Source organism: Choristoneura fumiferana, chromosome 30 (assembly GCF_025370935.1).
Source record: "Choristoneura fumiferana chromosome 30, NRCan_CFum_1, whole genome shotgun sequence".
NCBI classification, from domain to species: domain Eukaryota; kingdom Metazoa; phylum Arthropoda; class Insecta; order Lepidoptera; family Tortricidae; genus Choristoneura; species Choristoneura fumiferana.
Window position 1 is genome coordinate 4,712,480 of NC_133501.1, and position 135,568 is coordinate 4,848,047.

At 37.9% G+C, this 135,568-nt stretch overlaps 8 protein-coding genes across 13 annotated transcripts in view; 5 read left to right on the top strand and 3 right to left on the bottom strand.

Annotated features, from left to right (window-relative positions):
• The window catches only part of alpha-Cat (catenin alpha), a 105,170-nt gene extending 90,821 nt beyond the window's left edge, over positions 1–14,349 (top strand). For both annotated transcript variants that reach the window (XM_074110083.1, XM_074110082.1), the window contains exons 23-24: positions 7,741–7,906; positions 8,842–14,349. In XM_074110083.1, the coding sequence (XP_073966184.1) occupies positions 7,741–7,905 (165 nt within the window). In that variant the 3' untranslated portion in view covers position 7,906; positions 8,842–14,349. The remainder of the gene's footprint in view (positions 1–7,740; positions 7,907–8,841) is intronic.
• Positions 14,350–15,420: 1,071 nt separating this feature from the next.
• LOC141444543 (uncharacterized) lies at positions 15,421–21,308 on the bottom strand. The gene is made up of 5 exons (XM_074110109.1): positions 21,147–21,308; positions 21,004–21,072; positions 20,636–20,779; positions 20,051–20,167; positions 15,421–19,757 (listed from the first exon to the last, which is right to left on the bottom strand). Exons 1-5 carry the CDS (start codon positions 21,178–21,180, stop codon positions 19,564–19,566), a joined length of 558 nt encoding a protein of 185 aa, XP_073966210.1. The 5' UTR covers positions 21,181–21,308; the 3' UTR covers positions 15,421–19,563.
• A 295-nt stretch (positions 21,309–21,603) lies between these two features.
• On the top strand, positions 21,604–33,103 carry LOC141444527 (uncharacterized). Of its 2 annotated transcripts, none has more exons than XM_074110073.1 (3): positions 21,604–21,805; positions 24,254–24,371; positions 24,822–33,103. In XM_074110073.1, exons 2-3 carry the CDS (start codon positions 24,263–24,265, stop codon positions 30,269–30,271), a joined length of 5,559 nt encoding a protein of 1,852 aa, XP_073966174.1. In that variant the 5' UTR covers positions 21,604–21,805; positions 24,254–24,262; the 3' UTR covers positions 30,272–33,103. The 2 variants fall into 2 exon arrangements, with proteins under 2 accessions (XP_073966174.1, XP_073966175.1); XM_074110074.1 differs by lacking the exon at positions 21,604–21,805 and adding an exon at positions 22,036–22,051.
• Positions 33,104–37,551: 4,448 nt separating this feature from the next.
• On the bottom strand, positions 37,552–66,238 carry LOC141444547 (GTP-binding protein 2-like). The gene is given in 20 exon segments (XM_074110115.1): positions 37,552–39,657; positions 40,711–40,838; positions 41,710–41,805; positions 42,752–42,958; positions 45,355–45,482; positions 45,485–45,586; positions 46,578–46,692; positions 47,422–47,554; positions 48,731–48,840; positions 49,580–49,744; positions 51,888–52,052; positions 54,431–54,546; positions 55,032–55,125; positions 55,363–55,575; positions 56,763–56,895; positions 57,778–57,884; positions 58,598–58,842; positions 62,709–62,867; positions 64,494–64,612; positions 66,072–66,238. Coding segments are annotated over 19 exon segments (2,571 nt in total). The 5' UTR covers positions 64,606–64,612; positions 66,072–66,238; the 3' UTR covers positions 37,552–39,614.
• A 4,979-nt stretch (positions 66,239–71,217) lies between these two features.
• Positions 71,218–74,249, top strand: LOC141444545 (ribonuclease H2 subunit C). Of its 2 annotated transcripts, XM_074110112.1 has the most exons (5): positions 71,218–71,546; positions 71,634–71,761; positions 72,419–72,523; positions 73,410–73,443; positions 73,938–74,249. In XM_074110112.1, exons 1-4 carry the CDS (start codon positions 71,399–71,401, stop codon positions 73,422–73,424), a joined length of 396 nt encoding a protein of 131 aa, XP_073966213.1. In that variant the 5' UTR covers positions 71,218–71,398; the 3' UTR covers positions 73,425–73,443; positions 73,938–74,249. The 2 variants fall into 2 exon arrangements, with proteins under 2 accessions (XP_073966213.1, XP_073966212.1); XM_074110111.1 differs by having other exon boundaries at positions 73,410–74,249.
• On the bottom strand, positions 73,713–104,651 carry LOC141444482 (uncharacterized). Its single transcript, XM_074110033.1, has 14 exons — positions 104,407–104,651; positions 102,496–102,585; positions 100,179–100,398; positions 99,542–99,625; positions 90,051–90,174; positions 89,149–89,275; positions 88,222–88,377; positions 86,457–86,614; positions 86,040–86,225; positions 82,782–82,945; positions 81,285–81,422; positions 80,422–80,589; positions 78,358–78,896; positions 73,713–77,912 (listed from the first exon to the last, which is right to left on the bottom strand). The coding sequence occupies exons 2-14, from the start codon at positions 102,577–102,579 to the stop codon at positions 76,740–76,742; spliced, it is 3,321 nt and encodes a 1,106-aa protein (XP_073966134.1). The 5' UTR covers positions 102,580–102,585; positions 104,407–104,651; the 3' UTR covers positions 73,713–76,739.
• LOC141444422 (uncharacterized) lies at positions 91,915–98,466 on the top strand. The gene is made up of 6 exons (XM_074109973.1): positions 91,915–92,047; positions 93,670–93,766; positions 95,004–95,234; positions 95,637–95,784; positions 96,960–97,147; positions 98,373–98,466. The coding sequence occupies exons 1-6, from the start codon at positions 92,002–92,004 to the stop codon at positions 98,464–98,466; spliced, it is 804 nt and encodes a 267-aa protein (XP_073966074.1). The 5' UTR covers positions 91,915–92,001.
• Positions 104,652–106,210: 1,559 nt separating the features above from the next.
• Coq2 (ubiquinone biosynthesis protein COQ2, mitochondrial) lies at positions 106,211–117,732 on the top strand. Of its 3 annotated transcripts, none has more exons than XM_074110101.1 (7): positions 106,211–106,554; positions 106,725–107,046; positions 109,468–109,643; positions 110,886–111,033; positions 113,313–113,506; positions 114,216–114,404; positions 116,494–117,732. In XM_074110101.1, the coding sequence occupies exons 2-7, from the start codon at positions 106,758–106,760 to the stop codon at positions 116,674–116,676; spliced, it is 1,179 nt and encodes a 392-aa protein (XP_073966202.1). In that variant the 5' UTR covers positions 106,211–106,554; positions 106,725–106,757; the 3' UTR covers positions 116,677–117,732. The 3 variants fall into 3 exon arrangements, with proteins under 3 accessions (XP_073966202.1, XP_073966201.1, XP_073966203.1); XM_074110100.1 differs by having other exon boundaries at positions 106,211–106,525; XM_074110102.1 differs by having other exon boundaries at positions 106,214–106,237.
• Positions 117,733–135,568: the final 17,836 nt, after the last annotated feature.

Sequence of the window (135,568 nt, forward strand, 5' to 3'; positions counted from 1 at the left end):
AAAATGGAACAAATCGCAGCAAGACGTTAGTTATTTTACTGTGCGGCCGATTGGTGGAATTATGTCAAAATAATGATGAACGATATACGTAATATGGATATGAGTACAATTTATTAAAGAAAGAAATAATGTAACAACGTATTGAGGAAACGCACTTATATAAAGTCACTAATGAAATCGTCAATGTCATTTACAAGCAGAGTAGATATAAAACGCTTTTAAACTCAAGAGGTTACAATTTACAAGTGGCCAGTACAAACTCAAACTCACAAAACTCAGTGTGAGTTTTTTTTTTGTTTTGGAGAAAATTGAGAGTTGGGAAAATAAAATAGTATCCTACCAAAATAAACAGACACCGTTGGTTGTCTTAAATCTGGCTTTACCCAATGCATAGCGACATTAAAGCTCTAGGTATTGAATGAAGCAGCTTGTGTATGGTAATTTAAAATATGAAAGCTTACGGCTGAAAACGCTTAAATAATTGAGATACGCCCTGGATGCCAACAAAATCTACCCGCTAATTAATATGTAGTTTAACTAATTTAATAAGTAATCTAATAAATACTTAACCTTTTCGACGCCAACGACTCATATATACGTCCATTATCCAATGCAAAAGCAATCTTCGGTCAATTGTGTTTAGGTTAAATTCAAGGCATTGCAATATGGAAGCCTGGCGTATGGGTGATGTCTTTTGTATTTGACGTGGCGGCGAAAAGGTGTTAAGAGTAGAAAACGTTGGTTCCTCTTTAACGATACAAAACAAAAAATGTAACCCTAATTTTTATGAATAATTCCCTGTTTGAACCGAGAATTAAACCAACCAAATGTAAACCCACCAAAAATCATTAAGTTACAACTAGCCTATTAATTTGGAACTGCAGTTTCTACTCTTTAAACCTTTTACACATATATAAATATATTTTACCTACGCTTACGAACATAATATGTTATGCCATCCCGGAACAGAACTATGTAAGTTGTAGACGGCTTCGGTTTAAATAAAATGGAACAAATCGCAGCAAGACGTTAGTTATTTTACTGTGCGGCCGATTGGTGGAATTATGTCAAAATAATGATGAACGATATACGTAATATGGATATGAGTACAATTTATTAAAGAAAGAAATAATGTAACAACGTATTGAAGGAAACGCACTTATATAAAGTCACTAATGAAAACGTCAATGTAATTTACAAGCAGAGTAGATATAAACGCTTTTAATCTCAAGAGGTTACAATTTACAAGTGGCCAGTACTTTTTCTTATGGCTACTTGCTGGAAACACATAAATCTCGAGTTTGCGTTAAGCTCAGGTTTAACGACTAAATCTAGATTTATTTTTTCCTGCAAGAGGGCCTTAATGTACAAAATATTATTATTTTATGGAAGTAGTATCCATCTTGTGCTTCAGTGTACTTACTGATATACTTATAGCAAAAACTGCAAATGTTTAAATATCACAACGTGTAATGAATGTCTTATCCATGTTATGCTTTCGTCACCATATTGCGTTCCTCGGCCGCCCATTAGTTATGTTACCTACTTTAACTATATCTGAAACCCGCAAAAAACTTTCAGCGGTCCGTTAAAGATAAAAAAAATATCGTGAAAATGATCTGAACTAAAGTCTTGCCATACACTTTTTAATATTATTAATGTTATACGTATATTTTAATTTAATGCCGTACTGTGCCTCTTAGAATGAAAAAGCATGCTTACTATTTATCTGTTTTGTTTATTCGCTTTACACAAACTTTCACGTCTTTGTTGTTTATGATATCAAAAATAAGTAGATATTAGCTATGGTGAATGGAAGACCGAATGAACTACTTGTATACAGCTTTCTTATGTGTCAATAAAGTCACTCTTCGTTTAGCAGCAGAACTGTGTGTTTGTCTAAATCTTAATAGATACTAGATTTCTCTCAGGTTATGGGCTACCCATGCTCCGTAAAGTAATTTCAGTGCTAGTCAAGAATTAGATTACTAGTTCGAAAATTGTGTTTTTCGTGTGTAATCTGTGACAGAATAACGAAGATGTCGGCTAATTATGTTGCGAACGTGCCGAAGTTATTGGGCCGTGCCAACTATAGCGAATGGGTTTTCGCAGCAGAGAATTTCCTAGTATTGGAGGGTGTGCAAAAATTCATTGATGAAGAGCCTAACAAAGAGGAAATTGCGGCAGATCAAAAAACCAGAGCGAAGTTGATTTTAACTATCGATTCGTCTTTATTTGTTCATGTCAAAGATGTGAAAACTACGACTCAATTATGGAACAGACTCAAAAATTTATTTGATGATTCCGGCTATGCAAGAAAGATTACGCTACTACGAAATCTTATTTCGATACGACTCGAAAATTGCAGTTCTATGACGGCATACGTGACTCAAGTTGTAGAAAATGGCCAGAAATTGAGCAGAACGGGTTTTAACATCAGTGATGAATGGATTGGCTCGCTTTTATTAGCGGGATTGCCAGAGAAATATTCCCCTATGATCATGGCGATCGAGCATTCAGGGATTTCTATTTCGGCGGACTCCATTAAAACAAAACTTCTTGACATGGAAGAAAAAAATTCAAATTTGAATTTGAACGAGAACGGAACGAATGAAATTGAAAGCGCATTTGCCAGTTCGCATTACCAACATAAGAAGAACAAAATGAAAGTCTATGGCGAAAAGCATGATGGCGGCAATTCGTCAATGTCAAATTCGAAAAATGTCAAATGTTTTCGATGTAAACAAGCCGGGCATTACCGCAATCAGTGTCCTAATGTTGAAAATAGTTCTTCGGCGTTAAAGAAAAGTACGCGAAAACCGTCAAATGCATTCAGTGCTGTGTTTTTGAGTGGCAATTTTAAGAAAAACGACTGGTATGTCGATTCTGGAGCTAGTGCTCACCTGACAGCTAACGAAAGTTGGATTAAAAATGGTTCATATGAGCCGGCCATTCGGGAGATTGTTGTCGCAAACAAGGAAAGCGTTCCTGTGTTGTGCAGTGGTGATGTGCAGATTGCTACAATAGGAAGCAACAGCGAATACGACATCGTTGTTCAAGACGTATTGTGTGTTCCGAATATAACCACAAACTTGTTATCAGTAAGTCAGTTGATTAACAAGGGCAACAAAGTGGAGTTCAATGATGAAAGTTGTAAGATTTTTAACAAGAAGGGAGATCTTGTTGCAACAGCTTCATTGATGAATGGAGTTTACAAGTTGAACATGCCAGAAAATACGACTGTTGCCATGGCCGCGTCTGCTGACACCTGGCATCGCCGCCTGGGGCATGTAAATAGTGCTTATATGAACAAAATGCAGAATGCAGTGGAAGGATTTAACCTACAAGGAAAGGTGGACCATATAAGCAAGGCATCATGCAAGGTATGTTGTGAAGGAAACAATGTCGCTTGCCTTTTCCCAATGAAGGCAACAGAAGTGATACACTGCTGAATATAGTGCACACTGACATTTGTGGACCCATGGAAGTTGAATCCATCGGGGGATCAAGATACTACCTGTTGTTTGTCGATGATTTTCGTATGGCATTTATATTTTTCATTAAGAATAAGAGTGAAGCTCTGAAGTGTTTCAAGGAATTCAAAGCAAAAGTTGAAAACCAGCTTGGCAAGAAGATTAAGATCTTAAGAAGTGACAATGGCCGGGAGTTCTGTAATAACCAGTTTGATGATTATCTGAAAGAGAGTGGAATCATTCATCAGAGGAGTAATAATTACAGTCCTGAACAGAACGGCTTATGCGAAAGGTTGAACAGATCAGTGGTTGAGAAGGCACGATGCTTGCTGTATGATGGTGGTTTAAGCTTGGAATTCTGGGCAGAGGCTGCGAACACTGCGGTCTACCTGCGGAACAGAACTGTGGCAGCAGGATTAAACGGAAAGACACCATATGAAGTGTGGACCAACACCAAGCCAGATCTGAGTCACTTAAGAATCTTCGGTAGTACAGTGATGGTACATGTTGCCAAGGAGAAGAGACACAAGTGGGACAAGAAGTCTCGTCAATGTATCTTGTTGGGTTATCCAGAGAATGTCAAAGGATATCGCTTATTTGACCCGGAAACCAGATCTATCTTTATCAGCAGAGATGTGATAATCATGGAGAAGACTAATGACTCTGATTGTGTTATTGAGGTTCAGGAGAAGACAGACTCCAATGGAAATCAGAAAGAAGAGTTGGAGATAAGTCGAGATTCAGTGGGGGATGACTATGAAGACCAGTCCAGTACTCTGGTAGACTCATCAGGAGACCAATTTACTGAATTTGAGACAGCTGACACATCAGAAAACACAAGTACTCCGATAAAGATAAGACCACAGAGAGAAAGACGTCCACCAGAAAGATATGGCATTACAAATATTTGCATAGCAGACAAGATAGATGATGCTAGCGGGCTATCATTGCAAGAAGCTTTACAAGGACCAGAGAAAGCGCACTGGAAGCAAGCAATGACAGATGAGTTGAAAAGCTTTGAAGAAAATGATGCTTGGGAACTTGTCAGTGTTCCAGATAAGGCTAGCATTGTGAAATGCAAATGGGTACTTAAGAAGAAGTATGATAGTGAAAACCATGTGCGTTACCGAGCAAGGTTAGTGGCCAAGGGCTTTACACAAAAGCTGGGTGTGGACTATGAGGAGACCTTCTCGCCCGTGGTAAGATACACAACTTTAAGACTTTTATTTGCATTGGCTGTGCGATTAGGGTTTGATATCTCACATTTAGATGTAACAACTGCTTTCCTGAACGGTTTTCTTGAGGAAACAATTTACATGCAGATTCCTGAGGGTTTTGTTGGTGGTAATACTGATGGCAAGGTGCTTAAGTTGAAGCGTGCCATTTATGGCCTAAAGCAATCCTCAAGGGCATGGTACAGGAGGGTAGATGATTGTTTAGTTCAGAGTGGATATATCAAGTCAAAACTAGAACCCTGTTTGTATGTTAACAGTAGTAATGGTTTGAAGACTATAATAGCTTTATATGTCGATGATTTTTTCTTGTTTTCCAATGATGAGCAGGAAACAAAGCGAATAAAGCAGGAACTTTCTTCTCAGTTCAAGCTAAAAGATCTAGGACAGGTCAAACAGTGCCTAGGTATGAATGTTAACATTGATAAACAGAATAATGTAATAACATTGGATCAGGAAAGTTATATTGATCAATTGTTGCATAGGTTCAATATGACTGAGAGCAAAGTTGCTGAGACTCCTATGGAGGAGAAATTAAATTTAGAAAAAGCTAGCGATTGCAAAAGCGAATTTCCTTATCAGCAGCTGATAGGCAGCCTTATGTATTTGGCAGTATTGACCAGGCCCGACATAATGTATGCTCTGTCTTATATGAGTCAGTTTAATAACTCATATAATGAGCAACATTGGTGCTATGCTAAGAGGATTCTTAGATATTTGAAAAAGACAAAGCATTATTGTTTGAAATACAGTAAAGATGGAAAAGCAGAAATTGAAGGCTTTGTTGATGCTGACTGGGCACATAATGTAGGAGACAGGAGGTCTTATACAGGGTTTAATTTTATGTTGTCTGGAGGTGCTATCTCATGGGAGAGTAAAAAGCAAAAAACAGTTGCATTGTCCAGTACTGAGGCTGAGTACATGGGTATCTCTGAAGCCTGTAAAGAAGCAATTTATTTGAGAAACTTACAATTTGAAATAACTGGTCACATGTATGCTGTTGTTCTGTACAATGACAACCAAAGTGCTCAGAAGTTGCTGGCGAATCCTGTCTTTCATAAGCGGTCTAAGCACATAGATGTGCGTTACCATTTTTGTAGGGAAAGTGTAGCTGACAAGTTAGTTCAGACTTTGTACTTGCCCACAGCAGATATGCCTGCGGATCTGCTGACTAAAAGTCTTAGTGCAACTAAACATTATAGGTTTATGTTTATGTTGGGGCTAGTGCCAAAGTAGTTTAGTTTTTGATAATGCTTGTATATTTTGATATAGTGGGGGTGTTGTTTATGATATCAAAATAAGTAGATATTAGCTATGGTGAATGGAAGACCGAATGAACTACTTGTATACAGCTTTCTTATGTCTCAATAAAGTCACTCTTCGTTTAGCAGCAGAACTGTGTGTTTGTCTAAATCTTAATAGATACTAGATTTCTCTCAGTTCTTTACTATAGTAGATACAGAAGGGTAAAGTTTACTTTAATGAAATGTTCACTTTCTCAAAAAAATGTACTTCGTTAGAAAGAATCATTCTGTTGGAAGGTACACTGTCTCTATAAGTGCACTTGGCAATGGATACACCTTCTCAAAAACTGCATTTGATCAGGCCGACGCTGTTCTTTGTTTGGGGCATCATAGATTCAAAGTATAAAAAACAAAAAGTGCCACCAGTACTCAATAATTTCAAGAAACAAAAACATTGTAATACAATTAGGCATAGGCTGATTTCCTTTATTCAAAGTCAAAGTCAAAATATCTTTATTCAATTCAGGCTATAACAAGCACTTATGAATGTCAAAAAAAAATCTACCACCGGTTCGGAAAAACCTATTCTTTTTGACAGATACAAAAAAAAAAGTTCAAGGAGCGTCGCGCTAGAATTTCATTACATATTTGATTTTGTTTTGCGCCAAAACGTAAAGGAGTAACAAACATACACACACGCACAGACATACAAACTTTCGTATTTATAATATTAGTAGGATTGAAATGGATGGATGTTAGTGTAGTTTAGTGTATTGGGCAATACTTAATGCATGTTTATTTATTGTGTCTAATGCATGGATTATCACGATGCTAGCGCCAATGAGGGCTACCGTTTTCGCGCTCACCAGTTGGCGCCACTGTAGACAAAGGTCCTGCCTGAAGTATAGTGGTTAGTTTGTTATTACGGGCGTGGTAACAAAATATACATTTAAGTCATATTTAATACCTTAAAACCACGCAATAAAAATTTCGAACATGCGACAGTGTTTTGTTCGGAAAAAAGGGAGGACAAAGGATTCCGAAAGAGAAAACTGTCTCAAAACACAGACATTCATTGCCCCGTAACGCATATTTGCCATAAATAATTTTAGGTATTGCAAAATATTCACAAAATTATTCTAATTATAAATAAATCCGCGTAGCTCGCCCAAAAACAGTGACGTTTGACGTTTCGGAGACCTCTCGCCACACTAGCGCCTCTAGCGGCGAATTTATACGTGATAGCCCTCATTGTCCTGTCACAAACCCTCATTAAATGAAGTCGTCACCTGTCTTCTCTGTCACATTTTTGACGTGCTTGAACATGGTCTTAGGGAGAGACCACAGCGTGGTCACCACACCATAGAGATCTTACCAGGCGGGTCCATATCGACTCGCATAATCGTTTTCGGAGTGTAATGTTTGTGATAGTGTACATAGTGTACAATACAATACAAAGACTCTTTATTGTACACCAGAACTAGTAAGCGATACAGAAAACAGATACACAGAGAGAAAATTACAAGATAAGCAATAGGCGGTGTATGGTTTGTCATTTTTTTTTTCTCTGAATCAATTAATTGTTAAGAATTGTTATAAAACAACTTCTAAACTACAGTTTTCTAGAGGATGGCCATTTAAAAATTTCAAAAATATTACGGTTTCGGCGTAAAAAAATTATGACAAACAAAAACTCGGACAAACATTACGTTATGACTTGCTAAAATTATGCAAATAGACGCACCGCTCCCATGCATATTTTATATCTGATAACTAAACTGTCCATCCCAGTCCCCGATAGTGGTGTGGCGCATGAAGGCGCCGGAAAAGAAGCCGCTCGTCCGGCCTGAGAAGCCCGAGGAGGTGCGCGCCAAGGTGCGCCGCGGCAGCCAGAAGAAACAGCCCAGCCCCGTGCACGCGCTCGCCGAGTTCCAGTCGCCCGCCGAGAGCGTTTAAAGTGAGTATCAACAACACTTCCGGTCCAGTCGAACGGTCCATGTGACTGAGAATGTCATATACAGACAGATGCGCCGATCGGCGCTTTAGACGTTTTAGACTCTGGCCAGCGAAAGCTGTCCACGCATTTTTCACGAAACTAATCTGGGCCCAATTGCATAATAAATTACAAGCTAATAGTATTAGCGATTTTGTATTAAAATTCACTAATACTATTTGCTTGTAATTTGTTATGCAATTGGGCCCTGGTATCATTTTTGAGAATGTCAAAATTTTCATATTGTCATTCTAGGCCGACTGAGATAATTTTGATACTTCTACTATAAGAAATAAATAAATTGTTTTTTTTTGTTTAATTCAACCTCCTACTAATGTTATAAGATTATGTTTGAATTAAATTGTTAGAAGATATATTCAATGCCTAAATGGTCCAAAAATTGATGCATCTGGACTGTACGTAAATTTAATGGGCACTGACAAAGCTTCATCAAGTTTCACACGTTACTACATGAATTTTGATGCACCTTGAAGAGTCCAGAGTATAATTTAATTTAAATAATACCTAAGTATCTACATCGTTTAATCAGTGTACAGCAAGTGTTGTCAGCCTCTTTTTATTTTAATTTGCCGCGGTTTCTCGTGGACAGCTTTCGTTGGCCAGAGTCTATTTTCAATCTACGTGTCAAATTCAGTCAAGTTAATCATGTGTCGATGTGAGGAGCCCCATCATGAGGCGGCCAGTGGACGCCGCGGCGTCACTTCATGGTAATGCAACAATAACTCGTAGTTTTTGTGGGTATTCCCCTCATGGGCCAACATAACCTCTGTTTCCCCGAACAGGGCTCGATGGATGCATGCTAATACGTTTTAATTAAAACTCAAAGAAGCATTTTAATGTTGTTTCATGATCATGACAATTTAATTTGTACTTTTCAGTTGCTGCGTGGGGGGCATCACATCGTAGTAAATTAAAGGCAGTTCAGGCAGGCTCATATTTATATTCCAAAAGTGTGATTTGTTTTATAGCATGGAAATTATTCGCTCATATTATGTTGATTTGAATGTATTCAAAGTATTTAACCCTTATTGACGAGGAATATATGCGCGGTTTGATTTTAAATCGCGTAAAATATGAGTCATTCGAGTATTACGTAACTCCCAAAGGGGGGTGGGGATCTTTGCTTGGCTCATTTTTGATGACATGGGGGGGGGGGGGCTGGTAGGTGATTACGTCAGCACAACATCAGGCCTACGCGTCTGTTCCAGAAGAATTTTGGCGTGTTGCCTGTGCAAAATTATGGCTATGTACATTAATACGCTTGTATACCATAGGTACGTAAGCATGGCATAAGGGGGGGTTAGAACTTTGCTTACTTTTGCTGACAAGGATGAGGAGGAGTCAAAAACTAGTAAAATTCTGCTTAAGTAATATTTGATTGACCTTTGAGATGATGTATGGGTAAATATATTTCGGGGTCGGTTTGTCCTACATTTCATGTAAGGATAATTGGAAAAAAATATAAAAGATCAATATTCTACCATTTTGCGTGATTTAACTGAATTTATTACGCGTATATATTTCTCGTCAACGTTAGTTTTAAGTGCATTTATATTTTGGCGACAACAACAGATACAAGGAAACTATCAATGATTGAAGAATGAAGTCTAAACGGTACAATAAGGCAGCCAAATTTATGATAAAACGAGTATTTAAGAGTTTTGTATTCGATAACTTGTGCTTGCACCGTTAAAAACACTCTTTTTTCTTATTTAAACAATTTTCTAATTTGTTATATGTGCTACCATTTTTGATGTCACAAGTAAGATGTTAGTTATTTAAAAGATAGTGATAAACTGCGAATCGAGATTTGTTACAAATAGAGAAAATATGCATAATAAATGACGGCAATATGCATGAAAAGTGTGAAAAAAAGCATCATTAAACTAAAAAAGTTTTTTGATATTATTTCAAAATTAATATATCAAAACAAAACCGACAACAACCGGACAATATGAACACTTTGGTGGCCCTATGATAAATGTCCTATAACTAGTAATTTGGCATCATTAACAGTCAAAAGGTAAAAGAAAAGATTAAAAGATGACAGAACCTTTTTAACGGTGCAAAGCTGTAATTCGTTATTTTCTGCAGTATGGAAAAGGTAAACAATCTTCACCAAACGTTTTTAAAGCAATTAAGAAACCATAACAATATAAATGCCTAAAGCACTTTGTTATTTAATTATTTCTTGTATATACCGTATTTTTTTTATATCCGTTAACTTTGGCAGATGATTCAGTTCATTGATATGAACTACCTGATATTGTTTTTCAAAAATAAAAAACTTTTTTCTTGCACATAATAGCTTCACATCAATTGTTAAATTAATAAATTATAAAATAAACAAACATGACAAGTGACTTTGACGTGACACATAAAAGAGGCATCAAAACAATCCAAATATTTAACCTTTAATTAATAAACAAGGATTAGTTATGGACTTGGAAAAAAATCATAAATTAAGGACCTTTACGCTGTTTTACTCCTAATAATTATCTTAACTCTTGGTTATCTTTTAAACAATAATTTAGGCCACTAGTGTCTTAGAGAAATTAACTTCGTTTGACCTGTAGATTGTCCATTTAAAGTTAACGGACATCAAAAATAACGCGGTGTATGATGTAAATGATTTTCCAAAAATCAAGGCAAGATTGTTTAGGGCGGTTTCCGTCTAGCATTTTTTCTGCGGGTATATGGTTATTTTTGGCGTACGCGCTTACACGCGCGCTAGATCAAACCGAACGCGCGTGTACGCGCTCATTCCTGCGTGTTCAACGCTCGAAGAAAACAAAACTGCGCGTACAGACGCGCGCAGGTACATGCGCATCCAAAAAGAGCTAAAACGAGCAAATAAAACGCTAGTCTGAAACCGCTTTCACCTTCTTTCTAGCGCAAATAAAAACGAATCCTAGAAGACATTATAATAATAAAATAGACTAAGGAATGTAGCGAAAAGTATTAATTTTTTTACTAAGTTAAGGAAACGAGCTGTACTCGATATAATTTTGATCGATTATTTTTGTTACAAGTCTTAATTGCCTGAGAACTTATTGATGTTATTTTTTTTTACTACTTTTTAATGGGCAGCTCTCAAATTTTTTATTATCAAAGTTTAGATGTGTAATTATTACTGTACGTATATTTAAAATCGATCACATAGCAATACATTGTATCGTCGATTATGTACCTTATTTTAGAGTTAGTTGAACTGAAGTTCGTTGGAGTGCATGTTTTTTTTTTAATAAAAAACTGACATTTGATTTCTTGTATTGCATGTTTAAATTGCCCACCGATATGATTGAAGTTTAACATTTTTTCCATCTGAAAAATAGTTATGGAGTTGTAAAAAACTGTAATAAACAACGTTCTTAAATTGCATGCACACCGAGGAACGGAAATTTACAAAATTTTATTTTATTAAGCATTATTAGATATTACATTATTCACGTCCGATCTACAATTTTAAAAAGTCAACTCACTCTTGCCTTATATTATAAACAGGATCATGATCTATAATTTTAAGGGGCTGTTTCACCATCCATTGATTAGTGTTAACTGACGGTTAAATGTGATGCCGTCTCCGTCGATTGGAACAAAACAAATAGAGACGGCATCACATTTAACCGTCAGTTAACACTAATCAATCGATGGTGAAACAGCCCCTTAATATGAATTGACAGCCGGATAGCGCAGTGGTTAGAGACCCTGACTACGTGTAGTTTGAGGTCCCGGCTTAGATCCCCGCTCGGGACGAATATTTGTATGAAAAATACGAATGTTTATTCTCGAGGTGTTTAATATGTATTTAAGTATGTATCTATCTATTTAACCTCCGAACGCCCAAGTCAAATTTTTGATTTATGAACATCAAACTTTGTCATTTATGATAGAGTTTGATGTTCAAATTACAATAAGTCCTTTATAAAGGACTTTGGGCGTTAGGAGGTTAAGAATTTTTACCTGTTGCCTAGTAGCCATAACACAAGATTTGCTTTTTGGTAAAAAAAAACATTTTTAATACAAGCTTTTTAGCTGACTGTACTTTTTGTTGACCGTACTTGTATAGTCACCCAAACTACATTTGCATACCAAATTTCAAGTCGATGCCATTAACCGTTGAAGAGTTCCGTCCTGCGGAGACGATCCTGACCGGACTACCAGGATGTCACTACCAGATTATTGTATTGTCACGCAATTTACATAAGTATGCCAAATTTCAAGTCAATCCGGCTACTGGAAGTTGGTCGAATTTAACTCGCAAGATTTGATTACAGACAGACAGACAGACAGACAGACAACGGGACAGGTGAAACTAAATAAAAGCCTGTAAAAACTAAGCTCTTGCCTTTGCCAAAAATCAAATTTGGTTTATCATTATTTAAATATATTTATTTCGTTACGGTTCTTGTTTTACTAAAAAATGTCTTGCCAATTATTATTTGCCGCATTTTTCTACAGCCGAATTATATTATATATTTATATATTTCAGTTAGAATCTAATAGATCGGACGTCGACTTATGTTTATGTGATTATTTTATGTACTCTTAATAATAAATTATTATAGCTCATAGAGTATTAACATAGTGCATTTCTCATTCTGTCTGCAAAACGATGTATGCAAATTTTGACTATAAATATAATTTATATTTTATTTTACTGTACCTAACCTAAGGTACGTATTTGATACTGTAGCTACTTCACTGTCAAAACAGTGGATTAGATCATTTCTATAGTTATACCAATTTTCTTCTCTATGCAAACGGTCACGTGGGAGACAGTAGATTACGTCACGTCGTGCGTTCAGGAAAGTAAATAATTATGTCAATGGTACTCTGGCCTGCGCTGCTTGCAAAAAGACGTTCTTTGCGAAAATCGGCTACGTCAGACATGTAAGGGCTAACTAAACATTGCAGTCCATAAATGCTTTGGCAATTCGCAGACTCAAGTCACTGTAGCCGCAAACGACTTGGAAATTCTTACTTTATCATCATCATTTCAACAAGAAGTGGGCCTATATTTAGTTTGGGCAAGATATATTTTAAATGTCACCATTTATTTGCATAAATATAACGGGTGTGGCCTGTAATACGAGAAAATAATTAAAACATAGATCGTACTCGTCAAACTAAACAAGATTAGTTCAGCGAATTTTAAAAATAATGGAGTCTTTAGAGTTGCCTTTTTTCATACAAATTAAATACAGCAATCAATGTAACGTCATCCTAGAACACAACTGACGTCGCCTGTCACGCTACTAATATCAACCATTTTGCGTTACATTGCTTCTTTGAATAAACTTAAAAGTGTAATAAAAATTAAAAAACTAATTATTTTTAAAAGTCGCTGAACTAATGTTGTTCATTTTGACGAGTATGGTCTATGTTTTTATTATTTGCTCATATTACAGGCCACACCCGGTATGGTACAAGTTGTAAAATATATTGTTGTTGTAAAGCTTATAGAACGTAATTAAAAAGATTTCCGACCGTAGCTCCAAGCTTTTATTTGTAGCTCATTATTTCTTCAGTACAAATATAAAACAACGAACAAATACTAATTTGCTTGAAATATTGCAATTGCACTTTTAACTCGCTTCCAATGTCTTAGAAGTCCGATGAAGATATAAGATGTAATAAATTAATAATAACGTGCCATCCATCCCAGTCTATATGCGTCCCACTGCTGGGCAAATGCCTCAGAACGTGCCCCCAACAAAACAACTTGATTGATAAGAAGGTGGATTTAAAATGATGATTCGGTCGTGACGTAGACTTGTCTCCCGAAGACCCATTGAAAAGTGTCTTTTCCCGCATGCTTGTTTTATAAAAGAGGCATTATGACGGATTTTTCAGCCTTGACTTGAATTTGTATGAACAATGGTGATTAATGAATTAACTGGTATGTATAACTTAAAAATATGTTATAAGAATAATTGTATTTTGTCTGTGGCTACAGATGTGCAACTTGTGGAAAGTTTCAAAAAAGTTGGAAAAGTTTTCGGAAATTCCAGAAATTTTTCACAAGATATAAGAAATTTTAATTTAAGGAACGGAAAGTTTCAATCCCCATACAAAATTGTGATCAGTTTCCGAAACTTTCCTATATGAAAAATTCCGCAAAAGGCCAACAAGTGATAGATAAAGACACGATATTAATCTAAATAACAATAGAAAGTATCCAACATAAAAATCAAAATAAACACTAGTGAAAAGACACCTTTCTTTTTTTACACGACGTTCTAATGAAATGACAAATCAATAATTAAATGTTACTAGTATTAAAAGTATCCGAACGCATTTTGTAAGGAATTTTGCAGTTTTTACCAATTTTCTACAAGTATTGTACGATTTAACTACGTAGAACAATAAAACGTGTAATCTTACATATTGTTTCATTTAAACACCTTTTTAAGGTTCTATATTCTTTTTTTTTTTCGAACTTCCTCTATGAGCCGAGGGCCTACTCCGAAGTTCGAAAATCGAAGTTCGTGTCGTACCGTCCCTCTCGCTTCTCGTATTAAATAGTATAAGTGTCAGAGGGACCGCACGACACGAACTTCGACACGCATATAATATAAGCCTTTAAACCATAGTAAAAGAGAACAAGTAGGTTCACTACGAACAAAAGTACATCACCCGCCGCACGCACACACTGATAATTTAAGGAGGATTAAGTTTTCTTTAGTCATTTTAGCTCGCTCGTCTTGCGCTCGCTATCACCTTTTACGTTCGCGTACTCGTACTCACGTATTTTTTGTATTAGGTATAGTTGTAAATTAGTAGTATATAAGTGTAGTGTGATAGTTTCGTGCAAGGACACATAAAAAATAATAGATACCTACCTACCTATAAACAATATAGTTACAGTATTATGTGAGTAGTATGTACCAGTCGCCATCACCACTTCGGCGAATTTATAAATATTTTTAAATTTAGTATAATAATAAAAAAAGAGCGGCAAATAATCTTGTTTCTCTAGGCACAGATATTAGACAATTTTAAGTTAACTTTCATATAAAAATTATTTGCCGGTAGGTAATTAATCTAAAATAGACATCGACAACCCTGAGCGTCCGCGCCGGAGAAGGCAGTTAAGTCTCCTAAAGGGTCGGAGTGTGCATACTTGTTCTCTTGTACTATGTTAACGTGAAAGGTAACAGACGGGCATCATTTGAATTTATAATATTAGTAAGGATTTGATTTTGACTTGAGTGAGATCTCCCATACTAAAATATGGTAAACACAAAAAACAGCCAATGGAATGCCTCACATGCCACGATCCTACATGACCAACATTCAACACGAAATTAATCCTTCTGCAATGGAATTAAAAATCAAGTTGATTTGTCGCTGGTTTGTCTGTAGCGTATAGAGCACGTTAGTTCGTTTGCTGTGTGGCGGTGAAGAGGTTAAGTGCTTTGAACAATAATGGAGAACAAAATTAAACAAAAAGGACTAATTCATGAGATTTATTTCATACTTATACTTTATTTGAAAACTTAACAAAGATTAAAGTAGTTACTTATAGAACTAATGTATGTACAGAGGTAGTCGAACAGGTAATAACATAGGTACAATCAACCAATTTAATTCGTGGGCAACTACAACAAGAAAACCATTTTTTTTTTGTAATATTGAGTGACTGCACCAATCATGGACATGTTAAGCACAGTAGTACTCAGTAACGGACAGCAAGAATTCAATGCCTTATAGCTCACCATTCATGAACTTTACTAGCTGGTATGCCGTGGGACGGATCCGTCACAAAGCAGTCCGATGCTTTTTAATGCGAGTATGACGCGAGTGAAAGGGATGCATAACGGTCTCCTTTGGCATACCAAAGGTTAAATCATCAGTTATCTGAATATTAGTGATAGTTTTAAAAAAGTAGTGTCCGTTTCTAGTAAATTCAGGTACGCAAAAAAATCGCCCTATCTGTAGAAATGAGATCCTGTAAAAACAACAAAGTGGCCTGGGAATCTAATTGGTTGACTGCACATACAACCGCCCACTTATTTTACAAAGCTAATGTTGTACAGTCAGCCTCAGAAATATGCAGAAAAATTAACCAATTAAGTGGCAATTTTATGTCACTGACTCACAGACTGCGAGTACATAGGTACGAAAATCATTAAACTGAGCCTTCACCGCTTTCAGATAAAGTTTCTGTTATTTTATGCGACAGATATCTGCGGGGCCATTATTGCTTTCGAACTAATTAAATAAAGGCGTTGCGTTACTTATTTTTATCTATCACATACTTACCACAAAAAAACTTACTGCAAAACTTACACTATTTTGTACTGACACAGTTCAGAGGTCTCTGCTTTCAAAGTAATCGTACTGTCTCTCTCACTCTCCTATTTAACACTGTTAGCGTGAGCGGGACCGCACGATACGAACTTCGAGTATGATCACAGCGGGCGTGAAATGTTAGAACCGCATTCCACCGTCGGATTCTTGAACTAAGACCAAATAAACCAAATAAAAAGTGACTGACCCCTATTCATGTATTATATAAGCAGAAATTTAGTAGTTTTTGACTCCCTTCTTTGTCAGCAAAAGTAAGCAAAGTTTCAAACCTATCGAGTAGAGTATCAAAATTAAGGGATTTAAAATGAGATTACAAAAATATATACAAGTCGTGTGTTTTTATTTACCGTTTTCACAGAAATATCAAAAAAAGTAAGAAATAAAACAATAAATTGAAAAAATCAAAAACCCGACTGCGTAAAAAGTACTAACAAAAAGAAAACAAGACGTGCGTGGACGTAGTGGTCTAAAACTCTGTTAAGTAGCCAACTTAAATCGTGACCAACTCAAAAATTCCTAAATGGGTCCCGACTGTTGAAGTTTCAGTTTCACTTAACATAGTTCTAGACCACTACGTCCGCACACGTCTTAATTGTTTTCTTCTTTTTCGTATTTTTTACGCAGTCGGATTTTTGATTTTTTAATTTACAAAAATGTTGCTAATAATCACCATCCCAGCCCCCGTTCCCCATGTCATCAAAAATAAGCTAAGCGAAGTAGGGGGTCCCTTTGGGATTTACGTAATACTTGAATGACCAATGAGCAGCAAAAAAACCGAAAGTGAGTCTGAGTAAGGGTCTCCCCAAACTCATCGACGCGGAATCAGCTTTTGCCGACCAAAAAACTCTATGTCCACGCAATAAGAGCGAAAAGGACATATCGAAAATACAAACTGAAATACAGATGCATAGAAAAACCAGAAAAATAAGACCAGCGCTGGGAATCGAACCCAGGTCCTCGGCATTCCGTGCCATGTGCTATACCACTACACCGAGGACCTGGGTTCGATTCCCAGCGCTAGTCTTATTTTTCTTGACCGGGAAACGTGACAAGCTTTTCTTACTGAATACACCTACAATGCCATTAAGAATACAGTGTATATTATATACTATACAAGCTACCCACCCCGGCTTTACCGGGTACAATATAAAAAAGGTCTCTTAATCAAAGGCACTTCACATTTTTCTGCTTACTTTCCCAAAAACTACACCCGCCCGAAGAAGGGTAGTGTCGCTAGTATAATGTACATATAAAATTTCCGTGAAAAATTATGTAACTGATGGTGAACACCACATTTAAATCCGTCGCTTAGTATAAAAGATCTAAGCGTACAGACGGCGAGAAGGGACTTTATTTTATACTATGTAAAAATCCCAGGTACAGTCAACTGCAAAAATAAGTATCTATTCGAACCACACAAAAATATGTTACTACGGCCTTATTGCGTCGGAATAAGTCTGTGGTACTTATTTTTGAAACTTTGAATAAGTTCATATTTTTACACTTGACTGTACCTAAATACGACCATTCGGAAGTAGATCAAATTTGGTTTGCAAGAATACCTAAACAAACTAAAATACAAACACTCATATCTACATTGCAAGTTAATACAAGTTTGTAACAAAGCTGTCATCCTTGGTAAAAGCGAGACATTTAGCTACATATTAAATTTCATTGAAATCTGTTCTGCTGTTAGATTTCATCCAAATTGTTTTAAAGTTAAAAACATACAAAGTTCCGCTGTTACAATATGTCTACTCTCTGGACAATGACCGAAATACAGAGTAGAGTTCCATGTCCGGAATGTTCTATCTAATATTGTAAATTATTTGATTCATCATCATCAGCCTAGCTTAGTCCACTGCTGGACAGGCCTCTCCAATTGCACGCCACGATCCTCGGAAATTATTTCATTAGACAAATAAAAAAAATATTTTTGAATAAATAATGCATGTTCCGAAGCAGTAAATCGTAAATCAGTCATTTTTCTGTTAATACTGTTGGTGTGAGGCTTTGTACACAGTCAAATGTAAAAATATGAACTTGCTAGTTTACCCGTGGCTTCGCACGCGTAAACTATTCGATCTGGTAGTTACAATTGAAATTGCGGGATTTTACAAAATTTCCCTGGGAATTCCCAAAATGTATATCGTGATCTTCATTGAAGTTGTGTTAAAAACAACTGGACCAAATTTCATGACTCTAAACCCAGCGGTTGAAATTTCAAGATTTTATCCCTATCCCGTGGGAATATCGGAATAAAAAGTAGCCTATCTGTTATTCCAGAGGTCCAGCTACCTACATACTAAATTTCATGGCTATAAGCCCAGCGGTTGTTATTTCGAGATTTTATCCCTATTCCGTGGGACTATCGGGATAAAAAGTATCTTATCTGTTATTCTAGAGGTCCATCTATACATATCAAATTTAAACCAAATACGTCCAGCCGTTTTAGCGTGCAGGAGCAACAAACGTACACACACACACACACACACACACAAACTTTCGCATTTATAATTGAATAGGAAGTAGGGTTTAAAGGGGTGACACTATTTACCGGCACGGATAATACCGACATGGAAATACCGACCCGATATTTCGTGTACACGCCCATACAAACTGGTGTCGAACTGACAAGAGTTTCTATGGGCGTGTACACGAAAAATCATGTCGGTATAGTACGGCAGCTAAATAGTGTCGCCCATTTAATGTTTCAAAAATCAGTAACACAGACTCTTATTCCAACGCAATAAGGCCGTAGTAACATATTTTTGAGTAGTTTAAATAGATACTTATTTTTGCACTTCACTGTACATAGGTTAGAAATACCTTTATCAACACGTTCTATTCATCTGTGTCCAGAGGGCAGACACTTTGTATAATAATGTATATTGAGGTAGGCCGAACAGTTACATCCAGGTAATGGTATAAATAGTGCCACAAGAGTCGAAGTGCATGATTATGCACACAGCTACATGAACCGATTGTACAAAAGGAGAATGAATGAATAAAGAGTGAATGTCAAAATCCCGCTGTCATTATGTGGGTTCTCTGCCTTTTCCCAAGTAACAATAAAATTCTAAACTGTTTCATTTCCCAACTCACGGTTTCTATAAAACCATGTTTTTTTCAGAACTTTCATAAAACAAACCTAGTGTGTTCTATAAAAGCATAAGAAAATACACTAAGATTTTTTTTCGGTTTTGGACCTGCTTTCGGTGTTGGCATTACATGACATGTTCTTGTGTACGTGACCTCAACTCTGGTGGCACTAGGTATATACTTCAATCAACTTTGACCCTTTTGCTGGCATGTGCGGACTCCTCGCCAAAAGTGATCTCTTCCAGGTCCCGTTTGACAGAGTTTCGTCTTTCCACATTATTATCTATATTCTCCTTGTCCTTTGTTTTTTTACCCTTGCCTTTGCCTTTAAACCCGTTTTTGGGGTAATATTCTTCTATTTTATGACTGTCTTCGCCTGGAAAAAAGATTTTTCAACTGACTAGTGATTCACCACTATCTCAACTGATTATAAACGCAGATGAGACAGAAGGTAGTTACAGATTTTTAAAAAAAGACAAATTTAAAAACCATTACAGTTTTACTGCACAAAATTAAGCTATCTTTTAAACAGTAAGTTCACTTTTTTCACATACTTAAAAAAAAGTTTAAAGTTGGTCTATCAATTTCAGACCTACGATACAGAAAAAACCTTGTCATCAAACTTATAGCACCCCTCTTTTTGCGTTGGAGGTAAGAGATGTTTATTACCTGTCAAAGGTTCCAGTTCTAAGGTTTCGTCCAGCTCCGTGTTTTTTGGCTTCTCCACCTCCACTTCATCATCAGATTCTACAACTTGTTTCTTGGGTTTGGGCTTTGAACTGGAAGCTGGGGACGTTTACATTGTTACTAACAGGTCAAGCTAGTAAAAGGGGTTAGTATCAGGGATGTCACGGAGCTCCGGTTCCGTTTTCGTTAAGTCAGAACTTCCGTTTGATAAATAAATAAGTGCTGCCAATTACATAATTGAAATCAATGATGCATGTTTCTTCACAATTTTTTTTACAATCCATGTAGGGTTCATATCACAAAACTATATTCCAATAACTTTCAGAACTACCTGAAGAAATAGTATTTTATTGGTCTTTGGTTTCTAATACATATAAGATTTTAATGAAACAGCTATGAATTACCGCAAGGAAACTTGCTTTCACTTTAAAAAATCACATTGAAATTAGTTAATCCGTTAAAGGGCTATGATGACATAAACAGACATTGGTGTCAAACTTATAACACTCCCATTTTCGTGTGGGGGGTTTAACAAAAATTTGAAGTAATACATTTTCGACAACTCACCTCCTACATCATCGTCACTCTCAGAGTTCCGACTCACATCCTTACACATGAAGAAGTTGGTGATTGGTTTTTGCCACTTGGGGGTCTCTCGTGGGCACACCGAGTTGCCTCCAGAGGCGCTGCGGCTTGCGCGCTCACCGCTCCCTAAGACAATAGCGAAATTGAGTGTAATTGTAATAATTGTAATGTAATATGAGATAAGTAGGTATGAATAAATAGTATGTAAAATAAAAAGTTACCCAGAAACTACTAACCGATAAATACACTCCCACATCGCCGATCAAGAGCGAAATACATCACAGTTTGTTTATGATGGGCATATCATAATTACTTTCATACATGGTGCAGTGCATTGAAATTTAACTTACCTGAGGCGCTAGAAGAACTCGAAGGTGGAGCGACACTGCATCTTGCTTTACTACTCTTCCCAGAGGCAACTAAATCACAAAGGAAATGTTAAATTACAAGGTATATCAACATAGTTCGAATTTTCGTAAAGATATTTTGTTACCTTTGGCACCGACAGACGCCTTAGTTCGTGCCATGCTTTATGAAGTACCTATATTTATTTAGCTGTAATCAAGCATCAGATGGGCAATTATTACAAAACAACTTTTTTCGTGCAATGCAATGCAATAATTTCCGCAGCTAAACAAAAAATGAGTGACAGTGAGTGACACCAGCTGGTGACGGATGTCATAATGCAAAATGGCGCCAAAATTTTTGTCTACTCGAGATATTGTTATTAACGCTTCACTATTGTTTTTTCCATCCTTATTTTAAAATTAATCGGTTTAAAATCAAAAATATGAAGGAATTACTATGTATATAAGGCGATTAAAAATATAGAAGATAAATATAATTATACATTAGGAATCATTTTTTTATTTGCCAACGTTTTTTTGATAAGATCACCAAATTTATTTATCGTTTGTACGGTTTGTAGTCTGTCTGTGCACATCATTTACTGCTTTTTTTCTTAGGTAGGATAGCTCTTTCTGTTCTATTCTTTTATCTATCATCTATCTTATAATTCTTGTATTTTTGTAAAACGCAGTGAAATTGTTTAAATTCCGCTTGAAACATTATATCTAGTTATATTTATACTTGTGTCAAAATTAAATGACAACTTTATTGAAGTTATAACCTCACGCAGACAGCTTCACTGAGGTAAGCAAGCTTTGTAACCAAAAATTCCAAACATTTCATTGCTCCGTCTTCGTAAAAAGATATCCCACATTTACAGCGTCCTGTCATTAAAATAGTCAAACGAAATGAATGCTATAAGCTAATAATTAAAGAAGTTATCGCACCAGAACAACTACCTTCCACAACCTTTTATATAGTCGACCTATAAACATTGTTTACGTTCGTAAATTTTATCAGTCGTCCAACGATTTTAACATAAATCAGGAGGTCAGCAATTCCGTTTTCGATATTATCATATCGTTATAAAATCGCATAAGCAAATTTAGGTCATAGTTTCACGTTACGTTACCTACGTATTTGTTGGTATTTGTAACACTTTCATTCATATTATACTTACCAAGTAACCAGTAATCATGGAATTGGTCAAGATGGTTTGGTTTTTGATTTAGTTTTTTTTTATAAACCACTTGCTAGATGAGATGGGTATTGGTTTGTAAATTATCTGATAACACTAGAACCAGTATTATTGTAGAATTCCTCTAATTGTCTCTCCTGGATCTTGGATGATACAGAAATACACTGTTTTCTTTATTTTTTAGCTGTAAAATCAAAATCTGTTTTGTATCAACAAACAACGGAATTTAGGTGTCACATTTTAAAGACAGGTAAATAGTTCCTGGATCAATAAATATAATTATCAATACTTTTCCCATTATACTAGTGATCATTCCAAGTTTTATTTGTCTCTTTCTTCCCCTTACAATTATTTAAAGGTGCAAACAAAGCTGGAGTTGATTGTAGTATTATTGCCATATGGCAAAAGAATAAATAAATGAGTTTATCAATAGAGAAAAATCTAATGTCTGGTTACCAAAAATACTAGTAACGGAGATTCCACTACAGACAATGCTCAATATAGATTTTTAATTCACTGTATCTGATCCTGGTTTGATGTTAATACAAAAATTATGAAGATTCAAATAAAGCTACTCTTTTAAACCTAAGCTTGTTTTTAGTAGAGTAGGGTTGCCATACGTCCCGGTTTGAAGCATGGTGTCCCGGCATCCCGGCGGATAAGCAACTTGTCCCCGTTTAAAATCATAGTTATTTAGTAGAGGGCTGGACTTGGTAAATAATAATATACCTACAATAAATACGGCTAACTAGCTAAGCTATAACATAGCCGATGACATGCATTTTCCACTTTGTAGCGAAAAGCGCTTATGAACAGAGAACCCGACTGACGGGTTGCTGGCATTGGAATGACCGTGTTAAAAGTTGTTTTGTGTTTAGGCGAGGACTAAACCTTTAAAGTTACCTATTGTTTTTTTTTATTATTTGTTGTAATAAAAGTTCCTTTTTTTTCTACCTTTACTACTTTTTCTTTAAATGTCCCGGTCTGCGTCCGCACACTTATGGCAACCCTATAGTAGTGATTAAGAATGATATAATTTGAAGGTTAGATTAGAGCTCATGTTGCCACCCGTAATTGCTTAAATGTGTGATTCTTGGGTCATTCAAATTAAAGGATTCAACTTACGATTAAAGTAATGACTGGCCCATGTTGCAAGGCAGTGCAGCTGATGGTGATAAAGGTGTTCTGGAGAGATTAAAACTTTTTATTTCCTGATATTTTAACGAGGCTTTAGCACACCAAATGTGAATATGTCAGCATCATGGGGAGCCTCAGATATATACACCGCATTACAGACAGATATTACTCACCCTTGCACTGAAACCACATCTCTGGATGCAAAGGCCCGTCCGATGAATCTGTAAATCTGCATCGCTTCTTCTGAAAGAGATTGTAACTTGTTAGACCATTACTGACTGACTTCTAAGAATTTTTCCAAATATGTCTCACTAGAGCTTAAGTCATTAATATTTGGGTTTTATGACCAACTGGATAAGCTTGTAATTTAGGAAACTAGTGCAGTAATAAATGACAATAAAATATTTGATACATTTATGAGTACTAGCTGTTGCCCGCGACTCCGTCCGCGTAGTATTCGTTTATCGCTATCCCACGGGAACTATGCCATTTTCCAAGATAAAAACTATCCTATGTCCTTCCCTGGGACTCAAATTATCTGTATATCGAATTTCATCTAAATCGGTTCAGTGGTTTAGACGTGATTGAGTAACAAACATTCCAACCTCCAAATATCTTCACAAACTTTCACATTTATAATATTATAGTAGGATACTACATATTTGTTAAATGATTAATTGTCACACAAGTTTTGGTGCAACATTAGTAAACCGGTTTAGAGGCCATCTACAAATTATGTTACACCTATTCAGGGTTCAAATCTGTGTTTTCAAAAAATCCAAAAAAATCGTTATTTACCCATAATCGTTATTTATCACATACCGCTTGATCTCTTCCCCAAACCCCCCCTCCTTAATGTGTGACGTAATTATGGATGACCCTTGCTGTGAAATAACTATTCCTATTTTTATCAACAGCATAACAAAATGGCGGATGACATCGACATTGAAGAGCATGATGTTCTCGAGAGTTTACGGCGTCGGCAGATGCCTGATGCTGTGGTTAAGCAGGAACCAGTTGACGAAGAATATGCAGGTAGGGTTGTACTTACGACTTGCCCCTGTTTCGGAGCTCCCACCGCCCCTTGTCATCGTCTACATATACTAGTAATGCCCCTGTCTGTATCGAAATCAAAATGTTTGTTGCATACCACAGCACTGTGGAACTTGTTTATTTCAATAACCTATAGTTTCTGTAGTAACTAATAATAATTCTACTTCAGTTCTAATTCTATGCTTGAGCAGGAGAAACAAATCATGACTAAACATGGTCATTATCATCATTTCAGCTATAGAAAGTCCACTGTTGGATATAGGCCTCCCCAATAGATCCACAGATGCTTCGTTTGGGTCATTCATGTTATTGGTGGACGTCCTATGCTGCACTTGCCGATCCGCGGTCTCCATTCGAGAATTTTTCATCCCTAACAGCCTAAAAATGGTATGTTTCTAGGTACAATGTTAAAGAGATGTTTTTTTTTTTCAGAATCGCATTACCAACCTAGCAGCGAATACTATGATCAGCAGTGGGATTGGGAATCACATGGAGGAGTCGAACCAGCACAAATAAAAGAAGAAAAGTCTGATGAGACTGATGATATTCCATTTGGCAAAATCATACTAGGCAGCAAACCACCGGAATCCACAGAAATAAAACCACCAGAAGCAGAAATCGAAGAGAAAGAACATGGTCAGGAGAACTATAATTACAACATGTCCTTAGTCTTAGAGGATTGGGGGCCAATATTAGAGGCTAGCAATTGTTATTGTCCAGACTGTCAAACTCTCTTCGCTACCGTCAATGCACTTGATGCACACAAGATGATTGCTCATTCGTTTTTAGTAGCAATGGAAGAAGAAGTTACTCCAGAGAGAAACAAAGCTATCAAAAGTACAGCAAAACCTAATGAAAATGACATTGGTTCGACCTGTGAAATATGTAAATTTACTTTCAAAGGAGAAAGGCAAGGTAAGTATAATTTGTTGAGGCATTACAGAAAAGTGCATCAAATTGACCCGTCAACAATAAAATCTGTGAATGAATTGAAAAATTGGAAGATCTGTAACCATTGTAATGTTTATTTTCCGAGCGATACTGCTTTGGTTAAACATTTGTATGAACTTTTACCTTTGAATGATAATAAAAATGATGAAAAGCCTCCTCCAGTCAAAGTGCAAACTGCAGTGAAAGCTACTAATGAAAAACCGACACCTAAAATAGTTCAGATTGAAAGGAAACCTGTTAAAGCAGATCCAGTTCCAACAGTTTCTAGTTTTGATACTATGCCTACACCTAAACCTGTTGTTGTTAAAACTGTTAAACCAACTCCGAAACAAGCAAATAGTATGATATTAGGATCCAAAATTAATGGCGTTAGAGTAGATGATAAAAGCGAAAACGTAGTTTTACCATCATCAAAGTTAAGGCAATGTGAGGTATGCGGAGTTGAGTACAGTAGAAAATACTACATAATCCACATGAGGAAGTTTCACTCAGATGTCTTGTTGGCAAAGATAAATAGGTTGAAGAAAAATCATCCTGTTAATGTCAGTACTAATGTTAGGACTAATGTTAGGTTCAAATGTATGATGTGTAATTTAATATTTGACGGCCCCTCGAGTGCACGGAAGCACAAAGCACTGAAACATCCTGAAATGAAACGTAAAAAGATGTTTTTAAAGATAGTTCAAACGAATAAAGTACAGAAGGTCAAAAATAAAACAAAAGTTCTTAACAAAGTTAAAAAACCTCCTCAAAATGAGGACAGTGAATTGATTGTGTCAAAATCAACTCTTTTTAAATGCAATAGGTGTTCGGTGCATTTTTTGACGTGCTATGGCGCCTGTGCCCATTCTAGAGTGTGTGAAACTTCTTCTAATATGAGAGACTGGAGTTGTCCGCAATGTCAAAGAGTATTTAAAAATGTAGATAAGAAAGCCCATGAGTTCCAGCATCAGTTCGCAAACTCTAAATTCAAAGTCTATGTAGTGTATTTAGAAATGGTTGTCAGGATTTTATGCGAGTGTCCATGCTGCTATGTTTGTTTTGAAGAATATAAATTCTGGAGACATATAAAGTTTGGGTGTGAGAGAGACACGGAATCATTCTTCTGTAACGAATGCCGGTTGCCCATAGACATGACTTCAAAAACTAACCATGAGAGTAAACACACACAAGGCGATTTTACAAAAGAGGATTTCATAAAAGTCGATTTTATCTCGTCTAACAATGACGTGAAAGTGAAGATAGAGCCCAAGGAAAAAGATATTCCTGTGCCAGCTTTGAAAAGGAAACTCGCAGCTCCCGTTGTTGGTACAGAGAAAATATCCAAAAAAACCAAAGAGTTGAACTTGTTTTATTGTCCATCATGCAAGTTGTATGTGACTAAAAAAGTGAGTCCGCATTCCACAGGGGAGTGCAGAAAGTGCAAATCTGTCAAACTAAGGATACCCTGCAAAATTTGTGGTATAAGCTTCACCGCAAGCTCGTCCGCACCACATGCTAGACTGCACAAGAAATACCCGAATCTTTCACTCGGTGATTTAACCTTCACTAGGATCACGGATGACAAGAAGATCAAACCATTACCAGAATATTATCCATGTAAAAAGTGTCATGTAAATTTTTTCTTCAAAGGGTTGCGCTACAGGCACGAGTGCGCCGGAATCAAGAGTATTAACTGCCAAGTGTGTCAGAAGAAGATAGAAAAGTCGTCCTTTAAGATGCACATGAGGTTCCATAATTATGTGTTACCAGGAAAGAAAGTACAGAAAATGGTACAAAGTGCCATGAAAAGCCCATCGCTTCCCAGAGAGAATGAACTAAAGTCACAGTCACCTACTAAATTAAAACGCAACGAACCTAAATCGACTGTAACCGAAACGGGACTACCAGAATTACTAATGAAGTACCAATCATTGACAACGCTGTGGAATATTCTTTACGTCTGTGCCACTTGTGACACTTTCACAGATTCTTACGACAAAGTTGTCGAACACTGTCAGAACCATTTTACCAACATGGAAAGCTACGGCGTCGTCATTATGAAATGCCAAATCTGCAACATGAAATTTGACAGAGAGTGCTACAGGCGTCATTTAGAACTCCACGCGGGAGGCAATGATATAAATCGGAAGTCTTTTAAAATTTTGCGGTATGATCATTCGAAGTTGTTTTCGGCAGAGTGGTTGAATTTTATCGATTTGCCTGAGGATCAGAAGGCTCAGATATTGACTAGGAGTATGTATAGAGAGAAGAGATACGTGAGGATGAGGTTGGAACAGCAAGGGCCACCAGAATACACGCTTTACAGATGTAAGCAATGTCAGAAATGTATATCTCCAGAAGCTATAATACACCATATGACTTTAAAAAACTGCATGAAGGCTAACAAGCTCATTTGTCCGCTTTGCTCCATGGCGTTCGCCAACAGAACAACTTTTGCTCAACATCAGAGAATACATGAAACAACACATTTAGAAGCTGATTCTTTCAGAATAGTAGCTTTCAATGATTCGAGCGATGGTGATCTAAATAAAAAGATATTGAATGAGTATAATGTAGGTGAGGTAGTTGTAACGGAAGAACCACCTAAAAATCCCGACTTCTTCGCCAAATATCCCGATAATGTTAAACTAGTCAAAGGCAACAAGTTCTACATGTTCTATAAGTGCTCTGATTGCGAAGTCTGCACGCTCGACGCCGTTACAGCTGACCACGTGTGTCCTACGGCCAAGAAAATATGTCCGAAATGTGGTCTAACATTTTCTTCAAACAAGTTCAACGAGCATACCAAACTTCACGATGAAATCATGTTTTCTGATAAAAACGTGTTCACTAGATCATTTTACAGTCGACCTGTAGCAAAAGCTAGTAAAGATACAAGTAAAAATATTCCCGTCCAAACTGAAATAAGGACGGAAGAAGCGAATTTATATAAATGTCACTGCGGGTTGCACTTCACGTCTCTAAAAACAATAGAGAAACATTATCAAAATAAAAACTGCAGTTCTGTCGTCAGAGAGAAATGCAGTCACTGCTCTCTGGTGTTTGATCCCAACGAAATTGTGAATCATCTATGTAAACACCATGCCAACACTCAGTTCCAATTATTTAAAATCGTCATACCAAATAAAAAGACTGTATACAAATGCAAACAGTGTCATGTTTTGTTCTATGATAAAAGGATTGGCGGTGTTCATAGTCAGAAATGCGATGGAGTATCTAACGGGACGAAGTGTGATGCCTGCGGACTTGCGTTTGACAAACTAAGTATTAATATTCATAGAGACGAACACAAAGCTAGTGGACAATCAAAACTAGATTGTTACCTAGTTGAAAATATTACTAATGATTCAAAGGTGGACAACAATGTATTGTATAAATGTAAAAAATGTAACATACATTATGTAGAGCAGAACTCGGCAAGGGACCATGCTATAAAATATAATCACCAGACGCATCAAGTTAAAAAATGTGACCAATGCAGCCTTAGGTTTACAGTCAAGACATTGTCAAGACATGTTGAGTTGCATCACAACATGTTGAAAATTGATCGATTCCGCATTAAATGCATACCTGTTCACAACAAAAGCAATGCTGAAGAGAAAACTGCAGCTTCTAAAGTAAAAGTAAACAAAGAAACAACACAGGAAACAATTCATGAAGGAGACTTGACAATAGAGTCACAAATGATGAGAGAAACTGGAACCTACAAAATATATAGATGTAAAAAGTGTAAACTGCATTTCACTGATGACACAACTTTGTTAAAACACAATGATGATCGATGCAGCAAAGAACTGGTTGAAGTATGCGAGTTATGCTCTCTCAAATTTTCAGTTAAAAACATGAATACACACAAAAAGCAACACAACGGCGACGAAACAATAAAAATGGATATAACTGAAAGAAATTACGAAGATGAAGATTTGGCATTCGATGACGATATAAATGATACAGCTGCCGAAGAAGTCGCAGAAAGCCGCAGTGGTATAGATTTAAATCTTTACAAATGTAAACATTGCAGTTTACATTTTAATGTAAAAAGAACGGTGCTATCCCATATAGCCGAGGGTTGCGTGACGAAGCGCGCGCCTGTCAGATGTGATGAATGTAACGTACCTTTTCCTAGCGTCAGCGCTATTCGCCATAAAAATCTGCACGACAAATACGGCTTGAAAAAAGAGGATTTTAAAATAATTTGTCTGCCTGATTCAGAGCGCATTAATGTTAAACCAACAGGCTTTAATGACGAAAATAGCCAATTAACCAATGACACCGCAGCAACATTAGATTCTAGTATAGAAGAAACTAGTCAGACTGAAGATAATGTCAGTGAAATTAAAACTAACGCTGATTTAGAAGCAGAAGTCGGTGCAAATAGTAAAAATATATCAAATGTGCAAATAGTAAAGATAGATCCAGAAACCAGTCAACAATCAGAGGTAGACTTAAGTATTGATAAAACAAAAACAAAATTATACAAATGCGGTGATTGTAACGTCTACTTCATAGCTCAGAAGACTTGCTACAAACATGTCACGAAACACACACCTCTGGACCCAAAGGATTACATAGAATGCAAATTGTGCGGTTTCCAATTTCTTATAGCAGTTTTACAGACTCATATCAAAAAACACCATGCAGACGAATTCAGATTGGATGATGTTTTAGTCCAAGAATATCATCCAGGCGTTGTGAAAAATAACTATCCTGATTATGAAATTTATTTCGCAATTGATAAGGAACAGTCTGGGTTAGTTAGCACGTCGAGTGACGTTAATAATGATATTAATGATCTTAAAACCATAGACAATAAAGAAACAGAAAATGACTGTAGTAAAGTCAGCGAAGTTGTTAGTGTTGGTTCTACTGAAGTTAGCAGTAACTGTAATGAATTAACTGAAAAAAATGATGCTTTAGATAAAACGTGACGATGTTTAGAATAAGGTTGTTGATTTGTTGATTAAAATAGAATTCGTCAATTTAGAAATGACAATTTACCATCTATGTAGCTAATGTTAGATTTGTTAAGTGAATGAATTTAATGAAAGTCGATTGTTAAGCTGTTTAGTTACTTTAATTAAGGTGCTGATAAACTTGAGCGTTCACTTGTAATGAGCATTCTAGTGAATGTTTCATTACATATAAAAGCTAGCGTTTCAGCGAGCATTCAAGCGAAACGACGGAAAGTTTGCTTCTGCATTTGTCATACAATAATACAATTTTTGACGAGCATTTATTAGAGCGTTCTCTAGAATGATGAGTTAACTAGTATCATTAAGTCTAAAAAGAAGCTGGTCTACGTAGCAAATTAGCAATTGGTCTAAGAAGCATCTGGTCTAAGTTGCAACTTGTCTGAATATAAAAATATCAAGTGGTCTTTAATTCTTTGACTCAAAGCCGACGAAGCTCAGCTAGGCGGAGCTCCTATTCCGCGTGGCTGAGGAAGCGTCTTGACGCAACTCTAACCTAACCCACCTGTTTTTTCAAGTTTTCGACAAAAACAGGGTAGGACCAGTTCTTTTTAGACCAGCTATACAGATACTAACCCGAATGATGAGTGAGGAGTTCGTGTAAATGGTCGTAGCAATGTTTAGCTCATGCTGGGCTCTTTTCATTGTTCAGTTCGACAATTTTAACCCTTAGCGGCCACACCTCAGCCAGGCCACATAGCAGCCACATGCACGGGCTTACCCAGGTTCTGGCGTGGGGGGGCAAGTCAGATTTTTAGGTCAGATCGCCCGCGCTTGTTTTGTCATACACACTACACAAAGACACCTACATGAAACACAAGGTATATGTAGTGTTTAGGGCAAACACCCGCAAGGGATCCTGCTTCATAGGTAAACGGGGCATAATATATTATAGAACATACAATTTCCAGGGGGGGCAGCTGCCCTCCCCCCCACCCCTGCGTACGCCGGGGTAACTCATTACCGACCGATTGTTTTATATTTGTTAGAGTTTCAACATTTCCAATGATTTTTAACGGTCCATTTAAATATGGCGTTCTAAAAACTGGTCACGCTTCTTCCGAGTCTGAGGTAACTAGTTACCCCGTGTGGCCGCTAAGGGTTAAAAACAGTAAATGCTCGATGGTCACACAAGGGATTGCTCAAGTTTATCACATTGAAATATAAATGCATTTCTCATGTGGATTTTAAGAGTAAATTACTGCACATAATTATCATAGTAAAAGACTGAGAATATGTGCTGTATACGAAAGTGTAAATAGATGAGATTCGTTGTATAGTCAAAGTAAAGGTTTATTTCCACTAGCTTGCTAATTCCATTGATTGAATTTGTCACTTTTTTTATTTTTAGCTGTTGGAACTAAATTTAAATGTAAAATAACGCAACAAAAAAATTGGACTAGTTTAATAAATAAAATCTTTGGTCAGAGCCATCGAGAACAGATTCTTATTACATAAAAGAGAAAAAGAGCAAGAGATTAATAATGACATTAGACAAGGATGAAGTATATCTCATTTCGTTGGCTTTACTTGCGTGGAACTATTGGATAAAAAAAACTGATTGATTTCTTTTATTTGACGATAAATGTGATGCCGTCTCCGTCTATTCGAACAAAACAAACAGAGACGGCATCACATTTATCTGTCAAATAGAATTTATCCATGAGCGACGGATTCACCATCAGTTAGATAGATTCATGGAAAGTTATGGGTGTGGCCTGTAGGTAATATGAGCAAATAATTAAAACATAGATCATACTCCTCAAACTGAATAACATTAGTTCAGCGACTTTTAAAGATAATTAGTTTTTTAATTTTTACTACACTTGTTTATTCGAAGAAGCAATATAAAGCAAAATCGTGACAGGCGACGTCAGTCGTGTTCTAGGATGGCGTACATTGATAGCAGTATTTTATTTTGTATGAAAAAAGGAAAATTCAAAGACTCCATTATTTTTAAAAGTCGCTGTACTAATGTTCAGTTTGACGAGTATGATCTATGTTTTAATTTTTGTTCGTATTACAGGCCACACCCGGTATATGATACATGTACTAGCGACGCGCCCCGGTTTCGCGCGGGTATAGTATTTGACAAATGGAGCTGAAAAATGTTAAGTGCCTTTGATTAGTTTTTCTTTTAATTATGTAGCCGTGCGAAGCCTTGGCGGGTCTCTAGTTATATATTATAGTACCTACAGTTGGCAACCTTAGTCTTCAGTCACAGTTATGCAGTTGGATAACCCCTGCATTAGATCGTAAGCGAAACGATCTTTTATATGTATGAAACATTGCATTTAAAACTTACAAAGTTTTTTTAAACTATAAAATGATTTAGCGAAATGGACAAAATTCTGTATACGGCCTCTGTGGATGGGTGCGTATCGCAGAATTTTTGAAAGTCTTAATTTTTCTAAGTTATAATTTTTTTCCTGGCGAAACCGTAAAATTTTATTTTTTTTTCAAATGGTCATTGTAGAACTCCATCGGTTAGGTTTGTTTTATAACAATTCTGAATAGTTGATGGATTCAGTGACATTTATGACTTTTAACGATTATGCCAACCGATATGGACCCACGTAGAATTCTATGTGCATTTTTCTTGTAGCTTTTATGTATATTAAGTTGTATTTAATTCTATACCTCATTTAAGCTTGTTAAGTAATAATTTACTTTCAAAATGTTTTTGTGATTTGTTTCGCGATTTTAGTATTAACGTCAAAACGAAAGGCCGCAAAATTGTTATCTGCGGTAAGTAGGTTATTTTTTTAAATAAATTAATATACCGTGAAATTTTTTTTTTTCATTAAAAGCTTTTATTTTCCTAACTGCCTTGTGAGAGCCGTAGTAAGCATAGTGGTTAGACCTATGGCTTCTCAAGCAGAGGATCGTAGGTTCAAATCCGGCCTCGCACGGCAGTTTATCGAAATTCAGGGGCGAAATTACATTAATAAAATACCACGAGCTTGCGGCGAAACATCGTGACGAAGCCTGCACTAACCTGCGAAGCATTGGTGAGTATGAAGTTCTCAAACCGCACTGGGCCCGCGTGGGAGCTATGGCCCAAGTCCTCTCGTTCTAGAGAGGTATGTGCCCAGCAGTGGGGCGTATAGGGTAGGATGATAATGATTATTATTATCCAGTATTTGGCCGAATAGTAAAATTGTGTCCAGATAGGCCGAATACTGGCTGGATATCCTTTGCATCTCTATTAAATGAAAATGAAAAAATTACATCATCAGCCTACAGCAGTCCACTGCTGGACATAGGCCTCTTCCATGGCGCGCCACAACACTGTCTTCAGCCCCTCGCATCCATCCGCCTCCAGCAACCCACTTAAGGTCGTCCGTCCACCGTGCCTCAGGACGCCCTACACTACCTTTTCCCGTCCGTGGTCTCCATTAGAGGACTCGTCTGCTCCACCGTTCATCGGCCCTGCGACAGACGTGGCCAGCCCAACGCCACTTCTTCACTTTCGTTCTTAGTCGGATAATGTGATTTCGGATTTTATCCTTCAAAGAAACCCCTAGCAGTGCTCTCTCCATAGCTCGCTGAGCGTCAGTGTCGAGCAAACACGGTCCTATGCGGTACGCTGAACGCAGCCGCTGCGCTTGAGACGGGCAGCGCCGTCTGGCGGCGAACAAACAAACCATGCGCACGACATGGCTGTCATTTAGTTGGTCTTATTTAAGTACGTAACGTAAAACACAATAAAGTCGCTAAATTTCCCATTAGCACCCCAGGATCAAGGAAAGAAATAAAAATAAAATCGGTTCCAATTTTTATTAGATCAAACCTGTGCTCGAGTTAGATCGCGTGCGTTTAACATTAAAATTAGTACAATACTATCACAAATTCAACCTATTAGTAATTAAGGAGCATCAAAAACGATGCAGTCAGTTGTAATTTCTTAGCTAAAGAAGTCTTAAAACAATAAAATTGCTTTAGCCTCTATAATAAATGTATTGGAAGAATGTCTACCAAAATTCAGATAAAATATCTTTAGATGGCGTTAGTGTCAAGATGCCAGTACACCTCTTCTGTTACTGGGGGGCTACTACGAAAATCGAAGTTCGTATCGTACCGTCCCTCTCACTCTCGTATTAAATAGCATTAGCGTAAGCGGGACGGCAAGATATGAAGTTCGAATTTTGCACTTCGTAGTATAGGCTATACAGATCTAATGAATAATGTTTTGCCGTCGTGTTTTATCGGCAAAGTTCGTTTTTATCTTGCTTTCGCATTCAACTTCAGTAAGCTAGTTGAGAAAGCCAGATAAATATGAACTTTGCCAACAAATACGATGGCAAAACATTATTCAATACATCTGCATTGTTTTTTACAACTGAGAAACACAATGACGGCCAAAACATTTTTAATGTGTATAATTAGCATAGTGCTTATAGCGCTGTTTTTTTTTTACAAAAATCCTATTTTTTTGCTCTTAATTTCACGGACCACAATTTGCTAAAAAAAAAATAGCTTTTTTAATGTCAATAACATTTGTTATAAAAATAACAAAACCTTATCCGTGATGTTTAAAAAATCCTAATATACTTAGGGGTTGTTTCACCAACCATTGATTTAATTTTATTTGACGGATAAATATGATGCCGTCTCCGTCTATTCGAACAAAACGTCGTGACGTCGAAGTTCCCAAGACGATCCCATAGAGCTTATGGGAACAGAAGCAATACCATGTCCTCGGTACCGCTCTGCTTTCAGAGCATGACATGAGTGCGTGTGAGCTAACTTTGGGGGCGGCAGACGTGAGCTTGCCTTCGGAATCCAAAAGATTTCAGTTTTTTTATTTTTTTATTTATGACTGTGGAAGCATTCTACACTTCCACGGAACGCATATAGTTAGTGTTTAGTTTTGTAACTAAAGGACCCCATACATCCCTGTAAGTATTATTATTATTATTATTTTGTAATTTTTTCTTTAATTGTATACTGTAGTTTTTAAGTATTTTACTTGTAATTATTTTATTTTGAAAAAATGTCTTTCTGCCAAGTTTCTTGCGGCGCATTCTTCTTGGCAATGATGGTCTTTCCGAAAGCGCTGGTAGTTTAAAAAAATACGTGTAAAAGTGCCCATTGCGGCCTATTTACTGAATAAATGGTTACAATTTGAATTTTAAAACAAACAGAGACGACATCACATTTATCCGTCAAATTAATTTAATCAATGGATAGTGAAACAGGGGGGTTAATGTAAAATAAATATTTGTAGGTATACTTAGGATGGAATTTTGTTAGAGTTACAGTAAAGAGTACCTGCATGGATAGAAGCGAATAATAATGTTATGTTTTTAAACGAGGACGCCATTTTATAAGTGTCATATTTTGACGTTTATTTTTTTACTTTTTATAATATAATAGGCCCAATCAACTTTTTCTTGTTTGTTATTCTGTCCTGTTGTCCAAGAGACACCAGTGACAGTTTAAAAAAAACTGTTATAATATACATATAACTAGCGACGCGCCCCGGCTCCGTGCGGGTGTAGTTTTGGGCAAACGGGCGGTGAAAAAAGTGAAGTTACCACTTGATTATAGACTTTCTATTTTTTCAGCTCTTTTTAAGTTTTAGTATTCGTGCGAAGCCGGGGCGGGACAGCTATGTATAAATTATTCAATATCGTCAATAGAACATTTTAAACTATTTAATGTTTATTGGTTTTATAATTTTCATGAAAAAAAAAATGTCACTAACAATCAACGGATTTTACAAACTGAAAATATTTTTTTTTTATTTATAATTTTTAATTTTATGTAGGCATATTTTAACACGTTATTTTAATGGTATTGAATCGTATATAAAATAATGTGCACTAAAAATGTCTCCCTGTACTATGATCTTACCTACTAACGCCCACGTCAATTTTTTTATTTATGAACATCAAATTTTATGTCATTTATCATGGAGTTTAATTTAAAATTACAATAAGTCTTTTATAATGGACTCTGGGCGTTAGGAGGTTAACTAAAAATACAAATTACAAAAAACAGGCAAAATATGGTAGCAGTTAATGTACGCATGCTTGACTAATTGCACCAATATGTAGGTACAGCGCCATCAGATATATCCGAGCGGCCAAAATGATCAAAAATATCGATACATGAGCTCTATACATTAATAATAGAGTGCATGTTCCGATATTTTTGACCACTTTGGCCACTCCGAAATATCGGATGGCGTCTGTACGACAAAAGTACACACAAAAGCTTTTTTGTATACAGGACATGAATTATCGGAACGTGCATTTTCTTCGTACATTCTGGGGCCATAATTACTCGTACGTACATTAACTGCACTCTAAAATACTGAACTTTTTTAAGTTCAAGGCGCTAGGCGAGTCAGTGTTGCTAGTAAAAACTTTTTTCCTAATAAATTCAGGCATCGAACTCTTACAATTAAATGATTAAAATTAAAACTTAAATAAATAAGAGATACTAATTCGTTGAAGATCTTTCATTAACAAATTAAAGCGAACATTGTACATAAAAAAATCTAAGAATCTAGTGTTGTACGTTATTTGTTAAGTTAAAACTTAAATCGCTACTCTAATGAAAATAACTTCAATTTAATGCCTTAAAACAGAAAAAATACAAATCAACTGTAAGGGTCTACGCTATCTGTGTTGGGTGCGCTGTTTGACTTGGTGCAGGTAACATCGTATGCACGCGACGCGCGCAGTTAGCACTGCTCGTACTGTTGTCAACAGGCGGCCACCCACTCAGTGTAAGCGGCAGCCAGCGTACGCCCTTAAATTTGAAATTTAGATCCTTAATAATAAGTAATTATAAATAAATAATAATAATAAATAAATATCACGGGACAATTCACACCAATTGACCTAGTCCCAAAGTAAGCTTAGCAAAGCTTGTGTTATGGGTACTAAGCAACGGATAAATATAATTATATAGATAGATACATACTTAAATACATATTAAACACCCAAGACCCGAGAACAAACATTGTAATTAGTTCAAATAAGTAACGTAAAAGCTGACTATTGCTGTGCAATTCTTTTTAATGGCTTTTATTCATGGTATAATCTATGGATGACCTTTGTCAGCTCATAGTGTTGTCAACTACAAAAAAAAAACTATCAACTCTGTCAAAAATGACAGTTCTCTATGAAAAAAAGTATCTTATCAGAGCATTATTTTTATTTTAGATTATTTATATGTAAAATCCCTCTACTTTTAATTGATGTACTAATGAATGAAACTCAAAATAATCAATCGTCCTTTTAATAACATTTAAAAAAAACTACTTTCAAAGATTACAAGACAAAGTTTTAGGCAAGATATTTAAAATAAAAATTAGTACGAGCAGCGCTATCTGCGCGCGTCGCGTGCATACGATGTTACCTGCACCAAGACAACCAGCGCACCCAACACAGATAGCGGAGGCCCTTAGACATTCAGTAAAATATGCGTTTCACGCTTAATATTATGGTGTACACTAGTCATTGTTAGGGTTAGGATTCTCGTGGCATTTTTGGACAAGTAATGCAGAGGAGTCGTCATTATGTACTTTTTATAATTGATTGAATGACTGAATGGTAAAAACTTAACTTATGTAAAATTTGGCGTGAACTATTTCCATTCACATTCACGTTCGAATTAACAGTTTTCCACATTCTAAAGCTATCAATCACTTTTTTTTTCATCCTAACATACAAGATTTTGAAACGTTCATTCCAATTGCTACTTATTCCACGTCATAGTTCAGATAGACAATAAATAATAAATAAATATCACGGGACAATTCACACCAATTGACCTAGTCCCAAAGTAAGCTTAGCAAAGCTTGTGTTATGGGTACTAAGCAACGGATAAATATAATTATATAGATAGATACATACTTAAATACATATTAAACACCCAAGACCCGAGAACAAACATTCGTATTTTTCATACAAATATCTGCCCCGACACGGGAATCGAACCCGGGACCTCAAGCTTCGTTGTCAGGTTCTCTAACCACTAGGCCATCTGGTCGTCCCAGTAGATGTGTTGGGAATACCTACCGGAATTTATACTTCAAAGACCTGTCGGTTTACTCTAATACATCACTTCCAATATAGGATAATTAATTATTACCACAACAAACATTAACAATTAATATCGTATGGTGAAATTATTTTTTGTACATATGTTTGTAAATAGTAATGTTACTTTTTTTTTTGTAAGCTAACTGGTAGCTATTATTAAAGTAAATTTTAAGTAGCTATTGAAAGTAACTTATTGCAATGAAATGAAACTAACTTTATGGGATAGCGTATTTTTTGGTATCAGGCATTGTTTGATTTATAAGGGCGCATGTATTCTCTACATACTTTTTTTCAAAGTTTCAAAAAACAAATGTTTATTTTATTTTTAATATTCTCTACTATTATACAAGACATTTCATTCCATGACAATAACAACATACTTTTTGTTCAAATTCTTATGCATCATTCATTCAATCATAAAAATATCTATAGTAACGACTCCACTGCACTCTGTTCAAAACTGCCAGCAAACATCCTAACTCTAGTCATTGTATTGTATTGTTTAAATTTTTAAATGTAAATCTTCCAAGCATTTTTTCACTCAATGCATTTGTCAAAATTCTATCATATCTCGATGCACTTGCATTTTTCATTCCCTTCTTAAAAGCATAACAAATATTATGTTTCTATTCATTACAAACATACCAAAAGTATGACAAGTAACTTGTCAACGAAACGTCATAGCATGCTGTCATAGGGTACCTAAGTGACAAATCATCACTACTTAAAAAGCTTGTAAGTACCTCAAAATCGATATTTTGTGAGTCAACTTTATGAACATTAATTCAAGGATCAATAATTTTGGTAACGGAATAATATAATAATAATTTATTTATTGAATTTAGATACGTCTATTTTCAAATTAGTGACGAAATGCCGAACTAAACCGAATGTAAGCACCAATGCAACAAAAACCTTATTACGCTAGTCGCAAGGTAATATATGCAATGACAGATAGGCGACTAACGCGGTGACGTGTGGCGCGGCGTCGAACAAAATGGCGGACACAGCGCGCGAACGTTTGACCAATGGCCGCTAAAGGTTTTTCCCGCGCAAACGGACTACCTTGTAATTGGCTAAAATGATTTTGTCTTCCAAAATTCACACTGCGGAGGTACATTGTCGTAACTTATATTTATGGTACAACTGTACCCCGCACTAGTCCTGGCTTTACAACAGCGTTATGGCGTTATGAAGATGCTGTCCCATCTTTCGTGATTGTTTATTGACAGTTGCTGCGTTCAGGGCACGTAGGGGAAGATCTGCGTGATGCGACCAATTGCTCTGTAAATAAAATAATAATATACAACGTAAAGGAAAATAATTATTTTGGTTAGTGTAATCTATACATCGGTCGAATGGCTAATAAGATTTTTTTAGGGAACCATTGATTTGGAGAACTGGATAGTTTGGTTGGTGTAAACAACAAAAGGTAGGACGTATGCAGGAAAAGCGTGGGGTAGGTGTCAAAGTCAAAGTCAAGTCAAAATATCTTTATTCAATTTAGGCTATAACAAGCACTTATGAATGTCAAAAAAATCTACCACCGGTGTTGACAGAAGAGGTTGGGGTGAGTGCTGACAGTAAGAGGTAGAGATAAGGCACAGACACTAACGGGGTGAGGGGGGGGGTGAGCTAGAGGTGAGGTGCAGACAGTAAGGGGGTGGATGTGTGCTGATAGTAAAAGTTAGAAGTGACGTGCAGACAGTAAATGGTAGAGGTAAGGTGTAGACAGTAAAGAGGTAGGGTGGGTACAGACGTAAGGAGGTGGGGTGATTGCAGACAGTAAAAAGGTGGTAGAGGTGGGTGTAGACAGGATTGTGGTGGATGCAGGCAGTAAGGGGGCGGGGTGGGTGGGTGCAGACAGTAAAACGTAGAGGTAAGGTGTAGAGCAGGGTTTCTCAAAGTGGGGTACGCGAACCCCTAGGGGTTCGCTATTCGATGGCAGGGGGTTCGCGACAAGGTTTACGTGAAGCTGGCTGCAAGACTGGCAAGATGATTAAGATTGGTTTTTGCAGTCTTTTTGCATTTTTTAACTCCAAATTTGTTACTTATTTGTTTGTTATTGTTTGTTTCAGTTTGTATTTTCGTTGGCAAGATGATTCTTACCTATATTTGTTACCCTTTATTGAAATAAATAAAATTAATATACACTATAAAATAATAATAATATCGCTGTCATCTAGAAACTTTAACAGGGTGTACGTGGAGTAATAAGTTTGAGAAACCCTGGTGTAGAGTAAGGATTATGATGGATGCAGAGAGTAAGAGGGTGGGATGTTGACAGTGGAGGGTTAGAGTGGGATGCAGATGCAGCCAGGTGTGGAGTGTTGGTACCTGGTGCCGCCGCCGGCCGCGAGCAGCAGACGGCGGCCGCGCACGAGGTGCTCGGGGCAGCGCGCGAACCGGAACAGCGCCGGCGCACACTCGCCGCACCGCAGCGAACTGTTGTGGGACATTATGCCCTGAGGACAACACGGCGGATTCATTTGCTGCTCAAACATTGTTATAGCACCAGCATACACTCAAGGTTCGAAAGTATCCGATGGGATGCGAATGTTTGTAAATTATAACCCCCACAATAAAATTACTATAGAATGTAGAGAATGAAGCCGTGGTGGCCTAGTGGTTTGACCTATCGCCTCTCAAGCAGAGGGTCGTGGGTTCAAACCCCGGCTCGCACCCCTGAGTTTTTCGAAATTCATGTGCGGAATTACATTTGAAATTTACCACGAGCTTTGCGGTGAAGGAAAACATCGTGAGGAAACCTGCACAAACCTGCGAAGCGATTCAATGGTGCGTGTGAAGTTCCCAATCCGCACTGGGCCCGCGTGGGAACTACGGCCCAAGCCCTCTTGTTCTGAGAGGAGGCCTGTGCCCAGCAGTGGGACGTATATTGGCTGGGATGATGATGTAGAGAATGTCGTGTAAGTAAAAATGGAATAAAAATATTAACTTAGGTGTTAACCTCCATTAATCTCTCGATGCCTTCCCCTACGCTGTCTTCATGGGTATAACATGACAAATACTAATGTTTCCTAGAAACGTAAGATGGGAAAAGATTATTCACTAACTATGAAATTTTCCGGGATAAAAACTATCCTATGTCCTTCCCCGGGACTCAGACTATCTGTATACCGAATTTCATCTAATTCGGTAAAGCGGTTTAGACGTGATGAAGTAACAAACAAACAAATAAACAAACAGATTTACAAACTCTCGCATTCATTATATTAGTGGAAGTGGGATGTAACGATTCTCTTTCTTCGATCATACGAATGTTGTAAGTTAAATAAAAAAAAAAAACAATATGAGTAGGTAAATGAGCTAGCTTACCTCAATGATAGCTGTCTGTCTCACATTCCCGCAATGTACCGTGCATTGGAATCCTGGGGATATAGCGGTAGAGTGCCGTAGTACTTGGATATTTGCCTGGAAAACAATAAGCATTGTCAAAATGGATCTACCTTACGTGGCACAACTTTGTCATATTATGAAAACGCGTAGACTTGGTATGAAAATATTAGGCATAACGTTCACGTGGCATAAAAACAAAATCGTATAGCACTTAATGGACATAATTAATCCTACTAATATTTATTACTAAAATGGTTGGCTTGGACTTCTGGAATAACACATTTTTTATTCCGATATTCCCACGGTAGTATAACGAAATTTGAACTCTAAGCTTTAGGCATAAGATTTGATACGTGTGTTTTTTATGAAACACTATATTTTTCCCCCGACACTGACAGCGAAAACTTCATCTATCGCTATCCCGCGGGAACTTTCCCTAATAAATCTATCCTATGTCCTTCCCAGATTTCTAAAAACAGATCAGTTTAACGTTTTAAACTTTCGTGATTTTCACTCATAGTCAAAATACCACAAAAGGGACTTATCACGCTAACACACACGAGTAATATTTACCTCGACGTTTCAACCACATTAAAGCGGCCGTGGCCACGAGTGGAGTCTGTACTCTCGTCTACGTCTACGTCACTAGTCTACTCGTGACCACGGCCACTGTAATGTGGTCGAAACATCGAGGTAAATTAGGTTAGATTAGATTAGGTTTGTGGTCTTTTGACGGATCAGTTTGTCATTTTTTTTAAAGAAAAAAACAACATAACCGCGACTATTCATTTGTGGTGTTGACAATCGCTCGTAATACGTCATGGGTGAGTGACACTCTTCCCCGGCCCGATAAATACCGGGATGGAAATACCGACCCTGTTTTTCGTGTTCACGCCCATAGAAGCTCCTGTCAGTTTCTATGGGCGTGTACACAAAAAACAGGGCCGGTATTTCCATGTCGGTGTTATTCGGGCCGGGAAAGAGTGTCACCCTCATGGGTAGCACTCGCCGTGCAACATACCTGGAAGTACATGCACCCCCTCGGGTCCTCAGGGTCCTCCAGCAGCACCCGGCCGGGGCAGCCGCAGTCCTCGCGGTCGCTGTCGCTGACCACGTTGCTGCCGCGGCCGGGGTCTGTCGGCTTGGCGAGCACGCTCACTGCATCAGCTATCGCGTCGTACAACTTGTCTTGGTTGTTGCTCTTCGGTTGGCGAGGGAAGTTAACTTGCTGAACAAATGACGAAGAACATTAGGAAATAGTTATTTGTGTCACTAGGGAGCAAAATGGTGTATTTACGGCGAGGGCTTACATTGAATCCAGAATGTAGCGAAGGATTCTATAATAGAATCCTGAGCGTAGCGAGGGATTCTAAAGTAGAATCCTGAGCGTAATGAGGGATTCAAGTGTTAACGCCCAAGATGAAAATAAGTTTGCTCCCGAGTCGCTCATACGACTTTTCACACCGAGAATTAAGAAACTTGAAAAAAATAAATTCTAAATATTATTAAAGAACAACCAGCATAGAAAATGGCATGGCTTTACAATTATCAACTTCAAAAAATGGCATTTGCAATAAAACACTTAGAAAAGCCTTGAACAGAAAAGTTGCACTTTGCTCCCTCTCGTCAGGGAGGAAAAGTAACTTTTCTGAAGGAGAGGTGTGAAATAGTTCTTTGTGTCACAAGGGAGCAAAATGGTGTATTTACAGCGAGGGCGAATATTGAATCCAGAATGTAGCGAAGGATTTTACAATAGAATCGTGTACGTAGCGAGGGATTCTAAAGTAGAATCCTGAGCGTAATGAGGGATTCAAGTGTTAACGCCCAAGATGAAAATAATTTTGCTCCCGAGTGGCTCATACAGTCATACAACTTTTCACACCGAGCATTAAGAAACTTGAAAAAAAAAACTAATTATTAATAAAGAACAACCAGCATAGAAAATAGCGTGGCTTTACAATTATCAACTTCAAAAATTGGCATTTGCAATAAAACACTTAGAAAAGCCTTGAACAGAAAAGTTGCACTTTGCTCCCTCTCGTCAGGGAGGAAAAGTTACTTTTCTGAAGACGAGGTGTGAAAAAATTATTATAAATAATAAGTTGTTTTTTTTTCTGTAATTCTGTAAATTTTATTTTTATTCTTTTAAAAATTCAATTCAATTCGTTTATTTAAACAATTGAAGTGCATAATTATAATTATTAGTAGGCATTTTATTTAATCTATGTTACGTATTATATCTAGGTACCATCAGCCAAATAAGTGGGCTATAAACTTTTAAACAAGTTCCTATCAAATGAATATGTCGCTAAAGTCGAACTTTCAAGTTGACAGACACGTCTATTGGCATTATTGTTTTATGACATGCAAACGATTATTAACTATAGGGTGGTAGACCACATTTTTGGCTGATGGTACATGCTAAAATTTTATAACTAAATTACGATTTCACCTACATAAAAACCTAGTCCTAAAGACCCTCAGAAGACGCTATACAAAATAATTTAGGCACAGTCTAATATAGGAATAACAATAAATATTGCTCCTGGCGCAAAAGTATCCAACATTAATGAGTCTGGAAAAACATGACGGTAATTATAGGCTTCCGATTATCGTGTCTGTAATTATTGGCTCATGACTATCGAGCCGGTCAGGTTGGGAATGGGCTTCCAAATATCGGGTCGTTATTTTCCGGCCGGTAAAGTCATGTCAGTTTACACACTCACATCACATTTTGTATGTGGCAGTGTCGTGCGCACTCGCCGACCGACCGGCGCGCACGCAGGGGCTTCTCTTTACTGGCCTGGATGATACTCCCACATGAATATCAACGCTATTTTTCGTGTACATTGAGCCCCTGAATAATATCATTGCATCGTACCGCGATCAATTCCGTCTTGATAAATACTGACCAGATAATTACCGGCATGTCAATACCGAGTCTGTTCTTTGTGTAAGTACTTAACTTAATTTGGTGCTGGCGCAATGAGGGCTATCGTTTTTTGTCTCACTAGATGGCGCACTGTTGCGTGAGTTTTTAAGTATGGCGTTCAAAGTCTATTATTACGGGCGTAAAGACAAAGTTTAGACTAAAATCATATTTAATACACCTTAAAACCGTAGCATAAAAATATCGAGCATGCCACAGTGTTGCATAGTCCCCGTTTTGTTCGGAAAAAGGTTTCTGAAAGACAAAACTGTCTCAAAATACAGACATTCATTGTCCCGGAACGCATATTTGCCATAATTAATTTCAGATATTGCAAAATATTCACAAAATTATTCTAATTATAAATAAACCCGCGTAGCTCAACCAAAAGCTATGAGATTTGACATTTCGGAGACCTCACGCTACACTAGCGCCTCTAGTGGCGAATTCATACGCGATGTCCCTCATTGTACCTAAAACTAAAGGGTAGGTAGTTCAAAACATGTCGGTAACTATTGCCTTCTGATTATCGTGTCTGTAATTATTGGCTCATGACTATCGAGCCGGTCAGGCTGGGAATGGGCATCCAAATATCGGGTCGTTATTTTCCGGCCGGTAGTCATTACCTCCAAGAAAATCATGTACTGTTGTCCTAGATCCAGTCCAGCGCCCTTGGGTGATGTTATTAGACTCACTTGTGCGTGGCAGTGTCGTGCGCACTCTCCGAAGGCGGGGCGGGGGCGGGGCCCGGTGTGGGGGCGGGGCGGGGGGCGCGGCGCCGCCAGCAGCACGAGGCCGGGGCGCAGGCGCGGCGCGCGGCTCAGCCGAGCGAGGCCGACTGGCCGGCGCGCACGCTGCCGCACGGGACGCGGTTGCGGTAGATGCTTTTGACGGATATGTCCACGAATTCGCCGTTGTCCAGTGGGCCTGCGGGTTCAGTTTTGATATTTTTCTCAAACATGACATGAAATATTGACGTTGTGTTACAAATAATAGGCTGACAAGTATCGCGCTGCGAGCGCTGTGACTCGGCTGCCTGCGCGCGGTTACTCTAGCGGCCTGCAAAGAGATTTCATACAACCTTGCAGGCCGCTGGCCGGCAATGCGACCGTCTTTTGTTTGAACGCGCGCTCTGCGACACGCACGCGGCCCACGACCAGCACCACCGGCCGCAGCCGCCGCCAGCAGCCACACAACAGGGCGACCAGACTAGCGTCCCGCCAGCTTCATTTCTTGTTTTTTTTTTTATTTTATTTCTTGTCATGTTTGAGAAAAGCACTATACAAGCCTCGGCCGGAACCTGGGGTTGCCGGCCTCGCATCCCTATATATGCAAGTCTATATCTGCTTGGCCGGCAACCCCCTACTTCCCGGCCTCTACAGTAATGTACTTATAGTTCCTAATTTATTGAATCAGGCTTCACTTTGCGGAGGTTCATATCAATGAACTAAAAGAATTTCGAAACGCGTCAGTGTATTATGGTGGTGGTGATCGATCGGTTTGTGTGATTTGTGTGTGTTCTTACAGTGTGGAGGTGGAGGAACTGCATGAACACGCATATTTTGCATAAGCTTAGCTATCGTAAGGTCGCGGGTGAGCAAGGAAATTATTTTAGTTCATTTATTTAGTTCCTGTTTAGCCCGCTAATGGCGCCAGGAATGAGTTGTAGAATTTGATGACATTTTCGAAAAAAACGACAATTAAAATAAGATTAATTCTCTACATTAATAAAATGGCTAATGGAGGAATGTTTTTATATCGTCATAACAAAAACATAGTAAAACTAAGATAAGAAGATTTAAAATGTCAAGAATAAAAAATACTACTTTAAACATCTATGTAACAATTGTAATAAAAGTAGTTTTAGCTACATTTTTGGTGCACAGATATTTCAGACGCGTCTACTGTCGTCACTCACCTATAATAAGGTTGTCTCCCTCATACAGCTGCCCCCTCGCCAGGAGGCCCCCCACCACGGGCCCGGACGAGTCTCCCACGTGGAATATCTCGTCTATTTGGAACTCGACGCTCTCCTGTATAAAAAAATGAGGGTGACTTGAGGGTACACTATCACTTCGTTTACAAAGCAGCTGGCTGGTCTAAAAAGCAACTGGTCTGAGTAGCAACTGGTCTAAGTAGCAAGTGGTCTAAAAAGTAACTGGCCCTAAACTGTTTGTGTCGGAAATTTGGTTAGGTTAGAGCTGCGTCAAGCCGAGAAGCGCCTCAGCCACGCGGAATACTTCGCCTTCAGTCAAAGAATTGTAGACCAGTTGCTACTTAGACCAATCGCTTCTTGGACCAGTAACTACGTTCATAGACCAGTTGCTCCTTAGATCAGTTGCTACTTAGACCAGTTACTTCTTAGACCAGTTGTTACTTAGACCAATCGCTTTTTAGACCAGTAACTACGTTCATAGACCAGTTGCTTCTTAGATCATTTGCTATTTAGACCAGTTACTACGTACATAGACCAGTTGCTACTTAGACCACTTGCTACTTAGACCAGTTGCTACTTAGACCAGTTGCTACTTAGACCAGTTGCTACTTAGACCAGTTGCTACTTAGACCAGTTGCTACTTAGACCAGATGCTTTTTAGACGAATTTATACTATCCCGTCTTGATTGACAGGCGTAATATCGCTAGATAGCGTTAGTGTCGAGTCCGTTTGGCATTACAGTCTCAGTGCGATTGGCTCATTTAGTTTATTTAATTGCAAATGCGTGTGTCTGTCTGTGTGTGTCTGCCTGTATGCTGCACTCACGGCGGCGGGCTGCGGCTGCGGCGGCGGCGCCCGGGCGGGCGGCTGCAGCGCGAGCAGGTAGGCGTGCAGAGCGTTGAGGCCGGCGCCGCGCACGCAGCTCACGGGGAACACCGGCACCTGCTCCAGGGGAGCCCTGCGACAAATACTTCACTTACGAATACTACATTTTCCAATAAATAAATAAATAAATAAATAATAAATATCATGGGACATTTGACACCAATTGACCTAGTCCCAAACTAAGCAAAGCTTGTACTATGGATACTAGGCAACGGATAAACATACTTATATAGATAAATACATACTTAAACATCCAAGACCCGAGAACAAACATTCGTGTTATTCACACAAATATCTGCCCCGGCCGGGATTCGAACCCAGGACCTCAAACTTCGTAGTCAGGTTCTCTAACCACTTAGCCATCCGGTCGTCAAATGACTTATAGTTAATTTTTCCGCCTCCTCCGTTTGGAAATAATAATAATTTATTCAGTAACCATAGCGTATTACACTGATCAGTGGTGGATATAAAAATAAATAACGCACTAATATTAATACCTCAAATACGCATTTCACCCCCCTCAGAGGCGTCATCAAAGTATGTTGAGATTCCAACGGTCGGTCGAAGAATTGGGAACCTTAAGTTTTCTAAAATGGCCTATATTATATTTTTTCGTATACCTTTACTTGCCCGAATTTCATTTGCCCGAATCACTTGCCATACCAACGTTTGCCATAAAATACATAGAAGCACGGTTCTTTAAAATGGGAACGGTTTTCAGGATTTTTTAAAATGTCATCTTATAGAATTTAGTAGGTTAGGTTAGTTTTAGTTTTTTTTTAAATGTAAATTTGTTTTGCCTAGGATTTTTTACTTTAGTATTTAAGACATATGTGCTCATATAATTCGTATGCCCGAACGGGTACGATGTAGCTGAACATTATTTCAACATTGTAACTACAACTGCAGTGTATATACCTATTTTCGACGAATAAAAATATTGATTGGTTTAATATCAACTCTGAAGAAAATACTATTTCAGAAATAAATTACTTTACGGCAAATGAAAATTATGGAAAACGTTACATTATGTCATATGAAATTCGGGCAAACGATAGAGAACGATATTTTATATCGATAGTAAACTTATAATGTAGCTCACTTCTCTAGATAGATAATTTTATTCATTTTCCGTTTTTTTTTTTGTAAAAATAAATTGAAACTTTATATCAGTTTTGTGCCTTGGCTTGTTTAATTAAAAAAAAGGTTGATTAAATTGAAGGTTAAAACTACTGTAAATATCACTCACTCTTCATCCTTCTGTTCTGTGTTGTCTATGCCATCTATTGTGTCCAGAATAAGTTTCTGCGGTCCGACGCAGTTTCGCGCCAGGTTCTCGTCCGTAATCAGGAGGGGTTTCTGTAACAAAATGAACTCGTGTAAAGTCGAGGGCAAGTCGATGGATCGTTCGCAATCATATTTAAATAAAACCCGAACCCCTTTTAAATTGCCCGCATTGTTTTTTTTTTTAATTGCAGAAAGTTGGTAAAATAATTTTATATTTTTGTTTGCAACATAAAAAATAAAATGACGCTAATCTCACTAATATTTCATTTAGCAAATTTTACACTTTAAATAATATTGAATGTTGAATTGTCATTTTAAAAATAATTTCCCAAATAAATCGTTAGTAAAATAAGTCATTTTACAAAACGTCAAAAATAAATATAAGTTTATTTAGAGTTAGTTAGAGTGTCGCTGTTCTCCTCTCTGTGTATTTGTATTTTTATTTTTATGTGCAATAAACAGTTTACATACATACATACATGATACGCGACGGCGACGGTTGGTTAAGAAACAACGGTTGTTTGTTTTGCAGGTGGTAAGACCTTGTGCAAGGTCCGCCCGGATTGCTACCACCGTCTTGCTCGCTAATCCTGCCGTGAAGCAGCAGTGCTTGCACTGTTGTGTTTCGGCGTGGAGAGTAAGACAGCCGGTGAAATTACTGGCACTTGAGGTATCCCATCTTAGGCCTCTAGGTTGGCAACGCATCTACAATACCCCTGGTGTTGTAGATGTTTATGGGCGGTGGTGATCTCTTACCATCAGGAGACCCACATGCTCGTTTGCCATCCAGTCGAATAAAAAAAAACCATACCTTGTTGGCCTTTTCCAAGATGGCGGCGAGCCCTTGCACGAGCGCGGGCACGCCGGCCGGCGCCAGCTCGCACTTGCTGACCACAGCGAAGAAGGGGAGGTCCAACGCAAGCAGGAGCCCTATGTGCTCCTCCGTTATACGGGTTATGCCCGCAGTCGCTGATATCTGAGAAAAAAAAATTTTCACTTCTCATGCTCGTAAAGTTCATGTTTATGCTGGATCTAGGAGACAAAATGACTTTTTATGTTCTAGTGCACAAAGACCAAGGTAATTAGGTGTCAACAGCCACAAGCAAAAAAGTTACTATATTTTTTTAAACTAAAAATCAATGAAGTCAATAAAAGTAAAAAAAACGAATTATATAGTACATATAATACATATAGTATGTATAATATATTATACATGAAAAATAAAAGGTACATAGTAAGAGAACAATTATTGTTTCCACTGTTGCTATTTCATTTCCTCGCAATCGAAGTGAAAAGCAGAGTGTAAAACTGAAGCATTAAACCTATTTTCCCCTCGACGTGTCTATCAACCCTCGCCATACCGGCTCGGGTGGCTATATGAACGTCTTGGGTAAAGTGGCTTGTTTTATGCTCTTGTTGTACAATCTAATATTTCACTTCTCATGCTCTTAAAATTTTCGTATCTGCATGGAAAAACGAGGTTTGTGAATGAAGGGTTATCGCCATTTTCAGTGATTGTGTAAAGACATTTTTTAGGGTGTCGTGACGTCACTTCAACCTGAAAACGACAACTGTGCAAAAATATTGAAAAAAAAAGGTTTAATTTCGTGAAACACGGCTAATCATTACGAATATGAATCTATTTAATTATATTAAGCAACAATTAATTTTATCCATACTCCAATAAGTCTTAAATAGTAGATTGTATAACAAGAGCATAAAACGAGCCATTTTACCCAAGACGTTCATATAGCCACCCGAGCCGGTATGGCGAGGGTTGATAGACCCGTCGAGGGCAAAATGGGTTTAATGCTCGAGTTTTACACTCTGCTTTTACCTCGATGGCGAGGAAATGAAATAGCAACAGTGGAAGCAATTGTTCACGTAAGTACTATGTACATTTTATTTTTCATGCATTACATAATTATATTTCTTTAGTTTTATTGATTTATTTTGATTGATTTAATTGATTTTTTATTTTATATAAATTAAAAATTATGAAGAAAATATATATAAACTTCTTTGTTTGTGGCTGTTGACACCTGATTACCTTGGTCTTAGACGAAGATTTTATTTTATGCACTAGAGCATAAAAAGTCATTTTATGTCGCCTAGATCCAGCATAAACACGAACTTTACGAGCATGAGAAGTGAAAATAATTTTTTTTAAATTCGAATCTGTTGGCTAAATATGCAAGAATTTAAAGCGCCACTTTACAAAATGAAAAAAATCGCGGAACATTTTTATTTTCACTGGCTAGCTATAATTACTAACATAGTTGAAAATACAAACTGAAATAAAGATGCACAGAAAAAACAGAAAAATAAGACCATCACTGGGAATCGAACCCAGGTGCTCGGTAATCCGTACCGCGTGCTATACCGCTACACCACTGATGGTCCCATCTGGTGGTTGACCAGTTTAGGTTTTACGGGATGACCGTAAAAGTAAAAATTTGGAATTGAAATAAAAAATACAAAAAGATTCCAAAAACCAATCTTACTAACATAGTCTTAAGGAAATACTAACAAAATTTTTGGATCAAGTTGTCTGAATAAATAATAATAATAATAATAATAATATAATTTATTTAAATAAAATTATTATTATTATTTTCGATGGATTGCTTTTTCTCAGCTCTAGGCTGGTATTAACTACATTTACGGGTTATCCACCAAGTAAATGTAGCAAGAGTTGTAATAAATATCTTTTAAGAAGATTGCTGAGGGCTATTTTCAGGGTCTAGTTGCATGAACTTTCTCACTATTCTACATGTATTAAGTATTGCGGCTTTTTGTAAAATTGTGTACACGTGTGATTTTATGCCTAATAATTTTAAGCTATGGTGTAGGTGGTTTGGGATGACGCCTGTTGTAGATAGGACTATTGGGACTACGTACACTTTTTCCTGTCTCCATAGTCTAGCAACTTCGTCTTTTAGGTCTGCGTATTTTGTTATTTTTTCCGTGATGGTCTTTTGTAAATTGTGTGTGTAAGGGATTGAGATTATTATTATTATTATTATTATTATTATTTATTGCTGGTTGAATTGTGAACTTTGAACAGATGTCCATTACTCGTACTCGTGTTTTGTTAGTGTCAGTGTCAGTATACTCACGACCAGCATGGCGTGGTGCGGCGAGTACCCGGTGAGGCCGTGCAGCGTGGTCCGCTGGTACTTGCTGTGTCCCGCCAGGTCCAGGAACGAGACCAGCTTGGCGCTCCGCTCGCCGATCCGCTCCGCCGTCATCAGCTCCGAACAACCGTAGTTCACCACGTTACCCTGACAAATACAACATCAAAACGTTTATCTACACCCCACCCGTATAGTAAATCCTCAATTATGCGTTCAAAAACCATAGGTAATGACCAGCATTACGACGTTGGATTCTATTACGAACACGGCTGTATCGTAATGGTCATTACGATACAGAAATCTGTAACGTAATGAGATTTCAGTAATGATTTCAGATTTCGTAATGAGACGTGCAGCAGCAGGTCGTCGCGGGCGCAGCTCGTGGGGCAGACATACCTACCTAGTAAGAGTTAATGCAGGTCATTCTCAATGGTTCGCGGAACACATGATAGAGGATTTAATATATGGATATAGATAAAATATTTCATCTACACCCATATAGTAAATCCTCAATTATGCGTTCAAAAACCATAGGTAATGCCAGCATTACGACGTTGGGTTCTATTATGAACACGGCTGTATCGTAATGGTCATTACGATACAGAAGTCTGTAACGTCTGAGACGTGCAGCAGCAGGTCGTCGCGGGCGCAGCTCGTGGGGCAGACATACCTACCTAGTAAGAGTTAATGCAGGTCATTCTCAATGGTTCGCGGAACACATGATAGAGGATTTAATATATGGATATAGATAAAATATTTTATCTACACCCATATAGTAAATCCTCAATTATGCGTTCAAAAACCATAAGTAATGACCAGAATTACGACATTGGCTTCTATTATGAACACGGCTGTATTGTAATAATATCATTAGAAGAGTTCGGGTTTGGGGCTACTAAATGGAAATAAAATAAAAATAGGTAGAACTGTTGGCGCCTGTGTAAGAAAATTGAAAAAAATAAATAAAAAAAAAATAAATAAAAAAATTTGCTAGGAAAAATATACATAATAGTGGCCGGGACCTCCTTGTAAGCTTGAAAAAGCCTGTGTCAGGAGGCTCCGCTCCTCCAACCTCTTGACATGTACATTTTGTGTCTATTTCTTAACTGATAAACTAAACTGAACTTACTTACTAACTATTTAAATTAACCTTTACCTCTTACATTTAGGTGCGTCACCAGAGGCCATACTGCTTATTGCACTCAGATCAGAATCACAACCTCTTTCACTACTTTTTCCTGTCACACGATAAAGGAAGAAAAGAAAAAAGATAATGAATGTGATTGCGAACACCAGTGCGTTATACAATATACAGGCCTGTCTTTACAGGATCATAACCTATGAGCTCTACAATATTCTATATATCTCGTTTTCTTCCATTGCCGGTTTTCCCAGTTGTTCGCAAATTTCAAGTTTTAAGGACAATTGAGAGTAGGTAGGTTGTAATGGTCATTGCGATACAGATTTATCGTAATGAGATTTCATACATCATAACAGCTTAAACCTGGCCTTTTAATCCCATGGAAAAAATGTACACAAAGGTGTTGCCGTTGTCAAAAAACTATTACTGTTGTCATTTTGTTTGTTGTTGTTTTTTTTTGCTGTGTTGTTGTTTAATGTTTATAAAAAATATTTTCTTTATCTGTTTTAATTTATTTATTGCATTAGTTTAAAATCTATGGATATGTTACTAGTAGAAAAAGTCAGTAATGCAATGCAGGTCATTTGCCATCGGTTTCTGAACCCATCTTAGAGTACTGTAATATGTGTGTAGATAAAGTCTATACTCCGTTTAATTTAAGATTTGAATTAACGGTCAAATTGTAACATCCGTTTCTCGGTATTTCGAACACAAATGTACTAAAAATAGCGACATATAAATTTATTAGCGGTATTTTATGTTTTTATTATACAAGTTAAAACAATTTTAAATAGTTTCCTTGTTTCATTTAAAAACGTGTGCAAATTTTACCGTTAAGTTTCAAATGTTAAAACAAATGGAGTATAGTAGTGTATGCAACCAACTGTACATAATGAGGGTTATCGCGAATGAATTCGCCGCTAGAGGCGCTAGTGTAGCGTGAGGTACCCGAAATGTCAAATCTCATAGTTTTTGGGTGAGCTACGCGGGTTTATTTATAATAAGATTTTTTTTGTGAATATTTTGCATAACCTGAAATTAATTATGGCAATTATGCGTTACGGGGCAATTAATGTCTGTGTTTTGAGACAGTTTTGTCTTTCGGAAACTTTTGTGCTCCCTTTTTTTCCGAACAAAACGGGACTAAGCAACACTGTGGTTGCTGGATATTTTTATGGTACGGTTTTAAGGTGTTTTAAATATAATTTTAATCTTAATTTTGTTTTAACGCCCGTAATAACAGACTCTGAAAGCCACACTTAAAAACACTCACGCAACAGTGCGCCATCTAGTGAGACAAAAAACGATAGCCCTCATTAGGTCTTACTATATCCTTTTGCAGACATAGTTGCATAATAGCAGTTTATATGAACACGTGACCAACCTGAGCATCGAACCCGAGTATCTCGTGGCTCAGCGAGGAAGTCCTGCCGCTCTTCACCTCGTGGAGGTGCCGGAACATGTTCAGGCGCGCGCTGCCTCGCCCGTTGTCCAGCTCGCCTGTGCCACGTTAATTAATAGTAGATTGTTCAACAAGGGAGGAAAACCACTAAACACACTTTACATCAGGTGCGATGGGGTCAATCACGGTCAGTTTTATGTAAAAAAAAGCTAACTTTGCATCCGAGCATAGCGCCAATATTTCGAGTGTGATTGGTGTTATTCCCGAGTAAAACACTGCTTTTCATTTCTAGTACAAGAAAAGTAAAAAAATATGGCCATTTTTTTATTAAATAATATAAAATAAAAAACACTAAAATTAATAGAAAAAAATGGACAATTCATAAATATATATTTTTTTGAAAACGGTTTTTCAAATGTGCTTTAGTTGCAGTATTTTTAAGTAAAAATAACACCTTAATACAAAAATCAGAAAGTAAATTGTCTGTTCCTTTTCCGAGCTTTAGTGATTTACTTTTGCCTCGTAGAATATATAGGTGCTGTAGTAAGCAACTTATTGGTGTAATTATTCTACTTATAATTACCTTGCGTAAGAACCCCAATAAGCGTAGATTTGCCAGCTTCGTTGGCGCCCATAACTGCCACTCTTAGTTCAACGCTCTGTTGAGTATCTGCTAGCTGTAAAAAAAAAGAAAGAACTCAAACGCTAGCTTTCTCTATAGCTTTTTCACGTGCGGCACAGTATTGAGTCAATCAGAAAAAATACACATGTTATTTTTTTTGCATTTATTGTGTTTGAATCTCTCGCTGCGCTCAGGATGCTAACTTAGAATTACTTGCAGACTTTTAAGTTTGCCCTGAATATTTTTCTGCCTGATGTAGACATGTTTTCCTGGTCGATGTAGCCATGTTTACCTGCCTGATGTAGACCTCTGCGACGGCGCGCTGCGGGCGCACGCGGCGCGCGGTGACGTGCGCGAGCTGCGCGCGCAGCGCCAGCGCCATGCGCCGCAGCGTGTGCAGCGAGCCCCTCAGCGCGCGAGGCCGCAGCCCGCGCAGCGCGCCGCAGTCGCGCACGCCCACCAGGTACACGGCGCTGCCGCCGCCCGAACGGAGGCGCCACTTCAGCTGAACACAATACCTAACTTTTCATTTCCCATAATTAAAAAAAAAACTTCCACTTACTCTAATCTTAATATTTAAAAATTTCAGTTGTGCTAATTTCATTTGCCATAATGGTCACTAGGCATAACCTTAATTTGCCCTAATATCACATGACATGATCCCACTTACATATATTGTGTTATTAGCTGTTGGTTCTCCTTAAATAAATAAATAATGAGAACGAGCCATAACCTCCAATTGCCCTAATTTCATTTGCCATAATGATCACTGGCCGTGACTTTCATTAGCCATAATATCACATACCATAATAAGCACTGATCATAACTTTAATTATATTATGTTATAATTTATTCACGGGTGAAAATCAAAAAGTTGGACGCCTTAACGCAGGTAGTTAAAATTACTATTATTTTTTCCATTATGACACGAAAATTAATCATACATTTTTTATGGAAAAAGTTAATAATATTCAAACTACCTACGTTAAAGTGTGCCACTTTTTGGTCTTCACCCTCACAAGAACACATGTACATAACCTGACCAACATAAAGTTGGAAAACTCCCGACTTTGTCACTCCAAAGTTCAGTTCAGTTGCATCGTAGCTCTGAAACGAGTGAACTGATTTGAATGCGGTTTCTTTTATTTGAAAGCAGGCTTTCTCGCGATGGTTCTTAGACATGTTTGATCAAAAATGGTTACTTGACCTGAAATGTATATTTCAGAACTAAATTATTGTTATTATTATTTTTAAAAATTTATGACGGTGGAAGCATTCTACACTTCCACTGAACGTAGATATAGTTTAGATATAGTTAGTGTTTAGTATTGTAACTAAGGGACCCCATACATCCCTGTATTTTTATTATTATTATGTTTTGTATTTATTTTTCTTTAATTGTATAATATAGTTTTTAAGTATTTTATTTGTAATTATATTATTATGAAAAAAAATGACTTTCTGCCAAGTTTCTTGCGGCGCATTCTTCTTGGCAATGATGGTCTTTCCTAAAGCGCTGGTAGTTTAAAAAATGACGTGTAAAAGTGCCCATTGCGGCCTATTTACTAAATAAATCATTTGTTTTTTTTTTTTAATCGTTTCAGCCGTTTTTGAGATATTGAACTTTGAAGTTACAATGTCGGCGGTTATCAAACTTTAGGTTATTTCTTTATCTCCAAACCAGCTAGTTACCTGCGTGACGAGATGCTGGAACCTCCTCTCGCAGGGCGACACCAGTTGAAGCTTGTACTCAACGTTGCCGAAGCGCGGCTCCGGCGGCAGGCTGCCCGTCGCCTCATCACCAGACTCGTCACCCTCCGAACCCCTGGAAACATATTTCTGGGCTCAAAATTCAACAAGTTTTTGGTAAAAAAATAACATTTTTAATACAAGCTTTTTTTGCGGACTGTACTTTTTTTCAACTTTACTTGCCATATCGAAAATACAAACTGAGACATGGATGCACAGAAAAACCAGAAAAATAGACCAGCGCTGGGAATCGAACCCAGGTCCTCAGCAACCCGTGCTGCGTGCTATAACCCCTATACCACCGCTGGACAAGCGGTCCAGCGGGTGTCCAGCGGTGGTGTAGGGGTTATAGCACGCAGCACGGATTGCTGAGGACCTGGGTTCGATTCCCAGCGCTGGTCTATTTTTCTGGTTTTTCTGTGCATCCATGTCTCAGTTTGTATTTTCGATATGGTTTCACGGGATACCCGTAAAAGTAACAAATTTGTAGTTGAAATAAAAAATACAAAAATACTCCAAAAAAAAAACAATCATAACTTTACTTGCATTGTCACCCAAACTACATTTACATACCAAATTTCAAGTTGTGCCAGTAACCGTTGAAGAGTTACATCCTGCGGAGACGATCCTGGCCAGGATACCAGGACGTCACTAAGTCACTACCAGATTATTGTATTGTCACGCCATTCACATAAGTAAGTATGCCAAATTTCAAGTTAATCCGACTACTGGAAGCTAACTTGCAATATTTGACTATAGACAGACAGACAGACATCGGGACAGGTGAAACTAAATAAAAGCTTGTAAAATTCAAAACGTTTTCATCCTGCAAAAAGGCCGCAAAAGGCTCTTTTACACGTCACTACAAAAATCCCTAGTGTGAGGGTGAAGCACTACACCCTCCGGCCAGACTGCTGGTGACAAGTTATCCTGGACAGACTCCGTATACAGTACTCACGTGTCGTCCAGGCTCTCTTCGAGATCGTCGGAGCTGTACCAAGCCTCGTTGTCCAGGTCTTCAGCGTTGAAATCACCCGCCAGGTACGTGTCGTCTTTCAGGATCACCTTTGAAAATCAATTAACATTTATCTAATACATAAGGTTAACTGGAAGAGATCCCTTTAAGGGACAAGTTCGCCGTTGTACATTTTATTATCCTGTGTTCTGTTATTTTCATGTGTTTTTATGTGACAATAAAGTTTTAGAATACAATAAATACATCCTATTGCCTGGTTATCATTACTGCAGAAAGTTCAGGGATTTTAGAAAATTTCCCGTGGGAATTCCCGAAAATTATATCCTGGTTTTCACTGACGTTGTTTTAAAATCAAGCATGCCAAATTTCATGACTATAGGCCCAGTGTTTCTTATTTCGAGATTTTATCCCTATCCCGTGGGAATATGGGGATAAAAAGTCTATGTGTTATTCCAGATGTCCAGCTATCTAAATACAATTAATCCAAATCCATCTAGCCATTTTAGCGTGAAGAAGGAACAAACATACACACACACACACACACACACACGCATACAAACTTTCGCATTTATAATCATAATAGGATTAATCGAAAATATACAGCATTACAGTTGATACCTATATTTCTGGATAGACACAATCTAGGGCTCTTCAAGGCTAGAGTGAATAGGCTGTTACTGTTACTGAACCAGTGGGATACAGCTTTGGCCTCATCTGCAGTTTACATCAGGAGAGATAGGTGTCAATCATGGGTAAAGAAGCGCTAATAACTCAGCGTGCAGTTAAAAATAAATCAACTCACTTTTTCCAACTTATCAATAACATTGAGCACCTCGCCATCTTGTAAATCTTTCCGTCTACTCTTCTTATAATCATTCAAGTCGTTAACGTTCTTCCCTATGTCGGTACATATCTTCTGTACGGAGGACTGATTGTTCCAGTTAGTCGGTTGATCTGTGTCTTCGTCTTTCGGTGGCGATTTCTTCCACCGTCTGTTCTTCCGGCCTGAGTTGCGGCGTTTTGGCTTCTTGTCGTCCGTTTTGGTTTCTGAAAATAACAGGTAACTTAACCCTTTTCCGGGCCCCGCGAATTTAGATACGCTACCACAAAATGGTTCTGTTTTATATATAGTTTACTTATGAGGGATTCATTTAAAAACGAATAACATTTTTGACAATGAACTAAAATAATTTCCTTGCTCACCCGCGACCTTACGATAGCTAAGCTTATGCAAAATATGCGTGTTCATGCAGTTCCTCCACCTCCACACTGTAAGAACACACACAAATCACACAAACCCATCTATCACCACCACCGAGTGATGGTTTAGCAATGGGATCACCTCTGAGTCCATTAATGGCAGATATTTTTATGGATTACTTTGAAAATAGGTACATAGTGGGTAATAATAATATTGTGTATTATTATAGGTACGTTGATGATTTAATTCTGTGTTGGAGGGGAAGTATGAGACAGCTTGACTTGTTTGTGAATGGTTTAAATAACAAACATGTTAAAATAAAATTTAAAAAAGAATTAGAAGAAAATTTTTTCGTTAAACTTTTTGGATTTGACAATTATTAGATTTAATAATAAACACCAGTTCAAAATTTACCGAAAGCCCACGTACACAGATGCCGTGATACCAGCATTGTCTAATCACCCGTGGCAGCATAAATTAGCAGCTTTTCATTGTTATGTACATAGATTGTTAACTGTACCTCTTTCTAGGGAAGATTTTGATTTAGAGTTAAATACTATTTATCAGATAGCGTTGTCGAATGGTTATACTAAATCAATGGTCAATAGTTTGGTTCAGAAGAAGCAGGCACGGATAGTGAATAGCATGCTTTACGCCGTGTTACCATCGCAGTCTTCTAACAAATATAGGTGTAGCATTTCATACGTTGGTCGTTTGTCTGATAGAATTTGTGGTATTTTAAAATCAAACAATGTTAAGGTAGCCTTTAAGACTAACAACTCTTTGTACTCTAAACTTTGTAACCACAAAGAGAAGGTAGATAAAGGAACTAGATCGGGTGTATACAAGCTCACTTGTAATGACTGCAGTAAAGTATATGTTGGTCAGACAGGACGCAGTTTTAATGCTAGATTTAAAGAGCATGTTTCGGCATATAGGAATGAGCATCCTGATAAGTCGAATTATGCCAAACATTTGTTGGAACTAAATCATTCTTTATCGGACTCCGATTCGTATGAAGTGTTACATTATTGTGGCAAGGGGTTTCGTCTCGATGTTTTAGAATGCATGGAGATAATTAGATACAACAGTATGGGGTCTATTATTAATGAGCAGGTAAATTTAGTTTCATCTCCCTTGCTACGGCTTGGATCTAATTTCAGCAATGGTAGTTAATAAAACTTGCCTTGACAGTAAATAAATAAAAAATCAAGGTAGTTTTGAAGGACGGTTAAAAAAAAATTATTAATAATTTGTGGGTAGTTTTGTTTTGTTTCATGAAACGTATGTGGGTACTTGGGGAGTTACAGTGACAAGTTAGAACGGTGGTTGTGGTTCTTTAGTCTAACAACTGGTAGCATGGTGTACGGTTGTGTCACTCTGAAGATGAGCTCTGTTTGAGTTCGAAACGCGTCAGTGTAGTGTGGTGGTGGTGATAGATGGGTTTGTGTGATTTGTGTGTGTTCTTACAGTGTGGAGGTGGAGGAACTGCATGAACACGCATATTTTGCATAAGCTTAGCTATCGTAAGGTCGCGGGTGAGCAAGGAAATTATTTTAGTTCATTGATATGGACCTCCGCAAAGTAACGCCTGATTCAATAAATTATTTTTGACAACTTCAATTGATTTTATACCATATTGTAAATTCAGAAAGATCGAATATTTGTGTATATTTATGTGGTCGCCATATGCACTATGCCTGGAAAAAGGTTTAAGAACAAGTCGTGGTAGCTTAGAATAGAAGCCTTCCGTAAGTAATGTCACACATTCACTCATGCCTGAAATGACACGTTTCCAAAATACAGTACCCGGCGACTAAGATTGCACATTCAGAAAAAGACAATTGGCTGTTCACGACGATTTCCGAACACTGGCGACCGTCCATCATTCATCCATACTAATATCATAAATGCCAAAGTGTGTTTGTGTGTTTATTCGTCTTTCACGCCGTAACGGACCGACGGATCGATGTGATTTTTGGCATAGAGTTAGTTTATGGGCCCGAGAGTAATATAGGCTACTTTTTATCCCGGAAAAATGCACAGTTCCCGAGGGAACGGGGCGCGATAACCGAATACCACGCGGGCGGAGCCGCGGGCAAAAGCTAGTCGTATTTATGTGACGTTTTATATCAAACTAGCCGTTACGCGCGACTCCGTCCGCGCAGAATTCGTTTATCGCTATCCCGCGGGAACTACACAATTTTTCGGGATAAAAACTATCTATCCTATGTCCTCCTCCGGGACCAAAACTATCTGTATACCTAATTTCATCTGATCGGTTCAGTGGTTTAGACGTGATGAAGTAACAAACAAACAGACTTACAAACTTTCGCATTTATAATATTAGTGGGATTAGTGAGATGAGATAAATACTGCACCTTTATGGACTTAATTAGTTTACGTCAAATTAATGTCATGTAAACTTCGGATATCTATAGAGAGCTGTTGCAACTACTAGAAAAAGGATAGTTCTCTCTTTTTCCTAAAGATGACGTCGTACAATTTAAAGTTTTGGGGGGGTTTCAACAACTCTTTATTATATAAATATTTTCATAATATCTCGTCCGTACTCTATTGCACCTGTACAACGACTGACAAACGTCACATAAGTAGTGTGACATGACAACGCTCTACGAAGACGAAATTAGCCGAGTCTCTTTCCAAAGACCGATGTGCAATCTTTGTGGCCGCGTACCTACTGTAGCACATTTCGCACCTTTAAAATTAAAGGGGAAATAAAATTATATATTCACTATTCCAAAATGAACTTTAAATAAAACACAATCTGGTTGAATTTTAAAATGAAAAAAAAAAAATCGAATTCTTTCAATTTAGTTTTAAAGGGGCGATTACAACAGTATTAAGAGGTAGTCATGTCCATGGAAGTGGCTGTGTCCACAAAAATGTGTTAAATCAAAGTGGGTGTCGGGTTAGAATTACACCTCTCCATTTCTTCCGTGGATGTCGTACTCGTAAGAGGCGACAAATGATACAGGTTAATTAAGGTATACCGTAGGCGACAGGCTAGCAATCTGTCAATATTGTACCGTTTTTGTCAAACTTAAAACCTAAAATTGCTAAAAGTGGCTCCGAAGCCATAACCTTTCGTGTGCTCTGCCTACCCCATTTGGGAATACAGGCGTGATGTTTGTGTAAATCTGTTTAAAAAAAATATACCTCGTTGAGTTTCTTGTCGGATTCTTCTCAACAGAGGTTTTTGCGAACCAGTGGTGGATTTTTTTGACATTCATAATTGCTTGTTATAGCCTTAAATTGAATAAAAGTATTTTATGCAACTGTATCGTAATAGTGGTCCTTAAAACACGAGTGTGGGTTTATGAAACGAGGCGTAGCCGAGTTTCATAATAGGGTCACATGAGTGTTTTAAGGCCTAATTACGTACAGTTGCATACAATATTTTATTTATATCCATATATTAAATCCTTTATCATGTGTTCCGCGAGCTATTGAGAATGACCTGCATTAACAAGAACTAGGTGTAAGTGGTCCCGGAGATACAGATTTCTGTATCGTAATGACTATTACGATACAGCCGTGTTCATAATAGAATCCAATGTCATAACGCTGGTCATTACCTATGGTTTTGAACGCATAATTGAGGATTTACTATATGGGTGTAGATAAAGATATTTTGACTTTGACTTTGAAAAAAAATTAGAAATGCCCATACTGCATCCGTAACCCTCACCTTCGTCCTTGGCCGGGTCCTTGTTAACCTCAATGTAGCAGTCGATGTAGCTGCCATCTTTGACCAGCAGTTCAGAGCTGAGATGCGGTTCGCAGAGGAACGAGGACTCCTCCGGGAGCGTCTCATTCTTACCCTGGCCTTTGCGGCCTCTTCGCCGCCCTGAAACCACACTTGAACTTTAACTCAACCCATTACACCGTATAATAGTAAGGTATCATACCATGGCACAAAAATATATTCTTACATACACACATACATACATACAATCACGCCTCTTTCCCGTAGGGGTAGGCAGAGACCACTTCTTTCCACTTGCTACGATCCTTACATACTTGCTTCGCTTCGTCCACTTTCATTATTCCCGTCATTTTGCAGGTGGTAGGACCTTGTGCAAGGTCCGCCCGGATTGCTACTACCATCTTGCTCGCTAATCCTGCCGTGAAGCAGCAGTGCTTGCATTGTTGTGTTTCGGCGTGGAGAGTAAGACAGCCGGTGAAATTACTGGCACGTGAGGTATCCCATCTTAGGCCTCTAGGTTGGCAACGCGTCTGCTATACCCCTGGTGTTGCAGATGTTTATGGGCGGTGGCTGTTCTCTTACCATCAGGAGACCCACTTGCTCGTTTGCCATCCAGACGTATAAAAAAAAATACATGCTCTTCGGTTTAGGGTACTCTTGACCAATTTCAAGACGTCCCTGATTTGGTCTCGAAACGTCCGCCTAGGTCTACCCCTTCCAACACTTTCATTCACACTCGCCTCATACACTTTTTTCGTCAATCGTTCTTCATTCATTCTCTCGACATGGCCAAACCATCTCAGCATACGTTTCTCAATTTTTGTCACTACATCTTCTTTAATATATTCTTTGTATTGAAAAGTTTGAGACTGTGCCCACTAGCGTCGCCGTCGCGGGTCATGCATGCGTTTGACGTTCCGTTCCTGACACGGTCCTATGACGGTTAGTGGGTAGACCTTTATGCAGGGCGATTATTCGAGCGTTTCAACCGTCTTATTTTTCTGTATACACTTTTCTGTAAAAATGGCCGAATATTCTGATACAGTTTTTTAGTTATCTGTTAGAAATATCTAGGAACTCTAACAAACAATCGAAAGCGACATCAGTCTACAGCCAATTCGTAAAAAATGTAACCAGAAAAATGGGGCGGTTGTAACACTCGAACAATCGCAGCGGTTTTCAAGCGACAGAATTCAATCGGAAAACTAAATATTTTAGGTAGGTAGTAGGTACAGAGAAGTAGGAGCTCCGCAGCGGAGCTCCGTCGACACTGCGTCTTTTTGTGTTCAAATTGGAAAAAAAACTATAATGAGAAAAAAAGCATTAGAGAAAAATGCGAACGGAAAGATTGCTATCAGAAAAAAAAGATTTTGTCATAAATTATGATTGGTTTTTTGGAGTGTTTTTCTATTTTTTATTTCAACTCCAAATTTGTTACTTTTACGGGTATCCCGTGAAACCATATCGAAAATACAAACTGAGACATGGATGCACAGAAAAACCAGAAAAAGAGACCAGCACTGGAAATCGAACCCAGGTCCTCAGATACATATCTCAGGTTGCTTATTTCTACTATGCTACTTAAGCAGCAGCACTAGTATGCCATGCTCTTCGGCAAATTAGTTTTAAATATTTTTCATTATAAATATGTATGTTAGTCTGTAAGGTATTTATTGTATGGACCAAGTTGCCTGAAATAAATGAATTTATTATTTATTATTATTATTAATAATAAACATGTTTAGGTGAGACACTATATGTTTTTACCTTTGGGCGCGTCCGCTTTCTTCTTGACGTTGTCTAGTTCTTTGTTCTGCTTTTTCCTGCTCTTTCCCTGGTGACCGTCGGACGGGTCGAACAGGCTGCAGAATGAGTCCATGTTGTTACTGTCGACAAATTACGTCCATCTGTAGTTTTTTTTTTTTGGCTTTTGGACCCAAGATATTGTACTCGAAAAGTTTAGGTAATTAACTAAATGTACAAACTTCAGCTGGCAGATTTGGCACATTTAAGAGTTCAAAATTTTAATTAAAACTTACTTAACTTACCTCCCATACACGTAAAGTGGGGGTGATTTTTTTTTATATGATAGGATAGGTATTTTAATTTTTCGATTCAGTGATTTGTTTGCAAAATATTCAACTTTGAAGTGCAAATTCTCTCCCCCCCCCCTCTAAAATCTAAACCGGTGGGTGGAAAAATTTGAAAAAATTCAGGATGGTAGTAAGTATATCAAACTTACGAGGAAAACTATAACAGTTAAGTTTTCTTGAGAATTATTATAGTTTAAGAGTAAATAGCAGCCTAGGGTATACAATATAAAATATACCTGAACTTGGAATATTCCGTAAAAATATTACTTATTTTAATTTTATGTAGGGAGTCAGTGATTTGTTCCTGCTTCAAAGTTGCTGCCGTACCTCATAAAGCCCGCCAAGTGCGTGTCGCAAGTACGTTTCCGTACAATTTTTTTAGGTATCTATTAATTAAAAAAACTCTTGACAGACGGACGGATTACACAGTAATCCTATAAGGGTTTGACGATTGAGGTACACTCTAATAACTCCTAATTCAGAAGAAAACACTAAGAAGAAAATAATATAAACAATTTCGTTTTTAAAACAAACTTCTTCCTTGTATAGCAATCTTCGAGATAATCTAACTACAGTACCCTAAGGCACTTGTCCCACCGCCGACGATGAGCGAGAAGCGAATAGACCGAGTAACTAGAAACGAGTGGGCGAGCAGCGAGAAGCGAGTGTAGTTTTGTAGCTGGCTGTAAGCGAGTGTTCGCGTGCGACGGGCGATTACTAGCTCCACTCGACTCGCTCGTGCGGGGCGGCCGCCAAGCTGACATCGTGAGCGAGTATCTATAGCTCAGCGAGTTTTATAGCTCTTGTCGCTGCGACAAAAGATGTAAGAGCGAGTTCTTGCCGACAGGACAGTGTGAACAGCCAGCGATCAACTATTAATATATATGTCTCTTTTACTCACACAGGATCTTATATCTTTTGTTCGTTTCTTGAGCGAGAAAAAAGTCGATAGCCAATCGTTTCCTCGCTGGCGGTGAGACAAGTACCTTAGTGTAAGTGTTCGCTTACAAAATACGTCTCGATCGCGTTCGCGTTAAAATCTCAATTTGTATGGAAACACGAACAGCGCCTCTAGTGGAACGTTTGCGGTGTTCGTGTATCCATACAAATTGAGATTTTAACGCGAACGCGATCGAGACGTATTTTATAACCGAAAACTTACACTAAGGGCACTGAAGGCGGAACATTGACTCCCAACATTCGACTTATGACCCAAACCAACACGGCAGTTAAATTAAAAACTTGTAAAAACCTGTAGCAGTATCTCAGGTATGCCAGAACACTAGTTAACACGCGCTCATATATAATTTGACTAAACATCACTATTCACAACGACATCGTCACATTTAATCACCAAGTTAAATACCAAATTCACAAGTTGCAAAAGCTACGGTGTTACCAAGAATGAGTCAGAAACGGACGGAAACGGGATTACCTTCGTATTTGTGAAAATTGCATCATCATACCGTCACCTCTATACTTTTTTTTTAACATTAGTCTTTGTATTCAAAAACGTTTTTAAAAAGACAGAACTATTAATTATGATACCAAAAACATGTAAATTAACATATGTCCTTGCTAATTGTATACTTGCTGTGACTTATTTTTCAAGTGTTTATCAATAAAAAGACACGTCAAGATCGCGCACCTTCTTTCTAATACCTACCTACAAAAAAAAAACTAAGTACCTAAAACCCTAGTAGTGCGGTTTAAATTATAAACGTGGTTTTATATGTCGTCTCTGTCATGTTTAAAAATGTTGCGGGTAGAACTCGGACATACAATACAATACAATAACTCTTTATTGCACACCAATACAGTAAACACAAGTATATACATAGAGATTTTCTAAGGTAATCAATAGGCGGCCTTATCGCTTCAGAGCGATCTCTTCCAGGCAGGGGCGTCTTTACCTATAGTGCAGGGTGTGCGTTGCACACGGGCGCAGTGGTCTTAGGGGCGCCGGCCGCGGCACTTTGTACCTATTGCATTTTGACCGCGCGCTTCCTAGATGGCGCTAAAGTAATAATTGCACACGGGCGCTACATGGGCTAAGGACGCCGCTGCAGTTCCAGGCAACCTTTACATCACATACACACACATTGCTTATTATTGCATCTTTTTTTTTTCAAGCCTATGGAAACAAAGGTTCGTCCCGCATTTATCGCTTTCGTCCCTAATTGGAGGAAAACACAAATCGTTTTTAGGATTCCGTACCCAAAGGTTAAAAACGGGAACCTATTACTAACCCTCCACTGTCCGTCTGTCGCCACTAGTCGCCAGGCTGTATCTCATGAATCGTGATAGCTAGACCAAGCTAGACAACTGAAAATTTTTCACAGATGATGTATGTCCTTAAGGGGAGGGGGGGGGTTCCCATACAACAAATGTGATTATTATACCATAATTATTTCAAAAAACATTCGTATGTTTTGCTAAGTCAGTAAGTAATTCTACTTCTACACTTGTAAATCGGGAGAGACCTTTGCCCAACAGTGGGGCATTACAGGCGAATAAATAAAAAATACATACGAAAAGGTCATACTTGACTTGAGTATTTGATATAAATATCAGCTTGATACCTCCACGCGTTCCTGAGAAAAAGGGTCTTGACAGACAGACAGACGGACAACAAATTGATCCTATAAGGGTTCCATTTTTTCCCTAAAACCCTAAAAACTTTGGGAGCCACTGCTATAGATTTTATTTTATACTGAAATAGGCTTGCATTTGTCCACAATCACACCCTGATGGCAAGCGACAATGTGTACTAAGATTCACCCTAGATTTGAAGACGGCCAGATTGTAGCGATCAGGGAACACAGAAGCTGATAATAAAGGACAAGCAAAAACGCTTTGTAAGAATTTTAGGGACGCTGACAACATAAGGGTGAAGACATCTACATATAGACTGCATGTTTCTTACATCAAAATGGCGCACAAAATTTGTTCACAGCGCGGCTTTGTGAACCTTTCACTATAGCTTGTTGACGTCCGTGACAGGGGTTATGTCAAAGTAATATGTCTAGTGCCGTAAGGTACATAGATGTCAAGGCAATGGGAAGACCACACCTACTCAATGAACATAGTTTTAGCTTCCCACAAAATCCAAATGTCCTCGAGTCCCAGCCAGCCTATTTTAAGAACAAAGTCAAATGTTCTTTTCATTCGTTTTTTTATCCGGAATTATATGAAAGGTGATACAAATTTACTCCAACAGCCAAATTGAACTTGGCAACAGAATTGTCTCGCTCTTGGCATTGCTACTGTTTGGCCAGATGTTTAGCTGTGTTGGTAAACAAAAAAAAGTATTTATAATTAAGACAGCCTGATTATGTCATGTAGTTTTTAATTTGGTAGTTTCTAGGGGAAAAATAATAATATTGCTACTTTCAATATTTTGACTTTTTAACTTTAGATATATTTATTTTTGACTACCTGTTGCCTGCGGCTTCGCTCCCGTTGTAATTTTTCTAAATTTTCTTCCATAAAAACCTTCTCCTGACAATAACGTATGCAACAAAAAAAAATAGTGAAATCGGTCCAGCCGTTCCCGAGTTTTGCGCTTAGCAACACGTTTTACGATTCATTTTTATTTATATAGAAGATATTCAGTCCCCATTTTCTCTTTTGTCAATATAACAAAAAATTAGCAAGGATGAAACGCATCAAAGTAGGTACGGGAGTGGGAATCCGTCACGCGGCACCCTAATCACTACCACCCATACTTTACTTCACAGTTTCACACTTCTACCCATCTAAGTCTTAAGTACATGTGTTAAAAAAAAATAGGAGCAAACAGTTTTAGGGTTCTGTAGATGATGTAATGCACATCTAGTTTTGTCAATAAACAAAAATTTGCAAGGATGAAACGCATCAAAGGAATCCGTCATGCGGCACCCTAATCACTACCACCCATACTTTACTTCACACTTCTACCCATCTAAGTCTTAAGTACATTTGTTAAAAAAAAATAGGAGCAAACAGTTTTAGGGTTCTGTAGATAATGTTGCACATCTAGTTTGAAGGGGCATCAACACAAAATAATACAGCATTTTTATATAGGCCTTTCTCAGACTAAAATGAAGTATAGGTGTGCGATGTTATGAAAGTGCTAGTCTACCCTTGATAAAAGATGAGAAATGCTGGTTTAAAATCTTATGGTGGGGATCTTATTATATAGGTAGATTGATGACTTGGGACATATTTGGTGGAGTGCATACTAAGGATAGCCATGAGACATATTTGACTGATTTGAATGTATTCAATGAGACCTTAGCCTGAGCAACAGGCGCAGGACAGGAGCGGATGGCGACGTCTCACGAAGGCCCTTTGTACCACTGGGGTACCATAGGACGACAACACACACACACAATGAGGCCTTAGCCTTTAGCCTTTAATCGGACAGCATGTGACATTACAAGAATGTACAAATGTATTTCTTCACTTCTTTCCTTCTCTTTTATTCATAGATTTCTTGTTTGCTTATTTTTTGCATGTCCGTTTGCCAGGTGGCAAAGGCCTCCTCCAATCTTCTCCATTCTCGTCTTTCTATAGCCACTCTATTCCATGATATTCCTGCGACCTGTCTGATATCGTCATCCCACCTTCCTTATGGTCATCACCTTTTTTTTTCAATAAGGCAGTAAATAATCAAATCAAGTCTTCTAATGCAGCTGGCATAGTCACACAGGTGCACTAAATCTTCACAAAAAAAAATTGGTGGATTTTATTTCTCTATGTAGAATTACAAACAAAGGCAGCAAAGTGTAAAAAAGTTTAGCAAAAATTTCGTTTTAATACAAGCTTTTTCAGACCACTGATACAATACATGCATTAATTACTACATTGTCATAAAGTCACAAAAACTGTATAATGTTTCATAATAATGAGTAATCTCTGATTATGTTCAAACAACATATATATTGTGCAATGCCTGCAACTGACCAATTTAGTCCTACTTCATTCCTATGATTTGATATTTTTATTTTGTTACTTTTTACTTTAGTCTAAAAACTGACCACTTTTTCTAGTTGGAATAGTGATATAAGTAGGTTGATATTATAACATTTTGAAAGTTACATTGATGAAGATAATGTATAAATGAACTAATACAAGAAAAAAAACATAAAAGAAGTAAATAATTTGATTTGGAAATAAATAAATATTATCTTATAAGAATCTACTTGGAAGCAATGCAAATGATCATAATTATTGCGAAATTTTGAAAGGAAGCATCCACTTTTTGTTTATTTCGCCGTCTGAATCATACCATTACTCTTTTACTTACAGTTTTCACAGAAATAATACGAATACTTTTAAAAAGTAGTTATTTTTTTAATTACAAAAAGATATACTTACAAACAGCTGTTGCAGGTTCAAGGTCGCACGGTCCCCAGTCACTCGCTAGGCGATTCAAATGACTGTGAGTCAACAAAATCGTAACACAAACACGGGAACACTGCCAAACTATTTACAATGACGTAAATAACGATAACAATAATATTTTTAACACAACTGTGCAAACAATCTAGATCAGTACAATTAAATACAGGAACACCCGGTTACGTGTAGGTATTTACTGGTAACGTCATAAAATTCACGGTCATAATCATAATAATGTACTACAATATTGAAGATTTACCTAATTTTCTTTAGAAATAAAGGAACTTATAAATTTGGTTGGACTGGACCGTTTGACATTTTGCAAAGGAGTTCAGCAGGGCTACTACAAAACTCGAAGTTTGTGTCGTGCGGTCTCTCTGACACTTTAACTATTTAGTACGAGAGCGAGAGGAACGGTACGATACGAACTTCGAGTTGCGAGTTTTGTAGTAGCCCTGCTGACTTTTTTTTGCACTTTTTGATATGGCAAGGTCTTATGGCAACACTTGTTTAGAAACCACTTTTCAAACAGCAATCAACTCGATACTTCTGTGCCATCCATGTGCCATCTCTCTCAAAAGTGTTCTACCGTTTGTTTCATACCTAATCCATACGCGTTGAGTATTTTTGACCTTATTTTAACAAATTTGAATTGGAAAACAAATCCATTGAGTTTAAGATTAAAATCGTCAGAACTAATCTTTTGAACAGAGAAAGATTGCCATAGTGAAAAAAAATATCTAGAAGTTTATGAAGTATGTTTTCAATATAAAAAATATTTTATTACGAAAGAGAATCCAAACGATTCAAAGATACACTTCAACAATACAAATTATTTTTAGAGCTTACTTTTTAACCAGATTCTTCTTATAATTTTATGCTTGTATGGTGTAGCACTTTCACATTGTAGAATTTGTTTGAAATTTTGGACTACTGGATACATAAATTCATAAACATACGTTACATACGTGCAGTGCATTCATCACAAAATGTCACTCACTGTGTGGTGTGGTCACCATCAGTCGTCGTGTCCGTCAGTTAGTTAATTTGTTGTCAACAAAACATTTGGCGGGCTTTTTGCGATAACCTCAAAAATATAGCTATTAGGGCTTAGGCTATTAGCTCAACCTATGAGCACAACTCAATATATATCGCAAACAATTTCAATTGGCAAAGTAGGTAAATGATTAAAATATGTCGATTCATGTAGAAAATACGCTGCAAAAGACAAACAAAGAGGCCTTTGAGCAACGAGCTCACTATGTGCCTTGTAAAGTGGAAGAAGACGGACCTGCAAATGTTAAAAAATACTTCGAGCCATATCTCGCCGAAGAAAACGGCGGTAACTAAACATTATTTATTGTAGTTTATTTACGTAAACAAACAATGTTTAGTAAATTAATGAACCCTTTATCTATTATTTTTGCAGAATTGACAGCTTCTTTTCGAGGTCATCCCCTGGATGGCACTAAAATGAGTTTCCCCGAAGGATATAGGGCTGTCATCGTCACTGAAACCAAAAGGCCGTTGTCTGAAGACGCCGAACGCAAGTTCCATGTAAATATTCCATACAATATTGATGTCTGTTAAACACTGCTTGTACATAAATGATAATTATATGATAATCTTCATGGACTACTTGGTTAATGCTTTTTCACCTTTTTTTTTAGCATTAGAAAGAAGGTAAGCGATCTTGACAAAGTCTTTTTATTGAAAAATACTTTTGAAAAATAAGTCACAGCAAATATGTAACACTTAGCAAGGACATAGCGTCACTACTTTGAAAACATCTCATAACTAAATTCAATATGTCCACAAAATTGAACCTTGACATAATGTTCATATAACTACTGAAAAATGTCCACAAAATTGAAGTTTTGATATGTTCATAAAGTATATAAAAATTATTGAATTACTACTTTTTTTTTTAAAGTAGTGACGATATAGTATATAGTATTTTGGTTTCATAAGTAATAAAATAATTAGTTAACATTATAATTTTGTAATAACGTTTTTCAATAAAAAGACTCTTCAACTTTTCCCTTTTTGCCTTTACCCTTACCCTTTTTCCAAAGCAAAAAAAAAACGAAGTATATAAAGGGTATTTTTTTACATAGACTTATCCAAAATTACCCAATTAGGTTGATTGTACGACAATGGAAAAAGAATACTTGAATAGCCTGTCTTAGAAATTGATTTGTCAATTGCAAACAGGTGGCTGGTGGCTTCAAAGACTTTGTATACTGGAATTGGGACAAGAAGCCTTCAAAGAATGATAACATGGTGAAAGCTATGGACTGGATCGATATCGCTGAAGCAGTGAGTTTATAATTATAATATATCTACAGCATCAACAGTTTAGAAACTGCTTAAAAACTGAGGGTCTATTGCGTAGCGTTCCTGCCACGTGATCACAATCAAATGACAGATTTTGTATGCGAAAACTGTCATTAGTTTGTGATCGCGTTTTTTTTTTAATTCAACTGGATGGCAAACGAGCAGGTGGGTCTCCTGATGGTAAGAGATCACCACCGCCCATAAACACCTGCAACACCAGGGGGATTGCAGATGCGTTGCCAACCTAGAGGCCTATGATGGGATATTTCAAGTGCCAGTAATTTCACCGGCTGTCTTACTCTCCACGCCGAAACACAACAGTGCAAGCACTGCTGCTTCACGGCAGGATTAGCGAGCAAGATGGTGGTAGCAATCCGGGCGGGCGGGCGGAGTGTCAGAAACATTACACAATAGACCCCCGGGCAGACAAAATAAACACTGCCGCTGTCAGGAGTCATTGGCAGTAGTGGTTGCTTACACCTATGTATCTAAAGCAACCGGTTGTCAAAAAATAAGTTGAAGTTGAATAAAATTCCCATAGGAATTCCCAAAACTGGGTTTAATTAATGTTGCTTAATAAGCAACCGTGCCATATTTCATGTCTCCAGTCCTAGTGGTTGACATTTTGGGATTTTATCTTGATCCTGTGGAAATATCAAGATAAAGAGTAGCCTATGTGTCATTTCAGAGGTCCCGCTATCTAGATACCAAATTTCACCCAAATCCATCCGGTTCGGCTGTTTGTGGGTTTGTCTGTTATCAAAATTTCTCCTAAATTGTTTTCCTTTGTTATTTCCAAGTTGCACTCATGCAAAGCCAGCAGGTCACTATTTGTAATTATAATAACAACTCATACCTTTTTTTCCAGTTGCATGGAGACTAACGAAAATTGCAGGCAGCAGGTGATTTGTGTTGATGTCCTAGAAAATAGGGCGATTGCAATAAACGAATTTCATTTGCTCGTGCCGCATTACCACCTTTTCATAATAGATGCCCTGAGACTTCATTGATGGGTGATAGTGCCACCAGCGTTGAGGTCACGCACACAAGAACATTGTCGTGTAACGACAGCAGGATTTTGACATTTACTCATTCACTAGCGTTTACCCGCGGCTTCGCACACGTACATCATTAGATCCAGTAGCTGAATTGATATTTCGGGATTTTTAAAAATTCCCGTGGCTATTCCCGTAAACTAAATCGTGGTTTTCATTGATGTTACATTAAAATGCGAATGGGAATTTAAATGTCGGGGAAAAAAAATTGGGTTATTGATCTATACAGTCTAAAAACATTCATCACAAATTTCATGACTAAGCCAGCGGTTGTTGTTTCGAGATTTTATCCCTATCCCGTGGGAATATTGGTATAAAGAGTAGCCTATGTTTTATTCCAGATCTCCAGCTATCTACATACCAAATTTCATCCAAATCCGTCCAGCCGTTTCAGCGTGAAGAAGTAACAAACATACTCACTCACGAACTTTCGCATTTATAATATAAGTAGGATTTCATTCATTCTTCTTTTGCGCAACCAGTTCTTTTGTAACTGTGTGTGTAATCATTCACTTTCAACTCTACAAACTATACAAAGACGGCTTACTGTATACCTAGAGCCAACCACGAAGACGCGTGATTTTGTCAAAATTAGGCATTAATGACATTGTAATAAGAACCACGGCACGTCGTGAATGACTACCTATATCACTTTATGAAACCAAAAGAATGTAAATGAACATACATCCTAGCTATAAAATTGTTATATATTTGCTGTGTGACCTATTTTTCAATAAAAAGACCTCCAGATTGCTTACCTTCTTTCTAATGCTAAAATTTACATAATGTAATAAGGGAATGAAATACTGTTTAAAGTAACATTTTATTTATTTAAACTAAGAAACTAATTCAACAAAGTAACAAAAAAATAAACGCGCTACAATATAGCTCTAGACTTAATTAAACTATTAAAGACGTAATACAATGAACTGAAACTATTACTCCGCTCACCCGCGGCCTTATGATAGCTACATTTCTGATTTGTGTGTGCTTTCACAGTGTGGCGGTGGAGGACCTGCATGAACACACATTTCTTCCATAAACGTAGCAAAGCTATAAGGTTGCGAGTGAGCAAAGTAATTGGTTCAGTTGTGTGTGTTCAGTTTGTTTAAATTATGCAAAAGGTTTATTCTACTAAAAAATGCACATTTTCTTTTGCGTAAACAGACTATATATGGTACATACAAATTATGTTTTGAACTTTTACTTTAACCATTTAAAAGGGGATAGTAAAAGTAAAAACGCATGATTCATGTTTATTGCAGTAAAAAATAAATTTCATTGAATGTAATTTGTTCTTTAATTTATTCATTTCAAAACATAGTGGTAAATACCTTTTTTCATACAGAGACTAGTGACATCAATGACCAGTTTTACTTGATTTACGGATGCTTACCGCCATCATCATATCATAAAAAAAAACACGTGTCGCTACACCGCACGCTGTTTATCGACTAATGAAACTGAGCCTTCATGTGCAAATTTAAATAGAATGACCAAAACAAACATAACGCGCCATTTACAAAAGGCTAATAAATAAACTATGGCGATCTACCGCTCCTTGGGGTGTCAAAAGATTAAGTGCGGGTAGTTCGAAGAATTCGCGCCGCTAAATACCCTACATTTCAGTCTACTCGTGACCACGGCCGCTACAGTGGTCGAAACAATATAATTTTTACAATATGTACGTAATTACAATCCAATACTACAATAGTAAAGATTTAGCGCAAAATGGCTCTCTCAATACGGTATTTAACTATTTTTTATATGTATTATAAATTAAGGGGCTGTTTCACCATCCATTGATTAGTGTTAACTGACGGTTAAATGTGATGCCGTCTCTGTCTATTCGAACAAATCAAATAGGGACGGCATCACATTTAACCGTCAGTTAACACTAATCAATGGATGGTGAAACAGCCGAATAGAGAAACAATTTTTATGCTACCTTTACAAATAACAAAGTTATATAGGTTTGAAATTCAAGATAAGATAGAGGAAGACATACTGGCATGTGACGTCACACGCAAGTGACAGGTAGGTAAATAGATTTTTCAAAAAATCACTATAAATCCAATTTTCAACCGATTTAAGTTTTCTCTTCGCTATACCAGTGTATAATAACCACCAGTGTGTAAAATATAGGTATATACCTATATTTTCATAATTAATATATGGCATGGCAAATTCAAGAGTTGTCAAATACCGTATTAGCTTCAGTACACCTTTCTCAACCAGCTTACTGAAGTTTACTGAAGCTAATTGTAAATTGACCGACAAATACGATGGAAAAACATTATTTACTAGATCCTGTACAGCCGTTTTGACATTAGATGCTAAATATTATTATTTAGTTCCATATAGTTTAATAACACTGTATTTAAATTAATCTATACGCAAAATACAAGTAATGATATCTGGGCACAATTGCATAACAAACAAATTACAAGCAAATAGTATTAGTGAATTCCAATACAGAATTGCTAATACTATTTAGCTTGTAATTTCTTATGCAATTGGGCCCTGTTTTACGGTAAATATTTATAATATTTTTCACCCTAAAACGTTTCATATTGCACATGAGTGTCACTACACAAACAATAAATTGATTGACACTTCATATGTCGTCGCATTCCGATTTAAATCAGACTTTTGCCGATCGAAATACATAAACCAATATATCTGTAATTAGAAAAGGTGTCTACTCATTAATACTTTGATTTTTTCTAAGCTACCCATATTTATGAATTGAATACTAAACTTCACTCGCGGCTTCGCTCGAATCTATTAGATATAACAGTCGAATTGAAATTCCGGGGATAATACAAAATTCCCATTGGAATTTCCAAAAATTACATCATGGTCTTCAATAAGGTTGCATCCGTGACAAATTTCAAGTCTCTAAATTTAGCGGTTGACGTTTCGGGTTTTATCATATTCCGTCGAAACATCGAAATTCCAGAGATTTGCATAACAATTTTCATACAAATCTATAGACCCTTTTAGCGTAAAGGGTTAACAAGATACATACACGCACACACTTTCCCATTTTTAACATTATTAGTATAAATATATTAATTAAACCTAATTTTTGCACTAAGTATTATGCTTAATCTTAGGTATTGTTCTTCATCAATTATTACCTAATCTTCTCTCCCAGCTCTACGTCTTATTTCCTCTCTCAATTTCTTCTTTATTTCATTCCTCTTCTTCTCAATTTCTTTCTTACTTAATCTTGCCTTTTTAAATTCTAGCACTCTCGTATTTCTATTTCTTACACTGACTTTGCTTCTCGCGTCATTTTTATTTGTATCTTTTTCTACTTCTGTATTGCTACTAACAGGTACTTCAGTATGGTACCCAAATGCTGTAGTACTTTCCAAATCAGAAAAATCATTGATGTTCTCTCTACTCATTTTATTGTAAATCTTAAGGAATTGCCAAAATTCTATATCACCGCCTCTTATGTTGCTTTCGTAGAATTCTTTAAGTTCCCGATTACATCTATGTTTATTTACTATAGGCTGTGGCTTAGATTGTCTATTGGCTTCTTTATACAAATCATTTTGGGCTTGTTTCGTTCTTCTATCTAGCTTTGGCAGTTCTACATTTTTGTTTATAATAGTTTTTACTTTAACTTTATTCGATTTTTTAGGTTTAGCCTCATTAGGTTTATTCTTTTTAACATTAACCTTATGTTTCCAAACTTTAGGTCTAAAAGGTTTAGGATTAACTTCGTGTTTTCTACCATGAAGTTTCAAAGCACTGAGAGTTTGACAAACTTTGTCACAGGAATCGCAGGGAAATAGCATTTTAACACCCTTCTTCTTGGCAACACGATATAGTTCTTTCATATGTTCTATATAACCACCAGTTACATTTAAATTAGCAGTTTCATCTAATTTTGGAAGTAAACAATCTTTTATTTTAACTTTCTCTTTAACCACGATCCATTCTTTACCCTTTTTAACCAGCTTATTTCTAGTGATACCTTTATCCTTGTTTTTTCTATTAGCTTTATCTATTTTTGTATATTCAAGCCTATTCAGATTTTTCAGACTTGGTATTATCTCTACTTTGTTTATTATTTCATCACCGACATCGTAGTAATATTTAGATTTTAGTATATCGTTATTATCATCTTTGAATGTTCCGTATGGCAGTTTTATTTCTATGTCGTGTACGGTTTTTAGATGCTTGGTTACGCTTAAGTCTGTAGTGTATTTGCATAGCGGACATTTCTTCCATGTTTTTATATTGCTCACGTCGAAATGGGATTTGCAATGGTCCAGTAGGTTTCCCTTTGTCTCAAACAGCTGAAAAAAGAAACTAGCTTTAAAATATAGACACCGAATAACATAGGTAATTGATTACAATTAAAAAAAAATGCTTAAAATTATCAAAAAAATGACCAATTTTCGAGTTAAGTCGCATTACGGGTCAAAGCCTCTAGGTCCTTGCTTTTCTTTACTTGATTTTAGCTTTCAAGATTTATATGAGGTGCTTTATACTCCCATGGCGGCGTGGAGACGGGAAAAGTCCATTATGGACTGTGAAGAGAGGGTCCAGACAGTGCCGGACTTTCACTCCCTGGAGCTTATTACGGGGAGGAGAGGGAACGGACCAATTCCTTTACATTATTAATTACAAATTAACGCGACACCAGCCTTTTTTGTTTTATTTTTGATGTATTCCTATAATAATTAAAATAATATTAATAAAATTGGTCCACTAAATTTTATGCATTACAAATTTGTTTACCTTGAAGCAAACATAGCACTGGTGTATATTTAGTTTCAATTTCTTATTTCTTCCTTCCGCTTTTTCAACTTGATCGTTTTCTTCAGTTTGACCGTCTATTTGCTCAGCAGCGGTTATGACTTCATTTGCGTTGTTATTACCCGTATTATCTGTACCATCAATTGAGTCTAAATTAACAGGTAGCTCTTCAACTAATAAGTCATTATGTGCTTTTCTGAAACTTGTATTATCTCTATTCTGGCATATGATTTCATCATCTATATTTACTTCAGGATCTTGATTAGTTGGAATCTCTCCTATTAACATGTTTTTATTCAGAGTTGGACTATATTCTGTGTCATCTGTTCTTTCTTTATTTGTATCGTTTGTAGCTTCATTTGTTTTATCGATATCATCTATTGAAAAGTGTTCTACCAATAATTCATTCTTTTGTTTGTTGAAACTTGTTTTATTATCATTCTCTTCAGTTCGATCTACAGTTTTTGTTAATGTATTTTTATTATCAATTTGCTTGTTGTAATATTGAATTTTACGCCGTTCTGAAGGCAAAAAAAATACATTATTGGCATAGCGTAACATGATGGCCCAAAAAGCCGCGGTGTCCCAGTGATCTGACGACACATATCTTCTTAAACAGAGGATCGTGGGTTCAATGCGGGCTAGCATCTGTGATTTTTTCGAAATACATGTGCGAAACTACATTTGCAATTTACCACGAGCTTTATGCTGAAGGAAAACATCGTAAGGAAACCTGCACAAAATCTGCTAAGGAATTCAATGGTGTGTGAAGTTCCCGATCAGCACTGGACCCGCGTGGGAACTACGGCCCAAGCCTTCTCATTTTGAGAGAATGCCTGTGCCCCGCAGTGAGATGTACTCGTATATACTCTGTTTATTAAACCAAGATGCTAAAGCGACAGTATGAAATGTCAAATGTAAAAATAATGTGACCAGCACAATACGAATAGTGCTGCTCTCTGATTTCGGTTTTCGACATAATTGCAAATAATCGATAAACATAATATTTTATGGAAACAAAAATAAAATTAAATCATTCAATATTCTACTTTCCATAAGCATTGAGCTTTTAGAATCTAGAGCTGCTTAGAATCAAAATAAAACTTAACTCTTAATAAGGTAGAGGCGATTTAGCGACCACTTGCATTGAGTTGGAACTGAACCTTATTAATTTCATTATACGTCACAATTTCCATTGTAATTATTGAAAATACGAATAGCTCTAAAATATTCTTTGTCAGGTACGTAATCGATAGCTGCTTTGATTTGTGGCAGTATGCTCCAATAAATGGAGCCTTATTAAGGTTAAACATCAACATCTACAAAAATTAAAAATATCTCCTAAACGGTGGCATTTTCATTAAAGATATGTCCTAAGTGCCATACGTGTGTTAGTACGTCGCAGATCCGTTCATACCTTAAAATTTTATACGTATAACATAGGCACTTACCGAAACTTTTCGGTGATTACCGGTTGTGGCACATCACTATTTATGGGATGTAAAAAACAGGTAACACATGAAACGTCATTTTAGTACTTATCTTGGTTTAATAAACAGAGTATAGGCTGGAATGACGATGATGACAAACGATGGACCTTAATGTGGGTTTAATTAGATCCTGTACTTATAAGGACAGGATTTTCTGAATTTATTGAATCAGGCGTTACTTTGCGGAGGTCCATATCAATGAACTAAAAGAATTTCTTTGCTCACCCGCGACCTTATGATAGCTTAGTTTATGTTAGACTAACAAATGGTAGCATGGTGTACGGTTGTGTTGCTCTGAAGATGAGCTCTGGTTGAGTTCGAAACGCGTCAGTGTAGTGTGGTGGTGGTGCTAGCACCCATCTATATGGGTTTGTGTGTTCTTACAGTGTGGAGGTGGAGGAACACGCATATTTTGAATAAACTTAGCTATCATAAGGTCGCGGGCGAGCAAAGAAATTCTTTTAGTTCATTAACAGGATTTTCTTGTCACTGTATTGTATATTTGGGTACAGATGTGTTCTAAATACCCACAGAAAAATTTAGGAAATAGTCTTACCTTTAATCGCACAATTCTGGAGAGCTTTCTTCATGAGTCTATTGTATTTCCGTCTCGTTCGCTCCAGGGCTAGCGCGGCCTTCTTCTTTCTCGTTCTCTCCAGTAGCTCTTTGACACTCCTTTTGACTTGCGCCTCTATATCCTCGTCTCTCGTGTATTTATGCGATTCTGAAGAAAGTTCCCGTCTTATAATACCAACTGGTAATATATAAACCCGTTATTTTTTTCACAATGTATAGTAAATTGAAAAGCATTTCGAGATAAATACTTTTTAAATAGTTTCCTGTAGTTGTTTAATTTTAATACAATGTAATGAATTTATTACATAAAAAATAAGCAATTACTGACACTATGACGTAGGTAGACGATCCAAGTACTTTATTCTGTGAAGATTTGAATTCTCCACAATTTACTCGTAGATTATACTAAGAAATTAGATTTAGATCTGCAATCGGACATTATGACACTGACAGTGGCAGTAAGGCCAGTAAGTAAAGATAAGAGAGGAAGATAAATTTTCCGGAGTAAAAACTATTCTGTCCTTCCCCTGGACGCAAACTATCTGTATACCGAATTTAAATAAAAAAATAAAGACATTTATTGCCACATTAAAAAAAATACAATACAATGAACATAACAAAATATAAAAAAAAAACCATCTTAATCGGTTCAGCGGTTTAGACGTGATGAAGTAACAAAGAAACAAATAAAGAAACACAGAAACTTACAAACTTTTGCATTTATAATGTTAATGGGATAAAATAAAGATTTATATGAAAAATATCAAGATTTCTTATATTTCACTTTCACACATGATGATGATGATGATGATGATTTTAAATGATAAACTGTACTACTCTTACCAGGGCGCCGGTGGTCCAGTGTATGTCTTAAAACCGGCTCTGGCCTTTCCTTCAGAGGGTCGATCAGCTCTTTAAATACTTCTTCAGGGACCTCCTCAATTTGGTTCTCTGCTGCTAATTTTGATAATACTTCTTCGGCTAAAAAAAAGGAAAAAAACCTGAATTAAGATTGCGTCTAAACTAAAGAACCGATTTTAATAGTTTGGTTTATTTATTCATTCAATATAATATATAAATTACATAAATATAAAATTACAGGGATTTATATTGAAGTCGTCTATGATAATATAAATTAGGAATATGAAACTACCCTCACCCATATGTAATGAAATAAACCTAAAGCCCGAAACATGTCGAGCTAAACTCGATTTGAGACTTGAATTATCCGGGTTTATTTAATTAAATATAATGTAAAATAGACTGATAATAATATAAAAAACAAAATTATAAAAAACTCCAGTAATTAAATAAAAATACAATAGATTGATTCTCCACTAGGGATCATATTAACAAAAATATATTAAACTTAGGGGCTGTTTCACCATCCATTGATTAGCGTTAACCGACGGTTAAATGTGATGCCGTCTCCGTCACTCGAACAAAACAAATAGAGACGGCATCACACCTAACCGCCAGTTAACACTTATCAATGAATGGTGAAACAGCCCCTTATTATTAAAAAAGTTAATAAAAAAATTGGTATGGAGCTATAGTCTGTCAAAAAAGAGAAGAAATTAAAAAGTGGCAACACTGTAGTGTCATCCCTTTCAAGCTCTGTCAAACCAAAAAGGGAGGACACTACAGTGTTGCCACTTTTTAATTTCTTCTCTTTTTTGACAGACTATATCTACATATTTATTCAAGACCGTAACTAAAGCTTTTTTATTCTGAACCATTATAAAAGTCCAGTAATGTTTGATGGCCCGCTTGCCAAGCGTGGCGAGTATTGGCACCCTCCCCCCCCCCTCATAAACCTCAAATGAAAGTACAATTCCTACCTAGTTCCCGGCAGCCCCAGTCCCGACTACGGTAGCGGTCGCAGTAATGGCGGGGCAGGAGGTTCTAAGTATCCCCGGCAGACCCAACAGCAGGTGCAGGTGGTAGGACCTTGTGCAAGGTCCGCCCGGATTGCTACCACCATCTTGCTCGCTGACCCTGCCGTGAAGCAGCAGTGCTTGCACTGTTGTTTCGGGAGAGTAAGACACGGTGAAATTACTGGCACTTGAGGTATCCCATCTTAGGCCTTTAGGTTGGCAACGCATCTGCAATACCCCTGGTGTTGCAGATGTTTATGGGCGGCGGTGATCTCTTACCACCAGGAGACCCACTTGCTCGTTACATACATACATACAAACGACGACGGATGACCTGGTTAAAGCCGCAGGTTCACGGTGGATGCAGGCCGCTACCAACCGAAGCGACTGGAGGTCTATGGGGGAGGCCTATGTCCAACAGTGGACGTCCTACGGCTGAGATGATGATGCTTGTAGTACTCACCGTCCATTGGTTCCGCTTTCGGCACCAAATCCGTGTATTGGCTAACATCATCCAATTCTAGAGGCTCTTCCTTTATTTTAGTCTTAGGTTTCCTGTAAAAATAAGACATTTTGTTATACAGGCTGGAAAAAAACCAGGGTGGACACAAGCGAAGTTTAGAAGATCTTTAAATACAGTCAGTCAGTCAGTCAGATTCAGCAAGCAATGTGATTGAGTGATACCTTAAAAGAAAGAACAATAAACAGGCATGTTTTTAAAAATGTTTGAACATTTATTTTTATTTTTATGGCACAGAAAAACGACTCTGTGCCAACCTAAGACATTTTAAGTAATTTCGAATGCCTCCATTTTGTTTTTGTGGCAATACACATTAAACTATCCGAAATAAAAGATTTTGTTTACAAATTAACGCTCATTGGGGCAATATTGACTCGTGATTATCAAATTTTTCGTGATTTTTGCAGGTGTAGGACCTTGTGCAAGGTCCGCCCGGATTGCTACCACCATCTTGCTCGCTAATCCTCGTGAAGCAGCACTGTTGTGTTTCGGCGTGGAGAGTAAGACAGCCGGTGAAGTTACTGGCACGCGAGGTATCCCATCTTAGGCCTCTAGGTTGGCAACGCTGCAATACCCTGTGTTTGCAGATGTTATGGGCGGTGGTGATCTCTTACCATCAGGAACCCACTTGCTCGTTGCCATCCAGTCGCGTAAAAAAAAAAATTCTGGGTATTTTCTTAAATTTCTAAATTTCAATTAGAAAAATATATCAAATTTCGGCTAAGAGATATATGGCTAAAAATGTTCAAAAATACCTCGGCTATCACACGTTGCTACTTTACACGTAGCTACCCAACACCTGTATGCGGACTAGTAAGTCAGTAATTCTTTAGTAGTAGTAGGTAAAAGTTTTAGTAACAGGCTAGTAAGTCAGTAATGGTTTGACCTATCGCCTCTCAAACAGAGGGTCGTGGGTTCAAACCCCGGCTCGCACCTCTGAGTTTTTCGAAATTCATGTGCGGAATTACATTTGAAATTTAACACGAGCTTTGCGGTGAAGGAAAACATCGTGAGGAAACCTGCACAAACCTGCGAAGCAGAAGAGGAGGCCTGTGCCCAGCAGTGGGACGTATATAGGCTGGGATGATGATGAGTATTAGTTGTTTGTTTGTTTGTTATCTCATCACTGGAATGGGGCATACACATAGATTGAGTCCTGGGGAAGGACATAGGATAGTGTTTATCCTGGAAAATTGCGTAGCTCCCGCGGATAGCCATAAAGGAACAAGGCGGACTAGTAAGTCAGTAATTCTTTAGTAGTAGTACGTAAAAGTTGTAGTAACAGGCTAGTAAGTCAGTAATGGTTTGACCTATCGCCTCTCAAGCAGAGGGTCATGGGTTCGAACCTCGGCTCGCACCTCTGAGTTTTTCGAAATTCATGTGCGGAAATTACATTCGAAATTTACCTCGAGCTTTGCGGTGAAGGAAAACATCGTGAGGAAACCTGCACAAACCTGCGAAGCGATTCAATGGTGCGTGCGAAGTTCCCAATCCGCACTGGGCCCGCGTGGGAACTATGGCCCAAGCCCTCTTGATCTGAGAGGAGGCCTGTGCCCAGCAGTGGGACGTATATAGGCTGGGATGATGATGATGATGATGATGAAGTCAGTAATTCTTTATTTGCCAGAATATGTTTACAAGATCTGAAGCAATTACAGTCATAGTATTCAGCCGACAGAACGACATGCGAATTTTGAAAAATAATAATCCTACTAATATTATAAATGTGAAAGTTTGTGAGTATGTTTGTAACTTTTTCACGCTGAAACGGCTGGACGGATTTGGATGAAATTTGGCGAAAAGTTAGTTTATAACCTGGATTAAAACAAAGGATACTTTTTATCCCGACATTCCCACGGGATAGGGATAAAATCTCTAAATAACAACCGCTAGGCTTAGAGTCACGAAATTTGGTATGTAGGTAGCGAACATCTGGAATAACACATAGGCTACTTTTTATCCTGATGTTCCCACGGGATAGGGATAAAATCTCGAGCTAATAACCGCTGGGTTTAGAGCCATGAAATTTGGTATGTAGATAGCTGGACATCTGGAATAACACGTAGGCTACTTTTTATCCCGATATTCCCACGGGATAGGGATAAAAACTCTGAATAAAAACTGCTGGTTTTAGAGTCATGAAATTAGGCATGGGTGTTTTAATTTAACGTCAATGAAAACCACGATGTATTTTTTGGGAATACCCACGAGAATTTAATAAAATCCCGGAATTTCAATCCAACTGCTGTATCTCATGAGTTACGCGTGCGAAGCCGCGGGTAAACGCTAGTTTTTCAATAAATACAAAGCCAAGTAATAGCCACGCGAATCGGCTCATTGAAGTGGCAATGGGCAGGCCATATAGCACGGAGAACAGGTGGCCGTTGGGGCCGAAAATTACTAATGGAGACCGCGCGGCAAGCGTAGGACGTCCACCAACGAGATGGACGGATGACCTGGTTAAAGCCGGGTTCACGGTGGATGCAGGCCGCTTACAACCGAAGCAACTGGAGGCCTATGTCCAACAGTGGACTCTACAGCTAATATGATGATGATGATGATGATGGAAAAAACCGGCCAAGAGCGTGTCGGACACGCCCAAAATAGGGTTCCGTAGCCATTACGAAAAAATTAAGTAATATTTTTCTAAGGATTTCGTATTTTATACGGAATCTTCCAAGTTTAGGTATATTTCATACCTTAGGCTGCTATTTAAGAGTAAAACTACTAATAATTCTCAAGCAAACTAACCCGTTATAGTTTTCCTTGAAAGTTTGATATACTTACTACCATCCTGAATTTTTTCAAATTTTTCCACACACCGGTTTAGATTTAAGAGGGGGGGGGGGGACGCCCGATTTTCATGAAAATTTGCACTTTAAAGTTGAATATTTCGCAAACAATCACTGAATCGAAAAATCGTTTTAGCAAACCCCTGGTTAAATGGTTTTAAAAGACCTATCCAACGATACCCCACACCATAGGGTTGGATGAGAAAAAAAAATAACCCCCTCTTTAAGTCTAAGGGAGGTACCCTAAAAAAAAATTTTTACAATTTTTTATTGTACCGTTTTGTCGGTATAGTTTACATATATATCCGTGCAAAATTACAGCTTTCTAGCATTGATAGTCCCTGAGCAAAGCCGCGGACGGACAGACAGACAGATTTTGGCTCCGGAACCCTAAAAATGAGATTTGAACCTATGAAGTTGAATAAAAAAATTTGAACTTATACTCACAAACATTCTCTTATGTCGGTGTTTAATATGCATGACGAGACCTGGCTTATTGGTGGTGATAAAATCACAGATATCACAGATATATTTCTTCTCAGTTCGACTGTGCTTTCTTATTATGTGATTGGTTAAATAAGTCTTACTTAGAAACCTGCAAAGGAGAAATAAAATAAAAGTAAGTTTGAGAAATAAAATTTACAATTTCATTAAAATAATCATTTTATGTTTACTCTTTTATACTTATGCTAAGTAATGTTATGCTAATTCAATTTATGCCAATTCCCATTATGCGTATTCAGTTATGCGAATTAATAATTATGCGAAATAACGTTATGCCAATTTCAATTAGGACAATTAATATAAACCCAGTTGGATAACTTACCGGACACCGCAGTAATCACACTGGACCCTCTTAACTTTAGGTTTGTGCGTTTTCAGATGCCGCTCGATGTCGGCCTTCTTTATGAACCGTTTGCGGCATATTTCACAGGCGAACTGCTTATCCGGGTAGTGCGATAGCAAATGCTTTCGGAGGGAGCTCTGAGACAAACGAAAATTAATAGTACATTACTGAGGAGGGTGGGAAAGAAGGCTTGCAGGGCGAGTATGTCTCGGCCGGATAGGTATACGAGGCTGGCAAGTTCTTTCACGCCGAAGGCTTTGTTGAACATGAAACTGCCGCGAGACTCACACATATTAAATATAATGACCCGGATAACTCACGTCTTAAATCGAGTTTAGCTCGACATGTTTCGGGCTAATCCGTAGCCCGAGTTATCCGGGTCATTATATTTAATATCCGAAGGCTTTGTGTTGTACAGTGTTTTTTCCAACATGCACTGAAATAAAAATAGTACTCCCAGAAATCATTTTTTTATTCGTAAGACAACTAAAATTGTACCAGACTTAAATTATGTAGTTATGCAAGCGGTTTTTTTCTTTCCAACATGGAATTTTAAAACGTCAAAATAATCCCAAAAAAACCGGCCAAGTTGAGTTGAACCCGCGTGGAGAGGGTTCCGTACAATGCCAAAGTTATATTATAAATCCTCACTGTAAGACGCAAGTTAACTACTACTAGCGCTATCTAGTGGTATTTTAGTGAACTATTTTCCGTAAGAATATTGAGTTTACCACTTTATTTTCAATTTATATAATTCTTATAGGTTTTCCTGCAATCTACAAGCAATTAACTATATTTTGCTTTTTTTCCAAATTTTAGGCTCAGTAGTTTCGGAGATCGGGGGGGGGGTCAAATTTCGTCTTCTTTCATGCATAAAATCAAAACTATTAATTTTACAATAATAACAAAAATATATTTGTGATCCTCATAACGAGCCCTTTCATTTGATATATGACACAGTAAGGTTGCATACCTTTTTTTTAAATTTCCTAATTTGTACCCCGAAAATGAGTCTTATTTTAAAAAAAATACCATCCTACTTAATTTCACCTGATTTGCTCCAGTAGATTCGGAGCAAATTGGCTGTGACAGACGGAAGGACAGACAGACAGACGCACGACGCACGAGTGATCCTTTTCCGTTCCGTTTTTTTTGTACGGAACCCTAAAAATCATGTTGCTCTACAACATGTAGGATTATCCTAAGTTAACGCCTAACTGTTGTAAGCATCAAAAACTACGCGTAAATTGTGAAGAATTCTAATCCTCACAGGACAAAGTACAAGTTAATTTATGACGGTGGAAGCATTCTACACTTCCACTGAACGTAGATAATAGTTAGTGTTTAGTTTTGTTACTAAGGGACCCCATACTTCCCTGTATTATCTTTTTTTTTGTATTTTTTTTTATTTAATTGTATACTAGTTTGTAAATATTTTATTTGTAATTATTTTATGTTGATAAAATGACTTTCTGCCAAGTTTCTTGCGGCGCATTCTTCGTGGCAATGATGGTCTTTCCGAAAGCGCTGGTAGTTTAAAAAATGACGTGTAAAAGTGCCCATTGCGTACTATTTACTGAATAAATGATTTGAATTTGAATTTGAATTTCGGACTGTCAACGTCATAGTTTTCAAAATCATCTTAACATTAAAATGTAATAACAACACAAAACTATTACGAAAAGGTTTTAGATTTACACACCTTGTATGGGATATGGAAAATTCAGGAGTTTGCCATACTCACGGTATGCTTAAATCTCCTCTCGCACAGCTCCACGTTACAGAGATACGGCTTGTCTTCGACATGGATCCTCATGTGACTAGAGAGATTGCCTCTGTTGGTCAGGAGCAACCCGCAAACTTCGCACTTGGCCGTACGGGACCTGTCGTGGACGACTTGCTAAAAAAAAAAAAGTTTTACGTTCTAAATTCAAGATAGTTTTTTCGTACTTCTTGACATTCTTGTAGAAAATTTAAGGGGCGGCCATACCGCTGCTAAAAAACGGTGACGGTACAGAATCGCAGTGACGCATCGCATGCGTGCTGTTTTTAGGGATCCGTAGCCAAAATGGCAAAAACGGTACCCTTATAGTTTCGCCATGTCTGTCTGTCCGTCCGTCCGCGGCTTTGCTCAGGGACGAATATATATGTAAAGTATAATTTTTTTGAGTACCTCCCATAGACGCAAAGTGGCGATGTTTTTTTTTTCTCCTCCAACCTTGTAGTGTATCGTTGGATAAGTCTTTTTTCGATTCAGTGACTTTTTTGCAAAATATTCAACTTTCAAGTGCAATTTTTTATTAAAATCGAGCGTAGCCCCCCCCTCTAAAATCTAAAATTTTGGAAACATATTTTCGTCTCAGAAGCAAAAATTGGAGAACCGTACTCCCAATGTGAAGCCGTGGTGGCCTAGTGGTTTCACCTATCGCCTCTCAAGCAGAAGGTCGTGGGCTCAAACCCCGGCTCGCACCTCTGAGTTTTTCGAAATTCCTATGCGGAATTACATTTGAAATTTACCACGAGCATTGCGGTGAAGGAAAACATCGTGAGGAAACCTGCACAAACCTGCGTAGCAATCCAATGGTGCGCGTGGGAGCTACAGCCCAAGCCCTCTCATTCTGAGAGGAGGCCTGTGCTCCGCAGTGGGACGTATATACTGGGATGGACTCACAATGTGGGTCCTCAGGTTGGCTTTGGCCTTGAACCGTTTCCCGCAGACGCCGCACACGTACTTCCTTACGTCGACCTCCAAATGCTTCTCCGCCACGTGCAACTTCAGAGCGGACTTGCTTTTGCATCTGTAAGTATAGATGAAGACCCTATTACATTATACAAGTTACTTGCATATTCCATAATAAAATTGAGGCAAAAAAATTGCTCAGTCTAAAGGTCACAGCTCATTACAGCCACCCGGCACCCGACCAGTACCGCCTCGCCTCGAGCGGTTAGTATTCTATAATGGATTTGTATGGGCTCACTACATAAACTCCTTAGCGTCATCGGATCGCCTAGTAAACAGGTCTAGTGGGCTAGAACCTTTGTTAAGTAGCTAAGCTAACTTAAAGTTCAACAGTCGGTACCCATTAGTTAAGAATTTTTGAGCTGGTCACGATTTGAATGGGTCCCGACTGCTGAACTTTAAGTTAGCTACTTAACAAAGTTCTAGCCCACTAGACTTGTTTTCTTCTTTTTAGCACTTTTCAAGGCAGTCGGGTCTTTTTCCGACTAAATACGACGGAATAATGTTTTATTGCTACGAAATGCAAAATTAGAACTTCGATTTTCGTAGTAGCCCGTGTACTCACAAACTTCAGCATTGTAGGATGCTCGGTTTACTAATGTTTCGGCGAATACCGTTTGGCAATCTGTTTCATTTCGCACCTTTTCATTTCCCAACTGTTTAATATTTCTGAAACTGTAAATAATTCAGGATTTTTATAAAACTAACCTAACCTAAAGGGTTCTACACGATGCCCCTGAAATAAATCCTGAAATATTTAGTTCTACAGTTCGCGAAATGGAACAGGTTGCCAAACGTTACGTTGCGAAAAGGCAGTACCCGAGGATACTCACGTGACGTCGCACAGCTTGCAGCCGAATATTTTCTCGGTGCCGGTGTGCCGCGCCTGGTGCTTGCGCAGCGTGGACGAGTCGCGGCACGCGTACGCGCAGTACAGGCAGCGGAACGGCTTGTCCCCTGGATTACAGTGCGGTTAATGTACGACCTGGTCCTATACTACGAAGTGCAAAATTCCAACTTCGTATCTTGCCGTACGCAAGCTTACACTTATATTATTTAATACGACGGTGAAAAGGACGGTACGATACGAACTTCGATTTTCGAATTTCGTGGTAGCCCCCCTGGGCCCTAATACACCAACGTTAGGCAGTTGTCCCACCGCCGGCAAGGAAACGATCGACTATTTTCTCGCACAAGAAACGAACAAAAGATATAAGATCCTGTGTGCGTAAAAGAGATACATATATTCATCATCCCAGCCTATATACGTCCCACTGTAGGGCACAGGCCTCCCCTCAGAATGAGAGGGCTTGGGCAGTAGTTCCCACGCGGGCCCAGTGCGGATTGGGATTGGGATACATATATTAATAATAATTAATAATTAAGAATAATAAATAACTAACAAAAAATATGTACTTTTGTTTGGTCTGAAATAAAGTTTTTATTTTTTATTTTTAATAGTTGATCGCTGGCCGTTCAAACTGCCGGCGAGAACTCGCTCTTACATCTTTTGTCGCAGCGACAAGAGCTATAAAACTAGCTCAGCGACGTTAGCTTGGCGGCCGCCCCGCTCGAGCGAGTGGAGCGAGTAATCGCCCGTCGCACTCGAACACTCGCTTACAGCCGAACGACAAAACAACACTCGCTGCTCGCCCACTCGTTTCTAGTTCCTCGCTTTACTCGCTACTCGTTAAGCGTGAGCGGTGGGACAAGTGCCAGGCTGCGTGCGTTTCAACCAGAGATAAGCGAGGATATGTACCGAGAAATGTGTTTTTCATTCATGAGTCAATAGGAACGCTTCATTTACCTCGCCTCGCTACGCTCAGCTGTTTCCACCAGAGATGTGCTGTGCGAGGCGAGGTAAATGGAGCTTTTCTATTGGTTCATGCATGACCAAGGAGCGGAATTTTCATAGCAAAAATCAAATGTCATGAGGGATTGACCATCGTGTTCTATCGACTGTCGATGTTTAATTGTCAGTTAGCACGATATGTTTTAGGTAATTAAATTAGACCTGTAATGGGGGAGGCCTCTGTCCTGCAGTGGGACACTACACTATAGGCTACCAAAAAAAAATAGACATGTGTGTTTGTTAAAATTAAACAAAACCGAAACGGAAATGTTAAACAGTGTAACTGACGATAGACTAACCTTCATTCAAAATAACAGAATCGAAATCTATATTATCTGTACTAATTTATTATATTTTCTTCATCTTGTCTGTAGTAACAGAGAATTGTCATTATTTTCTCTACATTGTCACCATTTAAACTAAGAGAAGAGAATATGTATACACGACCTTAATGTTCAGGCAATAACGTCCTGTATACATATTTTTGGCACTTTGGCTGTATTCATATCTTCGTTGCTGACTGTACAATGTCAAAATTTCATGTCAAATAAGCAACATTTAAAACCTCTGAATCTCTAATGAACTGTAATCCATATACTAATATTATAAATGCGAAAGTGTGTGTTTGTATGTTTGTCAGTCTTTCACGTCGAAACGGAGCGACGGATCGACGTGATTTTCGGCATAGAGATAGTTTATGGGCCCGAGAGTGACATAGGCTACTTTTGATCCCGGAAAAATGCAGGTTTCCCGAGGGAACAGCGCGCGATAACCGAATACCACGCGGGCGGAGCCGCGGGCAAAAGCTAGTCATACATACATCTAAACATCTAAATTAAGTAAGCAATCACAAATCAGTAGTTAAAGTTAATTGAGCGATTAAACGACTGTTAAGTCGCCACAATTTAGAATGGTTTTGGTTTTACAATATAATGTTGTTTTTTTTTCTGGCAGCTTCTTTTAATCACAATTTCGTAGGCAAGTGAGTTAGTTATGTCTGTTAATTATCAATAATTGGGAACTAAGTTTTAAATTAGTTTTAGTTTGACTGGATGGAAAACGAGCAAGTGGGTCTCCTGATGGTAAGAGATCACCACCGCCCATAAACATCTGCAACACCAGGGGTATTGCAGATAGATGCGTTCCCAACCTCGAGGCCTAAGATGGGATACCTCAAGTGCCAGTAATTTCACCGGCTGTCTTACTCTCCACGCCGAAACACAACAGTGCAAGCTGCATTAGCGAGCAAGATGGTGGTAGCAATCCGGGTGGACCTTGCACAAGGTCCTACCACCTGCCTACCTACCTAGCATACCTTTAGTTTAAGTTATACAGTATACCTTTGTTCCCCGTACGTAATCATCTTACACAACCAGCACTGGCAGTTGCCAAATATTTCTTATTTCAAAGAGAATTCGGCAATGTACCTAAATTAATTGATCAGATCACTTCTTTTACTGACAATTTCGGTTCCAGAAAATTAGGTACAGTCGAGTTCATAAACTAGTGAGCAAATTTTTGATCAAAAATATCTGAACACGACTGTATTGTGAACGGCGTAGAAGCGTGTTCAGATATTTTTGATCAAACTTTTGCTCATAAGTTTATGAACTCGACTGTACAACTACGAGGGACCACAACAAGAGCTATTTAAGTTAGAAAATAATTTGGCCCCAGCACTGGCTGGTTTGAAATTTACCACGAGCTATGCGGTGAAGGAAAACATCGTGAGGAAACCTGCACAAACCTGCGAAGCATTCAATGGTGCGTGTGAAGTTCCCAATCCGCACTGGGCCCGCGTGGGAACTATGGCCAAGCCTCTTGTTCTGAGAGGAGGCCTGTGCCCAGCAGAGGGACGTATATAGGCTGGGATGATGATGATGATGATGACTGGCTGGTTATGTAAGATGGTTACGTACAGGGAACTAGGCTACAGCATATTGAAATTTCATTTTGATCTCTCCTGTTCGGAAAGTTTAATTTTCATGGGTAGATAGCCGGGTGGAAAATTGCGTTTTCATCACTAGGGTGGAAAGTATATATTTTTTTTAAATTTCGATTAGCCACGGAGTTGAACATAATTGAGTTACGTCAATGACACTTTTTTTCACGTTTCGGCATGGCCATCTAGATGCACGTCGTGACCAAGGAGGAGGAGGTTGAACGCCGAACATCCGTTTGAAACAAGAAATTTGATCTTTATTACGTCACGAACATATTCCATCTCTTTCTTTTATTAGGTTAAGAAAGAGATGGAATATATAAATAAGTAATAAAGGTAAAACATCTTCGTTCGGCGTTCAACCTCCAGTTTTGTATATAAGCTCCTTGGTCGTGACCAACTCGACCTTTTTTTATAGTCGGCCGTGGCAAGTGGCCAGTCGAAAAGGTGTACCGTTGGAGGTTGGATATAAGTAAATTCAATTTATTATTATTCTCATTTTTTTTGTGGTATTTCACTTTCCTCACAGTCGAAATGAAATTACCCAATTCCCCTCGAACTATTGGCGCTCTCACTTCGTTCGAGCGCCAGAAATATCTCGGGTGAAATGGGTCACTTTCCACCCTTGGTTATCAATCTACTATTTTTTGTTTGTCAGAAGGTAGAGTATACTGCGAAGACTCGCACGCAAAATGGGACTTCCGCGGCTACTCGTGCCCTGTTAACTGCAACAACGTCGTATACGCCGTTGAGAGGTAATTAGTGACCGACCTACGAAATTCCAAGTTCGTATCGTACCGTCCCTCTCACTCTCGTATTAAATAGTATAAGCGTCAGCAGGACGGCAAACTACGAAGTTCGATTATTAAACTGAGTATAGGGACAGTTTGGATTTCAGTCAATAATTGATCGAACTTTGGTTTGGCCGAAACTCTGTATTTAAATATGTTGCGGCGCGTCATTCGGGTGAGACGTGATGACCGGTTGATAGGGGCTGATGATGAAGATGAGCCGTGGTGGCTAGTGGGAAGCCGTGGTGGCCTAGTGAAGCCGTGGTGGCCCAGTGGTTTGACCTATCGCCTCTGAAGCAGAGTATCGTGGGTTCAAACCCTGGCTCGCACCTCTGAGTTTTTCGAAATTCATGTGCGGAATTACATTTGAAATTTACCACGAGCTTTACGGTGAAGTAAAAAGAATATCGTGAGGAAACCTGCACAACCTGCGAAGCAATTCAATGGTGTGTGCGAAGTTCCCAATCCGCACTGGGCCCGCGTGGGAACTACGGCCCTAGCCCTCTCATTCTGAGAGGCCTGTGCCCAGCAGTGGGTCGTATAGAGGCTGGGATGATGATGATGAATATTACATAAAAAAACACTGGTTTATTTATTTCAGAGGTTTCGTAAACGTCACAAACGTTTTCGGTGGAATTTGACCTTGTTTCCTGTACATAACCATCTTACGTAACCAGCACTAGGGTTCAAATATTTCCTATTTTATAGAGATTTCGGTAATGTAATTGCTCACTTTTACTGTCGATTTAGTTTCTGGAATATTAGGTTACTAAGTCGTCGAGCGTAGCTGGTTATGTGAGCGCAGTGCTGGTTATGTAAGATAGTTATGTAAGGTGAACAAGGGTGACTTTGCTACGTTTAGGTTTTAGGCGGCTGCGATCGCATTCGCCATCTCTTTCTACTCTCGTCTTATACCGTGTGAAAGAAAGAAGCGGTGAAAACGATTATAATTCCTAAGCCGTTAGAAAACAAGGCCACTGTGCGACATGCTGAGCCGGCACCTTTTATTAACAGCATCTATGTATTGTACACATACAGAGACAAATACAACAAATCAAAAACCATGAAAATCGATCCACCCGTTCTCGAGTTATAAGTATTCGAACACACCCGACAAAAAAAGTGCCGAGTACAAAAACGGACTTATCCCTCCCTGAAATGTTTTTTTCTTTTGAACAACAAACACTTTCCACCTTTCCAGGTTAAAACTTAAAGACGTGAATAACCTGTTAACACCAGAGTCCCAGACGATCGAAGATTTGAACAACGACAAAGTAAAGAACGTTATTCACTCAAATGAAGGAACAGCGCCATCTGTGCGCGCTGAAAACACTACCAACCTTTACATCATCTGCGAGAAGGTTCTTGAAAACAATGTAGCTGTCAACGAGGTGCAGGAGGAACTGGCCAAATTTAATAAGTCAAATTGCAGGTAATTTTATAATACGTAAGATAAAACTCTAAATCAGTCCATCCAACACAACATCGGGTGTAGGTGTCTAACATCTGGTATCATGGTGAACGGTTGTGATGCTCTGAAGATGAGCTCTGGTTGAGTTCGAAACGCGTCAGCGTTGTGTGGTGGTGGTGATAGATGGGATTTGTGTGTGTGTGTCCTTACAGTATGGAAGTGGAGGAACTGCATGAACACACATTTCACAAGAACAAGGGGACATTTAGTCGTCATCATCATCAGCCTATAGCAGCCCACTGCTGGACACAGGCCTCCCTTAATGAGCGCCCTTGCGCCCTGTCCTCGGCTACACGCATCCAGCTTCCACCAGCAGCCTTTCGTAGCACAAAACCGGAAGTTACTCATCAAATCTAATTACAGGCTGTTTGTCAAAAAGAAACTGAAGTCATACTACATGAAGTTAAGAAGATGCAGAAGGAGTTACGAAGACGAGTTCGTGAGCATCTTCACGAAAATACTTAACCGACACGCGCACGGGAAGTACAAATTTACTGAGGAACTGACGGCGGTATTCATTCTAAAGTTCTTTGTCTTTATGTAAATACAGAGTATCAAATTATTTCGGAATATTTTGACAGATGGTTTAGTTTCTTTAAACCTTTTCCAGGCCCCGCTAATTAAGATACGTTACTAGAAAATGAATCAGCTTCATTTACTATTTACCGATGAGGGATTAATTGAGAAATGGATTAGTGTTTTTGGGTCAATCAACTTTTAGTGTTGTTATTCCGTCCCGTGACCCAGGAGACAACAGTCATACCGAATATATATACCGATTGTATACCAAATTTCACCTAAATCGGGTCAGCGGTTAAGACGTGAAGTGGTAGGTAAGCAACAAACATACAGACTTACAAACTTTCGCAATTATAATTAATATTAGTGAGATTAACTTTGCTAGTTTTCTTATTATTATTATAAAATACCTAAAGAGGCAAAAGTAAAGACCATTCTGCAAGAAACGAAACGTTTATAATGTTGTTAACTCGAACTCAAGAAATGTTCTGTACATTATTTATAGTTTTTAATCGCCAGTTTGACCTTAAATAATATTTAAATATTTAATTTAATAGTTAACTTTTCACAACTAAAGCACTGCAGTTTGGAATTGAACAGAGCTTAAACTTGATAGCAGAAACTACGAGTAGAATATTTTTAAACAGGGAATGAGAGCAGATGAGTCCACGAAACACAGTTATTCAATTATGTATAATATAAATCGAATTAATATTAATGAAGCAAATTACGTATTACTATTGTGTTATTTTGTAATTACGTTACGTATTAATCTACTTACAAAGTAAACAAAATTATGACTGCATCTTATTACTTCTTTTATTCATCATCATCATTAATACGACTTCACAAAAATGTTTAGAACCCCTTCTTCTGTGACCTTCTAGAATCTAAATGTTATCCTGAATGGACTATAGATTATCATTAAATATTGGAAATTTATTTTTTCCTTTGTCAATCAAATAAACAAATGACAAAGATGGATGAATAATACGAATGTTTGCACTCGGGTCTTGGATGTTTAATATGTATTTAAGGATGTATTTATCTATATAAGTATGTTTATCCGTTGCTTAGTATCCATAGTACAAGCTTTGCTTGGTTTGGGACTAGGTCAATTAAGTGTATATTTATTTATTTAATCTAACTAAAATCTCTCTCTTTCAGCTAATCCTAGAGAAACTTCTAGGGAAGAACATAAACCTACGCCACGGCGTTGGCGATGTGAAAAAGCTACTACACTTCCTAAAGAGGGCGCTTCTAAAGCATAAGTTGAGGTCTCACGCCTCCAGCATCACTCTCAGATCACGCCACTGTCTGACGCTATTCGTCCCTGGCTGCTACTGCTTACCTGGGTAGGTTAACACCAGCAGGGCTACTACAAAACTAGAAACTCGGAGTTCGTGTCGTGCGGTCCCTCTGACACTTATACTATTTAATACGAGAGCGAGAGGGACGGTAAGATACAAACTTCGAGTTTCGTAGTAGCCCTGCAGCCTTTATGGGTCAATCTACTTTTTAGTGTTGTTATTCTGCCCCGTAAGTCAGGAGACATCAGTGATACACTTTGTTAGAGAAATGTTTGCAATTTATACTATTAGCACGATTAGGCAATGAGCCACGAAGGCATATTCATATTCACGAAAATACTTAACCGACACGCGCACGGGAAATACAAATTAACTGAGGAACTGACGGCGGTATAAATTTTAAAATTGTCTTGATGTAAATACAAAGTATCAAATTATTCCGGAATATTTTGACAGATGGTTTAGTTTCTTTAAACCTTTTCCAGGCCCCGCTAATTAAGCCGCTACGAGAATGAATCAGCTTCATTTACTGTTTACCGATGAGGGATTAATTGGAAAACGAATAACATTTCTGGGTCAATTAACTTTTTAGTGTTGTTATCCTGTCCCGTGACCCAGGAGACACCAGTGATACACTTGCTTAGTAAAATGTTTGTAATGTATACTACTAGCATGCTTATGAGATGGGCCACGAAGGAATTGACTTAAAACTGTCACAACTCCAAACTTTTAGTGGGTTTGTAGTTTGTACCCCATAAAATCGTACTTTTAATAAATGACCCAGCAAGCAGCTACAGTAAAAATTTGATTGACCCATATACATACGTCCTACTGCTGGGCACAGGCCCTCTCATAATGAGAGAGCTTGTGTTTGTGCAGGCCTCGCGATCTTTTCTTTCACCGTAAAGCTATTTCAAATATAATTTCGCGCGTGAATTTCGAAAAACTTAGAGGTGCCGCCCGGGTTGGAACCCACGATCCTTTGCTTGAGAGGTCATAGGTCAAAGCATTAGAAACCAACGGCTTTTATATAGAGTATATAAAATAAGCCCTAGGTTATAGCCTATAAGGTATATAATACTTCAAAATGGCTTCCGCAAAAAATGAAGTTGAGTTGGATTTTTTTTATTATAACAATAATAATATGGTTATCAAATGAAAGCTAGGCCATAAAACCAAAAAATAACATGAATATAAAATAAAATAAAAATATGTTAGAAAACTTTTAAGCTACAGCAGCTAGCTAAAATTAGCGTTTTTTTTTTTTTAGTTTTGTGGAGAATGGAGGCCAATGCGTCCAGCCGGCGGACTGCTTCCCGGACGCATTGCGTACAGAATATCTTCCCAGGGTCAATATATTATAATTTATAAAATGTTTCTTTTTTATCTAATATTTTTATAGGTCCTGAATCCTAGTCCGAAGTTCCAATCTAGTTTGATACCCTCACAAATCCTTTCATGTTATTGATACAATATAATTTGCAAAACTTTTTCCAATTTCTAATCGTTAAGGTTGCCTGGGAGAGATCACTGAAGCGATACTTACGACTTTCTATTGCTTGTCTACCTTAGAAAATTGTCTTTATGTACCATCAGCCAAATATGTGGTCTACCACCCTAAAGTTGATAATCGTTTGCATGTCACAAAACAATAATGCCAAAAGACGTGTCTGTCAACTTGAAAGTTCTACTTTAGCGATATATTAATTTGATAGGAACTTGTTTAAAAATTGATAGACCACTTATTTGGCTGATGGTACCTGTTTTTTGTACTGTTTAAGAGCGTTTATACATGCTGAGCTGGCAACGTCGCATTTTTGTTAGTTTTTCTCGATTATTCCATAATTTAATGAAAATTCAAAATGTGGTCTTTTATATTCTTTAAAAATGAACAAATGTTTATTAACGATTTTTAAAGAAAATAAAAGTCTATCACGCATAATTATTGGAGTAGACACATTAACTTATACATTAAGAACAGTTCTATTAGATAGATTGCAGGTGGTAGGACCTTGTGCAAGGTCCGCCCGGATTGCTACCACCATCTTGCTCGCTAATCCTGCCGTGAAGCTCAGCAGTGCTGCACTGTTTGTGTTTCGGTGGAGAGTAAGACAGAAGGTGAAATTACTGGCACGTGAGGTATCCCATCTTAGGCCTCTAGGTTGGAAACGCGTCTGCAAGACCCCTGGTGTTGCAGATGTTTATGGGCGGTGGTGATCTCTTACCATCAGGAGACCCACTTTCTTGTTTTCCATCCAGTCGTATAAAAAATAATAATAATAAAAAAAAATTAGACCACCTTTTCAATTTTCATTCAATTTTTATGGAATAATCGAGAAAAAACTAACGAAAATGCGACGTTGCCAGCTCAGCAGGTATAAACGCTCATAATATGGTGCTCAATAAAGAGTCCTTGTATTGTATTGTATTGCTACTTACCAGTATGTATTAGTTTGTGGGTATTTAGAGAATACGACGCGTTGAATGATTTGCCGCAGACGCCACATTTATATGGTTTTTCGCCTGAAACAAATTATTTTAAAGTTTATATTACCTCTCCAGGGGCAGTCTTTTGTCGGCAATAAGTAATTTATTGAATCAGGCGTTACTTTGCGGAGGTCCATATCAATGAACTAGAAAGGTCTACCCACTAACCGTCATAGGAACGGAATGTGACGGCGACGGTTGGTTACTTCCACTAAACTACGATGACGCGTTTCGAACTCGACCAAAGTTCATCCTCAAAGCAACACCACACATGTACGTACACACACACACGTAGTCTAACATCTGGTAGCATAGATGGTGTATGCTTTTGTTGCTCTAATGATAAATTCTGGTTGAGTTTGAAACACAGTGTGGAGGCGGAGGAGCTACATGAGCACACATTTCTTGCGTAGATGTAGCTCTGGTAAGGTAGCGGGTGAGCGAAACACAAATTGTTTTTAGTTCAAAGCAAGTTCAAGCAAAACTGGTATTAACAAAACTTATTATTGGTTATACATTGTTTAACTTTTCAAAAAAAATTATGACGAATCAAAACATAGCAAACCACTCTTTAGATCCAATTACGTACCAGTATGCACCCTCATATGAACCTTCAATTTGCATCCAAAATGGAACGTCTTCCCACAGACATCGCATTCAAACTCCTTGTTCCCGCCATGTTTCACTTTGATATGTCTACTCAGGTACTTCTGTGTCTTGCCAGCATAGTCACAGAGGTTGCACTCGTACAGGAGGTCGGTAGAATGGACCTTCAGGTGACCGGTAAGGGCGGCTCTGTCATTGAATATCTGTGGTAGAATTCATTGAATCAATTGAAAATAACACGCATATAATCGGCTTCTGAGGGACAGCGCTAGCTGACGCTCGCACGGAGCGGGTGGCCGCCTGCTGGATAATAGTATGAGCAGCGCTAATGAGGGCTATCGCGTATGAATTCGCCACTAGAGGCGCTAGTGTAGCGTGAGGTCTCCGAAATGTCAAATCTCATAGTTTTTGGGTGAGCTACGCGGGTTTATTTATAATTAGTTTAATTTTGTGAATATTTTGCATTACCTGAAATTAATTATGGCAATTATGCAATAAGGGCCAATGAATGTCTGTGTTTTGAGACAGTTTTTTCTTTCGAAAACTTTTGTCCTGCCCTTTTTTTCCGAACAAAACGGGACTACGCAAGACTGTGGTTGTTCGATATTTTTATGGTACGGTTTAATGTGTATTAAATATGATTTTAATCTAAACTTTGTTTTCACACCCGTAATAACAGACTTTGAAAGCCACACTTAAAAACCTCACGCAACAGTGGCGCCATCTAGTAAGACAAAAAACGATAGCCCTTATTGCGCGCGTCGCGTGCATAGGATTGTATCTGCACCCGCCCGCAGGCTGCGCCAAGCAGTGCACTCGCGCCAGGTAGCGTAGGCTCTCAGGTCCTTAGGGCCCTTAAAAATCCTGTGCACGCGACGCGCGCAGTTAGCGCTACTCATACCATACTATTATTCAACAGGTGGCCATGTCCACCCGCTCTATGCGAACCGCGTGAGTTAGCGTAGACACTTACAGCCTTATTCATAAAAAGTTAGAGCCTCCTTGAAAGCTTCTTGAAGGCCCGATGCTAAAAAACATGATTCATAAACGTCTGTTAGCGCTAATTAATCAATCGATCAAGGCTCTGCTAAAGTTAGAGCACCGTAGACCCTCCTTTAACTCCCTGCTAAGTCACAAAATGGCCGCCACAAGTTTGAACAGCTGACTTTGACAAGAGCAAAAAACCATACCGAACCGAAGATATTTTTAGTGAAGGAAGGGTTACGCAAAGATTGAAAAAAAATCCAGGAAAAATTAATTTCAGGAATTTGTATTTAAAAATCCTCTTAATTAGGTTTTTATTACTGCTACTTACTGACAATAAATATGAAAAAAAAAATTAGGATGATTATCATAATTACGGCTTTTTGAACTTAGGTACTACAACATAAACATGCGTATCGGAAATGGCGGGAAAACGAATATCTCACTTTTTATTTATTATTCCTGCTAATTTGCTGTCACTGCTGTCAATTTTTTTTTAAATTATCGATGAGGCCGTTTTTGTCTTTGATTTGTCAAGGTGGCCAACATAACGTGTCTAATCCGTCTATCAGCAGCTCAACAACTAGCAAACTGCTAGTAAGCGGTTTATGAATCATACTTCTTGACAACCCTAACAAGCTTAATCAGTCTGCTAAGTAACAGACCGATCAAACCTCAATCAAGGTTTTTTTATGATTAAGGCTGTTAGACAACATGAAACAGCGGAGCCCTTAAAAGAAGTCCTGAACGTGTTAACAAACCAGTTCAGGTGGTTTTCCAAGCTCTTCTTGACAAGGAACCTCGGATTCCAACCATGAAACATTTGGGCATATCTCGAATATTATATTATACACTGTTACCCGCTACTTCATCTTCCTAAGATTCAATCATCGCTATCCCGTGGAACCTATGCAATTTTCCTGGATAAAAACTAACCCTTGTCTTTCCCTGGGGCTTAGTACAGTGAATTCCATCTAAACCGGTTCAGCAGTAAAATGATGAGGTAAAAAACAGACTTACAAATTTTCGCTTTTATACCATTAGTGGGATGAGGGAAGGTACCATCAGCCAAATATGTGGTCTACCACCCTAAAGTTGATAATCGTTTGCATGTCATAAAACAATAATGCCAATAGACGTGTCTGTCAACTTGAAAGTTTGACTTTAGCGACATGTTCATTGGATAGGAACTTGTTTAAAAATTGATAGACCACTTAATTGGCTGATGGTACCTTACATAGATACTTAGGTTTATCGCTAGAGCAAGCTCTCAATAATTATTATAACTGATAAACAAAACAGCAAAAATATCATACCTTGGAGCAGAAGTTACATTTGATCATATTAATTGTTGATTTCTTTTTCTTAACTTTCTTTGCAAACTTCTTAGCTGCATTCATGTTTACCTGAAAAGGAACAATTGTATATTGAAGGATTTGTTGTTATCTTGCATTTGAAGAAAATACAGGGTGAATTCTGTAGATATGAAAAAAAAAGTAATAAAAAGAAAATATCTGTAGTGTATTGGAAAATGCGGTACCCCCACATTTTTTATTTTTATTCGACTGGATGGCAAACGAGTAAGTGGGTCTCCTCATGGTAAGAGATCACCACTACCCATAAACATCTGTAACACCAGGGGTATTGCAGATGCGTTGCCAACCTAGAGGCCTAAGATGGGATACCTCAAGGGCCAGTAATTTTACCAGCTGTCTTACTCTCCATGCCAAAACACACGCAAGCACTGCTGCTTCATGGCAGGATTAACGAGCAAGACGGTGCTAGCAATCCGGGTGAACCTTGCACAAGGTGCTACCACCTGCAAAGATACATCATTAGTCTGCTTTTGACCCCGCTGCTTCCTATGTATTATGTTAATTGGTTGAATTATGTGCATGAACTAAAACTAATTGGGAATATTACGCAAAGCTCTGCGCAGAGGGCGACACTAGTACAAAGCGCCATGACAACGTCAGTTCTCTTTATATTTTGTCGCCATGACTGATCTTGACCAAAGGAGTTAGTACCTATAGAATTTATAGAAATCACAACAATACAATACAAAGACTCTTTATTGTACACCAGAAATAGTAAGCAATACAGAAAACAGATACATAGAGAAAAAAAATACAAGGTAAGCAATAGGCGGTCTTATCGCTTAAGAGCAATCTCTTCCAGGAAACATATTTATGAGTAACAATAGAGCTATATTTCAAAACATTGACATTTAAGAGACTCGAAAAAACTGTTTACGGTGCTAGTGCTGCAATTTGACAGCCGAAAATTGCAGTAATATTCCCTATTGCAATGCTGCAACCATCTACCACACCACACAATCCGCACTTGGTGGTGGTGATTAGGTTTTTCAGTTGATAGACAATATTAGTTTATTTCCGGAACACACAGGAAATGGTTGAAAACATCTAGAGCCCTACCCAGTAACTTCATCAAAATTACTAAGTTATTAGGTTTATTTTATTCTTTTTTTTTTTGGAGGCTTTGAACACTCCAGGTGATCATGTCAGCCTCATTATTCTTATGGTCAATTTTATTTTTAAACATACACCATCCACATAATTGTTGCTGTCGTAATCTCTATATACCTGTGTTTTCTGTACTGCTTACTGTTTTGGTGTGCAATAAAGAGTTATTGTATTGTATTGTATTGTACACACACAGAAATAAAATCACAAATAATGGGTATGATGCTCAACAGGTTAGCAGCAGAGAGATAATTGCCAGCCTTTTGGTCTCCAGTAGTGTTAACCAGGTGCTTTTGCACTTCTTTAGTTTGTGTGCACCAGAAATCTATCGGTCCAGGGTCTCAAAACTGACAGCAACAAAATTATGTGCTGAACTGAGACTAGAGCTAGAGGCCATACTGCCTAGCCTAACGTTTCGGCGCTCGCGATCGCAGTCAAATGACAGTTTTCGCATACAAAATCTGTCACTTGATTGCGATCGCTTGATTAATTGGATTCGTAGTAGCCCTTCTGATCTCGGTCGCTTTCAGCCGCTGCGCCAACTTTTCTTGTTGTACCCTGGAGGTCTGAAGGAACTATATAGGGTAGGGTAACCTGACTCATTATTATAGCGCGATTGGTCAACTTTTTATATAAATGTGCTGATGTGCTTAGAATATAATATATGCTGACTTGACTACCGTACAATGTAGTCTTAGTAGATAAGCAGTATTAAAAATTAAATAACTTCTAAGTAGTTCTTACTTTTGATTGGAATTTTTGTACGTTATTAGAGAACGTTCTTTTTGCCGCCGCTTAATTTATTTATTAAATGTAATCAGAGTTAATTATTTTCACTATTTATTGATACGAAGCAGAGCAATCTCATGTTTTTTTTTTTATTTGACGTTTGATTATTTTTAATTTTTGCCCTCACTCAACCCTCCCTCACTCTCACTTAACCCGCAAAGTGTCTAAGGAATCTTAGCCCATACTGCCGAATCTTCTGTAAACAAAAGGTCGAAGCCATGTCTTTTGTATTTTTAACCATGTTGTAAGAAATATACAGCCCTCACTTATTATTACTTAACCCGCAAAGTGTCTAAGGAATCATACTGGCAAAATCGACATGTATTTTATCATGTTGTAAGAAATATACAGTAAATCATATGCATGACTTTTATCGCTAAGGTAAATGTTATGCCACAATCACACATTCGCGTGAGTCGCGAGCAACTTTATAAAATATATTGGATTCACTTTTCAGTTAACACTGACACAGGACGCATATTAATCTTTCTCAGATCGGGGTCATTTCTACGTTTGACATCTTGGAACAGACAGGCCTTATACTACGAAGAGAAAAATTCGAACTTCGTATATTGCCGTCTCGCTGACGCTAATATTATTTAATGCGAGAGTGAGAGGGACGGTACGATACGAACTTCGAATTTCATAGTAGCCCCCCAGTTTGAATAGGAAAAGGAAAGGAAAATGTAAAATATGTAATGTTGCTGGTGTTGCTGCTTAAGTAGCGTAGTAGAAATAAGCAACCTGAGATATGTGTGCATAGGAGAAATTCGTGGCTGTACTCTTGTCCAGTGGTAGTGTAGGGGTATGGCACGCAGCACGGAATGCTGAGGACCTGGGTTTGATTCCCAGTGCTGTTCTCTTTTTTTGGTTTTTCTGTGCATCCATGTCTCAGTTTGTATTTTAGATATGTTGCACTAGTTAATCTCAATGTTAGTTTGAAGAAGTAGTTCGAAATCTCTTGCAATTCGAATACACTAACATTTATTGAATCCTGTCTCAGATTTTGGAAACCTATACAAATGGACGTCCCTTCGCCTACTATCACTACTCACATTTAACTCACAACACAGCACTTATTGTAGATAATTGCAAGCTATTATTACACCTTCCAACGTTGAGATGACAAGCTACGGAAATTAAATACCGCAAAACTTCACTCGATCAACTTTGAAACCGTTATGAACATTAACTGACTAATAAGCGATATTTATTTATTTATTCCCTTTAATGGCGGCCATAAGGCTTGGGCCAATGTCAGTTAAATTAAAGATAAATATATTCTTCTTATTCACGTTGTACGGTGATTGTAGTTTTTGCAGCTTGATAGCAAAATTCGAGAAACCACGCGGAGACAACTTGCGCATTAAAAAATGTCAGATACGATATAGAATTTTGTGATCACTGTTCTCTGTAAATCGCCGCATAAAACACTATCAAAATTACACTTCAACTAGCCAAAGAAGCAGAAATACCAAAATTAGATATCGTCTACATCCGCCATGTTCGAATGCTACAAATCGAATCCTAATAAGAGATACTAATGAACGTTTGGAGTTTGGTTGTTGTTGGCATTGACAAGTGACAAGAATGAGGCGGTACGAGGCGCGGGGGACGTGGAAGCTGTCATTTTCTATAATCGAACCGTCAGAGACAATGTGAGTATTTTTTCTATGAAGACAACCAGCCGTGTAGTACCATAGTACTATATACTATTGTATATTCTGTGGTAGAAGTTAGTTTGTGTGCGTGTAGTGAGTGGAGGTGGTTGGTGCTGTCACGCGCGGTATATTCGATTTTCCACGAGTTCCCATAAATAATAATAAGTTTATATTGCTGTGATTTATTAATTAAATGAAAATATAATTTAATTCGTAACAACCTAGAAATCAATGTTGTGTGTGTTTTGTACATACTTAAGTATTTGATTGTTATTATTGCATTTCGTTGAATCACATCGACATTGAAACGTAGCTAGCCTTGATAATACTGTAAACTTGTTATTGTATACGTTTTTCTAGAAATAAAAAAAAAATACTTTGATAATTACGCGGCAGATAACTGTTTTGCCAAGGTTAGTTCCTGGTATTGTTTTTATTATAGGTTAGAATTATGTCATCTGTTATTGTATAATTATTTTTCCTTGTATAAATAACAATGTCTAGAATCGAAGCACATTATTCAAAGAATAAAGATTACCTTTTGTTACCGGCAAATTATATTTGTATATGATATAATTATTTTAATAATGTAAATTTGTTTTAATTTTTCAGATCATAATGCTGTGAAATAAAAAAACTGCAAAAATGTTGAAAGCGGCACTTCATAACTACAGCAAATTGCGACTACCATTGCTACAAATAGTAAATGTGCAAATTGCAACCAAAAATCTACAAAAATCATGTCTGTGTGGTTTATATTTTAAGAATAGATACAATGTAAGAGTTCACTCCACGCAGAGTGACCATAGACAGAAAGCTGTGATAGAAACTACACCAGTCATAGACAAACTAGAAATAGACAGAACAAGAGTGCAACTATTAAGAGAGAAGATAGTTCCATATGCAAAGCTGGCAAGATGGGATAAGCCTATAGGTATACCTTGATTACGATATAAATATTTTTTTTTAAATGTGTAATTTTTAAAACAAGCTTTCTGACTGTACTTTATGTTGACTGTACTTGTATTGTATTCACATCCAAACTACATTTTTGTACCAAATTTCATGTTAATGCCATTAATTGCAGGTGGTAGGTCCTTGTGCAAGGTCCGCCCGGATTGCTACCACCATCTTGCTCGCTAATCCTGCCGTGAAGCAGCAGTGCTTGCACTGTTGTGTTTCGGCGTGGAGAGTAAGACAGCCGGTGAAATTACTGGCACTTGAGGTATCCCATCTTCGGCCTCTAGGCTGGCAATGCGTCTGCAATACCCCTGGTGTTGCAGATGTTTATGGGCGGTGGTGATCTATTACCATCAGGAGACCCACTTGCTCGTTTGCCATCCAGTCAAAAAAATAATTATAAACCTGATTTTTTTTTCACAATCTTCACAATCACAATTGAAAAGCATTTCGAGATAAATACTTTTTAAATCGTTTCCTGTAATTGTTTAATTTTAATACAATGTAATGAATTTATTACACAAAAAATAAGCAATGACATCGACACTATGACGTAGGTAAACGACCCAACTACTTTATTAAGTGAAGATAAGAATTCTCCACAATTTACTGGTAGATTATACTAAGAAATTAGATTTAGATCTGCAATCGGATCGGACATTATGACACTGACAGTTGTTGTGGAGTTCCATCCTCGAAGACGATTTTGGCTGGACTACCAGGATGTCACTACTAAATAATTGTGATGTCACCAGATTTACATTGATATGTCAACTTTCAAGTCAATCCAAGTTACAGGCTCAGCCTAGTTTGGAGTCTGACGGAAAATTTTAACAATTATGTATTAAGTGTTTTTGTCAAATAAATAAATAATAAAAAAAAAAAACCGACCATTGGAAGTGGGTCAAATTCACTTTGTAAAATTTGATCTGCACATACAAATATTGCAAATTAAATAATAGGCTCAAATTTATTTTAGCAAATGCCAGCTTTACCCCTTTTGCTGTTATTTCCTCTATTGTCTTAACTTTAGCAAATATCCTCAATCTCACATTGTTCCTTAGGAAATAAATAAATAAATATCACAGTACACTTGATACAAATGTTATGGGTGTTATTTGGTATTGGACAACAGATAAATTGGTGTCAATTGTTTTTCTATACCATGTTGTTGTCATTCACTGATTAATAACAACTTTTTTTTTAACTCCCAACGCAAAAAGAGGGGTGTTATAAGATTGACCGCTATGTGTGTCTGTGTGTCTGTCTGTGGCACCGTGGCTCTTAAAAGGGTGGACCCATTTGAATGTTTTTATTTTATTTTAAAGCAAGTTTTCTAGCAATGGTTTTATCAAAATCGGTACAGATGTTTTTGCGATATTGAACTTGAAATGACCAAGTCAAGGGTTTTCCAACTATTTCTTGGTTAGGTTATGTATATGGTATAGTAAAATAGATCAGGTGTCTGATTAACATACATACTTAATTACATTACAATAACAAGTTTAGCATTTCATGAAGTCAGAGATTGTATTGTATTAGTACATTGTGTCTCAAGGGCGGTAAATAAGGAATTACGAACGAGAGTCTATTAGAAGCCCGAAGTCGAAGACTGAAGGCTTTAATGAGTCGATGTTCGTAATTCTAGTACCGCCCGTGCGACATACAATGTTTTTCATTACATTTGCGAGTATAATTTTATATATCTAAAAGAAAAAATATAATTGTTCCAAATATTGGCGATACCTTAGGCTGCGCTCTTGGCAGCGCCGCCCTCGCCCTCCCCCTCCCGCAGCATGCGCCGCAACGTGCGTGTGCATGTGGTCCTGCAGCAGCGCGCTCAGCATCATCAGTACGGGCCCTGACTCATTTACCGACCACGGGTTACATGACAAGCACGTTAAGGTCGAGGGTTTTATTTGGGGGGTTGCAACCAAGGCAGCCTGCATGTTTCGACACTGTTTACGAGCAAGTGTGATGAAAATTATATTGATGTGTGCCTACCATCGACTAAGCTATGACTGCTCAACTCTAGGCCCACAGGCGACATGTTGTGCCATGCCATGTAATTTTAAACAACAGTTTTTCTTGTCACTAAATGTCTTATAGTTTTAGACTTGCCCATATTGACCGATGCTAACCTGTGCCACCCTGAACATTGTTTGTTAATTATTTAATAGATTTTTTAAACCTCTAATTTTGCATGCCTGTAAAACATTGTGAGGAAACCTGCATAACCTGCGAAGTAATGGTGTGTGTGAAGTTCCCAATCTGCACTGGGTACTGATAGTAGGACTTATATAGGCTGGGATGAGTAATTTGATTACTGTGTTCCCATCAATTTTTTAAAATTTAATTTCATGTTAAGATTGATAGAATTTTCATCACATTTCAGGCGTCTACCTCCTGTACTGGCCGGGAGCCTGGGCCATAGCGCTGGCCTCTGTCCCAGGAACGGTCCCATTGGAGACCAGCCTGAAGATGGCCGGCCTGTTCCTCGTAGGAGCTGGCTTGATGAGGGGCGCTGGCTGCACCATTAATGATATGTGGGATAGAGATATAGACGCTCAGGTTAGTATTTGCGATACCACCACGTGGCCATGGAGTCGAACAAAACCGGCCAAGTGCGAGGCGGACTCGCGCACGAAGGGTTCCGTACCTTTATCTATTATACAATATTAGCAAAAAACGCCAAAAAAGTCATTGTTGTATGGGGGCCCCCTTAAATATTTATTTTATTTTAATTTAACTATTTATTGGCTATAGTTCGAGTGGCATTATGGTTGTTTAGTCTCGCGTTTGATACTCTACTTTTCACTATGAACGCGAGGGAAAAAAAATGTTTTGTTCAAAATAACAGTATTACTTTTTAAAAACGTACGCTCGACTAATGGACAAGCCATCTGTTCAAAATACAAATAGCAAAAAAAATTGGTTGCACGGTTTTTTTCTTTTTTTTTATTGTTTAATTGTAATGTGTAATCGTTTCACATTTTTTTTTTTGTTAATATTTTTGCACAGTTGTCATTTTGAGGTTATTTCCAAGCCTAAAAATCCTCCATTCACAAACACCGTGTTGGCTGTTTAGGGGTTTCCAACGTAAATAAAAAAAAAAACTTTAATCCCTAAAGAATAAAAAGAAGCTTTAGTCCCGATATGCAGCCTAAACTAACTGACTAAACGGACTGACTGAATGCTCCACTCAAAGGTTGACTGGTAGAGATCCCTTAATTAAAGGGATAAGTTCGCCTTTGTAAATATATTTCATTGTTTGTCATCTGTGTTTGTTTACTTATTTTGTATAATAAAGAGTTTACATAAAGTAAAAAAAATATTCAAGTACTTGACAAATCTGACATTATTTTCTACATAATTTTTATGTTATTGAATCACTGCACCTGTCAAAAATACATCTGTTACCCGTGGTAAAGCATTTCTGTAATAAATACATCATTTGTATTTTATTTAACTTCCTAATGAAATTTAAATATTTAAGTATTAGCAAGTTTAGAACATTTAATAAAACTTGAATATTTCAGCTTTTGCAATGCAATCATCAGGTGAGATAGGGGTCAATCAAGGTCAGTTTCATGAAAAAAAAAAAAAAGATCTCGGTGCGCATAAAATGAAATGAAGTACACTTAAAGACCTATTTAATGACATAATTCTCAGCTCTGTTGGTTTTTGGTACACTTCCCACACAAAGTTGCCCATGGTCTTTTAATGGTTTAAGTTCCCAATCCGCAGTGGGCCCGCGTGGGAACTACACTACTCTGTGCTACACTCAAGCTTTACCCTGTGTGTATTTTGCAGGTAGAACGGACCAAAGACAGGCCGCTGGTATCAGGAGCTGTGTCCAGTAAGCAGGCGGTAGCGTTCTTGGTCGCTCAGCTCTCGCTCGCTCTAGGGATTCTGCTGCAATTGAACTGCTATAGCGTGGCCTTAGGCGCTAGTAGTATATGTAAGTGTACCTACATTTTCTAGTAAACACGTAAGACAAGCCCCGCGCCTCATCTGCCCGCGACACAGGTCGGCTGGTTTCCGTGGCAGCTTCCGGTACGCTGCCACGCGATGCTGGAATAACCTCCCGCCACCTATTAGAAACGCGAATTCACTGGTCAGCTTTAAACTGATTTGAATTGAAACTCCACTTGCTGAACGAACAAGCATCCTTTGACTAGCCGGCGCGGCGTTGTGTAGCAATAAATGCTTGATAATTCTTTGGACTTGAGCCACATATTTATTTATTTATATTAAAACTAAAACTCAACTCAATACTGCTATTTAGACACTGCTCTTTCTGTTGTGTTTCACTTCTCTCTTGCAAGTTATTTTTTACGTTTATGTTTTGTGATTGTCATAATAATATGGATTCACTGAAAATCAGCGTCGTTGCACTATCTGCGGCGACACATGCTGAGTGGACTCCTTTTAGAGACCACAGTCAACACTGTAATAGGCATTAACATACTTACCTACTATTATATTAAGTAATTTCTGTAAAAATGTTGTTGCATTGTGTGTTTCTAATAAATCTTTCATTCATTCATTCTTTCATTCATACCTACAGGGTGGCACGTTCCCGGCCCGGATAATACCGACATGGAAATACCGGCCCTGTTTTTCGTGTACACGCCCATAGAAACTGACATGAGCTTCTATGGGCGTGTACACGAAAAAAAAGGGTCGGTATTTCCATGTCGGTATTATCCGGGCTGGGAAAGTGTCACCCTACATACATACACCCACTGTCCGGCTAATATTATAAATGCGAAAGTTTGTAAGTCTGTTTGTTTATTTGTTATACATAGGTATTAGTATGAACATGTAGATATACAGACAGTGCTTAGCGAAGAGAAAACGTAAATCGGTTGAAAATTGGGTATAATGATTTTTTGAAAAATCTATATACCTGTCTCTTTCTCTGTGCAGCAAGTATGGCGCTACTTGCGTGTGACGTCACATGCAAGTATGTCTCTCTGTCTAATCTTGAGTTTCAAACCTTTATAACTTTGTTATTTGTAAAGGTAGCTTAAAAATTGTTTCTCTATTCGATAACAGGCATTGTGAAGTTTAATTTGTCCATACTAATATTTTAAATGCGAAAGTGTGTGTTTGTCTGTTGGTCCGTCTTTCACGTCGAAACGGAGCGACGGATCGACGTGATTTTTTGGCATAGAGATAGTTTATGGGCCAGAGAGTGACACAGGCTACTTTTTATCCCGGAAAAATGCACAGTTCCCGAGGGAACAGCGCGCGATAACCGAATTCCACGCGGGCAAAACTAGTAAACACACACACAAACATCACGCCTGTATTCCCAAATGGGGTAGGCAGAGCACACGACACGTTACCGCTTCGGAGCCACTTTTAGCAATTTTAGGTTCTAAGTTTAACAATAACTGTACAATATTGACAGAACAACTTATATTTAAACTAGTAAAACATAAAAAATTGTGACATATAACATTTATTTAAGCAATTTAATGGTGCGTGTGAAGTTCCCAATCCGCACTGGGCCCGCGTGGGAACTACGGCCCAAGCCCTCTTGTTCTGAGAGGAGGCCTACGCAGCAGTGGCACATATATAGGCTGGGATCATGATGAATATTTATTTGACGACCGGATGGCCGAGTGGTTAGAGAACCTGACTACGAAGCTTAAGGTCCCGGGCTCGAATCCCGGCCGGGGCAGATATTTGTATGAATAATACGAATGTTTGTTCTCGGGTCTTGGATGTTTAATATGTATTTAAGTATGTATCTATCTATATAAGTATGTTTATCCGTTGCCTAGTGTCCATAGTACAAGCTTTGCTTAGTTTGGGACTAGGTCAATGAGGGCTATCGTTTTTTGTCTCACTAGATGGCGCACTGTTGCGTGAGGTTTTTAAGTATGGCTTTCAAAATCTGTTATTACGGGCGTGAAAACAAAGTTTAGATTAAAATCATATTTAATACAACTTAAAACCGTACCATAAAAATATCGAGGAACCGCAGTGTTGCGTAGTCCCGTTTTGTTCGGAAAACATATTTGTCATAATTAATTTCAAATATTGCAAAATATTCACAAAATTATTCTAATTATAAATAAACCCGCGTAGCTCACCCAAAAACTATGATATTTGACATTTCGGAGACCTCACGCTACACTAGCGCCTCTAGTGGCGAATTCATACGCGATAACCCTCATTGGTGTCAAGTGTCCCATGATATTTATTATTATTATTTATTTGTTCCAGTTCTAGTAATAAGCTACCCGCTTGCGAAGCGATTCACCAACTACCCGCAGATATTTCTGGGGGCGACGTTCAACTGGGGCGCGCTGTTGGGGTACAGCGCGCTGCGGGGTGCGATAGAGCCCGCGGTGTGTTTGCCGCTGTATGTCGGAGCCCTGGCGTGGACCGTCATGTATGACACTATCTATGCTCACCAGGTTAGTCAGTGCGTAATGGTGATTTATCAACACCCCACCCATATAGTAAATCCTCAATTATGCGTTCAAAAACCATAGGTAATGACCAGCATTACGACATTGGATTCTATTATGAACACGGCTGTATCGTAATTCTGTAACGTAATGAGATTTCAGTAATGATTTCAGATTTCGTAATGAGACGTGCAGCAGCAGGTCGTCGCGGGCGCAGCTCGTGGGGCAGACATACCTACCTAGTAAGAGTTAATGCAGGTCATTCTCAATGGTTCGCGGAACACATGATAGAGGATTTAATATATGGATATAGATAAAATATTGTATGCAACTGTGCGTAATTGTGCCTTAAAACACTGAACTAAAATAATTTCCTTGCTCACCTGCGACCTTACGATAGCTAAGCTTATGCAAAATATGCGTGTTCATGCAGTTCCTCCACCTCCACACTGTAAGAACACACACAAATCACACAAACCCATCTATCACCACCACCACACTACACTGACGCGTTTCGAACTCAAACAGAGCTCATCTTCAGAGTGACACAACCGTACACCATGCTACCAGTTGTTAGACTAACGAACCATAACCACCGTTTTAACTTGTCACTGTAACTCCCCAAGCAAGTGAAAGGAAATTATTTTAGTTCATTGATATGGACCTCCGCAAAGTAACGCCTGATTCGATAAGCCAGTCTTATTCATATTTTCAGGATAAAATCGATGACGCCCGTATAGGCATGAAGTCCACAGCGTTGACATTCGGCGAGCGCACCAAACCCGCTCTGTACGGGACCCTGGCGCTCAACGCGGGCTGTCTGCTCGCCGCGGGCGCCGCCGCGGGGCTCCACTGGCCGTACGCGGCGGCCGTGGGGGCTGCCACGCTACATGCGGGAAAACAGGTAATAGTAAATTGTTCAACAAGGGACTAAAACAAGCCGTAATGACACGAGATGTTTAGCCATTCAAGTATTATAGTACCTTTCCTTAGTTTGGTGTTAATTGTCCCATGATATTCTGAAGAAAGGTCGGGTCAGGAGTACTCTAAACCGACGTGCATGCATGAAAAGATTGATGAATGTAGAGGAAGCGAGAGTTGTATGCCAGAATCGTAGCAAGTGGATCGTCTCTGCCTACCCCGTTGGGGAAGAGGCGTGATTTTATGTATGTATGTATGTATGTATCTTGTTTTTAGTGTACCTTCTTGTCATGGTAAGTTCTCCTGAGTAACTTCTTAAAAGTATGATTTTATGGGGTACAAATATACACCAAAAGTTAGTGGTAGTGCCGAAAAATACTAAAATTCTGCTTTTGTAAAACCTGAGTGACCCCCTGGGCACAGTGAAAAAAGGATAATAAATATGCTTTAGGGGCTGTTTCACCATCCATTGATTAGTGTTAACTGACGTTTAAATGTGATGCCAACTCCGTCTATTCGAACAAAGCAAACAGAGACAGCATCACATTTAACCTTCAGTTAACACTAATCAATGGATGGTGAAACAGCCCCTTAAAGTATTATAGTGTAAACTGACCAGGACTATAAAAAATCTGACACGAGGGCAGCACTTCTACGTTTTATATTGCAACATACTATACGATTCCTACCAGTCATATTGACAGTGGTGTCGGTGATGTTATTTAAAGGAATATTTTCTAATCCCTCAGACTTTTCTATGACAAATACATTGTGATTATTTTCTTTCCAAGGCTATGGATAATTTTCGGCATTTTAATGCACAAAAACACAAAATAACACTTTAAAATACCGCGCTTAACAACATTAAACTTTGACAGCAATAGACAGATGGCATTTGAATTTAGTGTTACCAGTGCAATAAATTAGTTCTATTGGTTTTCCGCATTATAATTCTGGTCAGCCTTTAATCGATTGAACTGTCGAGTCTTAATATATTATCTTCAGATTTCAAGGTCTTAGTTAACGCTTTGTATATATGTCGCAAATAAGCACGGGGGGCACTCATATTCGTATTTAGGCTGTGCTCCCATCAGAGATGCACGAGGATGTGTTGCGAGGATTGTGTTTAAAGGATAAAATCCGAAATTACATTATTCGACAAAGAACGAAAGCCACCGACGTTGCTCAGAGAATTAGTTCGTTGAAATGGCGTTGGGCTGGCCACGTCTGTCGCAGGACCGATGAACGGTGGAGCAGACGAGTCCTCTAATGGAGACCACGGACAGGAAAATGTAGTGTAGGGCGTCCTGAGGCACGAAGACCTGACCTTAAGAGGATCGCTGGCGGCGGATGGATGTGAGGGGCTGGAGACAGTGTTCTGGCGTGCCATGGAAGAGACCTATGTCCAGCAGTGGACTGCTGTAGGCTGATGATGATGATGATGATATGTTGCGAGATGATGGATGTAGGTAAATTAAATTATAAAAAATACTAAAACATATCTCTCGGCTGGCTTGCCATAGTCTGATACCTTAGGCACGCCACTGAGAAACGCTTCATTTAGGTACTAGTGGAAACAGCTGAGCGGAGCGAGGCGAGGTAAATGTAGCGTTCCTATTGGTTCATGAAAGACACATTCCCCGCAACTCATTCTCGGACATCTCTGGTTGGAACGCAGCTTTAACGCATTCACTGCCACCGACGCATATATGCGTTTTGGGAACTTCGCCCAGTGCCGCTGTCATAATTATTCAGGCATTTAGAACGCACATGTGCGTCGGTGGCACCTGTGGAAGTCAAGTGGCAGTGAATGCGTTAAACGCAGACAGGTCGCTTGTAAACCTTCGACATGTCTGACATTTTTTAATGCGCAAGTTGTCTCCACGTGGTTTCTGGAATTTTACTATCAAGTTGCAAAAACTACAATCACCGTACAACGTCCCTCTCAAAGAGTTTACCTTGACACTGGCGAAATTGTCCTATTAATTAGGACAGAAAAGCCATATTTTAAAAGAGAAGAAGAAGAAACCTTCGACAGAAAAAAAAGAAATAAACTTTTTTTTTTGTTACAGATATACACACTAGAGACCGACAATCCGGACGACTGCGCTTCCAAATTCAAATCCAACTCTACGATTGGCTTAATTATATTACTAGGTATTTTAGGAGGAGGCTATTCACAATACATAGAGAATAGAGCGAAGCATAGAGGCAAAGAAGACCTTAGTGTCACTAAGAGTTGTGTGTTTGGTTAAAAACCGGTCAAGCGCGAGTCTGACTCTCAAATGACTACATAACTAATAAGAGGCCATCCATAATGTTCTCAGTTCTGGGGGTCAATCAACTATTTAGTGTTATTCTGTCACGTGTCCCAGGAGACATCAGTGATACACTTGTTTTGAAAAAGGTTTGCAATTTATACTATTAGCTTGCTTAGGAGATGAGCCATAAAGGAGCACTTTTAGTGTGTTTTTGGCCCTTTTAAAAGTTGTACCCCTAACTTTTTTCTGGGATTTTTAAATTTTCGTGTTACATCTACTCAGAATCAGGAGTACTATCGATTTTAATAGGTGAAAAAAAAGTGTCCCAAAATTTACATATATTTTTTCCGTTCCGTTACTCTCATATAAGTGTATATGGGAAAGGTAACGGAATGGAATACAAAATTTTGGGACACTTTTTTTCAGCTATTAAAATCGATAGTACTCGTGATTCTGAGTAGATGTAACTAAGTAACTATTTCAAAATCCCAGAAAAAAATTAGGGGTACAACTTTTAAAAGAAAGGCCCTTTTACCTCATAAAAGATGTTACCATGGCAACAAACTACACTAAGAAGTTGATTGATCAAAATACGGGTTATATTATAACAGAGACTGTAAGGATCTTTGTTTTGATCTTTCGTTGTCAAATTTGAACTTAATGGCATCGACTTGAAATTTAGTACGGAAATGTAGTTTGAGTGACGATGCAAGTATAGTCAACAAAAAGTACAGTCAGCAAAGAAGCTTGTATTAAAAATATAATTTTTAGCAAAAACTTATTTATAAACAGCTGTCTGTCAATTATCCTTCTGCTGTTCTGGTGACATCATTTTGTATGCAATTTTATTTATATACTTGAAATAGACATTTTCGGCGACACTGGTTTCGGTATAAACCGTGGCTCATGATTATGGCATTTCTTCTTCGAGACTTTTGACAGTTCCTACCATAGTACAATTACCGGGAAAACATAAGTATTTAGGTTGTAAGGTGTCTGTATTGATACCAAAGATGTATTTTTATAATACGTAGTTTAAACTGAGTGTATATTTACCATATTTGGTATTTACCGACACTTTGGCCGGCATTGCGTTACCAAAATTGCCTCTGGCTAAAAAAATCGTACTTCCAACAATTACGTTTAATTTTGGTCTTACTTGGCTAGTTGAAGTATTTCATGTACACCATCTATTAAATTACAGAACAAACCTATATTACAAAAATCTGCAATTGTTTGAAAAATGTCGCGGACAGATTAGTGTCTGTAAAAAAAGTTGATTGACCCATAACAAATATATTTATCTTTAATTAATGACATTGCCCAAGGATGTACTCTTTGAAAAAATAAAAAAAAATACGTTAATCGTAGGATGAGTTCCCGTATCATAAACAGTACCTGAGCTTTGCTCGGGTTAAAACTCGATAATAAGTGTTTTCTCAGAGATAAGACCAGGTTAGATCGATTTGTCATCCCCGAAAACCCCCACCTACCAAATTTCGTCGAAATCGTTGGAGCCGTCTCCGAGATTCTGATTATATATCTTATATACATATATGTAAGAATTGCTCGTTTTAGACGAATAATAAATAAGTGAAGCCATAATAGACATTAGCACTTTCCCGAAATATTAGAAAACAAAATTACATCCACGGTAGTGACTGTGAGCACAAAAATGAGAAATGGCCATGTATAATCTGTTTCCACTGTGAAAATTCTGCACACGACGTAATGCTTGGGAGATTCGGAAGTAATACTGCCGACATGTCTATTAATTAAATTAAATTATTGTACTAGGTATATCTGTTCTATTAACGCATTCACTGCTACCGACCGACGCATATATGCGTTTCCGGAACTTCGCCCAGTGCCGCTGTCATAATTATTCATACATTTTGAACGCACATGTGCGTCGGTGGCACCTGTGGAAGTCAGGTGGCAGGGAATGCGTTAAGGTCCAGGAGTAGAAATGGGTCTCGTTCGCAATCCAAAATATTGTAAGCCATAATGTAATTTCTTCTTAATGACCATTATGTTGTCATAATGATCATTTGCCATAACTCTTTTTTTCCCTAAAGCCAACATTTTTCAGGAACTGAAATGAACACGTGTAGAACTCTATAGGTTAAGTAAAGTTTATTTTCTAACAATCGGGAAATATTTATTGTTTATAAGAAAAAAGAGTTATGGCAAATGATGATTATGACAAACGTTATTATGACTTTTAATATGTATGAATTCCGATATAGACCCGTAGATAAAATCAAAGTTTATTTAATTTAGGGTGCATTGTGAGCGTTATGCTTCTGGTCAGTTATACTATTTATAAAATAGTTACACATGTTTATAATATATGTATGAAGTTTTTTACAAATGTCTAGAGAACCGCAAATATCTGTTGGTTGCTGTTATATATATATATAGGGGAAATGTTACGATATTCACTTTGCGTCGGTAGGTCGGCCGGTAGGTGGGTCGGTCGGATTTTACGGTTCTATCGGAGAAGATATATATATATATAGAACCGTAAAATCCCGCGCTAAAACCCAACTACTCCAATTAAGTAATAAATTATCTTCCGTCCCTCTGACACCCGCCGATATCGACCGGAAAATCAAAGCCTACCGACGCAAAGTGAATATCGTAACATTTCCCCTATGTGATGTGATATAAATGTTTGAATAAACATTTTCTTGCCGACGCGGTGTTTTATTCAGTAAAAGAGTTTTACCGCTAGTTGGAAATTTTAAACATTGCCCTGCCAAGTTTCTGTTCAAATTATAGTGAAGAAAAAGTAAAAATGGTTTTACATCAAACAATAGTGTTAGGTACTAGCCGTTAGGCACTTGTCTCACCGCCAGCGAGGAAACGATTGGCTATCGACTATTTTCTCGCTCAAGAAACGAACAAAAGATATAAGATCCTGTGTGAGTAAAAGAGACACATATATTAATAGTTGATCGCTGGCTGTTCACACTGTCGGCGAGAACTCGCTCTTATATCTTTTGTCGCGGCGACAAGAGCTATAAAACTCGCTGAGCTATAGATACTCGCTCAGCGATGTCAGCTTGGCGGCCGCCCCGCACGAGCGAGTCGAGTGGAGCGAGTAATCGCCCGTCGCACGCGAACACTCGCTTACAGCCGAGCGACAAAACTACACTCGCTTCTCGCTGCTCGCCCACTCGTTTCTAGTTACTCGCTCTACTCGCTTCTCGCTCATCGTCGGCGGTGGGACAAGTGCCTTACCCGCGACCCCGTCCGCGTAGATACCGGTTTTCACTATCCCGCGGGAACTATGTAATTTTCCCGGATAAAAACTATCCTATGTCTTTTCCCGGGACGCAAACTATCTGAAGTTATACCAAATTCCATCTGAAACGGTCCAGCGGTTTAGACGTGATGAAGTACCAAACAAACAGACTTGCAAACTTCCGCATTTATAATGTTAGTGGGATTTATACCTGGGCATTTCTGTTAAAAGTTGTACCCCGAGTTTATCTTTACGATTTCAACAAAATTTGGGAGGTAGACTCGGTCCATGATTCCGACCTGTAAAAACAGGGTCTCCAGATGTGTCCCCAAAATATTGTATGATTTGTTACGATTTTTTTTTTCAAATAATGTATGTGTGTAGTGAGGGGTGCGCTACGAACTTCGACAATACAAACTACTTCGACTTTCGTAGTAGCCCCCCTATTTCCCCCTATAGGCCGCCTATTGCTCACTGTACACGCCTGGTATTGCGCGTGTACTTTAAATCTTCAAATTTTGGGTGCAGTTTGTTTACATGCACTATATTATTATAAAAAAAAACTTGATATTTGATATGACGTATGGCCTTTGTTGTCGCTTTAAGTCGAATGCCCGGAGAGCTGCCCGCCCTCTTCCGCGCGGGCGACGATCCACGAGGATTTCCGATGGTGCCCGAGTGTAGACGTAAACACTCACCTTGTATTTTTTTTCTCTGTGTATCTGTTTTCTGTATCGCTTACTATGTCTGGTGTACAATAAAGAGTCTTTGTATTGTATTGTATTTTTCGATCCCGTAGAGCGGGGGTGGCCAATCGGTCGATCGCGACATTAGTCCAGTAGCAAGGCAAAAAATATAAATACTGAACTATGCTGTCTCATTTAAGATTTCAAAAAGTTTTCAATGTAAATTGGTAGAAACCCCGAGCCGAGCATAGCCCTATATAGCTCGCTGAACAACTCCTGAGCCTCTTTATAAGACCTATAGTCCAACTTCGCAAAAATAATTAAGCATTATTTCCACTTCTCATGCTCGTAAAGTTCGTGTTTATGCTGGGTCTAGGCGACATAAAATAACTTTTTATGCTCTAGTGCACAAAATAAAATCTTCGTCTAAGACCAAGGTAATCAGGTGTCGACAGCCACAAACAAAGAAGTTTCTATATATTTTTTAATACATTTTTAATTTATATAAAACTAAAAACCAATCAAAATAAATCAATAAAACTAAAATTGTATAATTAAACATATAGTAATGCACGAAAAATAAAATGTACATAGTAAGTGAACAATTGTTTCCACTGTTGCTATTTCATTTCCTCGCCATCGAAGTGAAAAGCAGAGTGTAAAACTCGAGCTTTAAACCCATTTTCCCCTCGACGTGTCTATCCACCCTCGCCGTACCGGCTCTGGTGGCTATATGAACGTCTTGGGTAAAATGGCTCGTTTTATGCTCTTGTTGTACAATCTACTATTAAAATCTTGTTAGCCCTTTTAGACCCGGCCAATACAATTGTGCGGGTCATAAGGTTGTACTTTTTTGGACTTCTCAGCGCTAGGAGCGAACGGGCTCAACATCGCATGATTGTGCGAGTTTCGGATCACACCCCCCAACCAAAATTTCGTAACTTTGGAAGTCAGTGTACAAGTGCGAACTCGTCGAGTTCAGTGTACGGTCATACTCCTGACTTTTACGAAGGTAAATTATAGTACATTGTGTCTTAAGGGCGGTAAACAAGGAATTACGAACGAGTCTATTAGAAGCCCGAAGTCGAAGACTGAGGGCTTTAATGAGTCGACGTTCGTAATTCTAGTACCGCCCGTGCGACATACAATGTTTTTCATCACATTTGCGAGTAAAATTGTATATTTGTAAAAGAAAAACCAATATTTTTTCAAAAATTGCCGATACCGCTGACTGCACTCTTGGCAGCGCCAGCCTCCGCCCCCCCCCCCCCCCCCCACAGCATGCGCCCGACGTGCTCTTGCACGCCAGCACGACCAGCACGCCATGCAGTATCACACTCATTGACCGACCTTGGGCTTCATGACAACAAAATTAGTACGGGCAATGACTCATTTACCGACCACGGGCTTCATGAGAAGCGCATTAAGGTCGAGGGTTTTATTAGGGGGGTTGCAACCAAGGTAGACTGCATGTTACGACACTGTTTACGAGCAAGTGTGATGAAAAATCTATTTTTTTCTTCCGGAGCGTACATTATTTGTTATTGGGTAAGTAATGCAGCAGTGGGACACTATACAGGCTGCTTAAAAAAAAAAAAAAAGTAAATGTACCTATTCCTTATTTCTGTCCATTGTAAAGGTTGCCTGGCTGCAAGAGATCGCTCTGAAGCGATAAGGCCACCTATTGCTTACCTTAGAAAATCTCTATGTATATACTTGTGTTCTCTGTACTGCATTACGACATTGGATTCTATTATGAACACGGCTGTATCGTAATTCTGTAACGTAATGAGATTTCATACATCATTACAGCATTGCAGCAGCAGGTCGTCGCGGGCGCACCTCGTGGGGCAGACATACCTACCTAGTTCTCGTTAATGCAGGTCATTCTCAATGGTACTTGAACACATGATAGAGGATTTAATATATGTATATAGATAAAATATTGTATGCAACTGTACGTAATTAGGCCTTAAAACACTCATGTGACCCTATTATGAAATTCGGCTACGCCTCGTTTCATAAACACGTGTTTCGTGTTTTAAGGACCCCTATTACGATACAGTTGCATAAAATACTATTATGACACAACTGTGAGGGTATGGCAAACTGTATTATGAATCACCAAACTGTTTTTTGGATTTTCAGTGTCTAATCACAATAAACAGGGCTTTGAATGATGCTGCCATTACGGGCCTCCTCAATGGCTCTGTTGATGATAGCAGTGAAGACGAGCAAGGCGTTTTACTACCCCCAAACAAAGAAATGTCCTCCTCATCATTGTCAGATGCAGTCGAAGCAGGCAGTAGTAGCGAAGAGCATAATGCAGAAAAAGATTTAACTTGATTTAAGTGTAAGTCGGTTCCAGAAGATACTCCTCGTTTAATTGCTCCCGTAAAATCGCCAGCAGAGTACTTTGAAGCATATTTTACCCCTGAACTTTGGAGGAATTTGTAATAGCTATAATTAAAAAGTATCAACCTGCAATAAATAACTTTAGTTTCATAATGTTTTCTTCTTTTTATTCCTTTTTAATTTGCTAATTTACGCAAAGGATGGCTCCAGTCGAAACAATTGTGACACTCATATTGTAACATAGGGGCCAGTACAATACGGTATTTGACTATTTTGTATGTGTTTTATAAATTAAAGCACATTAAAGCTACACAATACCTGTTATCGAATAGAGAAACAATTTTTAAGCTACCTTTACAAATAACAAAGTTATAAAGGTTTGAAATTCAAGATTAGAAAGAGAAAGACATACTGGCAAGTGACGTCACACGCCAGTACCGCCATACTTGCTGCATAGAGAAAAGCGTTTGGGAAAGAGACAGGTATAATATAGATTTTTCAAAAAATCGCTATAAATCCAATTCTCAACCGATTTAAGTTTTCTCTTCACTAAACACTGTCTGTATATCCACAGACTACTAAGAGATACTAACGTATTGTATATCTGTTGTTTCTTTAAAAAAATATGGCTCTGTCCATCGGAGGACAATTTTGCCAGTGTCTAGTAGTTTTTGCCGTTGTACGGTAAAAAAAATCTAGAAAACGAAATATGAGAGGTAATGGTGGATGAACGATCTATTGTATAATAATATTAAGATATGTCAAATTCAGAAGTTGTCAAATACCGTATTGTGTGAGTCACAATTGTGCGGTTTGGCTGATGGGTGATGGGCCCCATAGACCACGATCGTGGGTGTCGCAAATATGTCAGTAAGAATAGAGGCCCGTTATGATACAATTGTTGGCGAAAAAATTTTCCACGATGGAGCCGGAAAATTCGGAAAATTACCCCTGATTCATCATCTACGCCCCAATTTTACCCAAGTCATTCTTTTTTTGGATGAAAATTGTCGTAGTTTAAGTGCCGGTCTGAAAGGGCTAACATTAATTCGAAGTACCGAATGTTTAGTTCTACAGTTCCACCAACTGTGCAAACAAATACTTACGTCAGTTGATACTTTATTTACACCTTGTAGCACAATATTTTGTAATTTCAGGCACAAATATTAAATACATACGGCTTCAAGGCCACATACAGATAGGTACAATTCAATTCAATTTAATTCTGGAAAGTATAGCTCCCTCGATACTATCGATGATTCCGCCGATGTTGAGGTTGGAAAGGACACTATCAGTGCCCTTTAAGTTTTCGGTTACTAAAAACGTCTCGATCGCGTTGGCGTAAAATCTCACTTTGTATGCAAACACGAACAGCGCCTCTAGCGGAACGTTTGCGATGTTCGTGTTTCCATACAAATTGAGATTTGTACGCGAACGCGATCGGGTCGTATTTTGTAATCGAAAACTTACACTAAAGGTACACTTTAGCCGTTGTTCGGTAGATTCAGTGTGCGGTAATCGGCTGAGACAACACAAACATAAAATTTGTTAAACTACCTACAAAGATAATTTGTTAGTTTTAATAAATTTACATAGTACAGTTATAAGGGGGGTGTGTGCTATTGCAAGAAGGAATATGTAAGTACAGATCTATTGAATAATCGGATAAGTTCGTATTTTCTGGGTGACCGAGCTCCGCTACCAGGCGTTTTTCCAGTGATGAGACCAAGCTAGATCGAATATTCATCCCGGAAAACCTTTAAATACCAAATTTCATCGAAATCGTTGAAGCCGTTTCCGAGATCCCCGAAATATTATATACATATCCTAGCTGGTGCACGCGGCTTCGCTCCCGGTGTCATCATCATCATCATCTCAGCCGTAGGACGTCCACTGTTGGACATAGGCCTCCCCCATAGACCTCCATTTGCTTCGGTTGGTAGCGGCCTGCATCCACCGTGAACCTGCGGCTTTAACCAGGTCATCCGTCCATCTCGTTGCTGGACGTCCTACGCTGCGCTCGAGAACTCTTCGGCCCCAACGGCCATCCGCTCGCCGCCCCCGGTGTAGTTTTATTTATTTATTTTCTAAATCTTCTTTTATAAGAACCTTCTCTTCTCCAGACGATAGCAAACAAGACAAAAAAATAATTAGCGAAATCGGTCCAGCCGTTCACGCGTGATGCCGTGACCAAGGGAAATAAGAATTCATTTTTAGGGTTCCGGAGCCAAAATGGGAAAAACGGAACCCTTATAGTTTCGCCATGTCTGTCCGTCCGTCCGCGGCTTTGCTCAGGGACTATCAATGCTAGAAAGCTGTAATTTTGCACGGATATATAATGTAAACTATGCCGACAAAATGGTACTTACAATAAAAAAAAAAATTTTTTTTGGGGTAATCGGTTCCAGTTATTTAATTAACATCTTGTACCTAAACGGTATGGAACAAGTGCATACTTATGTTAGGAAACCGACTGTACTTATTTTAATAATTACATAAAGTGTGTTGGCACTATACAGCAACGAGGCCGTTTTCAACCAAAAAAACAGAATTAATTTCATCATCGAATACAATGATTACTGTATTGGTACACAACATCTGGTTCAATATAGGTTAAGTTAAAACTTCAAAATGGCGGTCACGCAAAGAATATGGCGCGTTTTGACAATTATTTAAGATTAAATTATATTTTACCGGATAACTTAAGTCTTAAATCGAGTTTAGCTCGACATGTTTCGGGCTAATTCGTAGACCTTCCTCAAGCAATGCGACTCGGCGGCTGCTGCAACACGCGCACTGCGCGGGTTATCCGGTACAATATGAGCGAGAGTCACGTTAGTTTCATGTTCAAAATTATTTAAGACTAGAATTTACCCGCAGCTTCGCACGCGTACACTATTCGATGTGGTAGTTACATTTGAAATTCCGGGATTTTACAAAATTCCCCTGGGAAATCCCAAAATTTATATCGTGGTCTTCATTCAGGTTGTGTTAAGAACAACTTCAAGATTTTATGACAAACCCATCGGTTGAAATTTCAAGATTTTATCCCTATCCCTCGGGAATATTGGGATAAAAAGTAGCCTGTATGTGTTATTCCAAACGACCAGCTACTTACCAAATTTCATCCAAATCCGTCCAGCCGTTTGAGCGTGAAGGAGTAACAAACATACACACACACACACACACACACACACACACACACACACACACACACACACAAACTTTCGCATTTATGATTTAAGTAGGAAGTAGGATTGTTTGATTTGTTTTTATATTTGGGGTTCCACATCTTACATTAGGGCATTTTCACTTTATATTTTTCAGAATTAGTTGTTACTATTGATTTTAATAAAGAAAAAAAAATGGCCTTATCCTACTAATATTATAAATGTGAAAGTTTGTGAGTGAGTGAGTGAGTGAGTGAGTGAGAGTGAGTGAGTGATTTAGCGTAAAGTTAGTTTATAATCTGGATTAAAACATAGGATACTTTTTATCCCGATATTCCCACGGAATAGGGATAAAATCTTGAAATAATAACCAATGGGCTTAGAGTCATGAAATTTAACGATAACGAGGATACGTCTGGAATATTTGGTAACGAGGTAGTTGGACGTCTGGAATAACACATAAGCGACTAATTGACCCGATATTCCCACGGGATACCTAGGGATAATATCTCGAAATAACAACCGCTGGGCTTAGAGCCATGAAATTTAGTATGTAGGTAGCTGGACCTCTGGAATAACACATAGGCTATTTTTTATTCCAATATTCCTACGGGATAGGGATAAAATCTCGAAATAATAACCGCTAAGCTTAGTCATGAAATTTGGTATGTAGGTAGCTGGATGTCTAGAAAAATACATAGACGATTTTTTGACACGATATTCCCACGGGATACCTAGGGATAAAATGTCGAAATAACAACCGCTGGGCTTAGAGCATGAAATTTGGATGTAGGTAGCCGTATGTCTGGAATAACACATAAGTACGCTACTTTTTATCCCGATATTCCCACGGTATAGTTTCGTAACTAAGGGACCCCATACATGCTGTATTATTATTATTATTATTTTGTATTTTTTTCTTTAATTGTATACTGTAGTTTTTAAGTATTTTATTTTGAAAAAATGACTTTCTGCCAAGTTTCTTGCGGCGCATTCTTCTTGGCAATGATGGTCTTTCTGAAAGCGCTGGTAGTTTAAAAATAACGTGTAAAAGTGCCCATTGCGGCATATTTACTGAATGAATGAATTTGAATTTTAAATTTGAATTTGGATTGGGATTTTTTTTTAATTTCAGCACTGGGTTTTAGGGTCTTGAATTTTGTACAGTCATTCACAACACAACCTCAATGAAGACCACGATATAAATTTTGAAAATTTCCAAGGGAATTTTGTAAAATCCCGTAAATTTGAATTGCAACTACCAGACCGAAAAGTGTACGCGTGCGCAGCCGCAGGTAAAAGCTAGTTTTCCATAAAATTTTCATGTGTCTATTTTGTAACGACCCTTAAAGTGTACGAGAGAAGTCACAAAACTGACAAAAAAATTAGGGGCACACTTTTGTTCTTCGTCCAAATCTTCGTCAAAAGTTTACCTACGTGTAAAAAAAATTGAGCGTCATTATTACAACAATTTATTGCAAGTCTCGATGGTTTTTTATTAACATTTATTGCGGGACTCCAAAAAATTACACTTATGTTTTAGAAGTAAAAATAAACACATATTATTATGATGTAGTTAGAAAACCATCTGTATTTAACTTGAGTGTAGGTACGTAGTTTCCTTTGTTCTCGATTTTGTATAAAAGTGTACGCACTTTTGCTTAGAACTTAGTTCTTGCGACCCATCTGACCGGCAACATGAAATTCTTCTACTTCTTCTTTGTCCTGCTTCTGGTGAGACATTTTTTTTGTAAGATTCTGGAAGAGGTGTACCTTTACTATACTAAACAAATGTACTCATAATGTACTAAGTATTTAGTATTTACCTACATAAATATTTCTTGAACACGAGATTTTCCCGTATGGACGCCGTGTGGATTTTCAAAGTTGCTACGTACCTACCTACGCTACCTACTGTTTCTGAATCAATAAAAACTTTTCATTTCATTTCAAATTCTGTTGACGGGCACGTATTTGAATATCGAAATTTAAAATATCTAAGGTTATAACGTCGACGGTCAAAATATCGAAAATCTGATGTCGAACGATCATAAGGTCGAAATTCAAAATGTCGAAAGTATAAAATTTATCGAATGCTAAAATTTCGATAATCCTAATATCAACGGATAAAATATCGAAAATTGAAATTTCGAACGATTCTAAGGTCGAAATTCTAAATATCGAATGTCTATAATACCGAAGGGTACAATAGCCGATTACTGATACGAAATTTAACTTTGGAACTCGCCGGCCGCTCCCGCGGCACGCTCGCTCCGCTCGCTCGGCTCGTGCTTATTTTGGCCACAGTTGAACCTAACACGCTCCTCCTCGCTACGCTCGTCGTCGTACCTAAACTTTTCGGTTGAATTAATCAGACTTCAGTTTAAAATTCTAGGTACTAAGTATTCTAATCTAAAAATTAGGTGCGACGACGAGCGCAGCGAGGATGAGCGGTTAGGTTCAACCGTGACCAAAACAAGCCAGAATCGATCGATCGATCGATCGAATCGATCTCTATGCATTTTTTTTGATAGTAAGATACTTCGCTATTTCAATTTTCGATATTTTAATATTTGTTTTTTTGACGGTTGATATTTTGTGTTTCGACATTAACATACATCGATCATTCGGTTGTAGATATTTTGAACTTTCGATATTTCGGTTTTAGGAATTCCAGACGTCGATATAATGATAGTAGATAGTATTTAGATCATTCGATGTTTTGATTTTCGATATTTTGCCGTCGACGTTTTAACTTTAGATATTTTAAATTTCGATATTCAAACGTGCCCCTGTTGACACTAGGTACTTCATTCAATAAAAATTAAATGTGTACATAACCAGCACTGGTGGCTCTGCAAGGGCCACATTATTTTCTAAATAAATTGTACCGCGGCGCGCTCGCTTCGCTCGATCGGCTCGCGCGTTTTGTGGTCACAATGAGGACTATCGCGTATGAATTCGCCGCTCGCGAAATGTAAATGCGCGCCGCTAGTTTGTGTTACGAGATGTGTCATTGCCGTAAATTCTTTCTTTCTTTTAACTTTTTTTGGGTGAGCTACACGCGGGTTTATAGGTACACTTTATAATATCGCTTCTTTGCGACAAAACTGTGCTAGGTATCTTCAAAGTTGCGATCTTCCGATATTACCAGATGTCACAATATTGTCACAAAGGTGCGATATAATTATAATCATTTTGTGAATATTTTGCAATAGCTGAAAATAATTATGGCAAATATGCGTTACGGGGCAATGAATGTTTGTGTTTTGAGTGTAGTAGTAAACTGAAATGAGCTATATTATTACTAAATAAATGTTTAGTAATAAGAATAAAATAACAGATTAATTAACAGATTTAAATATTAATTCAACAATGTATGAAGAACTTTCTTTGTGAACACGTCAATATTCAACGCTTGCTTCCTCAACCTCGTATCTACCCAAAATGTATACAACAAATCAACACTCTATCCTACTTACCATAAAGATGATTCTAAAGCAATATTGTGGCCAGATACGAGGTTGTGAAAGTAAGTGGTCGATATGTATTTTCAAGGCGGGACCCGTTCACGATAACGTTCGAATTTCAAAAACTCTTTCCAGCCAAGAGGATAAAAAGCGACTTTCCACGCAGATTTCGAAGGATAAAGACAGTTTTTTCGAGCTAGTTAGGTGAGAATATTATTTCCAGTGCTGGTTATGTAAGATAGTTCATGTTGTACAGTCGCCATCAGAAACTTAGGAGCGGCCAAGGTGGTCAAAAGTATTGGCACGTGCACTATTATTATCACTAATATTTTTGTTTTCCTTGGCCGCTTCGATCCGATGGCTGTACTGTACCGGAAATAAGGTAAAATTACGTATGAACGTAGCCTTTGGAAATCCCTGGCCCTATAGGTACCTATGCTACTACGAGATCCTTGCCTCCCCTGAATGACGCTTTAGGGTTCCGTAGCCAAAATGACAAAAGCGGAAGTTAATTTCGCCAATGGCTGTCTGTCCGTAAGGGGCTTTGCTTAGAAAGCTAGAAAGCTGTGAACTATGCTGAAAAAATGGTACAATAAAATTGAAAAAAAAATTTTTTTGAGTACCTCCCATATACTAAAAGTGGGGGTGATTTTTTTTCTCATCCAATCTTGTAGTGTGGAGTATCGTTGGATAGGTCTTTTAAAACCATTAGGGGGTTGCTAGAACGATTTTTCGATTCAGTGATTTCTTTGCAAAATATTCAACTTTAAAGTGCAAATTTTCATTAAAATCGAGCGTCCCCCCCCTCTAAAATCTAAACCGGTGGGTGGAAAAATCAAGATGGTAGTAAGTAAGTATATCAAACTTACAAGGAAAACTATAACGCTTGAGTTTTCTTGAGAATTATTAGTAGGTTAAGAGTAAATAGCAGCCAAAGGTATAAAATATACCTAATCTTGGAATATTCCGTACAAAATAAGAAATCCTTAGAAAAATATTACTTAATTTTATTTTTTTCGTAATGGCTACGGAACTCTAATTCGGGCGTGTCCGACACGCTCTTGACCGGTTTTTTATACAATACGACAGTGAGAGGGACGGTACAGTGCGATACGAACTTCGATTTTCGTCGTAGCCCCCCTTGTTCTAGAACTGCATGGTCTTGTTTCAGGCTGCATTCGCTGCTAGCCAGGGTACCAACAACGAAGAAGGACTCGTCACACCCATTGTCGAAAGTTATTACAGTTTTAATTCTTACTTAATCATATTTTAAACTTTTTCTCAAAAATGTAACTCGTAACATCATACTTTTTAATACTGCAGATCTGCTCTGCTCATCTTTGGGTCATATAAAGCTTTAAATATGATTTTGTTAGGATTTCTATTGTTTGAAACATGATTATAAATAGATTACTTGCAAATTAATTTAATTTGACAAATATTTGATCGAACTTTAAGAACGTCTTGTAGGCTTTTTAAATCTCGATTTAAGGCTTAAACTGACAGTTCTTGTATGGATCTGACAGGACTTAAGACCACTTAAACCTAGATTAAAAAGCCTGCAATTGGACGTAAGAGGTATGCAGTACCTATACGGAACGATTTTATTTAAAAAAAAAACAAGAGCAGCGGCTGTCGCACAACGAGGTTGCATATTGCATACTTTATTAAAAAAGTGGGAAAATCGCTGTCCTATAATTGACTATGTTTTAATAAATTTCACCTCGTGTTTTTGTTTTCGAATTTGTTCTTATTATAATTAATTCATTATTGACATAACTTTGATGCTAAATAGAAATGAAATAGTTATTTTCACCTCAGCAGCTCAAACAAGCAGATTTTGCTATGATAAATCAGTGAGCAAAATCGCATTTTGCACACTCTGTGAGACAAAGTAGCTTTTTAATTATTTTTTTAAATGCTGAGGACAGTGCTGGGTCCACTCACTGAATGCCAAATATTTGAACTTGACTTTGATCTGTCACTTTCACTTCAATATGAAAAAAGCGAGAGTTAGGATCAAATCGATACTAAGTTCGATTTTCAAATTCTGTAGCCCTAAAAAGAAACAAACAAACGTTCGGATATACATATAACCGCAAAATTACAAAACGTCTGTTATATTAAGTAGGTATATAGAGCATTATTAGAGGGATTATTTAGTATAGCACTTATTGCTCGAAGCTTGTACGGTGCTCTTCTCAAATATAAACTAAAAACTACAAAGTTAAATTAGCAAACAAAACGAGCATAAATGAACGAATATCCCGCTCAATTTTACTTTTTTCTTAGTTTTTTTAAATTTTTTAACTAAGCAAGAAGCATTATACCAACCTAATAAAAAAATGTGTTGAGCTTTAGCATTAAAAATATGTCAAAAATGAATTAATTATAATAAGGACAAATTAAAGAACATTAACACGAGGTAAAATTTTTAAAAAACAGTGAATTATATGACAGCGAAATATTTCCGAAATGTTACAATTTTTCCACTCTTTTAATAAAGTATGCAACCTCGTTTTACGAAAGTCGCTGCTTTTGTTTTTTTTTTTAAATTCGTTCCGTATACTGCCATCTTTTAAAGTTGGATCAAATATTTGTCAAATTGAATGAATTTGAAAGTAATCTATTTATATTCATGTTTCAAACAATAGAAATCCTAATAAAATCATATTTAAAGGTTTATTTGTATACTGGATACTTTTTCGTTCCATATTCAAAACCTGTCTACTTACCGGAGACTTTTGATCGTTGTCTGGCATTCTCAAGTGACTTTTTAAAGATGTAATGACGACTGTATGAATCATTTTCGAGAAAAAGTTTGAAAAAAAGATTAAGTAAGTAGGTACTATATTTATTTCTAAACAGTCGAATTATATTTTAAAGTTTTTGATATTTTTTGTCTTCTAAATATATGTGGTTTTGTTTTAACCTTTAATTTAAATGTTCTCGCTGCTCAGGTGATAAGTTGTATGTGTCACACGAGACCAAAGTTTTTTTGCATCTCATGATTCTAGGTTAGCATCCTAAACTGCAAACCTCCACACAACCACAATTTTTTAAATATAGTCCGAGTATTAAGAAACAAATATACTAATCACATTTAAAACCCTTACTCAAAAATGATACGTACAGTTGCGATTACATCTTTAAAAAGTCCCCAGAAAGTTAAGAACAATACAAATCACATAGGTACTCATAACATGCATTGTAATTTGAACCTAGAACTTCTTGTAAAATATGTCATACTTATTTTTTAATACCGCAAAAAGCCTCATCTTTGGGTCAATAAAAAGGTTGAACAATAAACGTATTATTTATTATAAATGTTATTAAACCTTTAAATATGATTTTATTAAGATTCAGATTTCTATTACATAAACATAAATAGATTTGCTACAAATTCATTTTATTCCAACTGTAGAGGCAGTATACGGAATTCTTTTATAAAAAAAAAACAAGAGAAGCGGCTTTCGTGCAACGAAGTTGCATACTTTATTTAAAAGATCGGAAAATTTACATTTTGAAAATATTTCGTTGTCATGTAAGTTTTTAGGTATCGATATATTTTTAATACCATTAATTTAATTTAAGATTGTAATCAACACATTTGATTCCTATCTCTCGCTTTTTTCGTGTCGAAGTGAAAGTGACAGATCAAAGTGAAGTTCAAATATTTGGAATTCAGTGAGTAGACCCAATCCTGTACTCAGCATTTAAAAAAAATTAAAAAGTTACTTTGTCTCACGGAGTGAGCAAAATGCGATTTTGCTCACTGATTTCTCATAGCAAAAACCTGCCTGTTTGAGGTGCTGAGGTGAAATAGTTATTTGTGTCACAAGGGAGCAAAATGGTGTATTTACGGCGAGGGCGTAAATTGAATCCAGAATGTAGCGAAGGATTCTACAAAGAGATCCTGAGCGTAGCGAGGGATTCTTAAGTAGAATCCTAAGCGTAATGAGGGATTCAAGTGTTAGCGCCCAAGATGAAAATAATTTTGCTCCCGAGTGGCTCATACAACTTTTCACACCGAGCATTAATAAACTTAAAAAAATAATTCTTAATATTATTTAAGACAACCAGCATAGAAAATGGCGTGGCTTTACAATTATCAACTTCAAAAAATGGCATTTGCAATAAAACACTTAGAAAAGCCTTGAAGAGAAAAGTTGCACTTTGCTCCCTCTCGTCAGGGAGGAAAAGTTACTTTTCTGAAGGAGAGGTGTGAAAAATGTATTTTAACACTGAAGGATTCACCTTAATACAGGAACTTTAATTATTATTATTATTATTATTTTTAATTACAAACATAAACTCTCTCATTTCCATATGAAACACATCAGCACACCGAAACTTCTTATTATTGTTGGAACATACTCTCACTAGGAATTAATTTCTGGCATAATTAGTACGACAAGGTTGCGTAGCGAACAAGTTCGAGGATCGAGTACGGAAGCTAGAACACCTCTACGAGATCTTGCCAAGGAGATCGGTTGATTCCATTAAATTATTAAGTACTTTATACATATAAAAATATTTGATCTCTGACTTCTCTGACTTTCAGGTCTGACAAAGTCATGCCCATCTTCAGAGCTGCTCACTGCAGCAACAATTCATCTCATTACTAAATCTGACCTGCGCTTGAGTGTTTAGTTCCGTCTCGAGGTGAACTTCTTGTTGGCGAAGATGCTCGTTTTCTATTTCACGGTCTTCCAGCACACGAATTCGAGTTATAAACGATTTTCTAGCTCACCAAGGCGCGCATTACTTTGTGTGTATGAGGTAGTGAGAGTTTACAGGTGCTCGTTTATTTTGCTCATATCTTGGCGGATTAGTTTTATCTCCGCAGCCAGTAGGGAAAGTGTATCAGAGTCCATATTCACTACCAGACCCGCGCCCTGACCTACCAGCTCCGGAATGGTTTTCCGATTCTGTGCACGTAGCGTGACATTTTAATGTGTATTAGCACTCGATTCGTGGACGCGTCTTATCTGTTCGGAGTTGCTGCACTCCCACTCAATGGGAGCTAACAAATGCATTATACAAGAGAAGTGCTACTTGGATCCTTGAAATCTTTGGCTTGGCGAGTTTGCTGTAGTGTCGCCCCCCTGCGCAGCTTTGCGTACCTAATATTCCATATAATGTGTACACACTAGGTACTGTACTAACCTCTTGTGTCCGTTGATTCGATGCTGGCAGCATAGTTCTGTTTTTGAATAATAATAGGAAACGGACGCAAGGGTGTTAAACAAGAGACTTGTGTTCTAGCTGCCAACGTAGGAACTTGATCTTGAAATATACAAAAAATATATAAAAAAGTGCATTTAATTTGGATCACTATTAAATACTGAGGAGCGATGACACAGACCCCTAACTCCCGATCTTTGACATACACTTCATCTTCGTCATTACTCGTTTGCTTGACAAAAGAAAAATTACTTACGTGTCCAATATTTTATGATTATTAGAAATGCCAGTTTGTAAGTCTGTTTGTTTGTTACCCTCACACGTCTGAACCGCTGAACCGATTTAGGTGAAATTCGGTCGGTATACAGATAGTTCGAGTCCCGGAGAAGCGCATAGGATAGTTTTCGTCCCGGAAAATTATAGCGTTCCCGCGGGATAGCGATAAACGAATACAGCGCGCAAGCAACAGCTAGTAGGCATATTTTTTTTTTACCCATGAATGTACCCAATTGTAATCAAACTTGTAAATCTGTGAGTAAAATTTGTGGGTAAAAACCCCGATCCCTTATAATTACTAACACTAATAAATAATAATGTAATAGTATGTATATTTAAACTATAATTTACCTTTCAGGCTTAGGCGATGACATTGGGGATTTAGCTGGAGGGAGAGGCAATAACATGGAAGGTAAGCATTTTTTTTATATAAAAATTTCGAGTTTAAAAAAAAAAAAGTACAAGGTGTTAATTTAATACTTAACTGAAAAC

Excerpts from the sequence above, each read along its gene's own strand:
- LOC141444543 (XM_074110109.1), bottom strand. The coding sequence starts at position 21,180 with ATGGCACGAACTAAGGCGTCTGTCGGTGCCAAAG. Across the intron at positions 20,780-21,003 it reads GAGTTCTTCTAGCGCCTCAG|GGAGCGGTGAGCGCGCAAGC; the intron begins GTAAGTTAAATT and ends CTATTGTCTTAG. Across the intron at positions 19,758-20,050 it reads AGAACTGGAACCTTTGACAG|GCGAAGACAGTCATAAAATA; the intron begins GTAATAAACATC and ends TCTTTTTTCCAG.
- LOC141444527 (XM_074110073.1), top strand. The coding sequence starts at position 24,263 with ATGGCGGATGACATCGACATTGAAGAGCATGATGTTCTCGAGAGTTTA. Across the intron at positions 24,372-24,821 it reads AGTTGACGAAGAATATGCAG|AATCGCATTACCAACCTAGC; the intron begins GTAGGGTTGTAC and ends TTTTTTTTTCAG.
- LOC141444545 (XM_074110111.1), top strand. The coding sequence starts at position 71,399 with ATGTCGATTCATGTAGAAAATACGCTGCAAAAGACAAACAAAGAGGCC. Across the intron at positions 71,547-71,633 it reads TCTCGCCGAAGAAAACGGCG|AATTGACAGCTTCTTTTCGA; the intron begins GTAACTAAACAT and ends TTATTTTTGCAG. Across the intron at positions 71,762-72,418 it reads ACGCCGAACGCAAGTTCCAT|GTGGCTGGTGGCTTCAAAGA; the intron begins GTAAATATTCCA and ends AATTGCAAACAG.
- LOC141444422 (XM_074109973.1), top strand. The coding sequence starts at position 92,002 with ATGTTGTTTTTTTTTCTGGCAGCTTCTTTTAATCACAATTTCGTAG. Across the intron at positions 92,048-93,669 it reads TTTTAATCACAATTTCGTAG|AAGGTAGAGTATACTGCGAA; the intron begins GCAAGTGAGTTA and ends TTTGTTTGTCAG. Across the intron at positions 93,767-95,003 it reads GTCGTATACGCCGTTGAGAG|GTTAAAACTTAAAGACGTGA; the intron begins GTAATTAGTGAC and ends CCACCTTTCCAG.
- LOC141444482 (XM_074110033.1), bottom strand. The coding sequence starts at position 102,579 with ATGAATGCAGCTAAGAAGTTTGCAAAGAAAGTTAAGAAAAAGAAATCA. Across the intron at positions 99,626-100,178 it reads TCATATGAGGGTGCATACTG|GCGAAAAACCATATAAATGT; the intron begins GTACGTAATTGG and ends AATTTGTTTCAG. Across the intron at positions 77,913-78,357 it reads AGTGCTATGTTTGCTTCAAG|CTGTTTGAGACAAAGGGAAA; the intron begins GTAAACAAATTT and ends TTCTTTTTTCAG.
- Coq2 (XM_074110101.1), top strand. The coding sequence starts at position 106,758 with ATGTTGAAAGCGGCACTTCATAACTACAGCAAATTGCGACTACCATTG. Across the intron at positions 107,047-109,467 it reads AAGATGGGATAAGCCTATAG|GCGTCTACCTCCTGTACTGG; the intron begins GTATACCTTGAT and ends ATCACATTTCAG. Across the intron at positions 109,644-110,885 it reads ATAGAGATATAGACGCTCAG|GTAGAACGGACCAAAGACAG; the intron begins GTTAGTATTTGC and ends TGTATTTTGCAG.